This window comes from Callospermophilus lateralis, chromosome 11 (genome assembly GCF_048772815.1).
Source record: "Callospermophilus lateralis isolate mCalLat2 chromosome 11, mCalLat2.hap1, whole genome shotgun sequence".
Classification (NCBI taxonomy): Eukaryota; Metazoa; Chordata; class Mammalia; order Rodentia; family Sciuridae; genus Callospermophilus; species Callospermophilus lateralis.
This window is the reverse complement of record NC_135315.1, coordinates 63,411,361-63,554,953: the sequence shown is the minus strand read 5'-3', so window position 1 is coordinate 63,554,953 and position 143,593 is coordinate 63,411,361. Positions and strand designations below refer to the sequence as shown.

Sequence of the window (143,593 nt, the reverse complement as noted above, 5' to 3'; positions counted from 1 at the left end):
GACAGAGAAGGGCTAATCTGACTCTGTGACCCAAGACTAGCACCCTCCTACACACAGTGTCACTCTGAGATCAGAATTCACAACTGTAGGCCTTGGCCACAGTGTGGGGCCCAGGGCTGGGGTCCTCTGCCTCCTCTTCCTCCCCTCCAGGTCCATTCCCATGTGGGATCCTCAAAATGGAGGCCGTCATACATCTCCTGGAATCCTATACAGCCATGGAAAAGGACAGTGCTGCTCTGCAGGACACACAAACCACAAGGCTTGCTCGGTGCAGGGTGAAGGAAGCCAGCCCTGGGGGCCCAGGCCGCACACCCTTGCCCAAGACACTCCGGAGAAAAGCAAAACAATAAAGACAGAAAAACAGGTCGGGTGGGGTGGGGGAGGGGTTGGAAGGAGCACCAGGGCCCGGGGAGATGAGCTGTTGTGTAACTGGGTCGTGGGGGAGGCTCAGTGGCCAGATGTGTTTGTCAAAATTTGCAGAACAACAGGCTAAAAGGTTTTTTTTTTTTTTAATATTTATTTTTTAATTGCAGTAGGACACAATACCTTATTTATTTTATTTTTATGTGGTGCTGAGGATGGAACTCAGGGCCTTGCACTTGCTAGGCGAACGCTCTACTGCTGAGCCACAATCCCAGCCTCAAAGGTTTGGTTTTTACTGTATGTAAACACTTCTTTAACTTGTTGGGTTTTTTATTTGTTTGTTTTGAATCTGGGGATTGAACTCAGGAGTGTTTTACACACAATCCCAGCCCCTCACTCCTTCTTTTTCTTTTATATATATATATTTTAGATGTAATTGGACACAATACCTTTATTATTTTATTTATTTATTTTTATGTGGTGCTGATGATCGAACCCAGGGCCTCTCATGTACTAGGCAAGCCCTCTAAGGCTGAGCCACAACCTCAGCTCCCCCCCCCCACACACACACACCATTCCTTTTTGAAGACAGCATCTTGTTAAGTTGCTGAGGCTGGCCTTGAACTTTTGAACTTGCCATCCTCCTGCCCCAGCCTCCCAAGTTGCTGGAATCACAGACAAGTGCCACGGCACCCAGCTAGGGAGTAGTTCATATTAAGAACTCAGGGCTCCTTCTTCCTGGCTCCTCTTTTTTTTTTTCCCCAGAATTCCTCCCTAACATTCCAGCACCTATCGATTGCCTGAAATGTGAACTTATTGATTTCTCCGGTCAGAAAGACTAGGTTTTCCGCTGCAGTTCTAGCCACCGGATGTCATGTAGACCTTGGCTTACCCCCAGACTAAAATTGCACACCTAGTCCAAGCTGGCTCCTCTCTCAGGTGTTAACTGCCTATGGAAGCCACTGGTTTGGGCTCCCTCTTGGTCATCTTATAGTCATTGCTTTTTGTTTTGTTCAGAACACAGTTGCTTCTTCTCTACAAACGGGTTGGTTCCAAAAGGAGCTTCCTCTGTTACCCCAGCCCCACAGCTCCCCCAAATCCTTTTAATCGACTAGTTATCAATCTCTGTTTTTTTTTTTTTCCTTCATTTTAACTGCATGTGTGTGTGTGTGTGTGTGTGTGTGTGTGTGTGTGTGGTATTAGGGACTGAACCCAGGGGCCTCCTATCACTGAACAGCATCCCCAGCCCTGTTTATTGTGAGACATGGTGAAAAGACACTCCCAGAGTCCACGTGAAGTCCAAAGACCAAGCCACACACCAGAACGTCTCTCAGGAGATTTATTGTGGGTAACATGAGGCTTACGGACAAGGAGAACAGCAACTGGCCAGCACTCACAGAGCAGCTTTAGAGCCAGCAGCAAGAAGAATCTCATAAGCTGCTTAGGAGTGGGGTGGAGTTGGTTGTAAACTGTTTAAGCTGGGGTGGGGTGATAGCAGGCCCGGGTTCTCATGGGAAGCTAAGCAGCTTCACCTCAGAATCCAAACTTTGCAACCTCGAGATAAAATGGCTCCTGACCTAAAATTGGTAAATCTGATGCCGATATTGATTTGATGCCAATACCATGGTCTCACTCAATTGCCAGGGCTGGCCTCCAACTTGTGATCCTCCTGCCTCAGCCTCTGGAGAGTCTCTGGGATTAGAGGCACACACCACCTTGTCCAGATGAGCGCAGTTATAATGAATCAAATTACAATCAAATAAAAATGAAAATCAATAACAAGAATGTTGAAGAATAAAAATATTAATTTCTTTTTTTTTTTCTTTAAGAAACTAGCTGGGCACCGTGGCTACCCTCTTGTAATCCCAGTGACTCTGAAGGCTGAGGCAGGAGAATCACAAATTCAAGGCCATTTTCAGCGATTTGGTGAGACTCTGAGCAACTTAGAAAGATCCTGTCTCAAAGTAAAATATAAATGTAACTCAATGGTAAAGTGCCCTTGGGGTCTTTCCTTAGCATCTGGGTGGCCATGTTAAGGAAAAAAGTTTTGCTTTCTTGCCCAAGGGCGTTTCTGAGAAAGGCTCGCCACTCCCTCACACCAACCCAACCCTTCACCCACCTCTGGCTCTGATTCCTGATCCTTCCCCATAAATGTCCCAGAACACAAGTCTGGTTTTGCCTCTCTGTCCCACAGAGAGATGGCCTTCATTTGTCAGCTCTGACAATAAACGCTCCTGTGTATCTCTGCCTGGTCTCTGTCTCTCATTCCTCACTTTCCCTTCATTTTGGTGCCAAAACCCTGGATCGTGTTCGCCTGGTGTTCCCACTCCCCTCTTCAAGGGTCCCTGAGTGGCCCTGGCCCAGATCCGGATTCCATCATGGGACCAGGCCCTCCATTCTGTCGAACGCCCTCTCTGCACCCACCACCAGAAATTTCAGGTAGACCCCTGTCTCTGGTCAACCTAAACCACCTATGGGTCCCAGGAAGTGACCGTTGATCATCTGGCACTCCCAGGGTTACCATGGGGTGTTGGGGGGGAACCAGCCACAGCTTTCACAGCTATAACTGATCCTACTATCGATCAGGTCTATAGTTGGTCTTTTGTTTTGAGAAAAAAAAATACCAAGAATGATTGGGCATTGTTCCTGGTGAGACCTCTTGGCCTTGGATTAATCTCTATGGGCTTCTGCCCCTACTATGTAGTCCCTGGCCAGGCACCCAAGTGCCTCTATGGGCTTCTACCCCATAACCATCCTCTTGACTAGGTGATACTAGAGACTGGGGGGCACCCCATCTCTAAACTCGCCTCCTACGTCTCAGCATGGGCAGCTCCTCATCCATTCCCTCCCATAGTCCCCTAGGCTGCCTCCTAACTAACTGAGGGTCTCTCTCTCTCACCCCAGACCTAAATCCCCCCAAAACTTAACCACTTGTGCAATCAGATCTGGCCTCGCTATCCTTTGGATAATGACTCTAAATGGCCGCTTAACGGCACTGGAGATCCCAATATTATCAAGGATCTTTTCAATCATTGTGAGCATTTGGGAAAATGGAAAGAGATATCATACGTTCAGGCCTTCTCCTTTCTACATTCTAAGCCCTCTTTCTGCAACTCTCACTCTCCTGCACAAGTCCTCTTAGCTCTCACCTCCCCTATGCCTGCTTCCAAAGGGACAGATGATCCTACTCCTTTGATCCAGTGGATGAGCCCCTGCCATACCACAATTCTCTTTTTAATGAAGCTTCCTTCTGCAGTATATACACCATATTTTCTTTATCCATTTATCAGTTGATGGACGCTTAGGTTGATTTCACATCTTGGCTATTGTGAATACTGCTGCAATGAACATGGGAGGAGACATACTGATTTCATTTTTTTGTTTTGTTTTGTTTTTATATACCCAGCAGTAGGATTGCTGGATCACATGGCAGTTCTGTTTTTAGCTCTTTGAAGCCCCTCCATACTGTTTTTCATAATGTCTGTGCTAATTTACATTCTCATCAACAGTGTATGATTGTTCTTTTTTCCAGCTCATTCTCACCAATACTTGTTTTCTTTTGTCTTTTTGATAATAGTAACTCTAATATCTCATTGAGACTTTGATCTGCATTTCCCTGATGATTAATGATGTTGAGCATTTTTTCATTTACAGCATGGAATGATATAAATCGTGCTGGTCATTCACATGCCTTCTTTTGAGAAGTCCCTCTTCAGGTCCTTTGTCCAGTTGTAAATCCCCTGGTTTTCTGGCTCTTAAGTTCCTCATACAGTTTAGATATGAACCCCTTGTCAGATGTATGGCTTAAAAATGTTTTCTCCTATTTTGTAAGTAGTCTCTTCATGTGCTGGTTATTTCCTTTGTTGGATAGAAACTCTTTAGTTTGACATAATCCAATTGTGTTACAGTTTCATTGCTATGACCAAAAATACCTGACAATTAACTTTAAGGAAGACAGTTTTATTTTGGCTCAGATTTTCAGCTCAAGGTCTGCTGGCTTTATTGTTATGGGTCTGCAGTGAGGCAGTACATCAAGGTGGAAGGATTGGATGGAGCAAGGCTGCTCAACTCATGGCAACCAAGAGGAGAGAGATAGATAGATAGATAGATAGAGAGAGAGAGAGAGAGAGAGAGAGAGAGAACTAGATATAGTGCTGAAAGACATGCCTCCAAGGACCAACTCCCTCCAACTAGGTTGCACCTCCCACAGTTTCCACTACCTCCCAACAATCCAGTTAGCTATTAGTCCCTCTATGAATCATGAACTTACGAGGTCAAAGCCCTCATGATATAATAATTTCCCCAAATCCCACCTCTGAACATTGCTGCATTAGGGAATCAAGTCTGTAACACACGAGCCTTTGAGGGACATTCCAGATCCAAACCATAACACCAATTTATTTATTCTTGTTCTTGCTTCCTGTGCTTTTTGCATCATGTAAAAAAAAAACAACAACAACAACAACAATTGCCCAGATGGGCATCGTGGTGCACACCTGTAATTCCAGTGACTCAGGAGGCTGAGGCAGGAGGATCACAAGTTTGATGCCAGCCTGGGCAACTAAGTGAGGCCCTAAGCAACTTAGTGAGACCCAATATCAAAATAAAAAAAACAAAAGGGCTGGGGATGTAGCTCAGTGGTTAAGTACCTCTGCTTTTAATCCCAAGTACCAAAACAAAATAAACAAATAAATGAAAAGAAGAAGGAGGGAAACCCAAACACACACATACAAACTTCTCCCTGTCTCCTTGCTGCGCGGTGATGCCCGTGACACTTTGAGACTCTGCCAGCAAGAAGACCATCAACAGACACTGTCACTCAACCTGTACCTGCAGAACCATGAGCCAAAATAAACTTCCTTTCTTTAAAACTCACCCAACCTGTGGTATTGCATCATTGGCAACAGAAACAGATAACACAACCTTTAATCCACTTTTTTTGTTGTTGATTTGGGTACATGGTATGAACCAGGGGTCTAATTTCATTCTTCTGCATGTAGATTCCAGTTTTCCCAATACCCAGGTTTCAAAAGGCCATGTTCTCTGAATGTTCTAGAGAAGAATTCTTCCTTGTCCCTTCTTCATTCTGGCTACTGTCACAATTATTATTTTTTTTCTTTTTTATTGATTTATTTTTTAACTGGTGCATTTTAGTTATATATCAAAGGGAGGTTCGTTGTGATATGTTCACAGGTGCACATGACATATTTTGATTAATTTCATTCTGTTGATCCTACCCCTTCCTAACTCTCCACCCTCCCCCTCATTCCTCTTCCTCTATTCCACTATCCTCCCTTCTATTTCATGAGAAAATTCCTCATTTTTCTCTAGTTTCCACATATAAGAGAAAATATTCAACCTGGCTTATTTCCCTCAGCATAATATTCTCCATTTACCAGCAAATGATACAATTTCTTTTGTCTTTATGGCTCAATTTGTCAAAAACCACAGGTTCTACCACCGAGCTACATTCCCAGATCTTTTTTTTTTTTTTTTTTTTTTTTGAGATAGTGTGTTGTTGAGCTTGTTGGGAGTTGACCTGGCTCCAAAGATTAACTTCCCCATCCCCCAAGAAGAGCTGTCCAATGGTGATCCCTGCTGGCTCACATGATCCTTACCCACCAATCAGAGCCCTGCTGCCTCACATGATCCTTACCCACCAGTCAGAGCCCTGCTAGCTCACCTGATCCTACCCACCAATCAGACTAGCCCTGCTGGCTCACCTGATCCTTACCCTCCAATCAAAAAGCACCCCATGCCATCTGTCAATCCACCCCTGGCTCTATAAATATGCAGAGCTGTTCCTCAATAAACGGGCATTTGCTCCGACAATAAGCCTTGTTTGTTCTTTCAGAGCTCGTAGGGCCTTGCTAGGTTGCCCAGGCTAGCTGAGAATTTTCTCTTTTTTTTTTTTTAAAGAGAGAGAGGATTTTTTAATATTTATTTTTTAATTTTCGGTGGACACAACATCTTTGTTTGGATGTGGTGCTGAGGATCGAACCTGGGCCACACGCATGCCAGGGGAGCACGCTACTGCTTGAACCACATCCCCAGCCCTGGCAGAGAATTTTCAATCCTCCTGCCTCAGCCTCTTGAGTTGCTGGCATGAGATTTGCACCACTGCACCAGCAGTTCTTTGTATCACCAAGTTTCTCTCCTTATAAAGAACCCGTCATTAGATTGGGGCCCTTCCTAATCAAGTATGACTTCACCTTAAGCTCATTATATCAGCAAAGACCCTATTTCCAAATAAGTTCACACTGGCAGCTGCCAAGGATTGGGACTTCAGTACATCTTCCTAGGAGACACCATTCGATCCACAACAAAACCGCTGGATCTTTGACATTTTGCTTCATGCTGCAGCTGACTTGTTAATGCCTAAGGCTAACTGCTAGTCAGACACAAAGCTGAATTCTGCAACTCTTGATTTTCCCGCGGTGTGTGATGATTTGCTAAGAGATGCTATGATGTATGTGAATCCCTGCCTTCTCCAAAGAATGTATAAAACTGCTGCAAACCCTGGGCTCGGGGCCTCTCAGCGTCACCAGTTGTTCTGTGCGCGCGGAGGACCCAGCTAGCTCGCAATAAACACCTCTTTGCTGCTTACATCGATCTTGGTCTCTGATGGTCTTTGGGGGGTCCCGAATTCGAGCAAGGATACACAAAGTACTGTCAACCAAGAAAATGTAACTGAATCTTGAGGTACAGCATTTTTGTTAGAGGTCAGTCCCTTAGGCATGTTGTGTCCACGTGACTTTTCTTGGCTACATATTCCCTGCTTCTGCCCACCTACCCAGATGTAAAACTGACCTAGAGCTCCCAGAGAGTAAAAATAAGCATTCACCATAAGTTGCATCCTTAGCATCAACTGGAGGCATGACCAAGGTCCAAGGGCCACAGAGACACTCTGATAAGCAGGATAGTCCTAGGACCAGAGGCTAACTCCTAGGAGCTTGTCCAGGGTCAGACCTTTCTTTGGAATGTTCAGGATTTGAACAACTCCGTTCCAACAAATTAACTCTTTATGACACACACATTTCCTGCTGCTCAACATTTCCTAAAAGGACAGGGAATTTTTACTCTACTCGGCAGCCTGGAGATTTGTAGACAAAGAACTAAGGTCTTAAGTAAGGCAGAGTAATTCACCCAGAAGTCTGGTGGCAGAGATAGACTGAGCTTGTCCTGCTCAGCCCCTCCTAGCTCACCGCTGCAGCTCGGCCTGCCTGGTCTCTGCCAGGGAACATCTCAAACACGCGGGCAGGCGGGCAGGCGGGCAGCGCTTGTCCGGGCTGTTCTCTCTGTCCGGGATGTTGTTGATCTCCACGGTATCTCATGGCTCCCTCCCCCCATTCCATTCAGGCTTGGGGAGGTCAGTGCACATTTCCCAATCATTCAGTAGCAACAGTTGCTTGAGTTCAGATGAGCTTCAAGGTCAATCTGATGACCAATGATGACCTAGTTGCTCATGTCTAAGGAAAGACTGAGCTCAGCACCCTCCCTGAAGAAAGCTTGGCAGCCTTGATCACACCATGTTCTAGCCACAGACTGCCTCTCCCCAGCTATTTATCCAGCTGCTGCCTTCAGGCCAACTTGCTGCCTCTTCTGTTAATTTTCTTTCATTAGCTGACACTGCAAATGCCCACCTGGTTGGTGATTACAGGAGCCTGGGGATGATATTTTAATTGATTAATTATTATTACTTTTGCAGTGCTGAGGATGGAACCCAGGGACTCACGTATGCTAGGCAAGGACTGTACTATTGAGCTACACTCCCAGCCCATATCTGTATTGTATATGATATAAAAAGAGCCTCATAGGAGTTGGGCATGGTGAGTATGCCTGTAATTCCAGTGACTCAGGAGGCTGAGGCAGGAGGATCACAAGTTTGAGGACAGCCTCACCAATTTAGCAAGACCCTATCTCATAATAAAAAATAAAAAGGGGTTAGAGGGTCGCTCAGTGGAAGACTGCTTACTTAGCATGTACGAGGCTCTGGGTTTGATCTCCAGCACCACAAAAAAAGTGTTAATAATAAAAAGTAAAATTAAAAAAGGCCAGGAATGTAGGTCAGTGGTAAAGTAGCCCTGGGTTCAATCCTCAGTACCATATATATGTGTGTGTGTGTGTGTGTGTGTGTGTGTGTATATAAATGTTTTTTTTTTTTTTTTTTTCATTGTTAAATTCCTTTTTTGAAAACTACCTTGGGGCTAAGCTGTGGCTCAGCGGTAGAGTGCTTGCCTAGAACATTTGAGGACCTGGGTTCGATCCTTAGCACCACATAAAAATAAAATAAAGATATTGTTTCAGGGCTGGGGATATGGCTCAAGCGGTAACACGCTCGACTGGCATGCACAGGATGCTGGGTTCAATCCTCAGCACCACATAAAAATAAGATAAAGATGTTGTGTCCACTGAAAACTAAAAAAAAATAAATATTAAAAAAAAAGATATTGTGTCCAACTGCAACTAAAAAATATAAATATATATTCTAAAAAAAATTAAAATAAAACTACCCGAAGACATTATTTAGATGTCAGTAAGCCTTATTTACTGGGAACAAACCATTTTTAAAAATGCTAAAAACCATTTAACCATGAATGGACTCCATCCTACATACATCTTGAAGCAACATTTCAGAAGACAAATAGAACAAAAATATTAAAGACATTTTTTGGATAGTTTTTTTCCATCACTGTGACCAAAACACCCAACAAGCACCACTCAAGAGGAGGGAAAAGTTCATCTGGGGCTCATCACCTCAGAGGTCTCTTCTGTCCATAGATGGCTGGTTCCATTGTCTGGACCCAGCTGTGGAGCACACACCCATAATCCTTGAGAGGAAGAGGAGGAGTAAGATGAAGGGAAGGGGGAGGTAAAAGGGGTTAGAAAAGACTGGGCAGGGGCTGGGGATGTGGCTCAAGCGGTAGCGTGCTCGCCTGGCATGCGTGCGGCCCGGGTTCGATCCTCAGCACCACATACAAACAAAGATGTTGTGTCCGCCGAAAACTAAAAAATAAATATTAAAATTCTCTCTCTCTCTCTCTCTCTCTCTCTCTCTCTCTCTCTTCCCCCTCTCTCTTTAAAAAAAAAAAAAAAAAGACTGGGCAGGAGTCTCAACTTTTCTCAAAATTGAAAATAAAAAGGGTTGGGGATGTAGCTCAGTGGTAGAGTGTCTCTGAGTTCAATACCCCAATACCATAGGGAGGAAAACAAGACACTTCAAAACAAAACCCTCCATCCTGAAGACGGCAAATAGCTTAAAGCCGTCTGATTAATTTCCTATCAAATACTCATGGAGAAATCAGCCTCTCAGCATTTTAAGCATCTCCGCGTTCTGTAATTCATAAGGGGCCTTGTGTCTCCTTTGGGCGGTCTCCCTGTAGGAATGCCCTTCATAGAGGTCAAGGAGGGAGGAGAGAAGCAGATCTCACTTTTGTGGGGCATCCTGCACTCCACAAAAAAAGGCAATTCCTTTCCCCTTCTCTTGACCCCCCTCTTTCTACACTTGCCCCCTCCGTTATAGCAGGTTCTGGCTTCTGTTGGAGTCATTGCCCAGCATGGTTCTTTCTTAGTGGACTGCGAGTCCTTGGGAACAAGGAACATGCCATTCATCTTTGTGTCTCCTCGTACCCAGTCCAGTTCTAGAGGATGATGATGACGAAAGCCCTGGTTTGTTGTACCTTACAAAGTCCAGAGCTAAATGTGCTGTCAGTATCTAATTTAGTCATCATATCCCTCTTTAAGGGGAACTGTAAGGACTTTGTTATTTTTATCTTTTTTTTTCCTTTTGAATGCTCAACATCCAAACCTTCTTCTTATTTGGGAGAGCCCTTCATGGTGTGGGGCTCGATTAGGCAGCATTGCTATCCACCAGGGATGGTGAAGGTGGTCCTGTATTTCTAAGGTTTAGCATGTGACCAAGGTCAGCCAAAGAGACTCCATTGGACATTTAGATTCTGAAGGGAATATTTTATTTATTGATTGGGACTGGAGATTGAACCTAGGGTGCTTAAACACTGAGCCACATTGCCAGCGCTTCTTTCTTCCTTCCTTCCTTCCTTCCTTCCTTCCTTCCTTCCTTCCTTCCTTTCTTTCTTTCTTTCCAGGGCCTTAGGACCTTTCTAAATTGCTGAAGGTGACTTTGAACTTGGAACCTTCCAGCCTCAGCCTCCCAAATTACGGGCATAAGCCACCTTGCCCAGGCTGAAGGGAATATTTTAAAGGTGAAAAGATTGGGAGGGTGGGAGGGATCATTCCTGGCTTTGACAGCAGAGCTGATTATTCAGTGGTGTCTTGCAGAGACGGCCCAAGGGCTGTGGCATTGGCACCCACATCTCCACCAGTGGAGGGACCTTGGCTGACACCTCTCAAGGAACCTGGTACTGACTGTCCATCCTGTACATTCTTTCACAAGCTTTCATAGATTCTTAGCTTAATTTAGTCCCCGTCAGTACCAGGACGCTGATTGATACAGTTATACACTATCATAATCCCAACAGATACTCATGAAAGTGAGGGGTATCAAGGCTAAGTGACTTGCATGGTTACAGTGAATCTTGGATGTGAACTCAGGCCTTCTGATTCCAGAGCCTTAGTTCCAATATGTATGTTACCAAAAAGCTCAGAACTTGTCCCAATCCAATAACAAAGACAAGATCTTGAGAAAAAGGAAAAAGAAGCTTTTTTGCTTTGCTAGCAAAGGAGAAACACAGGAGACTCCTGTCCCAAAGGCTTTGATTCTGCCCATCTGCAGGAACAGGCGGCATTTATAGAGGTGATTCTGAGAAAATGAGATTAGAGAGGAGAGGTCAGGAAGGAGAAGATGGGGAAAAGATCAGGTGACAGCTCTCACAATCCAATATTATCTCTAAATTAACAGGAACTTTTATTAACTCTGAATTAACAGGGAAAAGAAGATCAGGGAGGAGATCAGGAAGAAGTTTCCGGCAAAGAAGATCAGGGAGGAGAATTTTAGAGAAAAAAAATGGGAAAAAGAAAAAACACGTGTAAGTTTCAAAGTCACAAAGGATACAGTCAAAGCATCAAGTGAATCCCTGTTACAAGTATAAATATCCTCTATACATGTTTGAACTAAATGCAGTAAAGACACCTTAGCTGGGCTGGGGATGTGGCTCAAGTGGTAGCGCGCTCGCCTGGCATGCGTGTGGCCTGGGTTCAATCCTCAGCTCCACATACAAACAAAGATGTTGTGTCCGCCGAAAACTAAAAAAATAAAAATAAAAATTCTCTCTCTCTCTCTCTCTCTCTTCAAAAAAAAAAAAAAAAAAAAAAGACATCTTAGCTGTACCCCATCAGACAAAGATGATAGGAATTCTTCCGTCATTTCTGCTCCATAAGCCCTCCAACACAAAGCCCTCTAAGGTGACTTTTGGAAATTGATTCCTTGATTCAGAGGAAAGATAAAATTGCATTTGTGGCAGAAGGATCACTTGAGCCCAAGAGTTCAAGGCCAACCTGAATAATATAATGAGACCTTTTTTTTTTTAATTTATTTTTTTGTTTTTGTTTTTCAAGATCTTTTATATATATATATATATATGTGTGTGTGTGTGTGTGTGTGTGTGTGTGTGTGTTCTACCAATAAGTTACAGTCTCAGCCCAAGACCCTGTTTTTAAAAATTGCATTTGTAGGAAATAACTTTGCTTTGTTTTCAATGCCACATGTCTCCTGTCACTGATGCCTTGATTATAAACCACTTCAATAAAACAAGCAATGAGATAAAATGAAGATTTCCTTTGTCAGGATTTTATATTCTGTTGTAAATAGAATTGGGTCACCAAAAGAATTTTTTTTGGGGGGGGGGGTACCAGGTATTAAACCCAAAGGTGCTTAACCACTGAGCCACATCCCAGCCATTTTTTTATACTTTATTTAAGAGACGGGGTCTTGCTAAGTTGCTTAGGGCATCACTAAGTTGCTGAGGCTGGCTTTGAACTTGCAATCCTCCTGCCTCGGCCTTTCGAACTGCTGGGATTACAGGTGTGCATTACAGTGCCAGCTCTAAAAAGATATGTGGATCCCCACAGTCCCCCCCCCCCCCCAGTAAATGTGACCTTGTTTGCAAATAGGATTCTTGCAGATGAGACTAAATTAAGATGAGGTTATAGTGGATTCGATGGGCCTTAACCAGTGTCTTCATAAGAAAAGAAAAGAGACACAGAAGCACTTAAGGGAGAATGCCCAGTAAATATGGAGGTGGAGATTGGAACAAGATTGTCTATAAGCCAAGGGACACCAAGAAGCCTGGCAAACCAAAAGGTAAGAGAGAAATAAGGAACAGACTCTCCCTCAGAGCCTCAGTAGGAACCGGTCCTGCTGACACCTTGATTTTGGCAACCGAGTTCCACAACTATTTAATTATATAAACAGAATATATTTCTGTTGTTGAATTTTGACATGCATGATAGAAAAAGCCTATATTGCATTGAAGAAATTATTGCTAGTAATATGTACATTGAAGGGGATTCTGGTGAGAGCTTAGAAGGAAGTGTTGGAGAGCTGAAGAGAAAGCTTCTGTTGTCCTAGATAATACTCAGAACACCGTGAACAGACTGTTGATACTGTAGCCTGGTTGTAAATGATAAAGGTATGCCGGGCATGGGTGGCACAGGCCTGTTCTCCCAGAATCTCAGGAGGCTGAGGCAGGGGATCACAAGTTCAAGGCCAGCCTGGGCAACTTAATGAGACCCTGCCTCCAGATAAAAACAATAAAATAAAAAGGATTGGAGAATGTACCTCAGTCATAGAATGTCCTGGGTTGTCTCCCCAGTACTGCAAAAGAAGACAAGAATAGGGAAAGATTTACCTAAGAAGGATCTGTTGGGGACCAACACGTGGAATGGTGTGGATGTCCTTAACCTACATAGAAGACTTAGATGGTTTGAGGAATGTTGCGCCACCAAGAATAATGTCTGCTTTGACTGGGGAGATAGAGACAGTTTGAAACAAAGAAGGCTGACAGGTGTCTGGAATAGGAAATTGGCTGATAGAGATACTCAGTTGCAAATGTACGTTATCCTTCAAGAGAGGAGAAGAATGACTCCAAGGACAGTTTAGAGATTAACAAGGGGCTGGGGATGTGGCTCAAGCGGTAGCGTGCTCACCTGGCATGCATGCGGCCCGGGTTCGATCCTCAGCACCACATACAAACAAAGATGTTGTGCATTCACATCAGTAAGAACACATGCCCTTGTGTTCCAATCTCAGCTCTCACTGACGGGTTGTCTAGTGTTGGACACTTCAGGGCCTCAGTTTCTTCATCTGTGTTATGGGAATACCTGCTTTGGGCATTTAGGACTGAATTAGATTGAAAGGACACAGTGTGGCTCATAGAAGGCCTGTCTTCTGCTTCCTCCTCCTCCTCGCTATTATTTTTTTTTTTTAAAGAGAGAGGGAGAGAGAGAATTTTTAATATTTATTTTTTAGTTCTCGGCGGACACAACATCTTTGTTTGTATGTGGTGCTGAGGATCGAACCCGGGCCGCACGCATGCCAGGCGAGCGCGCTACCGCTTGAGCCACATCCCCAGCCCCCCTCCTCACTATTATTATTAGCCATAGTAATTTAATTATTATGACCATCAGTTAGACCTAAAACCTATGAGGAGGGAACACTACTGCTATTATCAATCAGACCTTAAACTGATGGGGAACAACAGTTTGCTTCCCCACCTCCAGAGATGGAGAATGCAAATCCCATTTCACACAAACCATCCACCTGGGCTTGGGGTTAGAGGGCTCACGTTGTTTCTGACCCAAGTGACTTGAGGCCTGCAACTTTCTGAGTCAGTGAGTGTTTGGCCTGGAGCCTTAGAGAGCTCGCAGGTCGACCCCCATCTAATTTGAGACTCGGGCAGAACGGGCAGAAGAAATCTCCTGCCCAGGAGTGAAGGGCCTAGATACCACTGTCAGGTCGGTGGTGGTGACTTAGGAACAAAGCACCCTGTGAAAGAAACGTCAATCAGGCCCGGATGGAAACTCCTGTCAATCAGCAGGACCCCCTGGCCAATCCTGGAGTTCAGCCAGCTTCCCTGACCAACTGCACACACCTTTTCCTGTCCCAAGCCCTTCCCTTCCTGCTGTAAGCCCCATAAAATTCCAGTCCAGTCAAACTCCCACGTGGTTTCGCCTCAGACCCTTCTCCTGGCCACTCTGTCCTTCCGCCCAGTCTCAATAAAGCCTCATTCAGCCCCCTTTTTAAATCTGCCTCCTTTGGTCACTGCCCGTTGCCTGATCTCACAACCACCAGGAATAGATCTGTGTCCTTGAGACCGTCCTCCAAACTCCCTAGAGAGGCCCCCGAGCCTTGTACCCTGAGCAACGCCTTTTGTCCCCGACCAGCTGGTGCTCATATGTGGCCTTTGCTGTCCCTTATGCACATGCATGGCCACTGCCTGCTCCCCGCCCCACCCCCCTCAGGCCCTGGGACCAAGCTAGGGCCATTTCCACTCCTGGAAATGTTCTCTTTGTTTCACTTGTTCATTTGTATCTGGTGATTTATAAGGACACACACACACACAGAGGAAGCGCTCATTGACAACCGTATTTGGTAGCTGTTGCCCCCAGTGGCTTATCTCTGAGAAAAACCTGACCTGGTGACCTCACCTGTGGTTGGTCTGGAAGAACAATGTATTTGTTTCTCATTGTTTCTGAAACCAACTACCACACAGTGGCTGAGGAGCTTTATCATTTTTTTTTTAATGACAATATCTACATCTTGTCGCAGATCAATTAAAAGGCATTTGAAGGGTGTGGGTCATGGATCTTTATAAAAATGTCCCTTTAGTTGGGCACAGTGGCACACACCTATAATCCTAGCTACTTGGGAGCCTGAGTCAAGAGGATTGCAAGTTCAAGGCCAGCCTGGGGAACTTAACAAGACCCGGACTCCAAATAAATTATGGGAGAGAATGGACAGGGGAGTGTAGCACAGTGATAGAGTATTCCCAGATCCAATCCTTACTACTGGGGGGAGTCCTTTTTATAAAATGTTTGCAGGTGATGCTAAAGAGGGGCACAGCTGCAAATCAAGGCTTTGCCCCGGGATGCATATTCCAGGTTCCTCCCTCAGAGTGGGGAGCCACACTGAATGACCTCACCTTCCAGTCCTAATGCCTTGGGCTCTGACCAACCACTGCATTCACTGTGGCTTGGACAGAGACCCCCGCCATAGTGAGCAGGTCATAACCCTAGGGTTGAGTTACATTCAACTGTTTTTCTGGTAGTCTTACCCCTTCTGCCCTTTTATGGACAGAACTTTCTAAGAACAGAGTCCCCCCAAATAAAAGCTGGTTTCTGAACGTCCTCTTTCTCTGTCTGTTTCATATCAGCCTCTTGTGACTTTCTCTTGCACTCTCCCCTTTGGGGAGCCAAGATTGAGGCTGTGAAGGGGATGGTGTAGGTTCCTGTGCCTGAGGGGGACTGGCAGGGGCTGGTGGAGCTCACAGAGCAATTCGGAAGAGCCACTTGAGTTGGGATCACTGAGTGTAGAACTAAGTGACAGAAGGAATCAGGCAGAGACAGAAGGCCCATGACTGGCCAGGAGGTGGGGGTGTAGCAGGTCACATGGACTTACAAAGGTCAGAGTAAACAGTTTGAATTTCACTTAAGAGCAACAGGAAACCGGTGGAGAGTTTTAGGCATGGAAGAGACGTGATTAGATTCCTGCAGATAAAAGATGAGTTTGGAGTCAGGGGACAGGAAAGGGGCCAGGGTCACGGTCTAGCCATGGAGGGCTCAGGCTGCTGTGTGCTGGATGTGCAAGGAAGGGAAGGAAATAGGCGTTCCTTGGGGACAAATGAGCAGGACTCGGTGATGGATAAGAAGGGAGAAGTCTGTGGGAGCTCACAGGGAGCTGCCGGGACAGAGGCCCTGGGTGGGGGTAGTAACAGGGGTGGAGGTTGGAGGAGGATGCTGACTTATTTACAAGTATTTACTGATTCCCAAGCATACGCCTATGTCCTAAGTACCTAAAAAAAATATTTTACCCAGCCAGGCACGGTGGTGCATGCCTGCAATCCCAGCTCCTCGGGAGGCTGAGGCAGGAGAATTGCAAGTTTGAGGTCAGTGTGGCTCAGTACTGACCACACTGTACTAGAATGTGGAAGGCCCTGTACCAGGAGAGAGAGAGAGAGAGAGAGAGAGAGAGAGAGAGAAGTTTCCATTCCAATGCAGGGAAAGCATGATTAAAAAAAAAAAAAAAAAAAGTAGTACGAAGCCAGGCACAATCTAGTGCAACTTGGGCATCTGAGGATTGCAAGTTCAAGGCCAGCCTGAACAATTTATTTATTTTTATTTATTTATTTATTTATTTATTTTAAAAAGATTTTTTTAATATTTATTTTTTAGTAGCCTGAACAATTTAATGAGACATTGTCTCAAAATTAAATAATAATAATAATTTTAAAAATGGGCTGGGGCTAGAATTGTGGCTCAGTGGTAGAGCGCTTACCTAGCATGTGTGAGGCCCTGGGTTCATCCTCAGCACCACATAAAAATAAATAAATTAATTAAAGGTATTGTGTCCATCTACAACTAAAAAAAAAAAAATTTAATGGGGAGCTGTGATGGTAGGAGTGGCACACACCTGTAATCCCGATATCTTGGGAGGCTGAGGCAGGAGGATCTCAAGTTCAAAGCCAACCTCAGCAACAGTAAGGCACTAAGCAACTCAGTGAGACCCTGTCTCTGAATAAAATACAAAATAGGGCTGGGGGTGTGGCTCAGTGGTTGAGTGCCCCTGAGTTCAATCCTTGGTGCTATTCCCCCCCCCAAAAAAAAAGTGGGGCTGGGCTTGTAGCTCAGTGGTAGAGCACCCCTGGGTTCAACCCTCAGTAAAAAAAAAAAAAAAAAAAAAAAAAAAAAGGTAATGTAATATGGATAAGATAAAACAGGCTAAGGGGAATCTGAAATGCCAAATGAGGAGGTATTTGCCATTTTAAATAGAATGGTCAGCAACGGCTCATTGGAAAGTGACATTGAGCAAAGACTTCATGAAAGAGCAGGTTTATCTGGAAAAGAACATTCCAGGCCATGGCAGCAGATGTAGGAGTGCACCTGGTATGCTGGGGAACTGGAAGGAGCAATGAGTGTGGCTGGAATGGAGGATCAAGGGAGCAGTAGTCACATCCACAGTGCTATGGCCCATTGTAAGGACCTGGGTTGCTTTCTATGAGAGAGAGAGAGAGAGAGAGAGAGAGAGAGAGAGAGTGCGTGTGTTTGTGTGCGTGCATGAAAATGCAAATAACCATCTCAATTACTTTTAATTGTTTTGAGGCAATAATTATTTTTTTCTTTTTGCTAGGCGTGGTGGCACATATCTATAATCATGTGACTTGTAAGGCTGAGGTAGGAGGCTCACAAGTTTTGAGGTTCAGCAACTTAGTTAAACCCTATTTCAAAATACAAAAATAAGACAAATACTTTTTATTGAGGTAAAATTCACAGAATATAAAATAACCTTTTGAACGTATGCAATTCATCAACATTAAGTACATTTGCAATATTGTACCACCACCTCCTCTATTTCCTGAAGTTTTATCACCACAAAGGAAATCCTATTCCCATTAAGCAATTGTGCTCTATCTCCTTTCTCTCCAGTCTCTGAAAACAACGAATCTACTTTCTATTCTGGGCATTTTATATAAATGAAATCATACAATGTGTGATGTTTTGTGTGTCTGGTTTTTGCACGTGTGTCTGTCTGTGTGTGTGGTGCTGGGAATGAACCCAGGACCTTGTGCAAGCGCTCTACTGGTGAACTATACCCCCCACTCCAGTACTTCCTTCCTTTTAATGGCCAAATAATACTGTTTTATGGCTATGCCACGTTTTGCTGATCCATTCGTCCATTAATATATGTTTTTAAAACTTTGGGTTTTTTAACTTTTTTTTTTTTTTTGGATACCGGGGATTGAACCCAGGGGCACTTAACCACTGAGCCACATCCCCTACCCCTTTTTATATTTTATTTACAGACAGCATCTTACTGAGTTGCTTAAGGCCTCGCTAATTTGTTGAAACTGGCTTTGAAGTCGCAATCCTCCTGTCTCAGCTTCCTGAGCCTCTGGGATTACAGGCTTGTGCCACTGTGCCCAGCAACTTTAGGGTTTTTAAAAAATTTAATTTTGACTCTGACTATGGCAGAAGAATTGCAGGGCTCTGAGCAGTTGGGTAACAGGATGCAGCCCATGAGTTTACAGGATCCCTCCGGCTGCTGTGTGGAGAAGAAACAGGGAGGGAGGCCTACAGAGGTCCAAGCCATCGGGCAGGAACCAGAGGGCAGAGGTCTGGATCAGAATGGTGAAGTGGCACCCCCTTTCTCCACAGAAAAGCCCTTTTCACCATGGCTGATTTTAGGACTGTCAGCAAAAGAGTCTCTGCAAAAGAGTTCAATGTAGATAAACTTCCTATTTTCGTGTCACCCTGTTTTACTTGGCCACTGGCCGAGAAGATACCAGCACTCCAGGTGCTGGATACCCCCTTACTAGCTTTTCACAATGTATCCAGTATAGTACTTTGAAGAAATGTACAAACAAGGCCACTGGCCTTGAGCTGGGCTTCACAGAGATGTCTACATTTTTAAGATAAGTTACCAATTGGGCTCCATGGTAACAGCTGGCAGGGGAGGAAAGAAAGGGGAGAAGAAGCTCTCCCCTTCTCAGGTGTTGTCCTTGAAGGGTTAACTTGCCCAGAACAGTGAAAGAAAAAGCTGCTTTTATGTGAACTTCTGCAGACTGTGAACTTCTGAGCCCTTCCCTTTACATGCTGGGTATAAAACTCTGAAACTCCCTGAACTCGGGGTTCAGGGGATTGATTGATTACAGCAAAACCTGTGCCCTCTGAGCCTGGCTGCAGCCAAATAAAACTGTTTCCTGCTATCTTCGGTGCCTTGCCTCGTCTGTCCCTACAACAATGGCAGCATTGAAGTGCTGGGTCTCCTTGAAAGTACCCTTGGGAGTAGCTGGGGCACAGCACAGGCTTCTGCAGACAGGCCTCCTGCATACTCCCCAGGTCCCTCTTTCCTTCCGTCGGCTAGAATGCTGTCCGGGTGAGAGGAGTGAATGCAGCAGAGAACAAATGGAAAACAGAGCCCTCCATCCCGTGAACAGGAAAAACCCGAGAACTGAAAAGCGTACCCAGAGGACAGAAATGTGAGCCAAGCGTTCCAGCTTCCATCGGAGGGAGGGATCCTGAGTCGTCCGGCCTGAGTGATGCATGAGTCACAACCGGCCAGACAGTTCCCTCCTCCTTCCCTCACACTGCAAAGACTTAGCAGCTCCCCAGTTGCCTCCGGGGCTGAGTTGACCCTGTAAGCTCAAGGCCTGGGGTACCTCTGCTCGGCTCCCAGCACCCGCAGGCTCTGACATCCCAGGCCAAGAAGGTGTGGCACCCCCCCACCCAGATATGCTGTTACAGTTCCCCAGCAAAAGCAAGGAAGAGCTGCCCCTGACCCCGCTGCACATCCAAGGTTGCTGTTTCCTTGCACACACTTCAGAGCCCAGCGCACCAGGGAGTCCGCGATGACTTGTTCCCATTCCCCACTGGGCAAGATTGTTCAGTGTCAGACCGTCCAAATGTCAAGGACATGTTGAGAGTAATAATTGGGAGGGCGAGTCTGGAAGTTTCTGGGATCTGACTTCCTCCCCAGTTCAAAACACCCACAGTGGACACCTGAGAAACTGATGTGACTCCATTTTTTAAAATAAATAAATAACAGCAGCTTCTACCTCAAGGCCTGTCCTAAGGAAGGGGGCGTGACCCTTGTCCTTGGAAAAACCCACAGAGCACTCCTAGGCACATACCCACCCTGCTGAGTTGTTTGTCTGTAAATAACAGGAGAGATCTGCTGCACCAGGTGTCCCTGACTCAGTTAGGCTAGGTGAGGACCCATAGCAACCCCCTAGCAACCTCCAATCAGCATGAGACAGGGAAAATACCTGGGATGCCAGATGACCCCCCCCCCCAGTAGTTTATGGTGGTTGATAACATGTTGGGAAACCATGTAGTTCAGCACGTACACCCCTCGTGGCCTAAACCAATCAGTTCAAAGGAATCCCCCTCTTGTACTAACCAATCACCCCTACCCAACTTGTTCCCTCCAATGAATGTGCTAATCAATGTTAAGAGTTGTTGTTTGACTTTCCCGTGGTGTGGAATGATTTGCTGTGTGATGTTATGATGCATAGAGTATCCCCCCAAACCTATAAAATCTCACTGAACAAAGGACCGGGGCTCACTCCCTGGGACTGCTGCGTCAGGAACGGTTGTGAGTCCAGGCTCGAGCTTGCAATAAAGACTCTTGTGTGCTTGCATCGGATTCGGCTCCTGGAGGTCTATTGGGGTCCCACGAATCTGGCATAACACACCCTCCATGCTCGAGCCCAGGAGAGTATGCAACTGGCTGAATTTGGTCTTGACAGACACCTTCCTCCTTTATTCTTGGTCCTTTCTGCTTCTGGGTTGGGGATGCCACTACTTAGTTTCTTGTTGCTGTTTTGCCAGAGACTTGTTTTATAGTATCTAAATATTTGTTTTACTAGACAATGACTTACTAAGAAGTACGGAAGTCCCTGTTTGACCCACTCCATGCGACAACAGGAGGAACTAGGGTTTTTTGAACCTGATGTCGTGTGACCTGGGGTGGGTTGTCCACTTGTCTAGCCACACAATCTCCTCATGCAAAAAAGCAGGGTTCAAAACGTTCCCCTGTGAGCTGTTGTATGCCACGGCTCGGGTAAGTCTTGAAGGTGTCCCTCAAAGGCTCACGTATCAACAGCTTCATCCCTCATTGGGGTGATGTTTGGAGATGGGACCTTTAAAGGGGATCCTATGGAGTCCCAGGGGTGTGGCTCAGAAGGGACGGTGGGGGCCACAGTCTCTCTCTCTGGCTGTGACCTCTTGCTCCTGCATACACTCTTGCCATGGTGCCTGTTAGGGCTCCATCAGAGACTGAATCAAAGGCCCTGCCTGATTCTGGATATCAGACTTCCAGAACTGGGAGCTAAAATAAGCTTCTTTTCTTTATAAAAGTGAACTTCTTAAAAGTTCCAGAAAATTCTGAAATGACTGAGTTAAATACATGACTCCTCCTATATGCTAAGCTCTTTTTCTCCTATGTCCTAAACACCCTCTCTCTCTCTCTCTCTCTCTCTCTCTCTCTCTCTCTCTCTCGGCCAGAAGTCTAAGGTTATGGGTCAGCAGGCCTTTCCTGAGGCCTCTCTCTTTGGCTGGCAGATGGACATCTTCTCCCTACGTATTTTATTTTATTTTATTTTGGGGTATTATAGATGCCCACAACACTTTTATTTTATTTATTTACCTTTATGTGGTGCTGAGGATGGAACCCAGGGCCTCACCCATGCTAAGCAAGTGCTCTACCACTGAGTTACAGCCCCAGACCCCTCCCTAGGTCTTCACCTGATTTCTCCTTTGTACCTGCCTCTGTTCTAGTATCCTTTCCTTCGTCTTTCAACATTTTTATTAGTGCATCATAGTTGTACATAGTGGTGGGATTTTTTTTTTTTTTGTTACATATTCCTACATGCACACAATACAGCAGTATAATTTGGCTAATACCATTCCCCCAGTGTCTCCCCTTGCCAACTCTTCCTCCCACCCTCGGGTCCCCTTTCTATATTCTACTGATCTTCCTTCAATGTTCATGAGATCCTCCCAGTGTCCTTCTTTTCCGTTCTCCTCTCTAGCTTCCGCATACGAGAGAAAACATAACCCCCTGACCTGAGTTTGGGCTTATTTCACTTAACATAATGTTCTCAAGTTCCAATCATTTTCCTGCAAATTACATACTTTTATTCTTCTTTATGACTTGAATAAAACTCCAAGGTGTACATACACCACAGTTTCTTTATCCATTCATCTGTCCATGGAGGTCCAAACTGGTTCCACAGTTTGTTAAATGTGAATCGGGCTGCTTTAAACATGGGTATGCATGTACCTCTGTAGTCTGACTTTAATTCTTCTCCATAAATAACACGGAGGAGTGGTACAGCTGGGTTGGGGGGTGGTTCCTTTCCTTGTTTTTTTTTTTTTTTTTTGAGGAAACTCCATTCTGATTTCCAGAGTGGCTGTACTAATTGACAGCCCCCCCCCACCCACCCATGGTGTAAAAGTGTTCCTTTTTCTTCACATCCTCTCCAGCATTTATTCTTGTTGGTATTTCTGATGAGTGTCATTCGAACATTGTTCCTAAATTCTCAACTCCTTCTAACTCCATCTTCGAGACACACCTGTAATCCCAGCCGCTCAGAAGGCTGAAGCAGGAGGACTGCAAGTTTGAGGCCAGCCTCCGCCATTTTGAAAGACCCTCAGCAGCTTAATCAAGAACCTGTCTCCAAACAAACAATCAAAAGGACTAGAGAGGTAATTCCGTGTGAAAGCGCCTGAGTTCCATTACCTCCGTGCTATGCAAGAGGAAACCGAGGCCCAACCTGCTGAAAGTCACATGCCTATAAGTCCCGCAGACAGGATTGGTCTCACACCTCTTACCTGACATGCTCTGTGGCCTCGGCTCAGCTGAGAACATGTGTGAGGCAGAGGAGGGATGGGGGTAGAAGCCCAAGGTGGGCCGTGATGGGAAGGAGCTGGAAAAGGGGGGAGGAGAGACAGTGTTTGTCTGGCTCAGCATCCCTGACCATATATGCACTTGTGCATCCTGCGCACCTTCCTGAATATTCTTCTTTTTCTTTATTTTTTAAATTTTTTTTCCCAGTCCACTACTGGGGACTGAGCCCCAAGCCATCGGTCGTCACTGAGCTACATTCCCAGTCCAACCTTTCTTCCTCATGGTGGGTTCATTCCCTTCCGTAAGAGGAACATGGGTCCAGCCTGAACCCGGCCACCTCTTCTCTCTGAGGCTGCATTGCTTCATCAGCCTGGACCTCAGGGCAAAGGGATCCTCAGCCACCCAGCCTGCACGCTAGAAAGGGGTGGAGACGGGCTTCCTGGAGTCCTGAGTAGGCTGAGGAGTGGGCACCCCAGTTGTCAAGACAACAGCTCCCCCAAGGAGTTTCAACATGCCTTCAGTTCCAAATAGGTCATTGGAATTTCCGACTTTAATTCTGACGCAGGATGCTTTATTTTGCCCCTTCTGAGAGACATATATTCCTAGCTATTTTTTTTTTTTCTAAATCTGTCCTCTGTGCCTTCTTTCATACAGAGGAGAATTTTGTGTTTTGTTTTATTTTACTTTGAATCAGGGTCTCACTATGTTTGTTGCTCAGCCTGGTCTCCAACTTGTGGACTCAAGGGATCCTCCTCCCTCAGCCTCCATAGTATAGATGATTTTAATAGCCAAGCTATCTCAAGAGGCCCAGAGTGGGGGCTGGGGATGTGGCTCAAGCGGTAGCGCGCTCGCCTGGCATGCGTGCGGCCCGGGTTCGATCCTCAGCACCACATACAAACAAAGATGTTGTGTCCGCCGATAACTAAAAAATAAAAGATTAAAATTCTCAAAAAAAAAAAAAAAAAAAAGAGGCCCAGAGTGCCAGGGCAAGTCTCTTTCATTACATGAAAAATGAATCAGCAACAAAATGATGAAGTTGAACGCAGCTGGGATGCTCTCTGTGGCCAGAGCCACGTGGTGGCCAACTTCAGGACATCTCACATTGGATCCCAAGGGGCCAACACCCTCTGGAGCTCTGTGCATCCACTGAGATTCCGCTTACTCGTGCCTAAAAATGGGACAAAGCCATGTACTTCAAGGGCCATGACAAAGTCAAATGAGATGATAGGTGTAAAAAGCCGTTTCTGGGATTGTGTCTCCGTGGTAGAGCACTCGCCTAGCATGCGCAGGGCTCTGGGTTTCGATCCTCAGCACCACATAAAAATAAATGAATGGAATAAAGGTATTGTGTCCAAGCACAACTAAAAAATAATTTTTTTTTTAATAAAAAAGCTATCCAGGGTCACACATGGATGATTAAGATGCACTTTTCTCTCTGTTTTCACGATGACATAGGGCAATGTGGATGATCTGATGGAAAAATAATCTATTAAAACATTTTGTGCCTGTTTTGGTGGCACATGCCTCTAATTCCAGCTGCTAGAGAATGAGAAATAAGGGAAACAAGTTGGGGGCATGAAGATAACAAGACCCTATCTCTCCATTAAAAATGGACAGATCTGGAGTTGTAGCTCAGTGGTAGAGCGCTGTGGGAGACCAACCTCAGACATGACTGAATCACACTCCCCGGCTGGGTGCTGAGGCGCTCAGTCTCAGAAATGTGGCAGAGCTTTCCCTACCCTTCTTGGGTTTGAGGGTCGGTTCCTCTTGCATGGGTGTGTCTTGCTACAGCCCCATGGGTGAAGCTATGCTCACCTCTTCCTTTGTAATATAACCCCTTGACCTGTTTAGGATAGAATCTTCCATGGAAGTGCCTTGTGTGTGTCCCCTTCTCTAACTGTGTCCTTGGGTGTGGCCCACCCAGGTGTCAGTCAACCTGCTGACAGTGGACATCATGAAGATAGACTCAGCCCCCTGAAACCTGACCCCTTGCCTCAAATGAATAGCTTCTCCTCAATAAAGGGGTCAGTGCGCGTTCTCGCTCTCTCTCTTCCTGAGGATCCTTAAGGCCAGAGGATCCGTCACAGCGACCCCAAAGAAAAAGGTATTTGTGTCTCTTGTGTGGTTATTTTGTGCAGCCCAGTCAGCCCAGTTCAACTGGAGTGACCCCTGAGCCTTTTAGTAGCGAACAGAAACCCGGCAGAGTGTGTTCAATTCTGAGTTACCATGAAAACAAACAAACAAACAAAAAAACCTAAAACATTTTGTCATCAGAACTAAGAAAAATTACACAAACCTTGGAAATAAGGTAAAAAGTGACCGTGTGACTGAGTGTCATGCCAGACATTAGGCATCATCTAGGATGTCGCTTTGCATAACTGACCATTTAGTCTAGATGAGGATCCACTGTCTGACCCCCCACAGTTTGACATAATTTCATAATACCTGCTGCTCCCTTGTAGGTTCACTGGTCTGTGCCCTGTACTCAGAACTCACCCCTTCGTTTTTATTTGTCTCCCCAGGAAACCACCCCCAGGAGGAGAAAAGGAAATAAGAAGCCCCTCAATTTTTTAAATTTTTTTGGTACTGAGGATTGAACCCAGTAGTGCTTAACCATTTAGCTACATCCCCAGCCCTTTTAAATATTTTATTTAGAGACAGGGTCTCACCCAGTTGCTAAGTGCCTCCCTAAATTGCTGAGGCTGGCTTTGAACTTGGGAACCTCCTGCCTCAGCACCCCAACTGCTGGGATTATAGGCATTTGCTACCACACCTGGCTAGAAATACACAGTTTTAAACCAAAGCTTTGGTGCTAGGGGGAAAAAACACACACACACACACACACACACACACACACACATTGCAGGAAGGAAGGAGAAGCATGCTCACAGGCTGCCTGGGAATCTTTGAACCCTAGTTCTTTAATACTTCAAAATAACAAGCCTCTCTTTCCACCTTGGTATCACTGTTAAGATTTAGGTTTTCTTTTCTACCAAAGCTAAACCTGTGACGTAACATACACATGTTTACCGTCACTTAGGTTTCACGGGTATAATGGAGCCACCTTAAATTAGGAAACCATGTGGTCAGGACTGGGTTCATTTTAAAATTCCCTAACAGGCACCCCATCACAACGGTAGCCCTATTCCCTGTCCACCCCAATTTTAAATCAGCCAGTTGGGTAGGTGGCACCCCAAAACTCTTCCTATCAGGAGCGAGGGGGCAGCGCTTCTTTAGAGATCAATATTGGCGGATTCCCTACCCAAGGGTGCTGGCTGGCGGGATTCCTTTTGAGGGCGCACCCTTCTGCAGAAGTACAATCTTGTCTTGCTGACCCACTTCTGAGCACTTATTTGCTTTCTGATAGCACCTCGGTATTTCTGACGTACCCAAGATCTAGCCACCCTTCCCCAACAAGTCCAGGAATAATTTTGGGGATTCGCAGGGATGGCAAGGCCCCAAACACACAACCCAAAGACATTTCACAAGGTTGTCACATTTGACGTGGGAACAAATGCGATGTGAGATCCTTGGTTCAGTTTGGAGGGATGGAAGTACATCTAGAGAATTGTACTTTGGTGCACTTGGGGGAAATTTGAATATAGATTATGAAATGGAATGTATATAAGGCTAGGCATATAATGGAACGTATTGCATTAACAGTCAAATTTCCCATGTATAATCCGGTGCTGTGGTTACATACGACAGAGAACGAGGAGCTGGTTGCTTCCCAGCAGCTCAGGAGGCCGAGGCAGGAGGATCGAGAGTTCAAAGCCAGCCTCAGCAAAAGCGAGGCACTAAACAACTCCATGAGACTCTGTCTCTAAATAAAATACAAAAAGGGCTGGAGATGTGGCTTAGTGATCGAGTGCCCCTGAGTTCAATCCCCGTATACCAAAAAGAAGAAAAAGATACATGCTGAAGTATGTGTGCAAGTAACTCAGGCACAAAATTTAGATTCAAAATACACATAGCAGGCGGGGGGTGTAGTTCAGTGGTAAAGTACTACAAGGCCCTGGGTTCCATTCCCAGAACTGAAAACAAAATCTATCTAGGGAGGGTTAAAGGTTAAGAAGTGCGTAACTAGGTGTGGTGGCACATGTCTGTAATCCCAGCAACTTGGGAGGCCGAGGCAAGAGGATTTCAAGTGTGAGGCCAGCCTCAGCAACTTAGAACCTTGGTCTCAAAATGAAATTTTAAAAAAGCAGGTAGAGCCTCCCCACCACCCTCTGTCCCTGCCCGCCCCCCCCATTCAATTCCCAGCACAAAAAGAAAAGGGGCAAAAAAAAAAAAAAAAAAAAAAAAAACAGGCTGGGGAGGTCCCTCAGTGATGAAGTGCCCTGGGTTAAATTCTTAGTGCCACACACACCACACAAAGTGTGTAAACAACTGAAGTGTCTGGAGGGAGTGTTTTTGAATGTGCTATTCTTACAACTTTCATTTAGGTCAAAAGGCATTCAAAATATTCAAAATAAAAATAAGATGCATCTGGGGAGCATGGGTGGAAATGTAGATATTTAGGGTTCCCTGTACCCCAGTCACCGCCTTGCTTTCTGGGTCATGGTGGGTCACTGCCCTGTGACCCTGCTGGCTGCAGGTTTTCCCCTCAGGCTGGACCCCATGTTGGAACCTTGAACATTCCCAGGTGCTGATAAACTTGCTCCTTAGCTGAAACACTGAAGGAGCAAACATGTTGATAAACACTTGGAAACTAGCCAGAGCCTAGAGCCAAATCCCCCAAATCCCTAACTGAATGCCGTAGCCCAAACCCTCACCAACCCTCACGGCAGACGACTTGGTGGAAATCTCACTTCCCTCTCCAAGGTGGCTCTAGCGCTTTGTATGCAAGTTCCCCCAATGGAGGCAGGGGACTGATCAACTTGGCATTTAGTGCCTTTTTTGTTGTTGTTGTTTTTTTAATCCCTGCTGGCCCTTAGGATGGTTTTGGGGATTCCCTTGTAGTAATTTCCCCTGCTACTGGGTTTGGAGTGACTCAAGCTGTGGGTTTAATTGGATACAACAATATAAACAAGATCAGCCTGGGAGTGTGGCTCAGTGTCAGAGCGCCTGCCCAGCATGTGTGAGGCCTGGACATGATCCCCAGGACTTAAAAAAAAGGGGGGGGGGATCGTGTCTAAGATGGATGATGGAGGCTTACTGGAGTATTTTAATATTCTTGCTGCTTTCATGGTGCTGAAATTCAAACCAAGGGCCTTGCCCATGCTAGACAAGCACTCCACCACTGAGTTACACTCCCAGTATACTAGGAAAGTGTTTTATTTTTAAGTCTATTACGTTTGGAAAGAGATCCAGATGTTCATTTTTTATTTATTTATTTATTTATTTTTAAAGGAGGATCTCTTTTAGCATCAATTTGAAAGAACAAAGGAGCCACAATTGTTGCTCCAGGGAATCAAACATTGCAGAACCATTTTGGTTTCAGTTTTTAACTTTTAGAATGCAGACATTTCCGTGATTAGATTGTAGAGGGTGACTGTCCTCTTGGTTTTCCACTCTGTGGATACAAATTCCATTTTATCTGTTTGTTTAGGTAGATAAGAACAGTTATAAACATACTGTTTCCAGGCTTAATAAAACCCAACCGGGACAAACCTGTAGTCCACAATCAGTTTATCAACCTCTGTGGAGCAAGAGAGGCTGAACCTGGGCTCCCCAAACACAGAGAAGGGCTGGGGTGTGGCTCAGTGGTACAGCCTTTGACTCACATGCAGGAGACCCTGGGTTACACACACACACACATACACACACACACATTGGTGGCAGGGACTCAGGAGTCTGAGGCAGGAGGCAGACAGAATAAAACTCTGTCTCAAAAAAAGAAGAAAGGAATTGGGGTGGTGGCACAGTGGTAGAGTGCTTGTCTAGCATGTGGAAGGCACTGGGTTCGATTCTCAGCACTGCATATAAATAAATAAATAAATAAAGGTCCAACAATAACTAAAAGAAAAGAAAGAAAAAGAAAAAGAGATAGAGATGCAGACAATCACCTCTGGGTGATTAAAAGTAAGAAACAAAAAAAATTAAAAATCCAGAGGAATCAAACAATCAAGAACCACAGATAGGATTTGTAGGATTTGGAGAGTAGGGGCAGAGTGTAAGTAAAAAAGCAATGTTTTGATGGGTGTAAGCAAACAGGGTATATGTAAAGGACTGACAACAGGCCTGAGCTAGAAAGTGGACCAGCACCCTGTTTCCTTAGAAACAACAGAGTCAAAATACACACGAGATGCTGTTTGAAAACCTCTTATCTGAAGCGCTGCACCTGAACTACGGGCTCCTCTGTGTCTAAGAAAGTTCCATTCTCACTTAGTATGGTTTCTGTCAGTCTAGAATTTTAGAGATCTTTGTATCTCGCTACCAAAGCAGTTTTCTATAGGTTCACAATAGTTATGGAGTACTGTCGCTGTGATAGACACCCTGAGGTCATTGTCTGCAAGATAAAGATGGTTCTGAAGCCTGTGGGCACTAGACACAGGACTAGGGCTTTCCAAACTTCACTTCCAAGCTTGGTCTTGGAGTCATTCTGTAGTAGGGACAAATGAGGCAAGGCACCGAAGATAGCAAGAAACAGTTTTATTTGGCTGCAGCCAGGTTCAGAGGGCACAGCTTTTGCTATAATCAATTAATCCCCTGAACCTCAAGTTCAGGGAGTTTCAGAGTTTTATACCCAGCATGTAAGGGGAGGGGCTCAGAAGTTCACAGTCTGCAGAAGTTCACATAAAAGCAGCTTTTTCTTTCACTGTTCTGGGCATGTTAACCCTTCAAGGACAACACCTGAGAAGGGGAGAGCTTCTTCTCCCCTTTCTTTCCTCCCCTGCCAGCTGTTACCATGGAGCCCAATTGGTAATTTCTCTTAAAAACGTAGACATCTCTGTGAAGCCCAGCCCAAGGCCAGAGGCTTTGTTTGCACATTTCTACAAAGTACTATACTGGATATGTTTATGAAAAACTAGTAAGGGGGTGTCCAGCACCTGGAGTGCTGGTATCTTCCCCGCCAGTGACCAAGTAAAACAGGGTGAGGTGAAAATAGGAAGTTTATCTACATTGAACTCTTTCTCAGAGACTCTTTTGCGGACAGTCCTAAAATCAGCCATGGTGAAGAGGGCTTTTCTGTGGAGAAAGGGGGTGCCACTTCACTTCCCCTACATCTCACATTGTGGTCCTTCTTCCTTCAGTGCTGCCTGGTTAACCTGTTTTTCCTTGTGAAAGTCAATGACATCAAGATGAAACAAACCTAGCTTTTTTTTTTTTTTTTTTTTTTGGTACCAGGGGTGATTAACCATTAAGCCACATCCCCAGCCCTTTTTATTATTTATTTATTTAGGTGGTGCTGGGAATTGAACCCAGGGCCTTATGCATGCTAGGCAAGCGCTCTACCTACTGAGCTATATCCCCAGCCCTTTATTTTTAGACAGGGTCTCACTAGGTTGCTTACAACCTCACTAAGTTGTTGATGCTGGCCTTGAACTTGAAGTTCTCCTGCTTCAGCCTCCAGACTTGCTGGGATTACACGCCAGTGCCACCATGCCCAGCTCCTTCTTGTCTTTGTTGGCCATACTGGGGATGTACCTCACAAATGCTAGGCAAGTGCTCTACCACTGAGCTATATCTGCAGCCATTTTTTTTCTTCTTCTTCTCCTTCTCCTTCTCCTTCTCCTTCTCCTTCTTCTTCTTTTGTGTGTGTGTACCAGGGATTGAACTCAAGAGCACTTGACCACTGAGCCACATCCCCAGCCTTATTTTTATTTTTTATTTTTTGTATTTTATTTAGAGATGATGTCTCACTGAGTTGCTTAGCGCCTTGCCATTGCTGAGGCTGGCTTTGAACTCTCGATCCTCCGTCTCAGCTTCCTGCTGGGATTACAGGTGTGTGCCACAGCGCCTGGCTCATTTAATTTTGAGTCAGGGTCTCATTAAATTGCCCAGGCTGGCCTCAAATTTGTTATCCTCCTGTCTCAGCCCCCTGGGTGGCTGGATGTACATGTGTGGGTGCCGCCACAAGATGAAAGTTTGTTGTCAGACTCAGACAAAAATTAGGGTGGGGAAGTTGAAAGGGGAGAGTTCCTGTGTGCCTGTGTAGGATATGTACTTTTTCAAGGACTTTCAAAAAAAAAAAACTCAAAAGAAATCTTTTTTCTTGTTCTGCACACACCCCTTCCTTTTCACGCCTCTAACAAATTTCTGTAACAAAGTTGATCTTTACTGTTCTTTAAGATTGCAGACAATTCACGATGCTCTAGACAATTCCAGGCTCCCAGCAACCTGGGACAGGGCTCCCTGTTACCCAGGCTGGACTGGAACTTAAAATCATCCTGCCCCAGGTTCCCCGAGTCACTGGAGTCACAGGCACACACCACCTCACCCAATTCTTCAGTGGTCCACTTTAGGTTTGAATATAGTCCTTGTAGCTCTGCTACTGGGATTTTTTTTTTTTTTTTTTTTTTTGCACCAGGGGTTGAACCCAGGGTGATTAACCACTGAGCCACATATGAAGACTCTTTATTTTAAGGCGGCCCTCAATTTCCGAGAATGGCTTTGAATTTGCAATTCTCCTGCCTCAGTCTCTTCAACTACAGAAATCACAGGCTGTGACTCCGGGCCGGGCCACTGAGTCTTTTTTCACTGTAACTTTTTCCTTTGATACCAAGGATTGAACCCAAGGGCACTTACTAACTAAGCCACATCCCTAGCCCTTTTATTTTTTGGGGGAGGGGAGGGTACCAGGGATTGAACTCAGGGGCACTCAACCACTGAGCCACATCCCCAGCCCTGTTTTGTATTTTATTTAGAGACAGGGTCTCACTGAGTTGCTTAGTGACTCACACTTTTGCTGAGGTTGGCTTTGAACTCACGATCCTCCTCCTGTTGAGCCACTAGGATTACAGACATGTGCCACCGCACCTGGCCCCCCAGCCCTTTTTATATTTTATTTAGAGACAGGGTCTCACTGAGTGTCTTAGGTCCTTGTTAAGGTGCTGAGGCTGGCTTTGAATTTGTGATCCTTTCAAGGTTTCCGTATTACAGGCGTGTTCCACTGCGCCCAACTGCGACTTACTGTTAAAAGGATCTGTTTCTCTTCCTTTCTTCCTCTTCCTCCTCCTAATCTCTCTTCCTCTCTAATCTCAGAGGAAACGGGATTGCTCTTCTTCCCTATCCTAGGCAGAAGTAACTGTCCTTGGACATACATCCATCACCAGAACAAAGTAATTCAGACTTTGGGGGTGGCACCAGAAGATCTCAGAAATGACTGTCTCCCAAATTAACAAGTGAATTACAACTCCAAAAGAGAACACTTGGAACGTGGCCTTTGAATCACCTCTTTAAAAACCCATGAATCCCCCAAATGGGTAGAATCACAGCCTCTAGGACAGGAGTCCCTTGTGTTTTCCTTTGCTAGCAAAGCAATAAAACTTCTTTTTCCTTTTTCTCCAAACTCTGTCCTCATTATTGGACTAGCACTGGGGACAAGGACCAAGCCTTTGGTAACACTGGGGATTGAACTCAAGGCCTTGTGTAGCTAGGCAAGCACTCTACCACTGGGACACATCCCCAGCCCAGCCCTTTACATTTTTATTTTATTTATTTATTTATTTTAATTTTTGAGATGGGGGGTCTCACTATGTTGCCCAAGATGGCTTCAGATACACACAATTCTCTTGCTTCAGTCTCCCAAGTACCTGAGATTACCGCCAGGCACCACCGTACCTGGCTAAATTTCTGTTATTTATAAATTACCCGGTCTCAGGTATTCTGTTATAGCTGCACAAAATGTACTAAGACACTTGTTAACGTTGGTTACATTGCTTCTAATTCCGCTAGATTGTGGAATTCTTTTTGGGGAGGGTACAGAGGATTGAACTCAGGGGCACTCCACCACTGAGCCACATTCCCAGCCCTTTTTTGTATTTTATTTAGAGACAAGGTACACTGAGCTGCTTAGTACCTTGCCATTGATGAGGCTGGCTTTGAACTCGAGATCCTCCTGCCTCAGCCTCCCGAGTCACTGGGGTTACAGGTGTGTGCCATTGCACCTGGCTCATTGTGGGATTTTTAAAGTAGGAAACTGTCCTAATCATCTCAATTTCCAGAAACTACCAGATCAATAATTACTAATGTTTCTTGAATCCTTAATAAACAATAGGCATACATTAGGAGTTTAGTACGGATTATCTCATTTATTCCTTGCCAAACCCCTTTAATTATAAATCTCAAGTTGATATCACTCAGTATCAATAGATAAATAAATGGGCTGAGAAATGGGACAATCTGCCCAAGGCTACACAGATTGCACATGGTAGGGCAAGGGCTGGAATTTTGCATTCTGACTTGTTTTTTGGGTAGACAAATAAATGCATAAGGGGAAATTTTGCACCATGACTGAAGAATCACGTGAATGTATGAATTTAAACATTGTTTTTTCTTCTGAGTCTTGATTTTTTTACACTGTCTTGTATCATCATATTTTGTCATTGTTTTAAAGTTTTGGTGATTTTTTTTTTAAGAGAGAGACAGAGAGAGAGAGAGAGAGAGAGAGAGAGACAAAGAATTTTAATATTTATTTTTTAGTTTTCGGCGGACACAACATCTTTGTTTGTATGTGGTGCTGAGGATCGAACCCGGGCCGCACGCATGCCAGGCGAGCGCGCTACCACTTGAGCCACATCCCCAGCCCAAGTTTTGGTGATTTTTAAGTACAAAATAATATATGATTAATTCTCATTGTAAAAAAAACCATCTGAGGTAGTGTATGCCTATAATCCCAGATACTCGTGGGCCCAGGCAAGAGAATTGCAAGTTTGAGATGCACCTGGCAATTTAGCAAGACCTTGTCTCAAAATGAAAAATGAAAAAGATATGGAGATGTAGCTCATTGGTAGAGTGCCCCTGGGTTCAATCCCCAGTATTATTGCAAAAAAAAAAAAAAGAAAGAAAGAAAAAAAGAAATCCAACATTTTATATATATAAATATTGATATATATAATATATAATATATGTATTAAAATATTTATAGATACATACATATATTCATTTGTACTGGGGAATTGAACTCAGAGGCGCTTAACCACTGAGCTATATATCCCCAGCTCTTTTTCATATTTTATTTAGAAACAGGGTCTCATTGAGTTGCTGAGGCTGGTTTTGAATTTGCAATCCTCCTGCCTCAGCCTCCTGAGCCACTGGGATAACAGGATAACTGTGCCTGGCTTCATCCAGCATTATGGATGAATCCAAGTTGACATCTCCCTCACCGTAAATTAACTGTTATTAATGGGTTGGTTTGTTTCTTCCAGACTTTTAATACACACTCACACGCGAGTATTGTTTTCTCATTAGTGTCAGGATATCATCTGTGATTTTCTATAATTTGTTTTATTTACTTATGATTTGCAGACTTCACATCAGTACTTGACTTATCTCACTTTCAGTTGGTAATAACACAATACCGGTGATTGGGTAAGTCATAAAGAAAAGAGATTCATTTTGATTCACAGTCCTGAACCAAGGGCAAGGAGCCTCATCTGGGGAAGGCCTTCTTGTTGGCAGAGTTCCCGGGGATGGCACAGAGAGATACAGGGAGAGCATGTGCCAATCTGTTCTCTCTCCCTCTTCTTAATAAGCCACTGTATTCAGCAATGAGGGTCCCATCCTGATGACTTCATCTAATACTAATTGTTTTTCAAAGGTCTCACTTCTGAACACCCTTGTAATATATTTTTTTTTCAATTTTATTTTTTTAGTTGTTGATGGACCTTTATTTTATTTATTAATTTTAATGAGGCACTGAGAATTGAACCCAGTGCCTCACCCATGGTAGGCAAGCGCTCCACCACTGAGCCACCACCCCAGCTCCAGCTCTGTCCTCATTATTGGACTAGCACTGGGGACAAGGACCAAGCTTTTGGTAACACTGGGGATGGAACTCAGGGCCTTGTTCAGCTAGGCAAGCACTCTACAACTAGGACACATCCCCAGCCCAGCCCTTTATATTTTTATTTTATTATTATTATTATTATTATTTTTTTTTTGCTTTTTTGAGACTGGGTCTCAAAAATATCTTACATGAGTTTTGGAGAGAGTTTTGGAGAGAACAAGCCATATTCAAACCATAGTGATATTTATAGAACTACTTCTTTTTAAAATTAATGTTATTAGTATCTTATTTTCTTTTTTTGTGCCACTGGGGATTGATCCCAGTGTTCTCTGCTAGGGTAATGCTCTACCACTGATCTCTACTGGAGCCACATCCCCAGCCCTATTTTGTACTTTATTTAGAGACAGGGTCTCACTGAGTTGCTTAGCGCCTCACCATTGCTGAGACTGGCTTTGAACTTGAGATCCTCTTGCCTCAGCCTCCCAAGCTGCTGGGATTACAGGTGTGTGCCGCCGACCTTTTCATTTTTGAAAATATTCACACCATAGTGATATTTATAGAACTACTCTGGTTTGAGTTTTGTTTATTTGCCCAGGCTGGCCCTGAATTTGGGATCCTCCTTCCTCAAGGTCTAGAGTTGCTGGGGTCACAGCCATGTGCCACCATACCCTGCTACCTATTCCATTTTATAAATGGCTCCAGAGTATTCCCTAGAACAGCCATTCCATAGTTTATTCAACAATTCTCTTATTAATGGTCATTTAGGTTGGTTCCACTTTTTCCCCCATTTAAAAAAAATGTACTAAAGAGCACTGTCCATGTTTCTGCTAGTTTGCTTCTCGAGTATATTCCAGATTGTGAGTAAGCCTGTTCTGATTATAGAGCATTTTAAATCCTTATGTATTAATTCAAGTAGAGAGCAAAGAAATTCTTCTGAAGTTGGTGACCATATTGATTAATATAATTAATATATATATATAGTTATATATTAATATATATATTTAATTAATATAACTAACATAGATTAATATAGACCAATATTAGGGTTTAAATGCTAAATACACATGCTTGAAACAAAAATCATTTATAAGTCCAATAACGTCAGAACACTCCTCACATACAGCATTTATGGAGAGAATAACATAGAATTTTAAAAAAATATTTATTGATTTGTTTTTAGTTATAGGTGGACACAATACCTTTATTTTATTTTTATGTGGTGCTGAGGCTCAAATCCGGTGTCTTATGTATGCTAGGCGAGCATTCTACCTCTGAGCCACAACCCCAGCCTGCAATCACATATACTTTCGTATTTCTTTATTCTTTTCAGTCTTGGGGATCAAACCCAGGGCCTCAAATATGCTAGGCATGTGCCCACCACTGAGCCACACCCCAGTCCCACATAATCTTTAATTCCAGACTTATTAACTATTTGCAATTTCCCTTTTTAGTCAGCCCATATTTCTTCCTCAAATATACCTTACCTTAACCAGTGTTTTATTCCAAGGATAGTCTTATTAGATTTTCCTATGTGTTTGTGGTTAATTAGGTAGCTAATTAATTCAGCAGGCAATTTGGGAACACCTGCAAGTAGGCATTCATGTTTTGGGGCACTGGGAGATGCTGTCATCATCCTCATGGATTTTTTCATGCTTTGGAGAGAATAGACCACCACCACCACAAACAAAGTAAATGAATGCTATGTCAGATGGTTAATAAGTTCTTTGGAGGAAAAAAAAAAAAGCAGGGTAAGAGCTGGGGTTGTAGCTCAGTGATAGAGCACTTGCCTAGCATATGTGAGGCACAGGGTTTGATTCTCAGCAACGCATACAAATACATAAATAAATATCCACGATAACTAAAAAAAAAAAAAAAATTAAAAAAAAAAAAAGGGTATGGGGTAGGGGTAGGGTAGGGCCTGGCATGTCGTGAGGCCCCTGGTTGGATCCTCAGCACTGCATATAAATAAATAAATAAATAAAATAAAGGTCCATTGACAACTAAAAAAAAAAAGTCTTTAAAAAAAAAAAGCAGGGTAAGGGAATAGAGAATTTTGAATAGAGGGTTTAATTTTCAATAGAGTGGCAGTGGAACGCCTCATGGAAAAGGTAGTTTCTGATAAAGCCTGGAAAGAGTTCAGGGAGCATAAATCGTGGAATACTGGGGGTGTGTTGGAAAGCATTTTAGGCATAAAGAGAGACTACAGACTCAAAGGCTCTGAGGCAAAACTGTGTTTGGCAATCTGCCCCCCCCCCCAACACAAATGCAGTAATCAACAAATTAAGCGCTGTAGCTTTAAGAACCATGATACCCCTCTCTTTTTTTTTTTTAACTGGTGACAGCTCTGGAGAGCAACTGGTTTTCTCCTATCTGTGGAAGAATGCTGCAAACCATCAAGCACTGGGATGAGTACTGGGGAGCAGCATCCCACCTCGTTCAAGAGGTTTCCCAAGATCTCCTCCCTCCCCTCTCAACCGCCACCCATCCCTACCCCCAACCTTTAAAAAAAAAAAAAAAAAATTGGAGACATCGCCTCCCCTGGTCTCGAAATTGACATTCTCATGCCTCAGAGTTACTGGCCTTACAGGTGTGTGCCACCGCCCCTGGCTCTCTTGCATACCTAAAACCACAGATCTTCTAATCGTTAACACAATGTAAAGGCTTATATGAATCGTTGTCACGCTGCATCGCTTAGGGAACAAGGACACTTGGGAAATCACGTCAAGAAAAATGTCTGTACGCGTTCAGTGCAGGACACCTCCCCTGTCCCCCAGGTATCTTCTATCCTGGGTGGGTTGAATCCTTCCTTAGACGGTGGAACCCACAGAGAAGAAGGCTGATGGCACTCATCATTGGACCTAGCAGCCAGGAGCACTTGAAATGTGGCCGGTACAAACTGGGTGTGCTTGAAACACACACTAGATTTCAAAGACTTCTTGCAAAATTGGAAAATATCTCACTAACAATTTTCTTGCTGACATGGCTAAATGATATTCAGGCTAGGTTGGGTTGTCGAAGCTGTCTCACTGAAATTAATTTCGCCTTTTTTTTTTTTTTTTTCTCTTTTCGGTTTTTAAAAAAATGCAGGTTTTATATGATAAATTATTGTGTGATGGTGTATTAAGAATTGTAATGCAAAATAAATAAATTAAAAAAAAATAAAATGCAACCTAAAAAAAAAAATTGCAGGTTTTATGAAATTTCTACTTCGGTACGTGACTGGCATCCTGTTTCAACTGGACAGCTCTGTGGTTAGTTCTTCCCCTGGACTGCGGGCTCCTGGTTGGGACGGACCCCAAAGTGCATCCTTGAAGGAGTGCCAAACAGGAGGCTCGCCGTTCAATCTAACGCCCCCGACACTGCAGCGGGAACACGGGCTACGAAGGCGGTAGGGTCCTGCGAGAAAGTCCCACAGGACCGGGTCCGGTTGCCAGGGTAGTGCACCGCACATCAGAGAAGCGCCCAGGGAGAGGGGAGCGCAGGCTCAGAGTCCACGCCGCCCCCTCCCACTCCCCCCCGCCCGTAGCCCCGCCTCTTTGCGGCAGAGCTCAGGCCGGTGCAAACCGGTTCCGCGCCCTGACGGACATCCAGCGCCACCCAATCCTCAGCACGCACCCCCCCCCCCCCCGCCTCCGCAGTTCCGAGTGGAAGGCCCGGCAAGTCCAGTCGCCGGCGTCCCGAGAGGCGGTCCGGAGCCAGACGGACGGTTTTGTCAGCCTATGACAATGGCCGGAGGTGCCGCGGTGGGAGTCGGCAGCCAATGGCGTAGACGTGAGGCCGGGCCTTTGTTTCCCCTCCACCGCCCCGTAGCTGCGGGCGTGGGAGGAGCCGGGACGGCGGGGGGGGGGGGGCGGGGCTGCTGCCGGCTGGAGTCTGCGCAGTAGGGCGGCGCCGGCCGGCTGGCTCGGGGTGACGTAATCTCCGCCCGCGAACCCGGAGAGCTCTGCGCTGAGGGGCCCGCGGCCGCCGCAGCTCGGGGGCGGCGCCTGCACCGCCGCCGCCTCCCCTCGGCGTTCGCGCAGCTCTGTCTTTGTCCGCCGGCGCCGCGGCCGCCCGCTTTGTTCCCCGGCGCCCGTGCCTCGGCCGACGGGGCGCGCAACCCAGCAGCTCCCGCCGCGCTGGCGTCGTCTTCGCCCCCCTCGCCGCCGGCCCCCGTGCGAGGCCGGGCCTTGCCCCCGATGGTCTCCCGGCCTGAGCCCGAGGGCGAGGCCATGGACGCCGAGCTCTCGGTGGCGCCGCCGGGCTGCTCGCACCTGGGCAGCTTCAAGGTGGACAACTGGAAACAGAACCTGCGGGCCATCTACCAGTGCTTCGTGTGGAGCGGCACCGCGGAGGCCCGCAAGCGCAAGGTGAGACCCCCGCCAGCTCCGCGGCCTGGGCTGGCCCCAGGACCCCCCCCCTTTCTGCAGCGCGGTGCGGCACGCGGGGATTAGGGGTCTTGGGGGCCCCTGATGGGGGTGGGGAGGGGAGGGCCTGCGACCTTCCCGCCGCCTCCCGGGGCTGCGTGCATTGGGGGGGGAGGGGCAGGGGCGTTCTCATTCCCCATCCCCCCCACCTCCCCCTGTGGGCTCGGAGGGTGGGGCGGGGGAGGGCGAATGCAAACTGGGAGGGGGGGGTTTCTGCCACCGGGTTGCAAGGGAAGCTTGGGGCTGCAGGAGAGGGTTTCCAGGAATCTTCCAGGACTGGGAGGGGATGGGGGCCCCCGGGGAAAGATAAAGAGAGGAAGACCCCCCGGGCCTTGGGTGATCTGCATCGGTCACCCTGGCCAACCGTCTTGAAGGCTCCGTGACATCTGAGAGTCTAGTCGTGCAGGTCCGGGCTCGGATCCCAGTACTGGGACCAGGAGCCTGTGCCCGGGACCTGGGTGGTTAGGGTGTTCCTAGGGTACTGGACAGGGTACCCCCAAGGGCCAGGGTCTACAGGGACAGACTGGGCGAGGGCGTCCCTTTTTTCCCCTGGTGCAGTTGTGGAATGGACGGGGTTGGGGCGGGGAGAGAAGGGCGGGCGGGGATGAGCCGAGCGAATCCTCTCGCTGTGGAGAGGCGCGTCGCCACGACCACTGAGGATTTGTGTTGTAGCTACGGAGAAGTGAATTAAAAAAAAAATTTTTTTTTGGCTGATGGTAAAGGTGGGGCTTGGAGCCTCTGCAGTGAGGAACCATTGAGGTAGTCACAGTGATACCATTGTTTTTTTTTTTTTTTCTTTCAATTGTGTACATCCAAGCAATTAAGCTTATTAATATTTGGAAATCAGAAAATAATATTCTTCAACTTTTTTTTTAAAATAATTCCACGCAGTTTTGCAAATGACGACCCTAACTTGGGAGTCGTTATCAATTTCCACCTTGAATAGCACTTTGTAATGGGAAAACCAATAGATCTGCTGGGTTTGTAGACCTTGTTAAGTGTTCTCTTTCTTTTTGTTTTTGATAGTAAGATAGTAAAGGTGCTGGGCATAGTTATCATTTAGAATGAACTAAGATTAGATGAAACAATTTTTTTTTTAACTCAGTGAGATTATTGCTACTTATGGAATTATGACTCTTAAAACTAGCTGATAATCTTGTTGCAACTGTTTTATTCGTTTTTGGATTAAGATTTGATGTAAAATGCATTTCTACAGGAATAAATAGAGAATCCCCTCATCCCTCATTTCCCTTTTTTTTTTTTTTTTTGATACCAGGGATTGAACCCAGGGATTCTTTACCACTGAGCCACAACAGCTACAACCCTAGCCCTTTTTTAAACGTTTTTGAGACAAGTTCTCCCTCAATTGGTTAGTGCCTCACTGAGTTGCTCAGGCTGGCTCTGAACTTGTGATCCTCCTGCCTCAGCTTCCTGAGCCTAATTTTCTTTCTTTCTTTTTTTTTTTTTTTAATATGTTTTAGTTTTCTGCAGACACAACATCTTTATTTTTATTTTATTTTTTATGTGGTGCTGAGGATCGAACCCAGCGCCCCGCGCATGCCAGGTGAGCACATTACCGCTTGAGCCACATCCCTAGCTCCGAGCCTAATTTCCTAAGATATGAAATTCTTATTTTTTGCAGTGAGGCTTAGATTAATATTTTTAATGTCTAATTTTAATTGCTTAGTTTGAAAGCTATTGAACCACATCTGTGTTCTCTAGTAAAAATTTAAGCTATAGGCAGGCGGTGATAAATATTTCTTTTGAAATTCAGTACTGTCAATTATTGCACTGCCATTTAGTAGTCTACCAACAATTAATCCTGAATCTGTTTTTCTTTGATTGTATTATTTCAAATCCCATGTGATTATTTGTAACACTGAGTGGCCCAGTTAAGGAAAATTTAGTTTAAGAAGCAATTTAACTATGGTGATTAACAATTGTATAGGATTAAAATGTATTTGGTTTTAAGATATGAACTTTGACAATACTTCAGTGTATGTATGTATGTATGTATTTTTCTTGGTGGTACCGAGAGTGGCTCCTAGGTCCACTCTACCACTGAGGTACGCCCTCAGCCTTCCCCCTGCCTCCCTCCTTCTCTCCTTCTTCTCTGTCTTAGACTAGCTCAGTTGTTGAGACTGGTCTTCAACTTGCAATCTTCCTGCCTTAGTCTCCCCAGTGTCTGGGATTATGGGTATGGGCCACTAGGGCAGGCCCTAAATTATAGTTTTTTTTGGGGGGTGGGGTGGGGTTGGGGGTGGAGTGCCAGGGATTGAAGTCCGGGGCACTCAACACTGAACCACATCCCCAGCCTTGATTTGTATTTTTTTAGAGACAGGGTCTCACTGAGTTGCTTAGTGCCTTTTGCTGAGACTGGCTTTGAACTCATGATCCTTGTACCTCAGCCTCCTGAGTAAATGAAGGTGTCCTTTTGAGTTGCCATTCTCAGCTACAATTTAACCATTGGAATGAATCCCTGGATGAATAGGAGTGACAGATTTTCTCATTTGAGGTGAGGCAGGTTATGATTTTTGTATCTAAATTTTGATCCTTCTTTAGATAAGGGAATGAGGGGAAACATGATCAAATTTATTAGATTTCTTCCCAATTAGGCTTGAATTGCAGTACAAATCTTGTACTGCTGAATGTAAAAATGTTCCCAGGGTTTAGAATTCACTATTACCTGTCTCCTCTTTGCATTTCTGGTATATGTTAAATGTAACAAATGTCTTACCACTTCAGGTAAGTGTAAACACAGCAACTGGCCATAAAAAGTCAGGAAGTGTTATTACTGGTTATTGTGACTTAACATACTCTGCATTATAATTTGAGTATGTAGATACTTGGAAAGCAGGGGTTTTTGTTTGTTTGTTTGTTTGTTTTTAAATAATCATTTCTCTTTTCTTTGCTCTTAAGTTTTATGGCAGCCCCTCCTCCAGAGGAAAGCTTCCAATGCTGGGTCGTAAATCAACTCTTCTGGTAAAAATGCTTAGGGGAAGTTTTTAGTTTGGGAAAGGGCTAGAGAGGAGGGAGAACTATCTGGGCAGGACCAGGTGAGGGCGAAGGGTGAATTCATGTGGTAAAGGAACACTTTTCCTGCTTCTGTGTTTGGAATCTTAATAGCACTGTTGGAGGAATAAGAAATGGACACCCTTTGGAAGAAAGGGGCTGAGTCTTTTTTGGACTACCCATTTTCTCTTTAATTCTGAGTCAGATGAAGTACTGAAGGAATTTGTGGACTCACCCCTGAGTTTGTGCCTTCAGGACTTGAAGTTGGAATTAGCCCCCAAAACAGTAGGTGTGAAATAGCATGCTAATTTTTGCCTTAAACTTGTTAATCAGTTTAAAGAAGGAATAATCTGCTGGGCTAGGCACACTGTAATCCTAGGGACTCAGCAGACTGAGGCAGGAGGATAACAAGTTTAAAGCCAGCCTCAGCAACTTAATGAGACCCTGTCTCAAAAAATAAGCAGATCTGGGGTTGTGGCTAAGTGGTTAAACACTGCTGGATTCAATCCCTAGTACAAAAAAAGGAATAATCTAGGGCAAAGCCTAGACTGCATCTGAAAGTTCACTTCCATGTGTTGAACATCAGGGCGGAGGCCGGGATGGTTAAAAGGAGAGATAGAGAAACGCAGTATAAAGCACTGATGTGTAAGATAGTGAACAGGCATGGTGTCCTGGCTTCCCTTTTGTATCTTTACAGGTGACCATAGGAGTTTTCAGTTGGTGTACAATAAGAAGAGGAGCAGCTTGTGCAGTCGGTATTTGGGGGGTGGTGTAGGCCTTTGTGATGGGGAAAAGGAGGTCATTTTAGATGAAAAGTAATCTTGGGTTATTTGTCTTGAATTAGTGGTACCGTGCCACATGTTTTAGAGAAAGATTTGTAGTCCACCCTCCTAATTTTCAAAGCCTACATTTAACCAGCCATAGATTGAAAATACTAGGGGAAAAAAGGTTGAGTCTGTACTGAACATGTACAGCCTCTTCCCATGTCATTATGCCTAACAGTAAAACAACTCCTTACATAGCATTTATATTCTGTTAGGTATTTTAAATAATCTAGAGGTGATGGGGGAAGATGTGTTTGGGTTCTGTGCAGAACCTATCCCACTTTATGTAAGGGACTTTGATGTCGTGGGAGTTTGGTATGGGGTGGTTGTAGAATAAGTTTCTGGAAGATAACTAGGGAAATACTTCAGGACGTGCGGTCTGGCACAGGGAAGGCTAAGGGCCAGCTCTACGTGTTGGTGCTCACCTGTAATCCTGGAGACGCAGGAGGACTGCAAGTTTGAGGCCAGCTGCTATAATGTAGTGAAATCCTGCCTCTAAATAAAATCTTCAAAAGGGCTGGGTCCGTAGCTCATGGCAGCGTGCTTGCTTGTCTAGCACATGCAAGGTGCTGGGTTCCATCCCTAGTACTGCACAAAACACAACCCAACACCAGGGACTGGGAAGTCTGCCTGTGTCACTAGCTCTGTTGATGACTAAATTAGTCTTCAGTGGTGGTAAGAACACTGTTGAGAGCTCTCCCCTCTTTCATTAATTATTTTTATTTTAGCTCACGTTTCCATGTTTTTTTTGTTGTTTTTTTTGGACTTTTTCCCTTTTCAAACTTTTTTTTCCCCCTCTCTTTGAGGAATCAGCAGTTTGCTTTATTTGGGGGAGCTGATTTCTCAGATCATCACACCGTCCCTGATAGGTCGTTCCATTCAGAGGAAAAGGTTGAATGGGAATACTTTATTTTAAAGGGGATGGTTTGTCCCTGTTTCCCAGGCTGGTCTTAAAGCCCTGGGCTCAGGCAGTCCTCCTTTCTCATCCCTCTTGAGAGCTGAGACTAAAGGTGCACTCTACTGTTTCTGATTGACCTTTAAAAACTGTTTTTACATATAATTATTCAGTCATAATAATTATACATATTAGTGGATTTCATGTTGACATTTTCACACATGCATACATTGTACTTTTTTAATCAAAGTTTTTATTTTGAGGTCAATGTAGATTGACAGGCTGGTATGAGAAGTAACAGTGGTCCTCTCTGCCTTCTTCACAGCTCCCCCAGGGGTGAAACTATCAACAAGATTTTGACACTGATGCACTTGCTCTTTGATACAGTTCACCCATGTTTCTCAGTTTGCCTCGGTTTTATTTCTGCTTGATTGTATGAATAGTTAGTTCTGTGCAAATTAGTCAGCTTGTAGGGCATTTTTAGATTTATTGAAGAGTTACAAAGTCCCACAACCCCTCTCCCAGTTTCTGATTGTTAACATCTCTCATTGCAGTGCTGATACCCATACTGACACATGGTTAACTGCACTCTGTACTTCATTCGGATCTCCTTAGTTTTTACCTAATGTCCTTATTCAGCCCCAGGGTCCCATGGTGACATTTAGTCATCATATCCTCTTAGACTCCCCTAAGTTTCTCAAGCTCTGTGTTGTTTTTATATATATAATTTTTTTTGTAGTTGTAGATGGATAAAATGCCTTTATTTTATTTATTTTTATGAGGTGCTGAGGATCACACATGCTAGGCAAGTGCTCTGCCACTGAGCCCCAGCGCCAGCCCTCAGGCTCTGTTTTTGATATCCTTGACATTTTTTTTTGGGGGGGGGGCAGGTACTGGGGACACTTGACCACTGAGCCACATCCCTAGCCCTATTTTGAATTTTATTTAGACATAGGGTCTCACTGAGTTGTTTAGCACCTCTTTTTTTTTTTTTCTGAGGCTGGCTTTGAACTCGTGATCCTCCTGCCTCAGCCTCCCTAGTCACTGGGATTGCATATATAAACACTGCACCCGGTTCCTTGTTAGTTTCGAAGAAGAGTAGAAAGGTGGTTTGTAGAATATCCCTTCCTTTGTGTGTATCTAGTTTTTCTTGTGATTATGGGGCTCGGGGAGGAAGACCACAGAAGTAAAGTACCCTTCTCATAATACTGTATGAAGGATAATACTATCGGGATGTTTTACCACTCCTTTTTTTTTTTGTTTTTTTGGTACCAGGGATTGAACCTAGGGACACCATACCACTGAGCCACACCTCTATCCTTTTCTATTTTTTATTTTGAGACAGGATCTTGCTAAGTTGCTGAGGTTGGCCTTGAACTTGTGATCCTCCTGCCTCAGCCTCATGAGCTGCTGGCATGCACTACTGTGCCCGATGTTTTACCACTCTTGATAGTGAACTTGACCATATGGCTGATATCTTACATGTTGGTTTGTCCACTGCAGAGTAACTTTTCCTCTACACACTGTCCTCATTGGAAGGAAGTCACTGCACAGGTCCTACTTTTGTGGGTAGTTTTGTTCCTCCTCAAGGGCAGAGAAGATGTGTGTGTGTGTGTAATTTATTTATTTATTTTCCCTTTTTGGTACCACTGCTGTACATCTGCAGCCCTTTTTATTTTATATGGAGACAGGGTTTTGCTAAGTTGCCCAGGCTGGCCTCAAGCTTGCAGTCCTCCTGCTTCAGCCTCCTGAGAAGCTGGAGGCGTTATAGGTGTGAGCTGTTGTGCCTGGTCAGAGTGGCTATACATTGGAGTTTTTCTATATGGAAGATTTGCTCATTCTCCCCCATTTATGTGTTTACTCAATCATTTACTTATAAGGGGGAACTTGTGGATGTTAAATAAATATAAACATAATACAATATTTATTCATTTTTTGATATACTGGCGATTGAACCCAGGGCCTTGCGCATACTAGGCAAGTGCTCTACCACTGAGCTACATTCCCAGCCTCATGTTATTTTGTTGCTCATATTCTAGCTTCAGTTACTAGGAACTCTTTCAGTTGGCTTCTGTGTCCTTTTGACATATCATTATTGGTTCCTCTCTTTTCCCTAAGAGACACGGCCTCACTACATTGCCTAGACCAGCCTCGAATTCCTGGGCTCATGCAATCCTCCAACTTCAGCCTTCCAAGTAATTCCACATTAATTTGTTTGTCATTTTTGAGCATTTCATTACTTTGCAGTATTGCAAAATATTTCAGGGTCAAATTGTATGTTTTCTGCTCTGGTGTTAGATTCTGCCATTTCTCCAAGGATCCCTGGTTCCATTTATTAGAGAATGAAATTAGAAACCGGGATCTGGGCACTGGTGTGCTCATTTATTACTGGGATATGGTGGCTTCTTGGCTGTCTGAGGATAGCATTAAAAAATAGACCTGTGTGTGTTAATCCATCTGGACACACATCTATAATTTTTTCAGTATATCCCTTTGCATCCACATTAAGCCATACATGGTGTCTCCAACTCTAATCCAGTATTATATGGATCATTTTCTAGTTTTCCCTTCTTGGTTATCTGTAACTTCTGTGTCTAACAGAGAGAAACTTGGCTCCCATCACCCACAGTCCATTTTTGAAATAGTTCAGTCTCTGTGTACATGTGTAGAGGTTTCAGAACTAGTGCTGGGTACGCCTTTCCTTTAGTGAGCACCCTTCACTCATTGCCAAGTTACCTAGGAACTTTCTTCCTACCCCTTTCAGTGCATTGTGTCCTCTACCTGCAGGATAACCAGATTCTTCTCTCATAGCCTGTATTCCATCCTGGCATCCTCCAACTGTGTCATGTAAAATTTTGCATGGGTAAAAGATGATTGTTTTTTGTATGTGACACTGAGATTGAAGCCATTGGCACTCTACCACTGAGCAATACCCTGAGCCCTAGTTTTTAGTTTTTATTTTGAGAAGGTCTCTCCTAGGTTGCCATGGCTGACCATGAACTTGGAATCCCTCTGCTTATCCCTCGTGTAACTAGGAGTACTGGTGTGAGCCTGCAAGACCAGTGGAGGTTGGCTCTGTTCTGTAAAATTTAGTGGCCCCTCACAAAACTTGAGGTGAATTACAAAGCCACATGACAAATGACTAAAGGGTGATGGAGACTGAACCCAGGGGCACTTTGCCAGTGAGCTCCATCCCCAGCCCTTTTTATTTTTTAAGCATATAAAAGATAAATTCATCTTGATGCCATGCGATGTTAATGCTAAGTGGCCAAGGCTGGCCTCCAACTTACAGTCCTCCCACCTCAGTCTCTGGGGCACGGAGATCACAGGTGAGAGTCACCGTGCCCTGCGGATAATGGATTTTTATTTGGTGAATTTTTGTATTTGCTTTAATATGAACTAGTCCATGTCAAACAGAAATTAAGAAACGTTTCCTTTACAACAAAAGTGCTGCTGCACCCAGCATGATGCTTCATCCATGCTGACAAATGTTCTGCTACTGAGATACAGCCTCTGTCCCTGTTCAATGAATTTTGACAAATACACCCACCACTAGGGTCACATACAGAGCAGTTTCACTGCTTCCCCTGCTCAACTCTCCCTAGCAGCCACTGATCTGTTTACCATCTGTGTTTTTCTTCTTTTTCAGAATCTTAGAGTTGGGTTCCTATAGTATAGTCTTTTCAGACTGGCTGCTTTTGTTGGGTGACACACATTGCTCCAGAGTATGGTTATAGTGGTATCTTGTGTGGTTATAGTGATGTCTTATAGGTATCGACTTGCTGACTTTCTCATTGTCTGGATTTTGTTTTTCCGTCCTCTGGATCAGCTGCTACAGATTGGTCTCTGATCCAGGGACTGGCTCAGCCTGATTCCATTGGCCAGATCTTAAGTTGTGCTAGGTTGTCTTTAACGACACACAGATCTGATCCACTTGATGTTGAACAGACAGATTCTTAGATCGGAAGTAGATAAACTCACTTTTTGGAGACTTAAATGATCTGCCATATAGATACTTGAGTCATCTTCTAGTATTTTATGTTGGCAGGCCCTTGTAGAAAGTGTTGAAGAACAGAAATTAAAGTAGAATTGAGTGTTTGTAATAGGTATCATGACTTGGTAGCAGCTCTTATATAAGACTCTGGGAACCAAAGGGGAACAGCAGGTTAAAATAAGGCTTCAAGGTGATCTGCTTGCTCCATGTGCATGTGTAATTGACACTTGGGAAGCTGAGGCTGCTTGGCTGAGTCATTAGTACCAGAGCCTTTTACTTCATCCCTGCTTCTGCCAGATGTGTGACGTGAGCTTCCCATTTGTGATTGTGATATTTCACATGTATCCAGCAGTTTACATTTTGTAGAGCACTTGTCACATATAACGACATTTGGTTTTGTACTCTTGGTAGCCTTTTTTGGTAGGCCTGGCAGGTGGGTCTCTTGGCCCGTTTGAGAACACAGCTAGCTGTTCCTTCATTTGCCCAATGAAGGTCTTGACTAGGTGGATGCTGAGATCTATGTTAGTGCTCTGTCTGTGTTGAAGGTCCAAGTTTGGCTCTTCAGGGTCTCCACAGAGTTGTGGGTTTGTTTGAGAAGTTGGTCTGATTCCAGTCAGGTCTTCAGCTTCAGGTCTTCCCTTGGTTTTTCACGGATAGTAGAATGTTTTCACCTGGTGTTTTAATTATATCAAGTTCATGGTGGTAAAAAAGTCACTCCTGGGAATGTATGAGAATTAGACTTACCTTCTTAAACTTACCTGCTTTTAATGGAGCAGTTGAAAGTGTGTGACTTGTGTGCTGATTTTTTAGTTGTAGATATGGACACAATGCCTTTTTTAAAAAAAAATATTTTTTAGTTATAGGTGGACACAGTGTCTTTATTTCACTTTTATGTGGTGCTTGCCTCACACATGCTAGGTGAGAGCTCTACCTCTGAGCCACTACCCCGGCCCAATACCTTTAGTTTTATGTGATGCTGAGAATCGAACCCAGTGCCTCACAGGTGCTAGGCACGCGCTCTCCCACTGAGCCACAACCCCAGGCCTGTGGGCTTGTTTTTTTGGTGCTCGTTTACTTCTTTGAACTGGACTGTTCAGTGAGTTGTCTGCCCACTAGAGTGAGGCCTTGTGTTTGACTGCAAGGGCTGTGCCGTATAGTGTTGAGCTCTCATCTCTCACATACAAACTTCTCTGATTTTCCCCCAACCCTCCATGATCAGATATGCTTTTCTTCTTTTAATCATCATAGTATTTCATGTATGTCTTCAAGCATATGTGTGTAGATTCTCTGTGTGTTGTTTATTATTATGCTGTGGTTTCTCACCCCTTTTAAAACATATACCTCAGTGACTTTTCATAAAGTGAATGTGCATCACCACTGCAGGGGGCACGGGGGATGGCACTCATCACCCCAGGACCCCCCTCAAGCCACTGTGTCCCTCCCCTGGCCCTCTGGGAACCATTGGTGTAGATTTCCACAGCCCTTGACTGGCTTTGCTGCTTCTGTGATGGGAGCCTGCCATATGCATTTGCCTGTCTCACTGCTCCCCTCAGTGCAGTGTAAAGTCCTGCACCCCGCAGAGTGCCCCATAGGCCCCTTGCTTTGCCGTGTAGTCTTCTGTGAGTTGATCACACAACCATTCATCTTTCCTCATGGGGAATATTTTTGCCTACTTCTTATGTTGGGGTATTACAAATAACATTGCTGTGAAATTCTGATCTGCAGTGTCTTCTGTTGCACGTAAACCTAGAAGTGGAATTGTTGGGTTTCATGCAGTTTGATACTGGCTTTCCCTGTATTTGTGAAATTAAGAAACTTACAACAAATAGTAAGAGCACTGTGTGAATGTCACATAGTTTCCTAGAGTTCCCAGAGGTTCGGCTTTTGCCCTTCATTTATGCCTCTGTATGCCATTCTTCCTGAGTCCTCTGGAAGATACCTCATGGTACCTACCCTTAAGTGCACCTCCCCTAAGAACCAGCTCATTATTCTCCACAACCACAGTGCAGCGATCCCAATCCAAGTGTAGTTTTAATAGAATCATATATTCTAACATATCCCTGTTTAAATGCCCCACTTGTTAGCCTTTCAAAACTCTAACAAAAACCAGAGATAATCAGTTTATAAGGAGAAGAGGTTGATTTTGGCTGACAGTTTTGGAGGTTACAACATATGATCAGTTGGCCTCATTGCTTTGGGATTGTGGCAGGCAGCACATCATGGCAGGAGCCAGTGGCTGAGCAGAACTGGTTATTCACAGTGCCCTCCAAGGGCATGCCCCCAGTGGCCCAGAGACCTCCCGCTAGGCCCCTCTGTTAAATGAGTTTCCATCACCTCCCAATAGCTCCAAGCTTCCAAATCCAAGCTATAGCTCTACTTTCCCAATAATGCTGTTTATGACTTGAGATCATGTGGATATAGGATTCAGCCCAGGATCATGCAATGCATTTTTTTTTGTGTGTGTCTCTTCAGATTCTGTTTATCTAGAGTTCTCCAGCTTTTTGTCTTTTGTACATGGTATCTTTGGAGAACACAGAACAGATATTTTGCAGAGTCAGTTTGGACTTGTGAGTTTTTCTCCTGAGCAGAGTCAAGGTGTGGACCTTGCTGGAGGCAGTGCTCTGTCATGGATTGGGTTGTTTTGCTGGGGAAAGTTCAGTTTGATTAAGGTGGTGTTGACCCAAGTTCTCAGTCCTAAAGGAAGCTTTTACATTTTGAGTTTCTAGGTAAAATTAACCATTTAAAAACATATACTTCAGCGACTGTGAGTGTGTGCTCAGACCTGCGGCCACCACCCACCTCCTCGGGTTACAGCCCGTTTTTTATCCGGCTCTCCTCCCCAGCCCTGGCAGTCTGGGTCCTCTCTGTGGTTTCATTGTTCTGTGTGGGTGGAATCCTACTCCCCGTGGTCTTTGGTGTCGGGCTTCTTTTACTTGGGTCATGTGTTCAAGGGTTGCTGCCTTGCGGCTTGTCAAGTCCTCCTTTCTGTTCATGGGGAATTGCTCCACTGCAGTTTGTGTGCCCCATCATCATTTGGCGGGTATTTGGTCTGTTTCTGCCATTTTAGCTTTTTTGAATTACTGATTTTTTTTACCCAATGGTTTTAGAAACGTCTGTTGCCTATTCTTGCTTGAATCAGTTATTACTATGGTTATAGAGTAGAGATTTTATATTTTTGGCCTTCCACTGTAATTGTTAGTTGGAATTCACCTGTGAAGACGACTTAGAGTTAGTGTGTGTGTCTTTAGTATTAATTTCAATATGGGCTTGGAATTTTTACTCAATGTAAATGATTTGTTCTTGCTGGAATTTCTTAAGATGTCATCTCCTTTTAGTTGTCCCCTGTAGTGCTGGAAGTCAGCCTTCCTTTTGAGTGTTGCAGTTGCGTAAGAATTGTTTACCACCGTGCTCATACTTGCTGCTGTTAAAATGTTATGTTTATGTGGTCTATTTCTTAGTAATAAATTGTTGTTACTTTTTTCTTGTTTGTGTATATTGCTTTGATTCAACCTCTCCTATTCCGTGTGTGTGTGTGTGTGTGTGTGTGTGTGTGTGTGTGGTGTTTTCTTTTTGGAGGTTGGTGACTGGGGGATCAGGTATTGAACCCAGGTGCTTAACTACTAAGCAATATCCCCCACTCTCTCCCCCCCCACTCTCTCCCCCCCCCACCCTACCCCTGCTCTTTTATTTTTTGAGACAGGGTCTTGCCAAATTGTTGAGGCTGATTTTGAATTTGCCATTCTCCTGCTTCAGCCTCCCAAGTTGCTGGAATTACAGGTGTGCACCACCCCCTGCAGCTGTGTGTGGTTTCTGTTTTGCTTTTTTGCTTCTAGGTGTGTGTGCTCTCGAAACTAGGGTTATCAAGCCTCAAATGATACTCAGGGTGTGGGTAGCTGGCCTGCAGTGGGACAGTACCATGTCGGTTTAGGGTGCCTGTTGGGATTGGGGAGGAAAATGTGGTAAACATGCCACTAGCTTTTCGGGCTTTGTTTTTGTTTTTCCACAGTACGGTCATGCTATGTTGCTGGGCTGCCTTCATCTCATGATTCTCTTGCCTTTGCTACCCAGGTAACTGGGATTACACGTGTGTTACCACCACACCATACTGGGTTTTGACATTGAGGTCATGGGCTATCTTTTCATATGGCGCTAATTTTAAGATAAATGAAATAAGTCTCTTTAAGGGGAATTGAAAGAATGAACAGTCATTTGCAATAAAATTCCCTTTCCTTTCCTCCAGGATGGCTTGACTTGGCTTCGCTTTGCTTCGGCATTTCCCTTTTACCTCTCCTGTTGCTTCCTGCACTACTTACTGATTCTCTTCTTTGAATTTCAGGCAAAGTCCTGCGTCTGCCATGTCTGTGGCGTCCACCTGAACCGTCTCCACTCTTGCCTCTACTGCGTCTTCTTTGGCTGTTTCAATAAGAAACACATCCATGAACACGCCAAGTCCAAGCGGCACAACCTGGGTAAGGCGCCCTCCTGAGGCGGGAACGGGCATTGCCCAGCTCTCTGTCCTGTAAATTTTGTGATTGTCTCCATGTAAAACACTACAGGGGAAGGAAGTGAAGGGTATAAACTGAGCTCAGATGGATGATGTGCCCAGTTTGCCTGAAGACTTATTAAGTTGTTTTAACATTTTATGTGACTTTAAATGATAAGTGGCACCTACTGTTTGTTGTGTTTGGCTTTCTTTGAAACTTTGATGTATATTCTTCAGTGCTGTCCCTATGAATGAATATCAGATCTTCATTTTTCCCTTTGAAATATATAGTAGGAACCAAAGTAGGCAAGTTCATGAAAAGACAAGTTCAACATTGTGTGGCATCAAGATAAATTTCTTTCATATGCTTAAAAACTCAAACTCCTTGGGCTGGGCCTGTAGCTCAGGGGTAGAGTGCTTGCCTAGCATGCATGAGGCCCTGGGTTCAATCCTCAGCACCACATAAAAATAAACAAAATAAAGGTATCTGTCCATCTATAACTCCAAAAAACATTTAAAAAATTCAAATTCCTACATTCTGAAGTTACTTAAACTGTTTGGCTTTATTTAGTTATTTGGCTCTGGAGAATGGAACCCAGAGGTGCTTTACCAATGAGCCACATCCCCAGTGCTTTTTATTTTTTGAGTCAGGGTTTCACTAAGTTGTTTAGAGCCTTGATTAGTTGCTGAGACTGGCCTTGAACTTGGCAGTCCTCCTGCTCCAGTCTCCCAAATCATTGGAATTACTGTTGTCATTAAATATTTCTTTCTTTCCTGCAAAGTAGCACCTTCAGTTAAATGCTTGTGAGGTCTTGAGACGCTCTTTTACAAGATAATTTTCAGAGGGTCCAAGCTAGAGAAACTCTTTTGGAAAACGCTTCATGTGGACCTAGCAAAAGATGTTTTTCTGCTTCTTTTCCTAAAAATCTGTAATCTCATGCTCTCTGGAAAACATTAGCCTAAACATCCTAATCACAAACAACATGATGCAGGTTTGTCACGTTGCTGCACAGACTCCCTGTAGGCAGTGTACATGGGAAGCCTGAGCCCCGTGTTTTGGTTAAGATTAAAGTAGTCACGTCTTCTGTGGTCTCCTTGAAAGAGCGAGGAGACTGACAGCAGAACAGGCGTCTGGGTTGTGTGATGTGTTTATGAACCAGCTGCTGTGTTGTGGGGGCACGGAGGCTGTCATCTCAGCATCATGCTGGGTGCAGCAGCACTTTTGTTGTAAAGGAAACATTTCTTAATTTCTGTTTGACATGGACTAGTTCATATTAAAGCAAATACAAAAATTCACCAAATAAAAATCCATTATCCGCAGGGCACAGTGACTCTCACCTGTGATCTCCGTGCCCGGAGAGACTGAGGTGGGAGGACTGTAAGTTGGAGGCCAGCCTTGGCCACTTAGCATTAACATCGCATGGCATCAAGATGAATTTATCTTTTATATGCTTAAAAAAATAAAAAGGGCTGGGGATGGAGCTCAGTGGCAAAGTGCCCCTGGGTTCAGTCTCCATTACCCTTTAGCCATTTGTCATGTGGCTTTGTAATTCACCTCAAGTTTTGTGAGGGGCCATTTATTTATTTATTTTTGAGATAGGAGAAATTATAGTAACTCAGTCATCCTCAGTGGACCTGATTTCCATCTAATAGCAATTGTCTGTAAAAAGACTGCTTGGAATTGGGGGCTTCGGTTGTAACAGTGAGCTAACTGGCCTATCAGGGAGGAGAGCCAATGGTGCATAGGGCTCTGGTCAGCTACAAACCCAAAGGGGGCCCCACAGTCAGTAATGACTTTTTGTATTGGATGGGTGAGGGAAGGGATGCTGATGAGGTCAGTGTGGCTGTAATAGACATCTGTGATCTCTACTTTTAATAGTACAAATGACGTGTTCCTGCTGTAATTGAATCTCAGATCAGTTTAGAACCAGATAATGGTATGGTTAAAAGAATATGGAATATTGGAAATATATTTTTACTTAAAAATTTTCTGGAGAATCTTATTAACCCAACATGATCTGTAAAAATCACTTTGTAAATGTGATGTTAATTCATTTTAGCAACCCGAGTGATAAATTTTGCCCTTACTTCAACTAGAATGAGTAATCTTTTATAAATGTTGCTTTAGGAAACAAAACCATGGAATGGGAGAAAGATGTGGCCCTCTGGTGTGTGTTTTATGTTTCGTTTACAATGTGATGCATGAATAAGCTACTTCCAATGCCCATATCTTTTTTGGTTTTGTTTTTAGTTTTAGATGGACACAAATCCTTTATTTTATTCATTTATTTTTATGTGGTGCTGAGGATCAAACCCAGTGCTTCACACATGCCAGGCAAGCACTCTACCACTGAGCTGTAACTGCAGCCCAAGTATCCACATCTTTGATTCTGCTCCTGCATCCACCTGTAGTCTTGTAATTGTGTTATAATAAATTTCTCTCCATCTGAGAACCTCGTCAGTCTCCTTTTTTTTTTTTTTTTTTTTTTTTGGTAGAAGAAAATAATTATTGGTTCTGAAACCTATTTTTTCAGTCACTTTCAGTATCAATTTTTATGTGAAGAAGAAAAAACTCACTACTTTGGATTTAAATTTTGATAAGACAGAGCTCAAAAATCTGACAAGTACATTTTTTTCTTTTGTTGTTTGTGCTTTTAGTGTTATGTTCAAGAAATCATTGTCAAATCCAAAGTCATGAACGTTCCCCCCGCCTTTTTTTTTCCCTTAGGTTATGATTTAAATTTTATACTTGATGGTCTTTGATTTATTTTCACTTAATTTTTATATATGGTGTTAGCTAAAGTTTTGCTCTTCTTGCATGTTAGGGACACAGATTTTCTAGCATCATTTATTGAAAAGACTTTCTCCAGAAGGATCTTGATACCCTATTGAAAAATCACTTAACTGTACACAAGTGATTTTATTTCTGGGTGCTCTGTTCCATTGGTCTGTATGTCTGTCTTTAATCAATGTCACACAATTAATTATTATAGCTTTGTATAGTAAATTTTGAAATCAATAAATGTATCCTCCAACTTTGTTCTTCTATTTTAATATTGTTTAGCTGTTTGGGGTCGTTTGAGGTTCCACATGAGTTTTAGATGGATTGTTTCTTTCTACAAAAGTATCTTTGGGATTGTAGTAGAGGTTGCATTGAATCTGTAGATTACTGGGTGGAATTGTCTTTTTTTCCTCTTTTTATTGTTGAGATGATGTCACTGCGTCATCCAGGCTGGCCTTGAACTCCTGATGTCAAGCAATCCTGGTGCCTCAGCTTTGTAGTTGACACTATAGGCAGGTGACTAGTATTGTCATCTTAACATTAGGTCTTCTAGCCCATGAACATGCCATGTTTCATTTATTTGTCTTAACCTTTAGCAATATTTTGTGGGTTTTAGTGTGTGATAAAACTTGATTGAGTGTATTCTTGAGCTATTTTATTAGCTTTGATACTGTTGTAAGTGAAATTATTTTCTTAATTTCCTCTTTGTTTTGCTCATTGTTATTACATAGAAATAAAACTGGTTTTTGTGTGTTGGTTTTTATAATCTGCAGTTTTGCTGAATTACTAGCTTTCTGGTTTTTTTAAAATATTTATGTAGTTGTAGATGAACACAGTATCTTTATTTATTTTTATGCGGTGCTGAGGTTCGAACTCAGTGCCTCACGTATGCAAGGCAAGCACGTTACCACTAAGCCCCAGCCCCTGAGTTATTAGTTTTTAAGGATTATTTCTTTGGGAAGGGGTAGACTCTTTAAGGTTTTCTGCATAAAATATTGTGTCATCTGGAAACAGATACTACTTTCTTTCCAATCTGAGTGCTTTTTCTTTTTATTCCTTGCCTAATTGCTTTGGCTAGACCTTGCAGGGTTGTGTTGAATAGCAATAGTATAAAAGGTATTCTTATCTTTTTCCTGGTCTTGGAGAAAAGCTTCAGGTTGTCACCACTGTCATTTCAGCTGTGGTTCATGTGTCCTTTGTCATATCAAGGAACTGGCCTTCTCCTCCTAGTTAACTCATTGGTTTTATCTTGGAAGGGTATTGAATTTTTTCAGGTGCCTTTTTTGCATCAGTCTCTGATTATGGGGCAAGGGCTTAATGCTTAATGGTTGCAGTTTTTGTTTGAGGTAATGAAAAAAGTTTGAAATATGTAGAGTAATAATAGGTTTACAACATTATGATCATAATTAGTGTCACTGAATAGCACACTTCAAGAGGGTTAAAATGACAAATTTTGTATATATTTACCACAATTTAAAAAATGCTAACATACAAGAAAGTTATTGATACGGCCCTCCATATCCCTAGATCTCACATGAGCAGATTCAGCTAGCTGTTGATTGAAAATATTTTTGAAATATTATGTCATTGCTGACATCACTCCATAGTTGAACCTATGATGGTTTTGTCTGTCCTGAGCACATACAGACTTTTTTCTTGTCATTATTCCTGAAACAATACAGTGTAACAACCATTTACATAGTATTTACATTGAATTGGGTGTGATTAAGTAATCTAGAGATAACTTTAAGTAAATGGGAGGGTATGTGTAGGTATATGCAAATGCCACACCCTTTTACATAAGGAACTTGAGCACCCAGGGTTTTGGTATCCACAGGGGATTCTGGAATCAATTCCCTGTGGATATAGGTGCACTTTGAATGGATTCTATGGTATATAAATGATATTTCACTAAAAAAGGAATAGGCCATGTGACCAAATTCCTACAGGCCTGAGGCTCTGAAAATTGTGCAAATGGTAGAAAATTGAAGGCTTTTTGATTTCTGTTTTGGTACCCGGGATTGAACTCAGAGATTCTTTACTACTGAGCTACATCCCCAGTCCTTTTATTTTGCCAAGTTGCCAAGGCTGGCCTTGAACCCATGATCCTTCAGCCTCAGCCTCCTGAGTCTCTGGGATTACAGGCATGCCCAGTGGAAGATGGAAGGCTTTAATTCAGAACTTTTTAGTATTTGAAAATGAGTGCTATTTTCTCCCAAAGATTATTCTTATAGTGTAACATGATCAAAAAGCTATGGAGCATATTAAAAGGTTAAAAGACAGTTGCTGGATGAAATGTGCTTTTACTTGTGTGCCTCATTGAGTTTAGACAGTTCAGTGACCAGGTACAAATTTGAGCCAGTGTTCTGTCACCTTACAGGGTCAGCAGCATTATTGCCTGTCCACAGATGGAGCCTTAGGTTGAGGCAGACCCTGTGCTGTGCCGATGCCTCGCAGGGAAAAAATAGATGCCCTGATGCCCTGGTAACATGGGCTGAGTAAGGAGGATGAAGGAACTTGTTCAGGTTTCAGGACTGAGATATGGCAATGCCAGCATTGGAGTCCTGACTTGTCAGACTGCAAAGCCTGTATGCTTTCTTTAGCATAAACTTCCTTGTCCCCTCCTGCCCTACTCTTTCCTTTCCTTTCTCCCTGGCTAAAGGGGGAAACCTGTTTGGTGTGCTTGTGATGCCTAGATTATTGTCCTCCTCAGATGGCCGCACATGAGAGAACTAGTGGGGTTGGTTGCTGTTCCTTGAGAGATGGCCTGGAGCATGGGAGAGCATCCTGCAGGAGTTCGGGAGAGAGGAGGGGACACTCAGAACACTACCTCCTGTCCATTATACTCTCTCACCTCCAATTCCCGCAGCGTCTCATCTGCTGTCTTGAGGATTTGACTGTCCAGAATATTTCTTGTAAATGGAATCATAAGTATGTGACCTTTAGTATCTGACTTCTGTTTCCAGTGTATTTTCAGAACTCATCCAAGTTGTAGTATGTGTTGGTATTTCACTCCTTTGTATAGCTGAATAATACTCCATTGTGTATATACCACATTTCTCCATTTATCTGTTGATGGACATTTGGATCGTTCTCACCTTTAGGCTCCTATTGAATAAATACTGCCACGAACGTATGTGTAATTGTAGGTGAACATATGTTTTCATTTTTCTTTGATATAAACCTAGAAATGCAACAGCTGAGTCATTTGTTAATTTTATGTTTTGACTTTTGCTAAACCACCAAACTTTTCTGTGGTGTCTGCATCATTTTATCCTCCCACAAGCAATGTACTAGTTTCCCTGCCTCCTCACCAGCCGACACAATGTATGAGCATCTAGTTTCTCTGCATCCTCACCAGCCAACACTTTCCCCCTTTTCTTTTTAAAAATAGCTTTCAGAGTGGATATGAAGTCAAATCTCCGTGACTTTGATTAACATTTTCTTTCCTTTTTTTCTTTTTCTTTTGCAGTACTGGGGACTGAATCCAGGGGCCTGGGCTTGCAAGGCAAGCATTCTTCCCCAGCCTCATTTGCATTTTCTTATTTTTTTTTTAATATGATATTGATTTTTTTAGCACCTTAATTTCATTTATTTATTTATTTTTGGTGCTGAGGATCAAACCCAGTGCGTCACACATGCAAGGCAATTGCTCTACCACTCAGCCCCAGCCCCAGCCCCCAGTTTGCATTTTCTTAGTCAACAATGTTGATGAACATTGTTTTATGCACCTTTTGGGTCATTTTTGTATATTTGAAGAAATACCAATTTGAGTCCATTTGCCCATATTCTAATGGGATTCTTTTTGTTCCTAATATTATGATGTGTGTAACTTTCTATTCTGGATGGATGTATGATTCACAAGTATTTTCTCTCATTTTTTAGGTTGTCTTTTTCACTTTCTTGATGATGGTTTTTGATTTAAAGTTAACTTTTTTTTTTTTCTTGGTTCTAGAGAGTGAACCCACTAAGCCACATTCCCCTCCCCTCCTTTTACATTTTATTTAGAAACAAGGTCTCAATGAGTTGCTTAGGTCCTCACTAAGTTGCTGAGGCTGGCTTTGAACTCGAGATCTTATTGCCTTAGCCTCTTGAGCCACTGGAATTACAGGTGTATGACACCGTGCCTGGCAAAGTTTTATTCTTGATGAAGTCAATCTTGCCTATTTTTTCTTTTTTTTGGTTGGGGAGGGTGTTAATGGAACTGAACCTGTACTGGAGATTGAATTCCGGGGGTGCTTGACCACTGAGCTACATTCCCATCCCTTTTTGTTTTTTAATTTGAGACAGGGTCTTGCTAAATAGCTTAAGACCTCACTAAGTTAATAAGACTGGTCTCTAACTTGTGGTCCTCCTGCTTCAGCCTCCAAAATTGCTGGGATTATAGGTATGCACCCCTGTGCCTGGCACCTAGCTGACTTTATTTGACTTTAAGACATGGTCTCACTAAGCTGTTGAGGCTGGCCTCAATGGAACCTGCTTCAGCACTCCCTAGTGGTTGGGATTCCAGGTGTACGCCATCATGCCTGGCTATCCGTTTTTCTTCCGTTTTTTCCTCATATTTTGCTCTCAAATCTAAGAATCCATTGCCCAATCCCAGGCCATAAAGATTTATCCCTGTGCTGTCTCCTGAGAGTTTTATCTCATGTTTAGGTCTGTGGTTCCATTTTGAGTTGATATTTGCATGTGGTGTGCGGTAGGAATCCAGCCTCATTGTGTGTGGACATCACACTGTCCTGGCACCATTTTCTCAAGAGACTCTATTCTTACCTCAGATGGTAAGAATAGTCTCTTGAGATTCACCAGAGTATTAATCTGAGTCATAATAACTTAAGACATTAAAGCAAGTTGGCCTTTCCTCTGGGTTCTGCATCCATGGATTTCACCAATTGCAATAGAAAATATTTGGGGTCAGGGAGGAGATTGTGCTTATACTAAACACATACAGACCACCCCCCCCATTCTTAACAGTACAACCTAACATTCGTTTTTCTAGCATTACGTGGTGTTAGGTGTTATATGTAATGTAATGATGGTTTGGAGTACACAGGAGGATATGTGTAGGTTATATGTAAACACTGTACTCTGTACATAAGGGACCTGAGCACCTGCAGATTTTAATATCCAGGGATGTCTTGTAACTAATCTCCCACAGATGCTGACAGATCAGTGTATCACAAAATCTTTGTTTTATTAAGAGACATTAGTATTTATCATGTGATGTACTTAAGTTATATGTCCTGATTTAATGTGCTACTGTACTGTCACCATTTTACCAAAGAGGAAACTGAGACTCAAAGAAGTGGAATAATTTACGAAAGGAGCATAACTGGTAGTTGGCAGAGCGAGGATTAATCCAAGTTGTTCTAAATCTGTGCTTTTTATCCTCCTAACTTGTCCCATACATCTGATGGTGCTTGATGCACACCCATTTTTTTTTTTAAGAGAGAGAGAGAATTTTTTTAATATTTATTTTTTAGTTCTCGGCGGACACAACATCTTTGTTTGTATGTGGTGCTGAGGATCGAACCCGGGCCGCACGCATGCCAGGCGAGCGCGCTACTGCTTGAGCCACATCCCCAGCCCCTACACCCATTTTTTTTAAATTTTATTTTTTAGTTATAACTGGACACAATACCTTTATTTCACTTTTTTATTTTTATGTGGTGTTGAGGATTGAACCCAGGGTCTTGCACGTGCGAGGCGAGCGCTCTACTGCTGAGCCACAACCCCAGCTCCCCCGCCCCCTTTTAATTGTTGAATTCAGAAAGTGTATTTCAGGTGCCCAGAGGACTTTGTCTGTAGAATAAAGTAATTAAGAGCCCAAGTATTGGTCCTGTTTTCCAGATGGCGCAGTTGAGAAAGCATAAAAGATCCATGTCCAGGTAGGCGGGAGGCAACTCTGGCTGAGAAGTCAGAGTTGTCTGATTAGAAACTCTCCCCTCTGTTCTTAGAAAAAGAGCAGTTAATAGCCTTTATCCGTGAAGTAACAGCACACATCACTTGCTTTCCTTTTCATCATAGGACCAAGAATTCTCAGTGTAGTAAAGCATTTTTACCCTGTCAGGTGGCCAGGAATCCTTATGAACCTAAAATACTAGTTTTAAATGTCACACTTTGTCTAAGAAACTTGACTTGTATGCCTGAGTCCTGAAGCATTGCCTTCCATGTTAAATTGAATTTCCTTGGGCTGGGGTTGTGACTCAGTGGCAGAGCACTTGCCTCGCACATGTGAGGCACTGGGTTCAATCCTAAGCACCACATAAAAATAAACAAACAAAATAAAGAAATTGTTTTCCATCTATCGCTAAAAAAATTTGAAAAAAAAATTGAATTTCCTTGTCTCCCTTCTTTCTCTGCAGCCATCGATCTCACTTATGGAGGTATCTATTGCTTTTTGTGTCAGGACTACATCTATGACAGAGACATGGAAATAATTGCCAAAGAGGAACAGCGGAAGGCTTGGAAGATGCAAGGTTGGGTTCTGCCTGAATTTACCTACTTATTTTGTCTCTTAACCCTGTGGTCTCCTCAGGTCTGTCAAGAGCAAAACTTGGTCATAGAGAGTACCCAGGACTGAGTGAAACGGATGCTGCAGTCTCTGTACTCAGGGACTGGAGGCATTTGAAAAAGGAATCATCTTGCATTCTTGTTGGGGTGGCTTTAATGGGCAGTTTTGCAGGAAATGTGGTGTATTCATAGACCCCCACCAAAGGCGAGCCGGTCACCCATCTGTGTAGTAGGGTGTTAGAAAGCCTTGATATCAGGGCTGCCGCTCTTTCAAAAACAGCCTGATAACTAGTATAGAACCCCACAACTTTTGTTTATAAACACACTTGAAAATTGAGCCAACAGCACTTGGAACCGTCTTTCATCTTCTTAGGTGCTGGAGAGAAGTTTTCAACTTGGGAACCAACCAAACGGGAACTGGAACTGCTGAAACACAATCCTAAAAGGAGGAAGATCACCTCTAACTGCACCATAGGTGGGTAGAGGGCATCTTGCAGAGCAGAGTCTGTTTCCACTCCTAGGCTCATAATGCAGCAGGAGTCTGTTTAATTCCTGCTTAACTGCATGTCATTGGTTGGCCTGCTCAGCATCCAGGTCACAAGCACCCTGCTCTCTACAGGGAGTGCCATTGGCTTGGGGTGCAGAGGAATGAGTGGAGGTGGTTCCTGCCCTGTGACCTTTAGAGTTTGCATGTCTTAAGGAACCCAAGTGTGTTTTGGCCAGGTTAATCTTCAGTGATAGAAGTGATGTGGCTGTGCAAGGGTGTTTGATAAGTATTGTAAGAAGTGAGAAATGCATTTTAGAACATTTTAAAATCAATTTGTTTTGTTGGAGGCTCTTTTCCAACATGTATTTTTATTGAAAACACAATTAGGCAGTGGTTTTAAAAACATAACGGCCAAAGAAAGGATGTTGGTAGTGGACATTCCTCAACACAGTTCATACAAAAATGGTCTCAAAATTAGGAAAGTATTACATTTCTTCTTGCTCTTTTCTTCTTGAGTGAACTAATAAAGGAAGGTGATCGTGCAAACCTAAAGGAAGCCCCCAGCACGTGGCAGTACACTACCTGTAGTTCAGTGCACAAGTAACTCCCGATGTCTCTGGTTTCATTCTCAGGTCTGCGAGGGCTGATCAACTTGGGGAACACGTGCTTCATGAACTGCATCGTCCAGGCTCTGACCCACACACCGCTCCTGCGTGACTTCTTCCTGTCTGACAGACACCGGTGTGAGATGCAGAGCCCCAGCTCCTGTCTGGTCTGTGAGATGTCCTCACTCTTCCAGGAGGTGAGTGCTGCCAACTGTGCTGTGGAATATTTTACAACTGCTTTCTTTTGCCTTAAAAAAAGGATTGGCCATGATAAATTTCCAGAACTTTATGTAGTGAATAAGTTTTTGATATGTGCTTTAACTATGGAAGACAGTTTTTCCAAAAGAGATTGTTAGATGAGAAGCTGTGGGCATGGCCTTTGGAGACACACTGCTGACCCGGGATGAGAAAAGGAGCCCTTGCAAGGGTTGTGGCAGAGTCAGCTGGTGGAACACATTCATCTCCGTAAACACTGGCAGTTCACTCTTAAATCCTGTTGTCGGCCACACTGGATCTCAGGAAGGCCAGTAGATGTGCTGGCCTCTTTCCTGTTTCGTTCTCGAGGGAAGTGGGTCTCCTCTGTTGCTCTGTTGTGAGCCTCTGCCCTCCGTGGGTGGCTCTGTTCCCTTGATCTGACTGTGGCTGCACTCAGTGTGTTCATCCATGTCTGTGTCTGACTAGAGAGAGAATGCAGGACGGAACTCTGGACACAGGGTCCAGACACGTCTGGGCTGAGGCCTCAGGACCTACCAGCTTAGTGCCTCCGACTGGGTTCTTAGAGCTCAGGTCACTCAGTTACTCCAGTGTAAAAATGGGGATGCTGCCTGCCCTATAGGCCTCTAGGAAGACCAGTCCCCTGCTTTTATCAGTCATCTTGCTATTTTGTCAGAAAGTGGCCACACCCAAAGACTCACTACTGTTGGTGGCTGCTTGGGCCACAGTCTCAGAGTTGAGTAGTTGGATAGAGACCATGTGGCCTGTAGCTGAAGTTACTCTCTTTTGGGCTTTTTTCAGAAACAGTTTGCCAGTCTCTATCCTAGCAGAAGCCATTTTTCCTATCCAGGTGCTAACTAGGCTTGACCCTGCTTAGTTTTTGAGATTGGGCAAGATCAGTGCATTCAGAGTAGTATAGCCATAGACCTAGCCTAACCCATTTCTGACTCCTACAGCATACTGGTAACTGTGGGGATTGTATTACTGAACAGACTGAAATTGTTGGAGACCAGAATACCTGAAATGATTGGGACACGAAGTTTGTCAGGTCTCAGGGTGTTTTGTATTGTATTTGATAGACCTTACTAATTGATTATCACTAACAGAAATCCAAAATGCTCCAAAATACACCATGCACTCTAAAGTTTCGGGTTACAAAGCCTTCTGGATTTCAGATTTTCAGTTTTAGGGATGCTAACCCAGTACGAGCATCTCTTTCTTATAGTGGCTGTCCACCTCTCAACGTCTTACAAGTGTAAGACTTGAAGCCTGTGGAGGAGTTGAGCATCTTGTTTCCTTGTCCACTTTATGCTGCTGCTAGGTGAACAACTGCCATTTACTGTCAAGCAAAGGAATCTCATGAGTGTGTGAATTCTTCTAAATCCAAAAGAACAAAGCTAACTTTGAGATTCTTGATTTACTTATTTTTTTGTGGAGCTGGGGATGGAACCCAGTGCCCTGTGCATACTAGGCAAGCACTACCACTGAACTCCACCCCAGCCTATCGTTATTAATGGTATATTGGTTACCATGTCATTTTGTTCAGAATTATGAGTCTATTCTATTCTAAATAAAGTCCATGTTAGGTCAGATGGTAAGATTTGAAATGTTCATGTCAGTGGGGACCTTGACCTGAGGTTTGCCTGGTGCTTTGTATTAGGTGACATTGGTCATATTAAGTCCTCTTTTTTTTTGGACTGGCGATTGAACCCAAGAGTGCTTTACCACTGAGTTATATCCCAGCCCTTTTTATTTTTTTTTATTTTGAGAAAAGGTCTTGCTAAGCTGCTTAGGGTCTCTCTAAGTTGCTGAGGTTGGCCTCAGAGTTGCAATCCTCCTGCCTCAGCTTCCCACGTCACGGGGATTATCGGTGTGTGTCCTGTCCTCAAGAGGTCAAGGTATTTTTATTTTCATTTGCTTTCATTAGCAAGTTACAATTCATCGTGTGGGTTTATCTTTAAAAATTAGGTGGTGGGAAGGAGAAAATCCTATGCATACTCCAAAAGCCCGGAAAGTCCAAATAAAAATAAAATTCAGCTTTAAAGAAAGAGAGATGGTTTTGTCAAACCAGATGGCTCCCTTCCTGGGCAGCTGTTCAGCACTTCCATTGTGTCACATGCTCAGGTCCAGTGTGCTCCCACAGTCCCCCTTTTCTTCTCCCCGAGCAGTTCTACTCTGGACACCGGTCCCCTCACATCCCCTACAAGCTGCTCCACCTGGTGTGGACCCACGCACGCCACCTGGCCGGCTACGAGCAGCAGGACGCGCACGAGTTCCTCATCGCGGCCCTGGACGTCCTTCACCGGCACTGCAAAGGTGGGCCGCTCTGCCCCCTCTGTCCTGGCGCCTTCCTCAGGTTATGACAGGAGTTTCCCTCTGAAAAGGAGCAAAGAGGGGAAGTGTGCATGCACGTCCAAAACTGGGGGACACTGCCGAGAACCCCCACTATTGTTGCATAGACCATATATGATCATATTTTCCTAAGGAGGTTTCTTGTAGTTTATTTTTTAAAGAGGAGAAAGTAGTTTCACGTGTCCTTTGGCAGCCACGTGGTAGGGATCCCCTGTGACCCATCATTGAGAACAGTGAAAGCTCGGAGGCCTCGGCATGTTGTGGCTGCTCTGTGGCTCCTCTGAGTTGTCATGTCTGAGGCTTCTGAATGTGACTGATGGTCAGAACTATCCTTCTCCCTTGGGGAGACCACAAACGATTGCTGCTCTGAAATAGAGCACTGGGATCAGGGGACCAAGCCTGTTCACCTGTGGTGCGTCCCTGATTTTGATTGCAGTCCTCTTTTGATTCTGATCAAAGGCTTTTTATTTTAAGCTCTTTCTTGGGATTTTAATGGAACATGGCTTCTGCCTTAATGTAGTCCCACAGCCTGCCTGGGAGCACGGTCCCCCTTCGCGGGTTCTTGGATATGGGTGGGATTTGATGGTTGAGGTGGGGAGGAGGCACGGTGTCTCCTAGGGTAGGAAGTTGAGATTCAGGTGGAGTGGTGGGTAGCTCGAAGCATGATTGGGTCCCTTCCTTTTTTTCCTCGTGGAGTTCCTGGTTCTGGTAGAGTTCCCAGTTCCAAGAGCTTGCAGGTTGCCATGAAGCTTGGATGTGGGTTATCGGCTTCTTACATTGCTGGTGTCTAGTTCAGTAGGTCTGAGAGAGGGTGATGCTGTGGCTGCAGGTTCAGATCTCACCTCTGAAGGCACTGCTGCAGTAAGAAAAGACCTGGTACCCATCGGGTTCCCTGGGATCTGGGCTAGTTCAGCTAAATGTAGGTGGTACCTGCCCAGCTCATTTTCTCTTGAATTGGTATCTTTTAAAGAACAAAGCAGCTGACTTTCCTAGTGCCGTTCAGTCTTTTGAGGCTATGCTCAGGATGGTGGCCTTTGCACCAGTGCCCTGTAGAGCCAATGGCACCAGCTCAGAGCCCCAACGCTTGACATGAGATGGCTTGTTTGAATCAGCTCTCACGCTTTGGGTTCTGTTTTGTTGGTACTTAAATTTTTTTTCCTGTTAAAACATATGTGCTTTTAATACTTACCCTGAGAACCAAATGAAAGTTGCTGAATAGCTTAGCTTATATTGGATTTTCTTGAATGATGTGTGTCATACATACAGAAAGAGCCACCATGAAAGATTATTTAATTAAATATTATTACTATAAGCAACTTATGAAGGTAATGAAGAACCTCAATAAGCAGGAGAAGTCTGTACTGAAAATTGTTTGAAAATGCATTGTTGTTAAAATGTTTGTAGAACAAAAAACCGTGAAACCACTGTTGCCCGCTCCTGGAAAGAAATGTCAGCTCTTTTCATTAAAAACAAAGTCATGGACTCAGGGTGTGGCTCATGTGTAGTGCTTGCCTGACAAGTGCAAAGCTCTGGGTTCCATCCCCAACACTGCAAAACAAACAAACCAAAAAAATGCAGTTATCAGAGACTTGGCACAGGTTATGGGCTCTGGATGCGCTTGGTTGTGTTGTTCATGAGTTGTCAGCTCTAGGGCATCTTCAGCTCATCTTTCATTACATCTTCCTGTATGCACTTTCCATACCTTGTAACATTCTGCCTTGTGAATTCAAGGTTCTTTTGGGCAGTGTTTTCCTCTAATCTTAAATCTGGATGATTGCTCTCAAAAGACTGGACATTCTTCATTCTGTAATAAGTCTGTTTTTTGATACATAATGTATATGTAAATGGCTACATCATCATCCCCCTTTTAGCTGAATGAAGTTACAATGTACATTTTAAATATATATTATACTCTGCTCTTGAAGTTGTATATCTGCTTATCTAAGTAGAGTGTGGATGGAACCCAGGGAGGACCTGGGAGTCAGGAAGTGTGGAGCTGATGAGGAGCAGTGGGTTGGGGCTGCTGCGAGACATCCTGAGGGAGGCACGGTCTGGTTGAGGGAGGAGAAAGTTGCTTCTCTGGTATGTCTGGTCCAGATCATTATTATTGGGCTTTCTCTCTGGGAAAATATTTATTCAATTATTCTGCACATGAAAAACAGAATCGATAATCCTACCAAGCTGTTAGGTATTAGGACACTTCATTGCCGAGACAGATGCTAAGGAGAGAACAAAGAGTATTAGCTCTAGGTGCTTGGATCTCTCATGAGATTAAAACCATGATGCACCCCTTTATCAAGTCTCCGTTGGAATCACAGGTGTCTTCACCCACCTTTTAAAGTGTCAGTATCCTGGTTTCCTCCTTCCTTTTCTGGGTGGGTGAGGGAACGTGCTGTCTGCTGTCCTGGAGGTGCACAGATGTGATGACAAAGCTGTACTCTGTCCCCAGGTGATGACAATGGGAAGAAGGCCAACAACCCCAATCACTGCAACTGCATCATTGACCAGATCTTCACAGGTGGACTGCAGTCCGACGTCACGTGCCAGGTCTGCCAGTAAGTGCAGCCCTCAGCCAGACACAATCTGCTGCAGCATCAGGACCTGGGTGGGCCACGCCGACATCTTAGCACAAGCCCCAGTCAGCAGAACTGTTGTGCTGGGGAGTTTTTTAAGTGAACCCTTAATGCTAAAGTGGAATCGGCATCGCTTGTTACACTGAGCCCTGAAGGGTAAGGGAGAAACCTCATGAACAAGTGGCCCTCAGTGTTGGGGTTTCCTTCGTGTTCAGTCCAGCCAGGTGTTCTTGGGAGTTATCCTTCACATTTCTTTGGCATCTGGAACCAAATAAAACAGCTGCCTTTAGGAAGGCCTCGCTCACCCCCAGCAGACTCTTGACATCTGTAATCTGGGTGGGTTATCTAATCATTCCATCACGGTTCCTGTGTCCATCTGCTCCCCGTTGGTGACTTTCATTCTTGCCAGGTGCGGCCACCACTTAGCACTTCAGGCCTCAGAACATGGACAAGCATCACTTGGCAGTGAAACAGAGGACCCTGCATTCCCCCTCAGTGCACATGCGTGTTTTTATTCCAGTTTAGTTTTTTAAAGCCCTGGTCACAATCTACTAAGGTTGTTGAGAGTCCACAGTGTATTGTCACCCACAGTCCATATGGGGTCCTGGAAAAGGGTCCCTGCTGCTTGGTGTTGCAGATACAGTTTTCTTTTACATAGCAGAGGTTGTTTGGGCCTTGGCTGTGAGCATTGTAGAGTTTCTCACTGACCAAGTTCTGGTAGCAAGGGGTTGTTTCAGATTTATATTCTGTTTAAATATCTTGGGCAAATATCCCACTCTGAAGAGTTTCCCTTTTTTAATACTGTAAATTAAATCTCCAAGGAGGAGCTGGCCTTGCTAAATCCAGTGGTCTACATTCTGCAGAGTCTGCTCAGCTTGGTCAGTGTACATTCAGTGTGATATGTGTGCGCGGGGGATCTCTGTGATCCCCCTGGGCAGCAATAACCAGTTTCTGGGTATTGGTGCTACTCCAGTTCCCACATGCAGCTGAGGTATACCTAGGGATTCAGAGCCTCTGAACCTAGGGCTTGGGAAATTTACTCTTCTTAAAATCCCCAAATGAAGGTGGTGCTCTCCCAGATTTTGACATTAAAGGGCAGCCCTTGCATTACTGGATTTATATACATCCTTACCTTGGGCCACCCAGGACACACAGGTTTAAGAACTCCTGCTTGAGCACCCACCCTCAGGCGTTCTTGGAACAAAAGGGCTGTGTTGGTGTGTCCCTAAAGAAAGCACAGAAGCTGCCTCAGGCTGGCCCAGAAGGCGGTGGCCCTCATGACGTGTTTCCACTTTCTGCAGTGGCGTCTCCACCACCATAGACCCCTTCTGGGACATCAGCTTGGATCTGCCTGGCTCCTCCACCCCGTTCTGGCCCCTGAGCCCAGGCAGCGAGGGCAGTGTGGTGAACGGGGAGAGCCACGCGTCAGGCACCACAACACTCACCGACTGCCTGCGGAGGTAAGGCAGCCATGACGTTTGGGCAGGGAAAACCACGTCTCCCGTGCGGAAGCTGTTTAGAAGTGGTAGCTGGTCAGGAGAAAACTATAATTCAGGGCCAGACCAGGGTAGCATTTTCTCTCTGCGGCCCAGAGTAGAGATGGCTGCAGGTGCCCAGGAGCTCACACTGGTTGGCTCTTTTCAAATTTTTTAGTATTTCTGTCTTCTGCTTTGCACGACTGCATGTCTGTATCACAGACCACCGACCTTCTCCCACTCACCCCAACCCAGTGAGTGAGCTGAGAGCCAAGAACAGAACGTGATGCTCCCCACCTTTTCTGGCAGGCAACCTGCACCACAGCGTGGACTAAACACTGGTCCTATTTCCCACGTGTGTGGCCTGTCCTGCAAGTGGCTAGAACATCTGTGGTATTTTGTACTTAACAGCCATTTTAAAGTTGTCCCTTCACTACTTCATTGGTTTAGACAGGTGATAAGACTTCGGATGCTCTTCAAAGGCTCTGCAGAGTTCCCTGTAAGGGAAGTATTCCTTAGAAGAGGGACAAGGTTTTATGATTTATCTTGCTGCATGTTTAAATTTTTTTTAACTACATTGACTTTGTTGGATTGATAGGTCCAGATAGTAAATAGGGTATCAGATTGTGGAAAACAAACAACCAACCAAAAACATTTTCTAAGAGTCCTTTTAATTTAACATAGTCATAAATTTCAGTAATATAAAAGTTTGGAGAAAAGATTATGGGAAAAAAAAGTTCCATATTTTTTTCATTGTGAAAATTATAAACCGTAACTGTGAATCACTTCTCAGATGGACATTTTATGCTTTAAATTTTTCTGTGGCAAGTCTTAACAGAAGTGATAAAATATTCTTTTGGTCTTCCTTTTCTGTCACTCTTCTTTCCCTCCTTTTTTCCTTAAAAACTCCCCTTCTGCCCCTATACTGGGGATTGAACTCAGGGCCTTGCATGTGCTAGGCAGGTGCTCTACCACTGAGCTACATACCCAGCTCTTTTTATTTTGAGGCAGGAAGTTGCCCAGGCTGGCCTTGAACTTGATCCTCCTGCCTCAGCCTCTCAAGTTGCTGGGATTCCCGGTGTACACCACCATGTCCAGCTAAAAACCTTTTTAAAATGTCTTGTAGATTTACCAGACCGGAGCACTTGGGAAGCAGTGCCAAGATCAAATGCAGTGGGTGCCACAGCTACCAGGAGTCCACCAAGCAGCTCACTATGAAGAAGCTGCCCATTGTGGCCTGCTTTCATCTCAAAGTGAGTTTTCCAGAAAACAGCCCAGTGGCACTTGAGGGCATTTTATAACTGGGCAGTCAGTAGGCGTGCCAAAGGAGCAGGAGGGTGCGAGGCCTAATTCTGTGCTGCCCTCTGTTGCACAGATTTGTGATGGTAACAGAAAGCAAGTGACTCTAGATAAGAGTGAGCAACTTGCAGTGTGTGTGTGTGTGTGTGTGTGTGTGTGTAAAAGTTTTATTACTTCCCAAATTCTCCCATCTCTCCCCCCTAGTCTGTTTTACTTAAAGCAATTATGATCTAGTCCAGGGTTGGCAGGCTTTTTCTGGAAAGGGCCAGAAATCAAAGTTTGAGGCACTATATCAAATATTGATGTTGCATATTCTTATTTCAACACACCTTCAAAATGCTAAAAGAAAGGTGCTAGCTCTACAGCTGGATTTGGGTGCCCACATATAGTCCTAGAAATGCCTTTCATTTGATGGAGGGGACTGTTCATTTTTGTTGCTACAGGTTAGGGTATTTGTCTTGTTTTCTGCACTTTGCTGTGTTTGTCATGAGGCCACTTTCTTGTACCCCTGGTGTTTATCATGGAGCATGATCATCAAGGCTTGACTTGAACTTCATACATCAGATCTGTGTGGGTCAGCGTTGGGTTGTTGAATGTAACTGTAAGCACTAGATGTAACCCAAAGGCAATTCAGAAAGTAAAAGGGGACGCCCTGGCAGCCCATGGGCCACTGTCACTTAGTCTCCTTGGTGTTCCCTCTCCCTCCTCCATTTCTGTAGCGATTTGAGCACTCGGCCAAGCTGAGGCGGAAGATCACCACGTACGTGTCCTTCCCCCTGGAGCTGGACATGACACCCTTCATGGCCTCCAGGTAGGATTTGCTGCGTCCTGTTGGGGGTGGTCGTGCAGCACCCACTTTCCAGGGTGAGGCATTTGTCACAAGTAATAAAAAGCTTACTTTTCATAAATGTAATTACTTATCCTGATCCTACCCAAGATCCACTTAAATGAGTTGTTTTTCCTTGGATAGTTTGTTTTGAATTTTTCTCTAGCAAGTCTTTATCAGCTTTCAAACTTGGAAATTCATCGAGGTGAGATATGAGGAGAAGGAACAGATTTTGAAGTGCTGATAAACAGCTGAAATTTTTGATTGTGGATTCTGTTTTCTTTATTTTCAGATGTTTATATTATAGAACACTTAAAATTTAACCTTTAGATAAACCAAGCTGCTTACTGATGTATTTGTTTTCATCCACAAACTTGGTGGCTTGCAGTGACAGTGGTTTATTTTCTCATGGTTCTAGAGGCCAGAGATCAGGGGGTTGGAGAGGGCCCACTTTTGAAAATCTGGCAGCATCTGTTCCTTACCTCTTCTAGCTTCTGGTGGCTCTAGATCCTCTTGTGGCCACACCACTACCGGTTCCCTGGCCTCGGGGTCTACCCCTGAGTCTGATTTCCCTCAGATTCTCTCTCATAAAGACACTGGTCATTAGGGTTAGGGCCCACCCAGATAATCTAGGCTCAGCGTCCTTATTCACAAAGACCTTTATTTATAAACAAGGTCACACAGGTTGTGAGGATTGGGAGGTGAACATTACTTTTTTAGGGTCTATAGTTCAGCTCAATGCACCATCTCAAGCAAATTTTTGTGGTTAGGTATCAACATCTTCCCATGTCCTTTCTTTTGGTGGCCCTGTCCCGGTGGTACACAGGTTTCCATCCCAAATAAAATGAGATTCTCAGAACGACAGCTCTGTGTTGTCAGCCCACCCTGGGAAAACGAGTCAGCGTGACCTTGACTTCCCGTGTCGGGGAGGTGACGCAGTGGTTGCTGCTGATACCTGGGTCTCAGAGATCTCATTGCCTTCTGTTAGCCTTTGGTGGGTGAATGCCTTAAACAGAACTCGGGACTTTTCGTTTCCAGGAGCCTCTCCCATTTTACCAAGGTTCTGGTGGAGGGGTAAGCAGTCTTGATCTTTGTGAGGAAGCAGGTGATGGTCTAACTTACACTCCATCTGTGGGAGGATGGCTCATCACAGACTCCTAGGGGCAGCAAAGGCCTGGGGGAATCTACTCAAGAGAGTGGGCCCTGCTCCCCACTGCAGCATGGACAGTCTCTGCTTAAAGCCTGTGACGTGCCCGCTCTGGCGGTGTTTGTGGAACCCTTCTCAGTGCTGGTGATTGTCAGAGCCTCCTGTCTCTTTGATGCTGAGTCTTGTTGCTTTTGTTACAGTAAAGAAAGCAGGATGAACGGGCAGTACCAGCAGCCCACCGACAGCCTCAGCAACGACAACAAGTACGCGGTGGCTTGTGGGGATGTCCCAGGCGGGGTTGGCAGGGTGGGCACATGGGGAGCAGCACCAGCAGAAGTCCCTTTTCCTGTGGCCTCTGAATTGTTTCCTCACCTGCTTCCCGTTACCTCTGTTAGCAAAGGCTGTTTCCGGTGGGGGGCTGCCCCTGCCCAGGCTTCTGACTTCCTTCAGGCCTAAGGGGCTCTGTTCTTCCTGCCATTGGTACTGTAGAAAGGTGGCACAGGTAGAGTGGGTACCACTGCCTCCACCACTGATCCCCACTTCTGCTGAGTGTGGCTCTGGGGATTCGCTGCACCCCAGTGAGAGCTGGGAGGGCTAGAAGGCAGGCCCAGCTCCCTCCCGCTGCCGCTGTGTTGGGTTAGGTCAGGTCAGTGGCCACCTGGCCTGCCTGGGCTGGGAGTGCCCTCAGTCAGCTCTTCTCTTCCCCACTTCTCCTACCAGGTACTCCCTGTTTGCTGTCGTTAACCACCAAGGGACCTTGGAGAGTGGCCACTACACCAGCTTCATCCGTCAGCACAAAGATCAGTGGTTCAAGTGTGATGATGCTATCATCACCAAGGCCAGCATCAAGGACGTGCTGGACAGCGAAGGGTACGTAGCTCCTGTGAGGGCTGGAGTTGGCCTCATGGTTGCAGCCGTATCCCATTCTGCCCCCTTGTCATTTGGGTCCAAAACCGCATCTTTTTCTAGTGCCTAATGAGTGACTCTTGATGTTCACATTATTTCCTGAAATAATGAGAGCTTGTTCCAGGTAGGACGCCACCTAGATGGGCCGTGGGAGAGGAGAGCGTGTCATGTAACTCCCAGAGCACCCAAGCTGTGATCCGGGCCCATCAGTTCTTCATCAGTTCCTCTCTTCTCTCCTGGATTTGTTCTTTTGGGCACAGAAAACTTTTGCCCCTTTAGGGACTGAGGGGACCCCTCTCATTTACCTTGAGCTACCCTAGGTCCTTATTCCTGATTGGACAGCAGGATTCCTGGCCCAGGGGTGAGGCCCGCCCAGCTGCCAGGAACTCCTTTGGGGATGAACATGGACTCAGGGCATCCAGGTAGCCCCCGCAGAGGTTTTCAGAGTAGGTCTGTGTGTTGTTGAAGTGCAACCTTGAGAGCATTGCAGGAGTCGGCTACCCCTGTCGTGGTGGTCATAGTGAGCGGTAGGCCCACCGTGAGGGCAGTGTCCTTCAGGGACAGAAGAGGCAGTGCCAGAGGGCTGCAGGAGTTAGATGAGGCTGTGGTAACTTCCTGGCAGGCAGCGGGTGGTTAGGCCACTTTGATGGGGACAGGGCAGTCCAGCAGGGGGGCTCTTGTCCTTGAGGACTCTAAAACCAGAACCAACCAAGAAGTCAGATACAGGCCACATGCACACGTGCTTGCTTGGCGTGGGCTGTTGGATTTGAATGTCTTAGGAACTGGAATAAAGCCAGTATTCCTCTGCCTCCTCAGATACCTACTGTTCTACCACAAACAGTTCCTGGAATACGAGTAGCCTCACCCACAGTTGGTCAGAGAAAAGGAGGGCGAGGAGTTGGCAAGCCTCACCAGAAGACCCCCAGCTTCCCCGACATGGCACCACCACAGCACCCCTCCTGTGTAGATGAGCCTGCACACGTGATCCTTCTGCACCCGGCAGTCAGGTGTCAGAGTGGACGTGAATTGCCCTCCTGAGCATACGTCAGGACGCGTGCCCTGGGTGGGAAGGGAGCCGAGGGAATCTGTCACTGGCATCTCTCCTGTGCTCCTCAAAACTGGGGCATCCTCATGGCATGAAACTGCCTCTGCCTGGTGCTTCCTTTTGTCCTACCATGCACACAGTTTAAAAAGGTGCCCACCTGGTGAAAATAATGGGTCCACCGCGTGTAGACCAAGAGGGTGGCAAGGGCAGAGGCCTGGGGCGGCTGTATGCTGAGTGTGGGCCGGGAGCCCCATCCTCCCACTGTCTCCTGCAGCTGGAAGGCTACCCCAGGGCCCAGGGCCTGGGGGCCCTGGTGCAGGTTTCAAGCACGTCTGCTCTGCAGGTAATTTAGTGTCAACTGCATGTGGAAGCATCAGCCCAGATGTTCTCTCAGTTTTCTAGAAATAGACATTTTCTTATCCCCTTTCCCTTTTCTCTTTTTCCACGATGGTGAATTTCATAAATGTAATAATAGTAAAGTGAATGACTATCGAGTTTATAATGAAATCTAGATCATTTCTTTATTCTCAAGAGTGAGTCTTGCTTTTTAATTGGTGCTGTTCTGTTGTGCCCTTTCCTGCCCCGCCCGGCCGCTCTCCCCCTTCTGTGGTTCGCAGCAGGCAGAGGTGGTGGAGGAGGACGGGGGACGGGGCTGCAGCTCAGATCCAGGGTCTTGATCTTGGAGTAAACGGAGCGTTGTCCCGTGGTTCCACGGTCCCTTTCCCCCATTTTCCTCCTGATCTTTGGTCCTGCTGCCTGTGCAGGGCCGCGTGGTGGCTGGTGTGTTGGATCTGAAGCTGAGTGGCCCTGCTGGAGGCCATGTGCCTCTCTGTACTTGCTGTGACTTCAGTTGGAGCAGGAATGAAATGCTTTTGTGATGAGGTTGTTTCGGAGCTGGTTGAGGAAGTTCCTTGTAAGATATCTTGCATGTATCTAGCTATTCAAACCCAAACTTAGATTGTTAGTCCATTTTTGAGAAATTACAACCTGGGGACCTGGGGACGGAAGCGCTGTTTGGATCTAGTTTGTGCATGGCCATCTCTCTGGCTCTGCCTGCCCGGGAGCGCTGTCTGCGTGGTCTGCAGGATCCTGGTGTTGGGGAGAAGGGAATGGGCAGTCTCAGGGCGAGCTAGAGTTTTCTCATAAAGAGCCTGCGGGTGAGAATCTGAGGCTTTGTGGGCTATAGGGTCTCTGCTATAGGTAATATGTGAACAGTGAGTTTGGCTGTGTTCCAGTAGTCCTTTATTTATGGGCCCTGAAATTTGAATTTTGTATAATTTACATGTGTCAAGAAAATAAATTTTTTTTAACTATTTGAAAATAAGAAAATTTCTCATAGTTGACAGGCCACACAAAGGCAGGCAGGGGACCTGAGCTGAGAAGCTGCTGCTTACTCAGAACCCAAGAAACCCAAACACCTGCCACGGGGTCGGCAGGTACGGCGAAGCCTCGCTGGTGCGGTTTGTGAACACTTCCCAGTTCATCTCTGTTGTGTTTCTGTGTTCAAAGAATATAAACTGAAGCATGTTTTTAAATAAGCATTATTGGAAAGCATGGACGGCCCCGATTCTCAGGCACAGCCCCAGGCGGCCCGTCTGTGTACTGTGCTGTGAAGATCTTCTTGGGAACAGATTTTTCTTTTAATCAGGAACAAATCTTTCGGAAAGGAGGCTGAACTGAAGGCAGCCTGCAGGCGTCTGAACGGGGAGCCTCAGCACCCTGACTTGCGGGGTGTCCAGACGCAAGTGTGAAGCCAGCAGGTGAGCCAGCTGGGCTTTCTGGTCCGTCACCTGTGGCTGGGCTAGGCCGGGCCTGCATCCTCCGTTGCCACACCCCTCCTGTCTCAGCTTGTGCCACTGCACTGGGACTGTAGAATGGGGAGAAAGATGGAGCTGCGCTCCTTTTTATAGGCACCATTTGAGACGTCCATATCCAGGTGGATTCCCTCCTTTACTGAGGCTTTGGCACTCTAAGCACTTAGCTCTGTCCAGGTGGGAGGCCCCTGGACACTCAGCTCGTGTTGGGCCTTGCCCTGGGCCAGGACCCTCAGCACTGGGTCCGTGTTTCTGCTCATGTGACTTGACTTTGTGAGGAGCAGCATATTTATTTGATGGGTTTAGGGATCCCTTCTTTTAGCTCCCCGTCTGACTCGTCAGTCAGGAGAACGGTTTTACCATTCCCCAGTTAACCACCCTGTGCAGGAAGGTGTTCAGATTGTCCCAAAGTGTGTCTTACCGTGAAGGGACTCGTTGGGTGACACCCCCATACACGTTCATGACCCGTGTGCTAGGAAGAGTCTGCACCTCTGCGATGCTGGCTGTCATTTAGTGCTTCATGGTGAGACAGGTGGACTCGCCCTCTTCAGAAATCTGGAGGCAATGTTTTTGAGCTGTGTGGAGTGCTGGGGGCCTGGGTGGCCTGAGGGTGGTGTGGACAGCGTCCCTGTGTCTGGGACTCCTCAGCCAGGCAGCAGCCGGGGGCCGGGCCCGGGCTCTGCTCCCCTGGACCCCAGGATGGCCCCTGCGCGTCCCTGTTAGCAGCATCCCTGAGACATACCCGAGTGCTCTTGTGTTTTGGCTTGGTGTGTATGCTTTTACTTGTGTAAAATCGCAGTTCTTTTGACAATTCAAAGTGACTCGTTTCATTTACTATAACTTTAAAAACAAGAATTGTAAGAAAAAATTCAAATGATTGTGTTGTGGTTGGAGATTTTATTACCAAGATGTTTACACCTGCCCTTTCCCTGTCGTTTTGAGGGGCTGTTTGGCGCTCTGCTCCCTGATGGCTTGTAGTCTTTCCTATGTCATAATAAAGCTACGTTTTATTCTGCAGTCTGGCTCATTCTTTCCTTACCGACACAGGGTGGCCAGAAGTGTGAGCCTCGGAGTGCGAGCAGCAGCTGGAGAAGTGGCCTGGCCCCATGGTTGTTCTAGGCCTGGGAAGCCCTGTGCGCCCTTCCTTGGCCCACTGCTGTCTGACCTCATTTCTCCTTGTGTGGGCAGGAAGAGGACGTGAAGGGTTCAGGACAGCCACATGCCTTCAGACTGGTGTGCATGAGAGTCACCCGGGGACCCTCAGGGGCAGGGATTGTGCCAGGGTGGGATCGGCTGGCCTGGCTGTGGCACAGGAGGTGCATTGGTAGCAAGCTTCCCAATGATGAGAAAGCTGCGGATGTAAGCAGGGGAGAAATACAGCCATGGCTTTGTGTCTGGTCAGATTTTTTTTTTTTTTTTTTTTTTTTTTTTTTGCAGTGCTGGGGATGAAACCCAGGGCCCTGTGCATGATAAGCCAGCATGCTACCACTGAGCCACACCGCCAGCCCAGCTGGGTGTATTAAGAGGCAGTTCCACATTCATACCTTGATTCTCAGACTGTGTGCTGGCTGGCTGTGTCAGGGGGTTGGGGTGGGTCATATAATAGTTAAAGCACCGTATTTTCCTTGTCACAGCCCCATCCCTTCACCATTACCAAGTTCTCCATAAGCCCAGTGACTTCCAGGTGGTGTATTAGAGCAGGTAAGTCCCACAGATGAGTGCCTGTTCTTGCAGGTCCTCGCTGTGGGTCAGGCTTTGACCAGAGCAGTCACTGGTGGGGGCCTGAGACAGGGTGGAGGTACCGATGGACAGGGCAGGCGAATTCTTATCTAGACATGGCTGTCCTCTAGTGAAGGCAAACAGCTGTCTCATGTTGAAGGAGACCCGGTTGAGCCTTCCTGGGAAATGACACTGGGCCCAGAATTGGCCAGAGTCTGTTTGGGGCAGATGAGGAGCTTTGGGAGTGCCACCTGGTGGGCCTTGGTGAGGGAGGGCGTATGATGTCGATCCTGTTGGGCCTTATCGCTGTGCAGTGGCCATGTTCACAGGCCCCCTGAGCAAGTGAAGGGCTAAGAGAAGTGGGCCACATGTATACGCATGCCATTTAAGTGTCCCTTGTGGGGATTCTCTGTGCTCCCACTGAAGAGGACAAAGGGAACATGAATATAGACATCTTCATAGTGTCTGCCTATTTTGAGAGGTCTGTCCATCGCAAGGATGATGTGCTGCAGCCCACTTTGTGTTTCCCATGACATTTAGTGCTTTGGGATCCCAGCCAAGGAAGTGACAGTTGAGCCGGTGGGGGGTTGGTGGTTCCACACAGGACAGCACAAGCAAAAGTCCTGGGGCCGCAGAGGTCCTGGTGAGTGCTGAGGCCCAAGAGGCTGGGGAGAGGAAAGACCACACTGAACCTTCACAGACTCCACCCTCAGCCACCTCAGGACAATGGCGCGGGCCGGGTGGGGGGGGGGCCAGGTCAGATCACTTCCTACAGTTCAAGGACTGCCAGACTAGTTGAACTGTGTTCTAGGCACCCCTGAGATGTTAAACCGGTGAGAGAAGGTTACGAAGGTATCATACGAATGTCAGCCTGCAAAGGAACATTCTCAGGAGAGCTGTGGGCCCCATCCTTTGCACTGATGACTGGGGGTGAAAGGACCAGGCACAAGAGTTGCATCCTGCATCGAGTAGACCCTGGGGTCCAATTTCAACCAGAGTGAACCTGAAGCCCCAATCTGGACCAGCTCGATGGCTGCCTTCAAGTGTGCACACACACCCCTGAAATCACACCCGTTTTACTCCAGGACCTGGGAACTCATCTGAGACAATATCCATGCAACAAATTCCCCAAGGCGAATCCAGACTGTTTAAGCCCCTCCCACCCTTACTAAGCCCCGCCCACCCCCTCCTGTCGCCCACAGGAAGCAGTCCATGCCATGGAGAGCAGATGGGGCTCCACTCAGTCCTGAACTAGCGATTCCCCGCTGAGGCCTCCAGACCCTCACCTGGAAAATGAGAGGAGGGGGAGGCTATCAGGAATGGTTGGAAGGTTCCCCCAACCTTTTCCTCCCTATTCCCCTGGTTGTGGCACAAATAAGTCACAAGCGGTTTAAAGTGGGAGCCAGCAGAGCGTCCATTTCTGACACTCGTAAAGAAAGGACGTTTACAAACAAGTGCTGGCGAGGTTGTGGGGAAAAGGGTACACTTGTACATTGCTGGTGGGACTGCAAATTGGTGCGGCCAATATGGAAAGCAGTATGGAGATGCCTGGGAAAGCTGGGAATGGAACCACCATTTGACCCAGCTATTGCCCTCCTCAGACTATTCCCTGAAGACCTTAAAAGAGCGTACTACAGAGATACTGCCACATCGATGTTCATAGCAGCACAATTCACAATAGCTAGACTGTGGAACCAACCTAGATGCCCTTCAATAGATGAATGGATAAAAAAAATGTGGCATTTATACACAATGGAGTACTACACAGCACTAAGAAATGACAAAATCATGGAATTTGCAGGGAAATGGATGGCACTAGAGCAGATTATGCTAAGTGAAGCTAGCCAATCCCTAAAAAACAAATGCCAAATGTCATCTTTGATATAAGCAGAGCAACTAAGAACACAGCAGGGAGGAAGAGCATGAGAAAAAGATTAACATTAAACAGGGACGAGAGGTGGGAGGGAAAGGGAGAGAGAAGGGAAATTGCATGGAAATGGAAGGAGACCTTCATCGTTATACAAAATTACATACAAGAGGAAGTGAGGGGAAAGGGGAAAAAATTAAAAAACAAGGGAGAGAAATGAATTACAGTAGATGGGGTAGAGAGAGAAGATGGGAGGGGAGGGAAGGGGAGGGGGGATAGTAGAGGATAGGAAAGGCAGCAGAATACAACAGTCACTAGTATGGCAATATGTAAAAACGTGGATGTGTAACTGATGTGAATCTGCAATCTGTATTTGGGGTAAAAATGGGAGTTCATAACCCACTTGAATCTAATGTATGAAAGATGATATGTCAAGAGCTTTGTAATGTTCTGAACAACCAATTAAAGAAAAAAAAAAAAAAGGACGTTTATAGCCTCATGGTCTGAAGTCCAAAAACATGGTGCCAGCATCTGCCGAGCAGCTCCGTACCACATCTTCACGTGGTGGGCACCCCAGGGTGACACGCTGTGCGTGTGCTAGAGAGCACACACTCCTAGCCCAGCCTCTCCTGCCACAGGCTCCCCACACTGCTGCCCTGGGCACCAGATATCCAGCATGTGATCTTTTGGGGACACACACCACAGCAGCGAGGAAGTCATTTTTGTGGATTGTTAACAACTGAAAGATCTAAAAAGACAGACGATCCTGTCTGACCCACAAGTCCATTCATTTCAACAACTATTTAATATTCGATACCCTGGAGGGAGCCAAGCCAAAGTCCTCTCCACCACGGCGTAGAGGGTTAGGGGTCTGGCGGGCGGGTAGAAGTGGGCTCGTGCTATGCTATGGAGACGGGGAGGCATGAGGCACAGGCAGGGAGACAGGGCCAGCGTGGGTGGGAAAGGGTCTTCCATGTGACCACCTTGGAGCCGAGGCCTGCAGTACCCCAGGAGCACCGGGCCATCAAGGTTGGACATTCCAGGTAAAACACCTGGCCCCGTTGGGGCACCCTGGGGAGTCCAGTGTAGTCTATCCCTTGAGCCAGGTCTAAGAGTGGAGTGTGGGCACAGTCAGCTGTGCCTCTGTCACCATCTGGTGCTCACTGTGAGCCAGTGGGTGACTGCCTGATGCCTAGCTGGAATTCGCCATGCTTCCCGTGCTAATGTGTTCATGTGGTTTCTTCTGCCTGGTCAGAGCCTTCATCGCTGCATGTGAGGTTTCAGCCTCCCTCATCGGTCAAGGGTTAAGTTTAACCTCTGCAGTGGAGGCCAACGACTGCGCAATACAGACCCCGCTGCCTGAGCTCCAGTCCCAGTTGTGGGTGTCTTTGGCAAGTCACTTGAGCTCTCCAGACTCAGCTTCTTCATCTATAAAATGGGGAAAATGTAAAAACTGCCAGGGGCTGGGTGTAGGGCAGGCTGGGTGTGGAACTCAGGGGACTGCCGCAGAGTATCTCTGTCCGTTTTCTGTTGCTAGTACACCATGCCACAGACTGGGTTTGTTGTAAAGAAAAGAGGTTTTTATTTATCTCACAGTTCCACTGATGGTCTCCCTGGCAGAGTCCTGAGGCAGCACACAGCAGGAACATGTGTCTATTCTGGTCTCTCTCCCTCTCATAAAGCCACCAGGATTCGGTCACAGGGTCTCCTAATGACCTTATCCCGTAACAACTCCCGAAGGCCGCATCTGTGAACGCAAGAGTTGGACCGAGTTTCCTTCATCGTAGCACCGCCCAGTGGGGACCAAGGTTCAACACATGGAGCCTTGGTGTTGGGGGCAGGGGGGGGGGTGGTATCCAAACAGCACAGGGCCGTTCACACCCATGCAAGTTCTCCTCCACGACTTCAGCTTCCACTGGGTGGGAGACCAGGGCCTGCCTCAGACTGAGACTGGGGACAGGACCATAGACAATCCCCGCTGTCCCCACAGTCATGATCACCAACAGTGGTCTACCACAGACGGAGGGCCCGAAGCATGGAGAGCACCCACTTGGCAGCAGAGGTCCATAGAAAAGGTGTAAAACCCAGGGTGGAACAGGAATGTCGTGACCTGCATCGTCACCCAAGAGCATAGCACCAGGGGAACGTGAAGCCCTTAAAAGTAAACAGTGACATCAAAATCCAAACCCGGATGGATTCCTGCCTAGATGACTCAACCCCTCACCCTAAAGGAATGCAGGAGGAAGACAGGCACATTCAGTCTTGGCTCTTCTGCAGGTCTAGCGTTCAACCAAAACCCGCAAGATAAAACAGCAAGCAGAACCCGTTGGGCTGGGCTGTGGCTCAGTGGCAGAGCACTCGCCTCTCACGTGTGAGGCCCTGGGTTCAATCCTCAGCACTGCGTAAAAATAAAGTTTTAAAAAAAGCTCTTTGTCAAGAGACAAATCTATCAACAGTGGGCTCTGGTGGACCACATGCTTAAATAGATGAAGAATTTCAGCAGAGAGAGAGACACTTCAATGGAGGGAAATGGAAATGTAAAAGAGAAAGTGGCAAGAGAGAAAAAAGAATATGCTTTTGATGGGCCCATGCTGGGAGCCATCAGCCAAGTAGGTATGACAATTTCCTTGCCAGCCTACCCCCATGTTTCTTTAGTGGAAGGACTCGTGGAAATAGGACATTTTGCAGGACATTGCATGTAAGGTGACCTTGCTCAAGGACCAGGGCGGATCCGTGTTTAGGGTGTTCCCCCTTTAGAATAGGGCGTATCCTGCTGCTGAGTTCCTCTTGAGTTCTTAGGGTCAGACAGTATATTTTGGGAGACAGAAGCCCAGGAGGAGTGGATTTGGGCAGTGGTGGATTTGGGCAGAGAACGTGGATTCCCCCAGAACGTGTTTGTAGACGGCCGGTGTGAGTTCGGGAATAAAGAATTGCTGTTTGAATCTACAAGCTGTGTGGAGACTCGTGATTTGTGCCCAGCCAGAGACTGCGGCAGGCCCGTGAGTAGATTCAACACAGCTGAAGAGAGAATCAGTGAACTTGAAGGTTGATGGAAAGCTTCCAAACGGAATCACAAGAAAATATATATATGAGTGATAACAAAATAGTAAGGCACCAGAACTTTGGAACAATATAAAAAAGGCACACATTACAGAGACCAAAGGTAGAAATTAGTAGCATGTGTTTTGTCTGAAATGATGCAAGTCAAAGATAATATGATAATAAGATGCTAAAAGGAAAACCACTGGCAATCTCCAATCTTACACCTAAGAAAGAATGTCTTTCAAAAGTAGAAAAGAAAGAAAGCCTTTTCAAACAAAAACTGAGACCAGCATTATAACATTATAAGATAGGTTAAAAGAAGTCCCCCAGATGGAAAGACTGTGCTACCAGAAAGACGCTTGGATGTTCACTAAAAAAAATGAAGATCCCTTGAAATGAAAGCAAACATAAAAGACATTTATTTTTCTTCTGGCACTGGGAATTGAACCCATTAAGGCACATACATCCCCCGGCCCTTTTTAAAATTTTGAGTCAGGATCTCACTAAGGTTGCCCAGTCTGCCCTTAAACTTGGAATCGTCTTGTCTCAGCCTCCTGTAGTTGGGGTTACAGGCAGGTCCCTGTCCAGCAAGACAATGTTTCTTAAATGTTTAATGCCTCTGAGATACTATCTTTCTAAAGCAAAAGTAGTAACAATGTCTCCTGAGTTTACAGAACTTGTAGAAGTAAAATTTAAGACAACAACAGCACAAAAGATAGGTGGGGGGAATTTATGGTTGTAAGAATCCTACCCTAAATGCAAAGAGATGCGTTACTATTTGAGGATGGCTGTGATTGATCACATTAGCTATTATTATTATTTATTAAAGTCACCCCCGGGTGGGCTTGCTGACTAGCTGGGGCTGCTTTTGGATTCTCATGGCAGAGTCGAGTAATCGTGGAGTAGTTGCAATGGAGACTGCATGGTCCACAAGGTCTAAGATACTCTTTTACTGATCCTTTCCAGAAAAAAAAAAAAAAAAAAAAAAAAAAACTTGCTGAGCCCTGTGGGGTTGCAGGAGCAAGGTGTCAGTGTGGAGGCCCAGGGAGGTGAGACAATAACCCAGGTGACAGTGAAGAGAATTCAAATTACAGGGGTCATGCAAGTGACTGGAATCAGGATCTATTTTCAAGGTAGATGCAACACACGGTGGGCAAAATTGACAGTATTTAGGTTTATTTCTAGCTAAGGATACTTTTCTTTTAAAAACAAAACAACTGGGGCTGGGATTGTGGCTCAGTGGTAGAGCGCTCGCCTGGCACGGGTGGGACCTGGGTTCTATCCTCAGCACCACATAAAAATAAAGGCATTGTGTTGTGTCCATCTACACCAAAAAATAAATATTTTAAAAAAAACAACAACAAAAACCTAGGCCAAGGGTCAACTGAACAAACTATATAAAAATCTCTACAAGATTAATTGGGTCTGCCTGAAGCTAGATTCAGATGCTCAGCATCCTGTTCTCAGCGATCCCTCCCCTACTCCAAGTGATTCCAGATGCAACCTACACCCAGACCCCCCCCTCAGGTTCAGATGAGCAGAATTTGAAAAACCACAGATCAATAAGGAGAGCCGTCTGCACAGCTCCCAGACGTGCCTTAACTCGCAATGCTGCGTCTCTGAGCACACACCAGTGCGGTGGTACTTGGCCAAGTGTGGATCTACAACATGACCATGTGTGTGTGTGTGTGGGGGGGGGCGCAGCATGAGAGAGCTCACATACACAATCATGTCCTTACCTTACTGTGTAAAGGCTCCTAAGACTAGCTAGGCCACTCGAGGTTTAAGTGCTACTGAAACTGTAGGTTTAAATGCTAAATTTAAAAATGGATACGAGGGCTGGGGATGTGGCTCAAGCGGTAGCGCGCTCGCCTGGCATGCGTGCGGCCCGGGTTCGATCCTCAGCACCACATACAAACAAAGATGTTGTGTCCGCTGAAAACTAAAAAATAAATATTAAAATTCTCTCTCTCTCTCTCTCTCTCTCCCCCTCTCTCTTTAAAAAAAAAATAAAAAAAAATAAAAATGGATACAAAAGAAAAAAATCTCCTGCTGCATGGGTGTGCGCACGCGCACACACACACACACACACATTCACATACACTCACATATACACATACACGCTCTCCTTTCATGGCCTCACCAAAGGGGCATGGGAGAGAATTTGTTGTTTGTGAAAGAAGACAAGACACTCAAGTCCCTGCTTCTCAGGTGCAGAGGGCACCCATCTTCTCTGCAGACCAGTCTCCCATCTTTCTGAGCTCTGTCTCTCTTAAATGAGGCAGCCCCACCAGCTCTCTGGGAAGACCCTCAGAGCCCCCAGGTCCCCCGGCAAGCTGCATTGGGCCCAGTCGGAGCCAAGGAGGGCGAGGGGTGGATGCCTGAGCTCTTCAGATAGAAAGACACCCCGAGACCCCGGAGGAGTGGGAAAATGTTTATTCTATAGGGAAAAGGGCTCTTGGAGCTGCGACCAGCATGCACGGATGACTTTATTGCGTGTGTATTTATTTAGGTGAGGGCGACCTACGGTTTGCACGGAACGGGGTTAGATAAAGGATGTCCACGTCCCCGAGTTCCGACTCTGGCACCTGTCCCCTCTCCTCTCTCCTCTGTCTGTCCTCCTCCTCTCGGTTTCTCTCTCTCTGCCCCATTCCCTACCCGTCTCTCACTCCCTCCTCGTCTCTTCCTCTCCCTCCTCGTCTCCCTGCGTCCTGGTCACCCAGCTGTCATTCACCGGGGACCCCGTCCAGGGCGGGCGCGCACACGACACCAAATCCGCCGTTGGTGGCGGCGTGCGCGCAGGGCTGCGGGGCGGCCGTTCCCGCGTGGTGCACCCCGCTGTCCCGGTCCGCAGCATCCGGAGCCCGCCGCGCGCCCGCGCTCTCCTGGGTGGGCGCCCTGCGCTCCGGGAAGCAGAAGCTGCACGTCTCCACCGGCTCGGGCGGCGCGTCCGCACAGCTGCCAGCCTCCATCGCGGGGTCTGCGGGGACAGGAGAGGACGTCGGCTGCCCTGCCCTGCCCTGCCCTGCCCTGCTCTGCCCACCCCAGCCCCGCCCGGACTCCAGAAGCGTCCCCTAATCTAGGAACCAAGAGCTACCCCCTTTGGCACTCGGCTTTCAAATCTTGGCTCTCACTTAACGCGCCCCCCCCCACACCCCCTTACACACCTATGTCCCCCACGCACACCCACACCCACCCACAACGTGCGCCCCCCACCAACCCATTAGCTCAGAGAGCCTGCGTCCTGCGATGCCCATGCTTCATACCTGCGCTTTCTCTTTCTGCCTGGCCACCTTAACCAAGATGTTACCAAGATACTAACAGGGACGTGTCCCAGACTTCTACCTCTTAAGACCTGGCAAACCCATCTGCATCCATTAGCTGGGGGCATAGATAGGGCTGGGGATGGAGCTCGGCGGAAGGGCACGTGCTTAGCACCTATGTGCCAGGCTCTGGGTGCAAACCCCAGCGCACGGTCAGGGGAGGGGCGGGGACCCTAATTCAGAAGCAGGCAGTGACCCAAGTGCGAGTCTGGTGGCACAAGCAGTAAAGAGGACGAGGACCCCGGTCTCATGCACTTACCACCGTGGGAGGACTTGTTCCGGGTTCTGCACCGCCCTGCTGTGGACGGGCTGGAGAGCCGACCTCCCCTCCTCTTGAGGAAGCAGGCCACGGCCACCAGGAAGCAGCAGAGGATGGTGCAGAGGCAGAGCCCCAGCGTGCTGTAGATCAGGACCAGCTGGTCGGCGCTCAGCTTGGGTCCCACGAGGACTGCAAGACAAGGGCACGACCTTGAGTGCAGGAGGGGACCCCACTCCCCCAGGCCCCTCTCGGATGGCCAGCAGCCCATCCCGACCCCTCCCCCACCCCAGCCACCCTCAGCACCCCTTCCTGACATTGTGCTGCTTTCTCCCTCATTATGCAATTGGAATGGTCCCAGAGGTGGACGGGATGTGCGGATGACAGCCCACGAAGAGAGTCTCCATCTCTTCTGCATCTGGCCCCTCCTCCACCAGGGAGCCTTCCTGGATGAGCTTATACTTTGAGAGCAGGACCTGCAAGATTACTAACCAGCGCCCCCTCCACCCCCAGCCTTGGGATGCCAGAGGAAGACCCCGTTGCTGGGTCAAAACCCTCCTTTGACATTTTTCCTTATCCCAAGTTTCTTTCCTGGTCTTTTGGAATTGGGACATGAGCTAGGTCCTGGCGTGGAAGGACAAATAGCTAGATGTAATGTAATACGCACATATTGGACTCATGCATGCAAACTTGTGCGTAATGGGACAAGTTACGGAGCCCATTCTAGGTGCTGGGCACTTTTTTTGCACAAGTATTTTCCTTCATCTTCTGACTCCACTGGATAATTGGTTGCCCCCAGTTTAAAAGAAAATTGAGAAATAATTCATTTGCCATCCAATTCATCATTTGAAAGTATACATCTCTGTGTATTTTTTTTAGCTGTTGCCACCTTTGGAGCACCGTGAATAGCACTGTTAGGGAACGTGCATGGGTGAGGCTTCCGTGGATGTGTTTTTGAATTCTCTTGGGTGTAGACCTAGGAGCTGTGTTGCTGGTTCATGCCATGATTGCTTAACTTCATCAAGAACTGCCAGACGGCTTTCCACAGCACCCCTGTGGAGGGCTGCATATCTGGCATACATTAAGGGCACCCGAGTGGCAAACCACTCCCCTGGTGCTAGGCATGTAAGCGGCACACCACTTACCCCGGAGGCACAGCCCTGGGCGTGAGCCCTCCTGTTGCAATCCCAGCACTTGCTCCACGATCCACTCCTCATTTGGTCACCGCAAGCACAGTTAGCAGACATTGCATCGGTGGCTGCCTACAGCCTGCTTAGCTGCTGCCTGAGTATATATACATGGTAGCTGCTCAATAAAACCAGACCTGCTTCCTGCCTGCTCTCCGGAGGCCTTGATTAGCGACTCCGAAGCCACACTCTCCTCTGCCCTGTTCCGTGGACCTCCTCGCTGGACCAGAGAGAGCCCACACACACCCCCACCATTTTGCACACCATTTTGCAGATGACAAAACTGAATGGCTAAGTGATATTGTTTGTTCCCAGTCTTAGATCTGTGACTGGGAGCAGGTCTGATGGAGTCCCAGGCCACAGGGCAGGCAGTGCCGCTCATCCTTACGCACACTCTTAGAGGCGAGAGTTGAGGAAGTGACGGGGCTAGCAGGATGCTGGTGTCACCATGGCATTTACAAAGTGGAGACAGGCGTTCTGGGTGAACTGGTACCACGCGTGGGCCTGGGGTGCTGTCTTGTATGTGCCCAGAGCTCAGCCCAGAAGAGGGGCACCAAACCCCCCAAGGGGGGCACACCCGAGCGCCGGCACACGTGGTCCTCAGGAGGTGGCGCTCCACCTCTGGAGACTGAGGCACACTGTTCCCACTGGGCCCCGGGATAAAACACAAATGTCCTACTGGCTGGACCCAGGGGACAGAAGCCAAGCAGCCTTGACAGCCGAGACAGAATGGCAGCGACAGACAGCCACAGAGCAGAGGTGACTGCGTGGTGGTTCCAGGAGGAAGACCAGACATTTGCACCTTTGGAATATTTTCAGCATGAGGTTTGCGTGGGCCAGAGCGCTTTCCACAACAGAATGACCACGGCCACCACATCGGGGCGGAGTTCCCTCCCTTCCAATCTGGGCTGAGTCGGGACTCAGCTCACCCAGGAGGATGCCCTGGGGCAACCCTGTGCCAGTCTTGGCCCTACACCTGAGGCAGGCCTGGCCGCCCCTTGCTTTTGCTCTCTTGGGAGACCTAAGCATCAGACCCTCCAAGGTCCCTAGCACCATCCCCCTGGTGGCCCCATGAGAGACCCGACATGAGGCCAGCAGGAGACTTGCCCATCTAAGCCCCGCCCCCCACAGAACTGCAAAAAATAGTCCCCGGCTGTTACTTTTAGGGCACTCAAGTTTTGGGTGGCTTTTCCATGCCGCAGTGGGCGACTCTCAAGAGCCCCTTTGTTTTTAGGGGGAGTAAAGGACTTTTCCAGTTTCTCTGCTTTTCCTCTCTGCCCAGACCAATGGTTTCAGGTTTTCCTGGGGAAAGTGAAAAATAACCCCTACCTAGAGCCCTGCTCAGCAGTCAGGCTTTTGAAAGCCCCTGGACTAAGAAGAGAAATGCAAATTAAAACTACCAAAAAAAAAAAAAAAAGTCATTTTCTACCTGTCCCTCAAGGGGGTGTGGGAAAACAGGCACCTCCCCTGTTGCTAGTGTGGGCTGGCTCTTTTCAGGGCCACTTGAAACCATCTGTCACCATTTACTTTTAGTTTTTACTTGTTTTAGTACTAAGGATTGGACCCAGGGGGCACTGTACCACTGAGCTGCATGCCAAAATCTTTTTATTTTTATTTTGAGACAGGGGTGTCTTCACTAAGTTGCTGAGGCTGGCCTCAAACTTGAGATCCTCCTGCCTCAGCCTCCTGAGTCAGGGGGATTACAGTTGTGCATCACTGTGCCCAGTCATCTACCACCACCATTTAAAATGTAATTTTTTTGATTCCTTTGACTGCCACTCTCATGTCCCCCTACCTACACACAGGCTCACTCTACCCTGATCCCACAGGGCAAAGGAGCTCAGTCACAAGCACTGTTTTGGGAATGGAACCCAGGGCACTCTCCCGTGAGCTCCAGCTGGTGAGCAAGCTTTGTCAGTGTTTTTTTTTTTTTTTGGCGGTGTTAGAGATTGAACCCAGGGCCTTGTGCATGCGAGGCAAGTTCTCTACCAACTGAGCTATATCCCCAGCATCAAGCAAGCTTGGTCAGAATCGGTGCCCATGAAAATCAAGCTCCAAGGAGATGGCTCCTGATGCAGTTCCCAGACACTACCACCAGAGGGCACTGTGCACAGCTTCTGCCCTCCAGAGGGCCAGGCAGGTCCCAAGGCACAGTTCATTTCTAAGCCAATTTTTGTTAATCGTGCTTTGCTTTTTCGCCTTGGGTCTGTCTTTTAAAAAAACTGTCTTCAAAGCCATCTCTCACTCAAAAATAGAATTTCCACAGCCTGCTTGCTGTCCCAGCTCCGGCTTGGGCTGTGCCTCTCAACCATATTATAAATCATCCCTTAGGGGACACACAGAAGTTTGGTGACCCCAGCAGGGCTGAACCAAGAACCCAGTGTGGCCTGGCTGTTGCACTAGAGGGGCAGGAAGTCGCGATGATTTTAAGCCGGGGCTCTGGGGCCATGACTGAATGCAGCTCAGTGTCTTTGAGCCTGTTTCCCTGTCTGCAAAATGGGGTGTGACGTTCTGTCTCTCAGCACCGAGATAATGCAGGTAAATGCACCAGGCCTGGGTGGAAATCTCAGCAAGTCACCGAGGTCCCCACACCTCTAAGCTCACTGGCCACGGGGAAGGCTCTGGGGAGAGGTGGGCGGGGCTGGCCCCGTGGGACCTCTGACAGACACGTGTGCCTGGCTTTGGCCTCCCCCCAGACCCGGAAACCTTCAGGGACGTCACATCCATGTGACCGTCCACTCGGCAGGTCTCTGCTTCTTACAAGTTCTGTGTTCTCTTCATAGCCAAAGTCTCCTCTTCCTCCCCTCTCCACGCGCGACTGCCCTGCGCCCTCGGCTTCTGCCCAATCTTAGCAGGTCCCTGGACCTTGGCTTTAGCCGGGGACAGAAAAATGGGAGAGTGGGTCCTGCTCCCACTGGGGTAGCCCAGGACATGGTCAGGACAAAGAGGACCCTGAGAAACTGAAAAAACCATTAAAACAGTGACTAGGGCCACCTATCCTGTTCTAGTCCCCAAAGTAAGGAGAAACCTTGAGCAGTTCTGGGACCCAAAGCGTGGGACCCCGCCCTGATCCTGGCTGGCAGCACTAAGGTCTGAGCCCAGTCTAGACCTCACACAGAAGACCGCTCTGTCCCCACCGGGGGGCGCTGCTGAGCAAGTTAGAGGAGGCTACTGTTTTGGACTTAGCCTCCTCCAGCACCGGGTCCTCCCAGAACCAGGCTAAAGATGGAAATGGAACCTGGGTAATGGTGGTGCGCGCCTGTAATCCCCGTGACTTGGGAGGCTGAGGCAGGAGGATTGCAAGTTTTGAGGCCCAAACCCAGGCAACTCAGCAAAGACCCTGGGCATGTAGCTCAGTGACAGAGTACCCCTGGGTTCAATCCTGAGTCCCAAGGAGGGGGGGAATTTAAAAGGGAGTCATTCATGCGAAAGAAGAAACCAAGCTAAAAGAAACTAAGCTGTTTATCTGACCTTCCAAGAAATCAGGAAAGATGAGAGAAGGGTCAGATGTTTCCAACCGCCCAGTTTCGACCAGCAGGATCAGGAGGTTTCCTCTGTCTTCCACAAGGAAAGGTGACCTGCAGGAACCCCATGTGAGCCAAGCAGTTCTGTGTCTATGTCTTTCTCGGGGTAAAAAATCCAAGTTCTCCAAATAAGATGCTATCCAGAGCTCCAGCACACACAGGGTGGTGGCCGTCCCCCCAAGCCTGGCCTCATGGGAACAAGCCTGTCACTTGGGAACACGCATAGCTCATAGTGCCCCGGGGGATGTCTCTTTCCTCTTACGGTGCCCGCCCCCCCACAACCAAGATATGTCCCCTCGCAACCTGCACACGTGACGACAGAGTCTTGGCAGACGTAATTAAATTGAGGACCTGGGAGACTGGATCGCCCTGGACGAGGGGTGGGTCCCAGATCCAAGGACAAGGGTCCCCAGAAGACAGGGGAGGAGAGAGGCAGACAGAGAGGAGGCCAGGAATAGAGACTGGGATCGAAGATGGGACTGGAGCCCGGAATGATGGGGCCGTAAGCCCAGGAATGCCTGCAGGCTACCTGAAGCTGGGAGGCGGAGAGAACCCAGCCCTGGTCTATGGGTAGCCAGACGTAGCACTCACTCGGGACCCTGGCTGCCATCCATGTCCCCAGAGGCAACGGGAAGATGGCCTCCCACCCCCTTTCTCTTATCCAGTTGCTGCGTCCCTGCCTGGAGCCGGACACCGGCCTCCCCAGCCCGGCAAGAGAATCCCTCTGTCGTCTGGCACCTCACCCCTCCCCGTGCCATCTCCGGCCACCCCTGGCTGCTGGCTGTTCTGTCTCATTCCCCCTCCTCCTTTCTCTGCTAGAGAAGTGGATGATGGATCACTGCGTTCCTGTCCCCCCCCCCTAGAAAAAAAGTAATATATAGATATTGGGGGGTTGTACCCAGGGGCGCTTAACCACTGAGCAACGTCCCCAGCCCTTTTGTCGATTTTTTATTCTGAGACAGGATCTCCACGAAGTTGCTTCAGGGCCTTGCTAAAGGGGCTGAGGCTGGCCTTGAACTTGTGATCCTCCTGCCTCAGCCTCCTGAGCCACTGGGATTACAGGCGTGCGAGAGATCAGTCTATCATTGGCGTGAGTCTTGTCTGCTGTCTCTCCCTCCCTCCGTGAGACTCTGGCCTCCCCCAGGCGTGGCAGTCCCGAGTGGGCCGCCTGGGAATCTTGGAATCCATTGAGGTGGGCCTCGCAGCACTGGGTACCGGGTGGTGGGGACAGACCAACCCTTGCACTGGGTTCAGTAGCTCGGTCACCTGGTGTCCTCTGCTCCCTCCCCTCCGGTAGGTCCACATCGGGGTCTGTCCCCCTGTGCACGTGGCCCCGACTTCCTGTTTACAATCCACGCCAGCCCGGCCCCTGCCCCGGCAGCCCACAGAGATATGAGAGGAGAGAGCAGAACAGATCTCAGCCCGCAGGCCACCAGAGAGATGCCCGGGCAGGGAGGGACAGGGGACAGCAAGAGAATCACCAAGTCTCTGAGGCTCTGAGAGGGCCTGTGGTGTCCCCCCCGGTGACATCACGGTTCAGCCAAAGCTGCAGGGCGAGGCCCAGTAAGGCTGAGCCCCCCCCCAACTCCTGACCTCCCAACATGTCCTTATGGACCCCACCTACACATCCTGGGAGCTCTGGTTCTTGGAGCCAAGATGAAGCCCCTTCAGGTGAGGGGGCTTGGCTGGTGGTCCCAAGCAGGATGTAAATCAGTGATCCCACCCATGGGTCCTGCTCTGGGTCCTCCGGCTGTTGCAGGGTGGACAGAGCCCCAACTCTGTCGCATACTTGCTATGTGACTCTCTCAAGGGAACTCGGGCCTGCTGTTTGATAGGCCAAGGGCAGCTCCAAGGTCGTCTCGGGTGCTCACGACTCCACACAGAGTCCCCCTCCCTCCTTCCTAACACCACGCAACAGGGTAGGGAGTCTCGAGGTGTCTGCTGGGTGGATCAGTTAGATTATTTTTGACGCCTGGCCGGCCCTCAGCAGCTGCCCAGCTAGGCAGACTCTTTTCACTGTGTTCACCATGGCCATAAAGTTTTGTTTGGGTTAGTAATAATCTCTTCCTTCTCATGCAAAGGAATTCTCCGTTGTCCCTAACTGGAGGCTGAGATTGGGTGTGGAGGCCTCCTGGCACAGTGCTCACGTAGGATGGGCTGCTCACGTTTCAATAAAGCTTGCTCATCTAAGGATGGCCTGAAATCCCAGCCGCTCAGGAGGCTGAGGCAGGAGGATCGCGAGTTCAAAGCCAGCCTCAGCAAAAGGGAGGCCCTAAGCAACTCAGCGAGACTCTGTCTCTAAATAAAATACAAAATAGAGCTGGGGATGTGGCTCAGCGGTCAAGTGTCCCCTGAGTTCAATCCCCAGTACTCACCCCTCCAAAAAGACCACATGGTACTCTATAAATTGTAGAATTCTGTGTGAGTTAAAATATATTAAAAAGTGTCATGTATAACTAATTCGAACAACTAAAAAAATAGATGAAAAGTTTTAAAAGAAAGAACCTCGGTAGCCTCCGTTACAAGTTAGATCATTTCTTCTGCTTCTTTCTTGCCCACACACTTGTGGAATTTTTATCTAAATTGTTTTGCTATCCTGGGTTGACTACCCTGGCTTCTGACCATTTGCCTGGACTCTGGGCTTCTTATATCACAGACTCTTCATTTTTTTAAAAAAAATCTATGTTTTTTAGTTGTCGATGGACCTTTATTTTATTTACTTATGTGAGGTGCTGAGAATCAAATCCAGTGCCTCACACGTGTGCCAGGCAAAGGCTCTACCACGGAGCTACAGCAACCCCAGCCCTGCAGACCCTTCTGACCAGGCTTGGTGCCCGGCCTCCCATGCATTCTGGCCCTCCCCACCCCAGGCTTACCTGGACCTGCCTCTGAGCCTCTGTGTTCCAATCCCTGGTACCTTCCTGAGTTGTCTGACCTGGTTTCCGTCTCCCCCGTCAGCGGCCTCCTGAGCTGGGGTGGAAGGTTCACTCGACTCCGGAGTTTGTTCTCACAGAAGTATTCACATTGCTTGGGGTGCTGTCCACAGATGGGGGTGCAGCTGACGCAGTCTTTCAGGAGACGGTCGTAATATTTGCCTTGCTCCTTGAGGCAACTGAGGGACTCTGGGAAACAGAAGGGAGTGATGGGTGACATGGGCCTGCAGGAGCTCTGGTTCTAATCTCAAGGGACATCAAAGTTAAAAAAAAAAAAGTCACATTCCAACTCAAATAGCAATCCCGGAATAATCCACGTCTTTTTACAAATCAAATTTATACAAGACGAAAGGCTATGAATCATCCTCCAAGTGCTGCTGTGGCTGCATCACACACATTTTGATACATAGTATTTTTCCTGAATCTAGTTCAAAATGTTTTTTCTTTTCATTATTACTTCTTCTTTGGCCTATAGATTCTTTAAAAGACTCTTCTTTTTTAAAAATAAATAAATATTTTTTTTTTTTTAAAAAAGATTCCATGTCTTAGTTTTCAAGCCTAGGAAGATGTTCTACTTATCTTTTAAAAGTGATAAACTAGATTCTTCAATTGCCTTAATTGTCATTCTTTACTTGCCTTTTCCAAACCCCACCAAGAAGAAATATATCTCCAATTAGCAGTAGAATGTTCACCTAGGGCATGCAAGGCCCTGGGTTTGATCCTCAGCACCACATGAAAATAAAATAAAGATATTGTGTCCAACTACACTAAAAAAAAATTATAGTTAATGTTTTAGGGGACCTGGTGTGGGAGGGATTCATGATCTAGTATTTACAGGTAAAAATGATATTTTTAAAATTCACTTTAAAATATTCAAGCAAAAAAAATGATTTGGAAGACAAAAAGGCAGAATTTTAATGATTTTTTTTAAAGCTGATAATGGGGACACAGGGCTAACTCTTGTGTTTTTGCACGTTGGACCATTTCTATAATAAAAACTTTCAAAAGAAGATGACCAGAAGGGCCTCATTCCCAGTGGGGAGTCTCAGGAGACCGCTGATACTGGCTCTGAGACCTGAACGTTGGGTTAGGAGGGAGTTGAGGGAGGATGAATGAGGAAAATGCATTTCAAGTGGAGGGCAGGGCATATGCAAAGGCCCCGGGGCAGGAAAGAACACAGCCCCTTCAGGAAACTGAAAGGAGGAAAGTGGCGAGAGTCGAATGAGGGGGTAAAGAATCACTAATGAATGAGGGGGTGCATTTCCTTCCCCTGACCCCACTTCTCAGCCTCCGGACGACGGCCGTGGGGCCAGAGGGAGCTTTGGGGGGGAAGTAAGGTGTGGGGAGGTCCAGCTGTTCCCTGGGCTCAGGCCCCAGAACTCACTGCAGAAGGTGGTGCAGGTGCTCGGTCTCCGGTGGCTGCAGATTGGCTTGCAGGACATGCAGCCGTTCAGCAAGGAATCCCAGTACTTCTCTTCAGGGCAGGATCTCATAGCCACCCCGAGCCACAGGCCCTGTGGAGCCGAGAGGTAGGGAGCATAAGGGTGGCTGGCAACAGATTCCCTGGGTCTCAGTGGGCAGAGGGCACCCAGGCAGAGCTGGTTCCCCATTCCAGCTGCACTGACTAGTGACACCTCACCTCTCCATTCTTGAGGGTTTTTTTTTTCCTATGAAATGCTTATTCTGAGAGTCCCTCCCTCCTTCACATCAGCCACACCCTGCTTGGCCGTGCTCTCTGCCCTCCTTCCATGTTGTGCCTCTTTCTGCCACAGGACCTTTGCACACGCTGTTCCCATTACATAAAAGGCTCTTCTTCCCCCCCTCTCCCACAACCCCTCCTCATCCTCAAGATTTCTGAAGCTTTTTTTTTTTTTTTTCTTCAGGGAAGACCTTTCTGACTCTCCCGACCCTGTGACAAGCCACCTTTGCTTGTCACTGCGATAACTTTCCTTCTGTGCTGTGTCTTGCACCAACTATGGGCATCATGCGGAAAGGAGGGTCTGGACGGAATTGCTAGGTCCTCAGGTCCTCGAGAGTGCCCAGGGCAGAGTAAGTGCTCATGAAATGAATGGATTTATTTATTTATTTATTTTTAAAGCCGACCTTGCCTACAGCAAACCCTCCGTCATTGTTCCCTCCCTTCCCTTTTTTTTCTTATTTACTGTGGTGTGAAACACAGACAGGGGCGTGTGCAAAGTGCACAAGCCTTCCCCATACAGTTTGGTGACCGTGGATCCATGCTATCATTTCAACGCACTGTGGAGGGAGAGACGGGCCGGTTCCCTTGCACCCTGGACCACTCCCTGGGGCCACCTCCCATCTCAGACTCTTCCCAGGGGTTGCTAATGTTTTGCTCCCCTCCCCCGCCCCCCCCCCCCCCCCCCGGCTTCATTTGTTGCAATGCTGGGGTCAAACGATTGCCTCTCCAGTCCTGCCCCTCCAACTTCTTATCCCCGCCCTTCTAGAACTTTCCTGTCTGGCTTTATCTGCCCACACGATCTCCTCCGAGTCTCACCTGCGCCGGTGCTTGGCAGCCTGTAGGTACTCGGGCTGAGATGCAGCCCTTCTTTGATAAAAAATGTTCTGTCTGCTCTTAGGACACCTGCCTCTCCCTTCTCTGAACCCAGGAGCACTTTACTACGGAGCTGCATCCCCAGCCCCCCTTTACTTTATTTATTTTTCTTTCCAGACAGGGTCTTACTAAGTGGCCCCGGCTGGCCTTGAACCTGCCATCCTCCCGCTCAGTCCCCTGAGTCGCTGGGACGTGCCCCCTTAGCAACTCTTTCCACCTCCGTCTTCAACAGCTGGAAATCAGCAGACGGAATGAACTCAAACCCAGCCAACAGGAGACGGGGCACCTGGGGCCAGCCGAGGCGATGCAGGACGCAGAAGAAGACCTGCATTCCCTGGTCCCCAAATCCTGGAAGGCAGCAGTGGGGAGGCCCGTCGCCCAAGTTCCTGGTTAGCGTTTGCTGGAGCCAGGTTGGGCCAGAAGGCCCTGGTCCTTACGATATCGGGGTTGCGGGTTCTGGTTGCTGACTCTGCTGGTTTGGATCACTCAGGGGCCAGCACCACAGTGAACCCCCACAGGGCTGATGTGGCCTTCTGGGAGATTTAAGGAGATAGTAACCCCCTCTCCTTTTGGGGAGCAGGACACTTAAGGAAATCTTTGTGAGGATCCCAGGTGACCACTGAGCTAGAGGAACAGAGACATCAGTGACGGTGCACAGCAAGGAAACACATACCGTGTGCAAAAAGAGCTTCAAAAAGTCACAAGTGGACGGCTCCAGTCTCTTCATGAGAAAGAGCCAATCCCCGGGGAGTGGGCAGGGGGGGGAATCAGATTTTCAGAGTTACCACAGCATAATACTGAAAATGTCCAGTTCTCCAAAACATCACAAGCCTAGAAATGCTCACAGGAGATGAAGAACTTGACATTACGTTATCCCCACAGAAGGCTGGATGTACATTGGAACCATCAGCCAAAGGTGTTGAATCAATGATCTTAACTATGTTCAAGGTAGATCAAGGAAATCATGGGCAAAGAACTAAAGGAAATAGGAAACCACGTCTGAATAAAAAAAATAATATGTACACTTGTACACTGCTGGTGGGACTGCAAATTGGTGCAGCCAATCTGGAAAGCAGTATGGAGATTCCTTGGAAAATTGGAATGCAACCACCATTTGACCCAGCTATCCCTCTCCTCAGACTATACCCAAAAGACCTAAAAAGAGCATACTTCAGGGACACAGCCACATCAATGTTTATAGCAGCACAATTCACAATAGCTAGACTGCGGAGCCAACCTAGATGCCCTTCAGTGGATGAATGGATAAAAAAAATATGGCATTTATATACAATGGAATATTACTCAGCACTAAAAAAATAACAAGATGATGGCATTTGCAGGGAAATGGATGGCATTAGAGCAGGTTATGCTAATTGAAGTTAGCCAATCCCTAAAAAAACAAATGCCAAATGTCTTCTCTGATATAAGTGGGGTGACTCAAAATAGGGTAGGGAGGAAGAGCATGAGAAGAAAATTACCTCTAGATAGGGAAGAGAAGTGGGAGGGAAAGGGAGGGAGAAGGGGAATTGCACGGAAGATGGAAGGAGACTCTCATCGTTATACAGAATACATGTATGATGATGTGAGGAAAAAGAAAAAAAAGAATAGCATCACATTAGATTGGGTAGAGAGAAGAGATGGGAGGGGAGGGGAGGGGAAGGGAGGATAGGAAGGGCAGCAGAATAAAATAGACTTTATTATTGCTGTGTGTATATAGGTGACTGTATGACCAATGTGATTCTGCAACCTGCACACTCAGAAAAATGAGAAATCATATCCCATCTGATTCAAATGTATGCTATGTCAAGATCATTGTACTGTCATGTGTAACTAAGTAAAACAAATACACAGCCAGGAGCAGATCTGAACGCAGACCGTGGACCCCAGGTGGCGTGTCCCCCGTGTGGGTTGACCATCACCAAGGTACCCGTTCTGTACAGGGGAGGAAGCGGCCTGTGTTTTGAGGCAGGACGAGAGTCGATGGGAACTCTTTGTACTCAATTTTGCTGTGAAACTGAAACTGCTCTAAAAATAGCCTCTCTCTCTCTCTCTCTTTTTTTTTTTTTTAATTTCATTTTTAAAAAGGAACCAAACCGAAATTCTGGAACTGAAAAGTACAATGACCGAATGAAAAAACTCACTAGAGGGAGTTATCAGAAAATTTAAGCAGCAGGCAGAAGAAAGGATGGGTGAACCTGAAGGTAGGTCTGTTGAAATTATTGATATGTAGAACAGGAATTAAAAAAAAAAAACACAGACTTGGGATAAAAATGAACTAACTCTCAAGGGCCTGTAGGACCCCTCGCTGACATAAGAGTTCCACAAGGAAGAGAGATAAAAGGGCAGAACATTTGAAGAAATGGTGCCCCCCCCAAAAAAAAAATCCTAGCAAGACAGAATCCAAATGCACATCCAAAAGATTCTTCACCATAATCAAGTTGGGTTCATACTAAATTTATTATGTAAATCAATAAATGTGATATGTCACATAACAGAAGGAAGAACAACCATTTGGTCATCTCTAAAGACTCAGAAAAAAAGCACTTATTAAAAATTTAAATTCATTGATCATAAAACCTCTCCATGTACAAGGAGTGTACCTCACCGGTGTGGCTCAGTGTCAGAGCACTTGCCTAGCATGCACAAGGTCCTGGGGTCAGCCCCAGCACCTAGAACAAAAATACAATCCCAAACAAGAAGGAATGGATACCTCCACACCATAAAACCCGCGCATGACAAATTTTGCTAAGATAGCGAAGAGGAAAAAGTTGAAGGATTTTCCCCTAAAAATCTAAAATGAGAGAAGGATGTCTACGCTTTCCTCTTGTATTCGATGTAGCACCGGAAGTACTAGCCAGATCAATCAGGTAAGAGGAAGAAAGGAAGGCCTACCAATTGGAGATGTCACTAAAATCGTCCTTGTTTGCAGATGGCATGATCTCATACATAGGAAAACCTGAAGAATCCACAGAAACACGATCAGAACTCATAAATGAGCTGGGAGTGACGGCACAAAACCTGTGATCTTAGTTACTTTAGGGAAGTCAGGCAGTAAGATCGTAAATTCAAAAAAAAAAAAAAAAGTCAAAACTGTTACAGAGATCAGGAGTGGGACCCCCACTCAAACATAGTGGGACCCCCATCTCAAACGTCACCAATTGCAAAACTGACAAATGTTCAGTAGAGCTGTAGAATATAAGTCCGATATACAAAAATCACGGTGCGTCTACATTCCAACCGCAAGCCAGATGAAAAAGGAATCAAGAAATCCCATTCACCATCGTTACAAATGAACAAACGGAAATACCTAGAAATAAATCAGACCAAGGAGGTAAAAAAAAAAAAAAGAAAAATCTCTGCCATGAAAATCAAGATACCGATGAAAGAAATTCAAGGAGACACAAGCCGATAGGAAGATATTCTGCGTTTAATGTATCCTAAAACGCCCCATTATAATATCGGGAGGTGTTCCAACTACCCAAATTAAAATGTAATCTTCATCAAAGTACTAATGACGTTCTTTACAGAAACGGGGGGGGGGGGGGCGGGGGGGAACACAGTCCTAAAAATCTATATGGAACCACCAAAGAAAATGAGCATGAAGAGATGATCTACAGAATAGGAAAAAAATAACTCTAACAAGGGTTACTATCCAGAACTTCTAAAAAATTCAAACATATCAACATAAAAGAAAACAAGTGATCCTATTGAAATATGCAAAAGATCTGAAGAGACAGTTCTCGAAAGGCACACCAATGGTCACACAAAGGGTTGATGAAAAGAAGCGCAACATCACTGATCACCAGGGACATGCAAAGAAAAACCACAAGACATCATCTCATCCACCCGTTAGAATAGGCTGTGATCAATACGGCAAGAAATAACAAATGCTCAAGATGTGGGGTAAAAGGGGCTCTTGTGCACACTGTGGGTGGGAATGTCAGTTAGTGCAGCCATCGTGAAAATCGTAAGGAGAGTCCCCAAAAAGTTAAAACTAGAATGAACATACGATCCAGCAATCCCACTACTCGGATATATATATATATATATATATATATATATATATATATATATATATATATAAAATGAATTTAGTGGGGTTCAAAAGACATCTACACTCTCACGTTTATTGTAGCACTCTTCACAATAACCAGATTTGGAATTAAATGGCCAACCACAGATGAATGTATAAAGAAAATAAAAAAAAAAAAAAAAAAAAAAAAGAAAAGGTGGTCTACACACATGGAATACTACTCAGCTATAAAAACAACGAGATCCAGTCATTTGCCAAACCGTAGGTGGATCTAGATGATATTATTTCAAGCAAAATAAACCAGACACAGAAAGACATATATATACCCTATGTTCTCACTCTGATGACCTCATAAAAGTAGAAATCTAGTAGAATAGTGGTTACCAGAGATTGGAGAGGGAAGAGAAAGTGGAGTATGGAAAGAGACTGGTACAAACCTATGGAACAGGGAGTGTGTTCTATTACCTAGTAGGGTGACGATTGTTAATAATAATGAACTGTGTATTTCAAATATCTAGGAGAGAGGTTTTTAAATATTCTCACCATAAAGAAGCGACAAACGGATGAGGTAATGGATATGCTAATTACTTTCATTTTTATTATTATACAATTGTACATATATCAGATATAATATTGTAACCCATAAATAATATGTACAGTTATTTCATGTAAATCTGAATTAGTTGTAAAAGAAACAATGGCCCCCAAACACCCCCAAACTAAGGAAAAGGCAGGAATATACACATTTGTGAAGCTCAACAACCTCCAAGCAGGAAAAAAAAAAATCAGAAAAACTTGCACCAAGACACCGTATCATAAAATTATGGAAAGGACAAAGAATTGTGAAAGTAGCAAGAGAGAAGCAGTTTGTCATTGGCAGATTCGATTTTTAGAAACCCACAAGACTGATCTGTACGCTGTCTGTAAAAGACTTCCTATCAAAGAACCCCAAAAAAGGTTGAAAGTAGAAGTATGGAACAAGATATATCATGCAAATAGTAACGGAAGGAGAGCTGAGGCGGCTATCTTGTTGTCAAACAAAAAAAGACTTCGTACCAAATCTAAATAAAGACATCATAAAAAAAGAAATTACAGACCAACCTGTCTATGAATACATATGCAAAAAATCCTCAATGAAATATTAGCACATTGAACCCAAACAGCACATGAAAAGGATTATTCACCATGGTCGGGTGGGACTTATTCCTAGAAGGCAATAAAATGCACCACACTAAAGAATGAAGAATCCAGGCATGAAGGTGCACACCTGTAATCCCAGAGACTTGGGAGATTGGGGCAGGAGGGTTGCAAGTTCAAGGCCAGACTCAGCAACTTAGCAAGGCCCTGAGCAACTTAGAGAGTCTCAAGATTAAAAAAAAAAAAAAAAAAAATTAAAAGGACTGGCAATGTAGATTAGTGGTAAAGTGTCCTGGGTTCAATTCCCTGTACCTAAATAAATAAATAGAAGGGGAAAAAATTACATGATCATCTCAATTGATGCAGAAAGATCATCAGACAAAATCCAACACTTTTCATGATTTAAAAAACTCAGTAAAGAAGGGGAAAATAACTTCCTGAACATGAGAAAGGCCATAAGTCAAAAACACACAGCTAATGATGTACTAAATAGTGAAGGACTGAAAGTTTTTCTCACCAAGATTAGGAACAACACAAGAATGCACATTTTTTGCCACTCCTATTCAACCTAGCACTGGAAATACTAGCCAATGCATTTGGGCAAGAAAAAAAAAATAGGAAAGGAGGAAGTTAAATTATCTCTGCTCCCAGATGACATGATCTTAAGTGTAAAAAAATCCCTAAAATCTTCACACATGTATATATGCATGTGCGCGCATGCACAAACACACTCAACCTATTAGAGCTAACAAAAGGTTCAGCAAAGTTATAGGATACAAAATCAACAGACTAAAATCAGTTGAATTTTTACAGACCTATTATGAACAATCCCAAAAGAAAATCAGGAAAATAATTTTCCACTTAACAATGGCATAAAAAGGAACAAATACTTAGGAATAAATTCAACAAATGAGGTGAAGTGTGTACCGAAAATACACAATATACAAGAGATCTGAAAAACTACAAAATATTTCTGGAAGAAACTAAAAATACCTCCATAAATGAGAGCCATGTTCTTGGGCTGGAGGATTCAATGATGTTAAAAGTTAATACTAAACAAATCTGTCTACAAACTCAATACAATTTCCAACCAAATCTCAATAACTTTTTTGTTTTTAAAGAAATAGAAAAATGGATCCTAAAAACTCAAATAGAATTACAAGAGACTTTGAAAAGTCAAAAGGATCTTAAGAACAAAGATGGAAGACATACCTCCTGATTTCTTCCTGAAACTTACTACAAAACTAAATCCACCAAATCCACATGCAAAAGAATGAAATTGTACTCTTACCTAATTCCATAGTACAAGAATCAACTCAGAATTTATCAAATGCTAAGAGCCCAAATTATAAAGTCTTAGAGGACGACGTAGAGGGGAATCGTCATACATTGAATTTTGGCAAGGGCACACTAGTAAGAAAATAAAAAAAAAATAAGTAAATTGGACTTGACCAAAATTAAAGACTTTTGTGCCTCAAAGGTTTACTATCGAGAGGATTAAAAAGACAAGTCCCAGAATAGGAGCAAATATTTCTAAATTGTGTATCTGACAAGGGTTGACATTCAGACTATGTAAGAAACTCCTAAAATCCAAACAACTCAAGCCAAAAGTGGGCCAAAGACTTGAATTCATGGTTCTCCAAATAAGATACCCAAATGGCTGCTGATCACCGTGAAACGAAGCCCAGCATCATTAGTCACTGGAGAAATGCAAATCACAACCACAATACGATAATGCTCGCTATCGAGATGACTATTGGGAAAAGAAACTGAAAATAACAAATGTCGGAGGCGTGACGAGATCTGAACCCTCTGTGCCTCGCCCCTGAGAATGTGTGGCCACGCAGTCACTGCCCAGGATGGCCACGCTCAGCTCCCTCTCACGTCTATTCATCAAAAAGCCAAACACAGATCTACCATAGGATCCAGCACGTCTGCCACCAGGTGAATATACAAGAGGTCTGAAATCAGGGATAGAAACAGAAACATGTTATTGGTTTGGATTTGGAAAGCCTGTGGGGGCACAGGCTCAGTGCCCAATGCAGCCATTTTCAGAGGTAGGGCTTTTGGGGAAGTGATTGGATTATAAGGGCTCTGACCTCCTCAGTGGATTAATCCACTGACAGCTGAATGGACCACTGGAGGGTGGTGGAAATGTAGGAGGGTAGGGTGTGGCTGGAGGAATTAGGTCACTGGGGCCATGTCTTGTCACACCAAAAAAAAAAAAAAAAAAGCAAAATAGGAAGAAAGAAAAATGTAGAGTTCATAACAGAAGATTATCTTCAATAGAACGTAATGTTCACCTCCTGGTAGCCAGGGAGGTGAGAGAGAGAGGAGAAGGAGGAGGAAGAAAGGAGAGGGAGAGGCACCAACCAAGCGTGGGGTAGAAGAGACACCAATAAACACTATGAGACATGCAAGACCCGGTAATACTGGGACACGTGCTCTGTTAAATAGAGGGAGTCAGGAAACAATGGGGCAGGGGAGAAAAATAGGGTCCCTGTCAGCAGAGAGATGAAGATGGAAATTCTCAACAAGATGAGAAAGGAATTTCCCAGATCGACAGCAACTTGTGAGTGTGAAGTGTCCCCTGTCCCAGCTAAGGGGAGAGGAAAGAGGAACATTATCAACAAAACACAGAAATGATAGATGAGTGAGTATGTTTGACCAGTTGACAAGCCAGCTCTGTTCTAGACCTGAGATAAATTACATGTATACATACAGAAAACCTAGGCATCACCAACTCCAGGGAAACCAAAGAGGCCAACAATAAAATACAGATAATCAATCACAGAGGTGGGAGTGAGAGGAGAAGGAAGGAAAATGGTTTTTGATTTCTGTTAGTTGTATCAGATTCCTCACCAGCCCCTTTCTGAAATACTGAGGATGACTGTAGGACCCCCCACCCCCACCCCACCCCCCAGCAGCCCACTCCCCAGACACTACCTGTCGGTGATTCTCAGGGTCAAGAGCCACTGCCCCTTGCTGGCTCTAAAGACATAACTTAAAGAGGTTCTGGGAGAACTAAGCAAGTCACTTCTCAGTTTTCTGTTAATAAAACGGGGATGAGCCTTTCCATCTGCTGGGATGCTCGGTTTGAAAACCGATTTGCTGTGGACATGGTGGTGTACGCCTGCGATCCCACTGACGCAGGAGGATGAGGCAGGGGGATTGAAATTTGAGGGCAGCCTGGGCGACATATCAAGACCCTGTCTCAATATAAAAAATAAGTAAAGAGTACTAGGGAGGTAGTTTAGTTCAGCCCCTGAGTTCAGCCCCCAGGACCCCAAAAATAAATTAAAAAATTCATTCATTCATTAAGTTTAAAAAGAAAGAAAATTGATTCACCACAGTTCTGTGACGGAATGCATGTCCCAGTGGAAAACTTCAGTTTTTCTGACCTATAAAACGGGTTTAGAGGCTTTCCTTAAGGGTATGTGCACGATCACACGTCACTGGCTTAAGACGTGGCTGTTAATATTGGTAGCTACTCTTCTGGCACCAATGGTAAAGAATGCAATAGGTTGACCACGGTCATCTGTGGTGACAGAATAATTGCAATATCAATGACAGTAATGTTCTAACTCCTACTGTCTCCTTGAGCTCTGAATCCAATGCCATTCATAATACCAGGCGCTCATAGATGACGGAACCCCTTGTACACAGTTGTCCTCAGTAAAAAAAAAAAAAAAAAAATGTGGAGTCACAACAAACACTGGGCAGGGGTAATATCTGAGCTGTTTTCAACAATCCCCTTCCCTGCCTGCCTTTCCTCCATCCCAGTAGGACTCAGGAGCCAGGTGTTCTAGCGGGAAAGGAGAAGCAGAGACCCTAGCTTTTGTCTTCCACACTTTGGAGAGAAGATTCTTGGCACAAAAGGGTCAGAAACAAGCACAGGAAGTTTCCCTCAGATTAAAAAAAAATAAAATAAAATAAAAGCAAAGCAAACCACAACAAGACCCAGTTGAAGATTAAAAGAACAAAAATATAAGAATTTACATTTAATATATGTCATATTGATTTCTTTACAACCTTGGAGGGTAAATCCAAAATCCATAAGAGATGGATAAAAATAGAACACACACAAAAGAAGCCAATGGTAAACAATGACAAAAGAACTTCTCTACGGCAACGAGCACCTTACCAGAAAGTACAGACATAGGAAAAATGGGAGACATTTGCAACTCATATTTGAAAGGCAAACAGAAAGAGAAAGACCAGTCAACAGAAAAATGGGCAAAGGTCATGAATGGACAGTTCACTGACAGGTCAACACAACCCAAAGATGCATGATTTCATTCAGCCACACTGATACCTCTTCCCTCTAATCGAGTTTTTAAGATGATAAAAAAAAAAAGTAATTGCACTTCTGTTGGCAAACCCTTGAATGAACACACTCTCATTCACTATAGAAGGAAAGTAAATAAGTATGATCATCATGGAGCACAACTGGGTTAGATTTATCAAAATTATCGATAACTCGGTGATTAAACTCCAGATTTATCTTACAGAGAAAAAAACGATGAACTCACTGCAGCCATGTTTGTAATTACTGAGGATTGAAAGTAACCTAAATGTCCATGCTTTGGGGACTGACAGAGTAAGTTACATTACACATACACTGGGCTATTAGGCAGTTATATTTTAAAAAGTAACGAAGAAGGGGCTGGGGTTGTGGCTCAGCGGTAGGGCACTCGCCTAGCAAGTATGAGGCCCTCGGTTCGGTCCTCAGCACCACATAAAAATAAATAAAATAAAGGTATTTAAAAAAAGTAATGAAGAAGATCTTTATTTATATTGCGATGGAAAGAACTCCAAGGTATATTAAGTAGGGGGAAAAAAAAGAAAGCCAAAACAACAAAGCAGGTTCCTTTTATTTTCCCTCAAAAGGAAGAACGTTCTAAATTTATATTTGTGTTGGTATTTGCGTAAAATCATAATAAGAAAATAAAGACAATATCACATTTTAAATAAAACATCTTAAAGCATTTTTAAAAGATGTGCAAGATTTGTACACTGAAAACTAGAACACATTTTTTTTTTGGAAGAAATTAAAGAAAGTTTAAATAAGTGGAAAGACATCCCATGTTCATGGATTGGAAGACTTCATATTGTGCAGACAGTCAACCAAACTGTTCTACAGATTCAATGCCATTCCCTTCAAAATCCCAGCTGGAATTTTTCTGCAGCGTTTGACAAGCTGATCCTAAAATTCATGTGGAAATGCAAGAGACCAAAAGATCCAAAGCAATCCTGAAAGAGTCCAAAGTTGGAGGACTTACACTTTTCTACTTAAACTTACTACAAAGCAACAGTAATTAAGACCCATAGAGTACTGGCCTAAAAATAGCCGTCACTCAATAGAATACAATTACGAGTTCAAAATTAAAGCCTAACATTTGTGACCAATTAATTTTCAACAAGGGCACCAAGGCAATCCAATGGCATAGGGAAGAGTCTTTTCAACAAGGAGTGCTGAGACCCCTGGAATTTACATATAGAAGGATGAAACAAAACCCCTGCCTCACACCGTTATTTCAAACTGGATCCTAGACCTAAACAGAAGAGTTAAGTCTACAAAGAAAAACTCTTAGAAGGCACAGGGAATCAATAGTCACGATAAAAGAAACCATCGAGAAGGTAAAAGGATTATGGTACACACCTGTAATCCCAGTGACTTGGAAGGCTGGAACAGGACGGTGCACGCGGGTGGCCAGCCTCAGCAACTCAGCAAGATCTTGTTTCTAAATAAATAAATAAGACTGGAGACGTAGCACCGTGGTAAAGTACCCCCAAGTACAGTCCCCCATCCCTGCAGTGCCCCACAGAAAAAGAAGAAGAATAGAATAAAATACCGGAAAGAAACCATTGCAAATCATGGATCTGATAAGAAACTTCAACTCAGAATGTATAAAGAACACTTGTCAAGGAATAATTGATAACACAACTGAACTTTAAATTGGGCAAAATAGGGCTGGGGATGTGGCTCAAGCGGTAGCGCGCTCGCCTGGCATGCGTGCAGCCCGGGTTCGATTCTCAGCACCACATACAAACAAAGATGTTGTGTCCACCAATAACTCAAAAATAAATATTAAAAAAAAATTCTCTCTCTCTCTCTCTTTAAGAAACAATTTTTTAAAAATTGGGCCAAATAGTTGAAAAGACATTTTTTTTGCCAACAAACATGAAAAGATGCTCCGCATCATGATCATGAGGGAGAGAAATGCCAATCTGAACTTCACACTCACTCTCATGGCTATAATGAGAAAGATGGGCAATTTGGTGAGGATGTGGAGAGATCAGAATCTTTGTGCATCGAATGGGATTCTAAAACGGCCCAACCACCTTTTAAGTGGTTTGGCAATTCCTCAAAATGTTGACCACAGAATTACCCTAGGAGTCCCAGTAATTCCACCTGTAGGTATCTAAGAGAAATAAAAACATGTTAACCCCAAACATGTACCTCCAGGTTCACAGAAGCATTACTCCTCCTAGTCAGAGAGTAGAACAACCTGTCAATCAACCAAAGTACAGATAAACAAAAACCTGCTATATCCACAAAATGGAATATTATTGGGCCAAGAATGAAGTACTGATACGTGTTGTATATGATCCTAAAACACGTTTAGTAAATAGCAGGTCATGATACACCACATACTATGATTCCATTGATATAAATGTCCCAAATACACAAATCTGTGGACACAGAAAGATTAGTGGTAGCCTAGCTTTTGGGTGGGGGTTGAACTCTCAAGGCTTCTTTTGGGGATGTTGGAAATATTCTAAAATTAGATTACGGTGATGGTTGCACAACTCTGTAAATATGCCATGAAACATGGAATCATGAGCTTTAAATAGGTGAGCTTCATGGCCTGTAAATTGCATGTCGATGAAGCTGTTTATCCCAGAGAAGGCAGGCCCTGGGCAGATGAAGGGGGGGAAGAATGACTTTCTATTTTTTTCCCCTTCTCCTTTCCAGGTTTCGAATCCCATGACTAATACCATCTATTCAAAAGCAAATTTAAAACCAAAGAATCAAGCAAAAAAAAAAAAAAAAAAAAATTTTTTTAAAGGCCTCTGATCCTCCCCCCATTTGGGGTGGGGAAGATGAGAGGGAGGGACCTGCCACCCCCCCAGGTCACGCTGTGAAGCAATGGCTGAGTGCACAACAGGTTCGAGAGACAAAGGCAGCCTTAGAGAGGTTCCAAGACCCATCCGTGGCCTGGGAAAGCCACTAATGCCACTGGACTGGACTATCTAGTGCCCGCTTGACCTTGGCAGACACCCAAGGGAGCAGAGGAGGCTATCCCTACCTCCCCCTCCTCCACGGCCACCTGGACCTATGTAAAATCCCAGAGCCACCATTCATCCCCAGAGATGGGCAAAAACGTCCCAGAGAGTGACAGCCACCAGGCAGAACCGGAGCTTGAGAAAGACGCTCTGCTGATGGACACTCTGGGCCCATGGGCCGGGCCCACGCCTTGGCTGCATCAGGGCCAGATGGAGCCCACCCTGAAACCAGAGGGAGGATTCTCAGAGCCCTCAGCCTGCGCTTCTTGGCACCCTCGGCTAGTTAACAGGTGCTGTACCCAGAAAGACCTCTGTGGTCAAATACGTTTGGAAAATGCTGCGTTAAAGAAAGTCAAAGCCAGACCATGATTTACATTACTCAGAAGAGACCCAAACCGTGTCCGTTTCATTAAGTACAGGGGGCTCCCTATACAGCCACTCCGAACAAGCCCCATGGCAAATAAGCAGGAAAAAAAATATATTTCTGTCCCAAATCTAAAACGAATGGGATTTTTTTTTTTTAGTAGTCATTGCGGCAGATTTAGGAAAGGCCATCTTGAATTTCCTCAATCTATCTGTATTTGCCTTTTTAAAATCGGCATCTGGGCTGGGGTTGGGGCTCAGAGGTAGAGCGCTCCCCTAGCAGGCCTGAGGCCCTGGGTTCGATCCTCAGCACCACATAAAAATAAAATATTGTGTCCAGCTACAACTAAAAGGTAAATATTTTTTTTTTTAAAAAATTGGCATCTGAAGATTGTCATGCATAAAGTTTGACTGATATTCTGTTCTGATTGCCTTGAAAGAGGAAGAAAAGACTTGAATTTCTCAATATCAGTTTGAGTAAGATTGTTGATGAGAACAAGCCTTCTCAACATGACTATTAAAGTAAGAACGCTAACAGTTTAAGAACAGAACAGGATCCAAAACAACAGCTTTCTGTTAGTAAACCAACACTTGTGATGCGTTTCTTGTATGCAAAACGTTTTTTTTCTGTTTGAGAAAAACAGCAGCACTTGTTAGAGTAAATAAACTAAAGGTGGTTCATTCACGTCTTACTGGTTTTATATTTTTGTCCTAATCTGTAGACATTCTAGCTTTTATTGTTGCATGAGAACTATAGGCCACAAGAATATATACCTACTTTTATTTTGGAACAAATATAAGAACTATTAAAAATTTAAAAATATTGAGTTTTAAAAAGCTAAAGCCCGGGGTGGGGGTGGGGGGTGCTAGGGCTGTAGCTCAGTGGTAGAGCACTCGACTAGCACATGAGAGACCCTGGGTTCGATCCTCAGCACCACATAAAGACAAGTAAATAAAATAAAATTATTGGGTCCAACTACAACTAAAAAATAAATATTTTAAATAAGTAAGTAAATAAATAAATAAATAAGCTAAAGCCCCATTTTAACCACAGACCTTCTCAGAGCCTTTGCTTATGACTCTTCGAGAGAGGGTCCGGCCGTTTCAAAGCTTTAGTGCTTTAGTCTCTGAACAACGGGAGCTAGAAGGTTTCCCTCTCCAGTGTGTCCCTAGAAGCCTCTGTGGGTGCCAAGTCACAAGTCTAGCTAGTTCTTGACATCTGGTCCCAGAGTCCTGGGGGGGGATTTCATCCTGGGTCAAGGTGGCCTGGTCACTGCCTTGTCAAACCCTCTAAGAAATTATGTGTATTTGAGCCCTTGGCTGCGTATACAGGTCAGTACGGGTCTGTAGTCCCCGGTCGCAAATGAAAATCAGAGATACGACAGGCTTCAAAGCTGGGGTGCCGGGGAAAGGAACAGGAGAGGCATGTGGATTTGAGGTGCGGCCCTGGATGCTGGACAGTCCCTACTCACATCCAGCCTTGGGTTCATCTGCTCTAAGCAACAGATGTTTCCAGGTAAATTTTATCTTTGACCAAGTCTCCCAAAACCCGTCCTGATGAGATGTTACAAGAAACACAGTCCCCTTTCTTCAACAAATAATTTGAAGCAAAAAAAAAAAAAAAAGAGAAAGTGGGAATTGGTGTGGATTAAAACTATAAGTAGGGGCTGGGGTTGTGGCTCACTGGTAGAGCGCTCGCCTAGCATAGCACATGCGAGGCCCTGGGTTCGATCCTCAGCACCCCATAAAAATCAGCAAATAAAAGAAAGGTATTGGGTCCAACTCCAACTAAAAAAAATAAATAAATATATGTATTTTTAAAAAGCATAACTAAATGTCTAACGTGGGCCATGTTGAATTCTGATTTGAACAATAACAACAAAAAGGAAAGACGTGGATACATCCATCAGGTACACTGGGACACGGACTGATAATATCAAAGGTGACCGCAGTTCGGGCATCTAAAATCCCACCATGTTTGGGATTCATTTTAAAATGACCCACTGAGGGTGGAAGAGAAAACATGGGGTGGGGGGGCACCTGGTCACAAAGGGGACAACTCCTTCCATGGGGGACAACCCCCCCCCAGCTCCAGCCTTAGCTCTCCTCTCCTGGAAGGCAAGACCCCCCCCACACACACACCCCTAAGTGCCCCAGACTCGGGGTTCTCCACATGCAAGGCCTGGGGAAGCCTTGGGGATGCAGACATCTTGGGGCCTCCCCAAGGTCCTGGCTCCGTGTGGGCCCAGGAGCCCGTGCAGAACATGGGGCGAGGGTGTCCCCCACCACTGCCCACCTGCTGGCCTGCCCACCGGCTTGGCTACTCACAGCGCTCCTCTGCCTGCCCGCCGGCTCCGGCCACCTCGCCTCCTCTGGCCCAGGCCACTCATTACTCAGGATGTTTATTATTAGCCCTAGATTTGATTAGTGCCTGGGCTGCGCTTCCTGGGTCTTCCCCTCAACCTGGGAGGATGTAAATCAGCCGCCCCGGGTCACCTGCGCCTGCGCGCTCACCAGGCAAGGTGAAGGGCTCTGAGTCCCAAGGCTCTGTCCACCAAGGTGCAGCAGAGCGGCCCGGGCGACATCATCCACCCTGGCATGGCTTGGGCACGTCCAGGTTTTTCCCTGGCCCATCTCAAGGGCGAAGCTCCTGCCCCAGGCTTCTACTTGTACACCCCAGGCCGGGTCTCAGCTGCACAGAAGGGACACACTCTCCCTGGTCAGTCTTGGCCTATTCTGTTGCAAGCCCGGCTCCTCCGAGACTCAGTTGGGGTGTCGTCTCCTCTGGGAAGCCACCCTAACTACCCCAACCCAAGTTAGGGGCTCATTTTCTGCACCTCCTGAGCATTGTCACTGTGGGGACCGGGGCATGGAGTACTGCATGCATGGAATATGCGAAGGGCGTCTGAGTGGCAGGCCACTCCCCTCTTGCTAGGCGTGTGAGTGGCAAACCGCTTACCCCATCGGCACAGCTCTGGGCGTGAGGCCATGTGTTGTAGTCTTAGCACTTGCCCCACAGCCCACTCCTCAATTGGTCACTGCAAGGGCAGTTAGCAGAAATTGCATTAGTGGCTGCCTGTAACCTGCTTAGCTGCTGCCTGAGTATATATACATGGTAGCTGCTCAATAAAATCAGACCTGCTTCCTGCTTGGTCTCTGGAGGTCTTGATTAGCGACTCTGCAGCCACACTCTTTCTCTGCCCTGATCCGTGGACCTCCTCGCTGGACGAGAGAGAGAGAGAGAGAGAGAGAGAGAGAGACAGAGAGAGAGCCCACGCATGTCACTATGCCTATCAAAGCAGGAGAGCCAGCCAGACTGCGTTTGAATCTCCACTCTGCCAAATACCAACTGGAGTCCTTGGTGGCAAGTTATGTACATAATGTCTCTGTGCCTCTGTGCTCTGTTCTGTAAAGTGGGTATAATAATAGCACTATGTGTGGCACAAGCCATGTGAGGGCTGAGTTCACGTAGTTACATTCTCAGAGCAAGTGAGTTCTCCATGGATGGGATTGAGGATTGATACTGTGGCCCTTATTACCGTGTATTGTAACTGTTTCTATGTCATTGCAAGTCTTTTTTTTTTTTTTTTAATATTTATTTTTTAGTTCTCAGCGGACACAACATCTTTGTTTGTATGTGGTGCTGAGGATCGAACCCGGGCCGCACGCATGCCAGGCGAGCGCGCTACCGCTTGAGCCACATCCCCAGCCCCCTCATTGCAAGTCTTCTGAAACCTCCTGAGAGATAGGAAGTACAGCAACCCCTCTCTCATGTTCACTGCGGCACTTTACACAGTATCCCAGATATGAAATCCACCTAAACGTCCATCCACGGGTGATAAAGAAAATGTGGTGCATATATACACCGTGGAATATTATTCAGCCTTTAAAAAGAAGCAAATCCCATCACTTGCATCAAAATGGATGGAACCGGAAGATATTATCTTAACTAAAATAAGCCAGGCACAGAGAAACAAACACCACCCATTCTTGTTCATAGGCAATCTAAAAATGTTGATCTCAAAGAAGAATGAGAATAGAATAGGGGTTATTAGGGACTGGGGAGGGCAAGAGAGAGAGGACGGAGAGAGGTCTGTTAACAGGTACCATGTTAGGTAAGAGGAGGAGTTCTGGTGTCCCATTGCATGCAGGGCAACTGTAGGGTAGAGCTCTTGCCTGGTGAGGCTCTGGATTCCATCTGCAGTACTGCCAAAAAAAAAAAGAAAAAAAAAATTGGGAGCCGTGGGGCACACCTGGAATCCCAGCAACTTGGGAGGCTGAGGCAGGAGGATCACTAGTTCAGAGTCAGCCTCAGCAACTTAGCAAGGACCTAACAACTTAGCAAGACTCTGTCTCGAAATAAAAAACAAAAAGTGCTGGGGATGTGACTCCGTGGTAAAAGTACCCTGGGTTCCATCCCCACTACCAGAGAGAGAGAGAGAGAGAGCGAGCCAAATGGGGCAAGCCCGGGTCACTGCCGAATGCCTGCATCACCCCACCTCCTTGCCTTTTGTTCGCACACCCCCGGGGTCTGGGGCTCACAAGGCAGCTGACTCCCTGGGGGTTTTGCTTTGACGGTTACCAAGCTCCTCTCTGACTGTTGAGGGAACTGTGCCTTCCAGAAACGGAACTCTTACTGGGCTAGACTGGGGTGCAGCTGTCTAAAGACACACACACACACACGCACACACACACACACACACACGCACACACAGGGTCTTGGCTTTGCAGAGCTTGTGCAGCATCCAGCCCGCAGGTGCTTTGCATGAAGCGAAGACCAAACAAGATGCAGCCTGATTCGGTTAGGTGGCTGAGGATGGAAGGATGGCATCGTCTCCTTGCTGATCCGCCTTTGTGCTCACGTGCAACTTCCCCAGAACCGGGCAGGAGGTTTCTGAACCTGGTTCTTCACTTTCCACACCTCATTCTGAAACCAGCCCTTTCTGAGCTGTCCCTCCCAGGGGAAGAGAGGTCTTCTAATTTTAAGCTCAACGATCAAGGGTAATGGGCGAGTTTTGGAACCCAGAGGGAAGACAGCTTATCCACCCCAAGGTTTGGGAGCCGGTTCATGGATATGCTGTATCATCACTTGCATCAAGACCTAGTTGCTTTTCTTATTTTAAAATATCTCCTTCAGGCTGGGTGCGGTGGTGTGAGCCTGTAATCCCAGCGGCTTGGGAGGCTGAGGCAGGAGGATCGTGAGTTCAAAGCCAGCCTCAGCAAATCAGCAAGGCACTAAGCAACTCAGTGAGACCCTGTCTCTAAATAAAATACAAAATGGGGCTGGGGATGTGGCTTAGTAGTTGAGTGCCCCTGAGTTCAATCCCCAGTACAAAAAAAAAAAAAAATTCCTTTATTACTTTTGATTATATGAAAAATTCAAAACTTAGAGTAAGGTGGAAAAGGAAATAAAGTGAATACCCACAGATCCTCCACCTGGCCTTAATGAGTCTACTCATTGGGTCTATGATCCACATCTGCCTCTGTCTTTACAGAGACCTTCTACTGGGCACAGCAGTGCGTACATCTGTAATCCGCAGCCACTCGGGAGGCTGAGGCAGGAGGATGGAAAGTTTGGAGGCCAGCCTCAGCAACCTAGAGAGATCCTGTCTCAAAATAAACATTAAAAAGGATGGAGGAGCTACTGTGTTTCATGTTCAGTTTTCATGTTGCTCAGTGGTAGAGTGCCCTCCATTCAATCCACACACACAAAAAAAAAAAAAAAAAGAAAAAGAAAATGAACATTTCCTTACATAGACTATCATTATCATATCCAAGACCGTCCACCATAATTCAGTAACATCACCTGATATCTAGCCCAATATATAAATGTCTCCAATTGTCCTGAGGTTTTCCCAGCTGCTTAGTTTTGCATCAGGATCCAATTGAGGGTTATGCATTATGTTATCTATTGTCTTTTTTTTTTAATCATTATTTTTAGTTGTAAAGGGACGCAGTATCCTTTTAGCTATTTATTTTTAGGTGGTGATGAGGATTGAACCCAGGGCCTCACAGGTGTGAGGCAAGTGCTTTGACCACTGAGCCCCAGCCCTCTCTTGTCTTCGAGGCATCTGGAGTGGTTTTCTGTTCTCTTCTTTTTTCCTTTCGACCCAAAAGCAAGCCTGCCAACTGACCATGGACTGAGACCTCTGAAACTGTGGGCCAAAACGAACCTTTCATTCTTTTAAAGTTGCTTCTCTTGGGTGCAGCGGTGTAATCCCGTCATCCCCAGAGGCTCAGAAGCCTGAAGGGTTGGAAAGGTGGTGACCATGATTTGACCCTCGGTCATGGTCTTACAAAAAAAGGTCCACGTCTGGTCTTTCCCTCTTCTCCTGGTGGTGCTGAGTGTGTTCCTCTATCTTCTGAGCAATACCGGGGTGCACAGGGTCACCTTTCTCCCATCTCGGGGATGCTTCATTAGATCATTGGTCAAGGTGGCGGTACCAGGAGCACTTTGTAATCAGGGACACCAATTCTTGGGCACCTGGTCCACAACCTGGTACCCCATTGAAAGCACAGCCTTTCTGTCAACAACTGTAGCATCCTTCATGGTCCTAGACTGAAACAAACGTCACACTGGCGAGCTGGTGACTTTTTAAACCTGTCATCCCTTCTACGTTCTTGTTGTAGGGACAGACGAGGCCAGGCACCGAAGATAGCAGGAAACAGTCTTATTTGGCTGCAGCCAGGTTCAGAGGGCACAGCTTTTGCTGTAATCAATCAATCCCCTGAACCCCGAGTTCAGGGAGTTTCAAGAGTTTTATACCCAGCATGTAAGGGGAGGGGCTCAGAAGTTCACAGTCTGCAGAAGTTCACATAAAAGCAGCTTTTTCTTTTACTGTTCTGGGCAAGTTAACCCTTCAAGGACAACACCTGAGAAGGGGGGAGCTTCTTCTCCCCTTTCTTTCCTCCCCTGCCAGCTGTTACCATGGAGCCCAATTGGTAACTGCTCTTAAAAATGTAGACATCTCTGCGAAGCCCAGCTCAAGGCCAGAGGCCTTGTTTGCACATTTCTACAAAGTACTACACTGGATACATTTGTGAAAAAAGTAGTAAGGGGGGTGTCCAGCACCTGGAGTGCTGGTATCTTCCCGGCCAGTGGCCAAGTAAACAGGGTGACATGAAAATAGGAAGTTTATCTACATTGAATTCTTTTGCAGAGACTCTTTTGCGGACAGTCCTAAAATCAGCCATGGTGAAGAGGGCTTTTCAGTGGAGAAAGGGGGTGCCACTACATTCTTAGTGGGTGCTCTCTATAAAGGAGGGTATATTTTTATGCTATGCTTTAAAAAAATTTTTTTTAGCTGTAGATGAACACAATGCCTTTATTTTATTTAGTATTATATGGTGCTAAAGATCAAACCCAGGGCCTCCCATGTGCTAGGCAAGCGCTCTACCCCTGAGCTACCATGCCAGCCCTTATGCTGTGCTTTTTTTGAGATAAGTGTCCCCAAAGGTCCCTGTGTCAAAGGCTTGGTCCTCAGCCCATGGTGCCGTGGGGAGATGGTGGAACCTTTATGAAGGGGATGGTTGGATTCTAGCCCCTTCCTCTCTCTTTCTGCTTCTGGGTTCCAGGATGTGAGCACTCTGTCTGCCACCGAGCCCCAGAGCAAAGGGACCAGTAGCCATGTCCTGGAACCTCTGTCACCCTGAGTCATGTTTACTAAACCTTTCCTCTTTTTAAGTTGATGAGCTCAAGCAGGTTCTTATAGCAATCCACAGCTAGTACATTTTTGTCTCTCCCTTTTGAAAACAAATATGCAGAAAACGACTATGAGTAATATCCCAGACACCCAGACTTTCGCCACCCGAATTTTAAGAATGCTTTGAAATCACCCCCTCCCCTGCCCTTTCCCACCTCATCCCCTCTGCTGAAGTAACCGGTGTCATAAATGTGGCACCTACTTCTAAGCCCATTTTCATATTTTTGATAAGAATGTATTTTTCTAGTAATAATACTAGAGATAGCGTTATTTTGCTCGAGGTTTTTTTTGCCACTTTATATATTTTTTGCATTACAATTCATTTTTTTTTAATTTTTTATTTATTTTTTTAGTTTTGGGTGGACACAATATCTTTTATTTTTATGTGGTGCCGAGAATCGAACCCAGTGCCTCACGCATGCCAGGCGAGCGCTCTACCACTTGAGCCACAGCCCCAGCCCCTGCATTACAATTTTTTTTTTAAGGTGTAGATGGACACAACACAATGCCTTTATTTTTTTTATGTGGTGCTGAGGATCAAACCCAGGTCCCACCCGTGCTAGGCGAGAGCCCTGCCACTGAGCCACAATCCAAGCCCTGCATTACAATTCTTAATACACCATTATACCATAATTTGTCGTATCTCTGATTATATATAAGGTATGTTGACCCCAAATTCACATCTTCATACCTGTATTTTGTATAGTGGTGAGGGTCTCCTTCCACCATCCGTGCTATTCCCCTTCTCCCTCCCTTTCCCTCCCACCTCTCTTCCCTATCTAGAGGTCACCTTCTTCCTATGCTCTTCCTCCCTACCTCATTTTGAGTCACCCCCCTTATATCAGAGAAGACATTTGGCATTTGTTTTTCTGGGATTGGCTAACTTTGCTTAGCATCATCTTCTCTAATGCCATCCATTTCCCTGCAAATGCCATGATCTTATTCTTTTTTAGTGCTGAGTAATATTCCATTGTGTATAAATGACACATTTTTTTTTTCCTTTGCAATGTTGGAAGTCTAGCCCAGGGCCTTGCACGTGCTAGGCAAGTGCTCTTGCACTGAGCTACGTTCCCACCCCATTAGTATTTTGTATAGAAACAGATTCTGTATATATCACTAGGCCTCTTCCTCTTCCTACCCAACACTGTGGAGATCAACTCATACTAATTCATATGCAGTCAGCTTGTTCCTTTAACTGTGGGATGAGATTCCACCCTTACCTCTCTATGGAGGAACATTTGAGTTGTGGGGTCTGCACCTTTCCATTCTCACTAGATAAGACCCAAACGACCTCGCTAATGTGCACTTCCACTAGCCAGGTATGACTGTCCTTGGTCCCCCATATCTTTATCTACGTAGGAGAGTATAAGCTTATTAACCGTTTGCCCAACTAATAGGTGAGAAGTGGTGTCTTTTGTTGCTTTAATTTGTATGTCCTGACCACACTGGGCGCACTTGACAGACCTTATTTAATCTTCTCAGAATTTCATTCACGATCATTTCCCTTGTGCTGAAGAGGAGACTGAGGGTCAGAGAGGCACAATGATTTTCTAAGGTCTTAGAGCCCCCCCAAAGCCTTCGGTCTATACAGCATTGCTTCTCCATACTCTTCCCACATGGCCAGATGGCTCCTAGATGGACAGGTTCTGAAGCCCCTGCAAGGCTTTTAGCAGAGAAGTCATTTGTTAATCAAAAAGGGCAGTTTTGCAAAAAATCTTAGGCCACCAGGACTTCTGGGTCAGGAGACAGAGAGGGCAGTCGAAAGTGTTCGTTCTCACCGCCGCTCAGGACGGAGGGGTGGTGGGTTGGTAGTCGCCTAGCTTCTCCTGGCTTGGAGGTCGATTGTAGCCAGGGTGGGTGGTTTGGATGGGGACTGGAGCTACCAGATCGAACGTTCTGGAAACTTTTAGATCTTAAGGTAAGAGAAAAAGAACCTTTTTTTTCCTGCTTCTCTCTCTCTCTCTCTCTCTCTCTCTCTCTCTCTCTCTCTCTGTCTTTTCTTCTCTCATTGAAGTCCTCTGAAAAAGAAGCGACTTACAGGTGGACCAACCTTCAGGACTCCCCTTTTATACCGGGGAATCTTTGGGCTCTGGGCTGTTCGAGGTCACCCAAGTATCTGATTTGTCCTTAGGACCCAGCTAAGTATTCATTACCCAGCATCCACTTCACCGATGCTCGCGAAGGAAATGAATCAATAGAAAGAAGTTTGGAAATGAAAGGCAAAGCCCACAAACCCCCACGTTCTGGTTCCTTTGGGGGCTGCTGGTGGAGCTAACGGATTCGAGAAAGGTCCTCGGTGAGAAGAAGGGGCCTGGCTTTCGGGAGGCTGTCAGCCTTCAGCCTCGTCAGCCTCGCAGACCAGACTCCCTGATGGCCTCCCAGATGCCCCCCCCCCCGGGGAGATATACAAAAGCTTAGAACAGCATGAGGCTGGCCCCACACAGCCTCCAGTCTCTCCAAGTCCCCTGGGTTGTAAGCCATCCTGAAAACAAACCAGGGGACATCCTGGGGACATTCCCAGCCCCAGAGCCTTCGCCCTGATGTTCCTTTTCAGCCTCAGGCTCTTTGCATGACCCAGTCTCAGCTCCAACATCACCTCCAGCTCCAGGTGTGGACCACCTCCTCTGTGCCACCACAAACGCGATTTTATTGTTCATTTATTTATCGTGGTGTTGGGGCTTGAACCCGGGGCCTTGTGCATGATGGGCAAGTGTTTCTACCACTGAGCTCCCAGCCGCACAAATTGGATTTTAAATCACTCCCTCTTTGGAGTAAGGGAGATGGTCCCAGGAGGTTAGAAAGACTGAGCATTTTCTTTTTAAGTTGTTGGTGGACCTTTATTTATTTTTACGTGGTGCTGAGAACCGAACCCAGTGCCTCACACATGCCAGGCAAGCGCTCTACCTCGGAGCCCCAGCCCCAGCCCCAGCCCGAGACTGAGCGTTCAAGCCCAGGATGTGGTGGGGCTGAGATTTGCTCCCTCAGATCTCTGACCTTGGATCTACTACCACTTCTCATCGGGCCCTGAATAGGGACCCCAAGTTCCTGCCGACCATGTTGTTCTCCTGCCCGGGGACCCCTGTGCCCTGAGAGACTCGGTCAGACAAGGCTGTGAAGCAGAGATCTTCACCCACCAAGTGCACAAACATTGAGCGCCTACTGTGTGCGGGCAGCTTCTAAAGTCCAGGTGAAGGACTATCCAGGAAGTCAGAGGCACTTGTGGAGTGCAATTAGCATCTTGAGGAAATAGAAAAAAAAAGATCCAAGAGCTAGGGGGCAGGGAGCAAGGGGGGGGTGCTTACTGAACAAAGGGATCATTAAAATGTCCTTGTGTCTTGGCACAGAGAAGCCCCCCCGCCAAGCAATATCTGAATTGAATCCAATTGGATCCAGTCAATGCCCTGCTTGGGAAAAACCAAAAACAGTTTCTGGCCTCACCTATCTCACAGAAACATTCCCTGTGAGGCGGAGGAGAAGGGCGAATCTCCTGTGGTTAGCAAACCAAAGCAACAGATGCATTTGAAATAAGGCAGACCGGCAGCTCTCAGGTTGCAGAAGTCTTGGCTAAAAGAGAAACACCCACTTGTATGTTGCAGGATTTGAGCTTCATCACCTGCTACTATTGAAGGCTAATCTCTACTTTCCAGATAAATGGGGGGATTGGCTCTATTACAGAAGGCTAAACCAGCTCTGGGGTGCCCTGAACTCCACAAATGGGCTGATCTGGTTGTCTGAGCTCTGGATCCAAAGTGGTAAAGGATGCTTTGTTTCACGGTAGAAACAGTGAAATCCTGTTCCAGGTGCCCACCAGCAACTTGACTTTTTTTTTTTTTACTTGAATGTTGTATCATTCAGCTTACTGTTACTGTAACAAAATACCTGAGGTTGATCCGATTTTTTAAAAAATGGTTTATTTGGGTTCACATTTCTGGAGCATTCAGTCTTTTGATAGGTTGAGCCTGTTGCTTTGGGCACAGTACATCATGGCCCGCATGCATGTTGGAAGAAATCTGTTTACATCATGGTGGCTGGGAAACAAGAGACAGAAGAAGGGGTTGGGGTCCCAATATCCCCTAAAAGGACACACCCCCACCAGTGACCTAACTTTCTTCCACTAGACGCACCCCCAGCCTTCTAGAGGTTTTGCCACCTCCCCACAGTGCTAGAGGCTTCAAGCTGGCGACTTCATGAGCTTACCACACATGGGTCCATTGGGAGAACTTGGAGGGCGAACTCTAGGTCCCTAACATGCAGTCACCCTGACAGAGCCGTGGGGTGGGTGCGGGTGTCGGGCCCCACTCTACAGAGAGGAAAATGAGACTCAGACCAAATCAGCTCAAAACCACAATCACCTCACAGAGGTCTCAGGCTGACTCCTGGGGTTTCTGTTTCTCACAGTCAACTGCAGCTCGCAGATATCAGATGGAAAATTCCAGAGGCCAACAATTCCTAAGTTTTATTTCTTAAAAAAAAAAAAAAAATTTGTTACTATTTATAACAAAGCATCCAACTATTTATAACTATGGTAACCATTTATCACACAGCTGGCCCGCTCCTCTACCTACCCCTCGGGAATTAGTTGTTTGTAGCAATGAAGGCACTTTTTTTGCACTTTGGGCTTTTATCTTAAAAACACAATTCCAGCTGGGTGTTGTGGGGCACACCTGTAATCCCAGCCGCTGGGGAGGCTGAGGCAGGAGGATGGTGAATTCAGAGCCAGCCTCCACAAAAGCGAGCTTAACCCCTGAGCCACATCCCCAGCCTTTTTTTTTTTTTTTTATGTTTTATTTTGAGACAGGGCCTCACTAAGTTGCTGAGGCTGGCCTTGAACCTGAAATCCTTGTGCCTCAGCCTCCTGAGCCGCTGGGATTATTACACAGACCTGGGCCACCGCGCCCATCAGGCCTCTTGTTCAAATAAATCATTGGGTCCAAAGAACTAAGTGTGAGCTCTTTCATTTGAGGACGGTTCAATGTAAGAGTTGTTTTTCAGTCTTCAATTCATCTTTTCCCCTCTGAATCTCCAAGTTGAGGTTTTTCCGTGCAGTTCTCCAGGGAGTTCCAAAAGGGCATCCTGCAGACGTATTTGCATGGACCTCTATTTCCATTTTTTTTTTTTTGGTTCGCCTTCTGGGAAATTTTCAATTTCTGTTTCTCCACCGGGCCCACCCTCTTTACCTTCCTGTAAGTTCAGTTCGACTCCTCTAGGGTGACTCAATATCGCTTTCGGATAGGTCAGGAGGCACCAGCCCGCTCCACCCAGTCTTCTTTGATCAGAAAGCCATCACCTGCCGTTCATCCGATGGCCTCCAACCCATACGTTTTTCCATCGGGGGCCACATTCTGAGTAGTGCCCCAGGATCTCAGGCCAGGCCGCTTCATCCTGCCGGAGGCATGGGCCATCACCGCTCTGCCCCTTACGCTGCAGCGTCCCCCGTTGACAGCTGGACTTGCCAAGGGGTCACGGGGCCTGGGTTCAAGTCATTGTCACGCAGCAGCCTAAGGCGACCTCACAACGCCTGGTCCCTGACCCCACTTCATCTCCTCAGGTGGACCCTGGATCCTCTCACCAGCAGGGCGGACCCAGTCCAGGAAATGATTTTGAGAGAGAGGGGGAACTGTATTCATATAACTTTTATGACCGCATATGGTTATAATCATTCTATTTCTTTTTTTTTTTTTTTTTTTTTTAGTTATTGTTGATTTCCTCCTGGGCTAATATATAAATGAAACTTTATCACAGGTAGGGGTATGGTAGCTTTTCATTACGGTGGCCAAAGTATCTGGTAAGAACAAATTAGGGGCTGGGGATGTGGCTCAAGCGGTAGGGCGCTCGCCTGGCATGCGTGTGGCCCGGGTTCGATCCTCAGCACCACATACAAACAAAGATGTTGTGTCTGCCGAGAACTAAAAAAAAATCAATAAATATTAAAAAAAAAAAAAAAAAGAAAAAAGAACAAATTAGAAGACAAAAGATGGGTGCACAGGGTCAGAGGACACTCCCTGAAGTACAGTGGGCTATCAGTGGATAGCTCAATGGGGTCAGAATCCCCAGGAACCAATCAGGGCCTCAAAGTCTCACCATTGGACCCGGCTGCTTTGGGGGACCAGGCACTCCCCACACCCTGGCCTTTGGGGAAACATTGCAGATCCAAACCGTAACACTATGTACCTGTTGGGAAAAAAAACATAGTAAATGTACGGGGCAGTAGTGTCTGTGATTTGTGGCATTCCCTGGGGGGTCTTGGAATGTGCACCCTGGATGGGGGAGGGGCTCTCCTATAAATGACACCATCCTTTACTGAATGGCTGAAGCCAGAAATCTAGGGATGACCCTCCTTTCTTTCCAATCCTTGCTCCCACATCTTGAACTTCAACAATTTGCCTGTTCTACCTTCCAAAACTCAGAACATACTCCACGTGGCTACATCTCTCCCATCCCCATTGTCCCGTAGCTCCCTTTATTTCTGCTGAGTCACCAACTGGTCTGCAATCCCCACTCACGCTCCCCCAGCAGCCCCAGGAGATCTCGAACGTAAACCTTGGTGTCGGCCCTCACAGGAAGCTCTCCGATGGCTTCTTAGGGTTCCTGCCTACTATATTAAAAAAAATTATGTAATATATTACATAATTTTTTTTCTCTTTATCTTCCATTCCTTTACATCTCCCTTCAGCTGTATCTAATCACTTATGCAACATATGTTGGCAGTTCTTAATTTCAATTACTGAATCGTTCAGGTGGACAATTTCCAATCAATGTCCCCACCTTTTGTGGGTCGTTTATTTTCTTCCAGTATTTTACCTTCTTTTTTTTTTTTTTTTTCTTTTTCAATAACAGACTTTGTTTTTTTTTTTTTAGAGCACATTTGGCTTTGCAGTCCTCCTCCTTCACCCCTCCCTCCCTTCTAACCCCTGGTCATCTTAACTAATCTCTTTTGTGGGGCACCAGGGATTCAACCCAAGGGTGCTTCACCACTGAGCCACATCCCCAGCCCCCCCTTTTATTGTTTTATTTTGAGACAGGGGATCACTAAGTTGGCCTAGGGCCTCACTAAGTTGCTGAGGCCGGCTTTGAACTTGCAATCTTCCTGCCTCCGCCTCCCAAGCCACTGGGTTACAGGTGTGCACCACTGTGCCCTGCAATCACCGATCTTTTTATTGTCTCTATAGTTTTGCCTTTTCTAGAATATGAGGCGGTTGAAATTGTACAACGTATAGCCTTTTCATATTGGCTTCTTTCACTTAGTAAAAGGCATTTAAGGGGCTGGGATTGAGACTCAGTGGTAAAGTGTTTGCCTAGCACATGGGAGGGAGACACTGGCTTCCCTTCTGAGCACCACATATAAATAAATGAATAAAATAAAGATCCATCAACATCTAGATTTTTTTTTACAAAGGCATTAAGTTTCCTCCATGTCTTTTTAATTTTGTCCAGCGATTCTATTGTTCTCAGCAGGAGGAATGGTCTGAAATAATCCAGCCTCCTTGGGCGGCTAGACAGTGTTCTGTTACTATAAAAGAATGCCTGGAATAGTCGGCTTTACAGAGAAAAGGTGTATTTTGGCCCACAGTTTGGGTCCATGGTCAATTGACCCCATACTGTTGGGCCTGTGGTGGCAGCAATCCTGGCAGAAATAGGTGGTGGGGCAGGCCGTGCACTTCAGGACTGGGCTGCAAAGAAGAGAAAGAAAAAGAGACCAAGGGTCCCATAATCTCTTTCAAGGGCACAGCCTCCCCCCCCCAAAAAAAAAGTCTAAACCTCCCATTAGGCTCTACCTCTTAAAATTTCTCCCATGTCCTATTAGCACCATTCTGGGGGAAAAACTTTAAACACATGGGCTTTTTTGGGGGGGACATTCCAAATCCAATCTACAGCACTGCTGTGGCTGGAAACCTCCCATTGTCTTCAGAGGAGAGGAAAACTTCCTGTCCTGATTTGGGTGATTTGGATAGTGCCTAGCCCTCCAGGTTCACACCACACTCCCCTTGGATCTCGGCGCTTACTGTTTTTTTTTTTCCCCTATACACACCTATGATAAAATTTTTCATTTATAAATCATGCATAGTAAGACGTTAACAGTAACGAATAATAAAACAGAGTGATTATGACAATGTACTGTGGTAAACGTTACATGAATATGGTCCCTCTCACAATGTCTTCCTGTCCTGTACTCACCCTTCTTGTGATGATGTGAAGTGACACAGAGTCCACATGAGGAGATGAAGTGACCAGGCATTGTGATGTAGTGTTAGGCCGTCACATAACAACGACTCGAACCCAAGCACCTCGGCAGTCAAGCTGGTAACCAGATGCTACAAAGTGACGAACGGGAGGGTAGCATATGCAGTGTGGAAACTCTGGACAGAGGGATGATTCATGCCCCGGGGCAGACTGAAGTAGGATGGCATGAAATTTTGTTGCACCCCTCGGAATGACACACAAACTAAGACTTATAAACTGTTGACTTCTGGAATTTTCCATTCAATACTTTTTTTTAAGCTGTAATTGACAGTGGGTAACCAAAACCATAGAAGGAGAAGCCTCAGGTAAGGAGGAACTAGTGTGCTGAAATGAGAATGGGCTGGAAGAGGAATCAGCCTGGGATCTCTGTTACACTTTGTAGGTGATTCTTCTGAGTCACATTTTCCTCCTCTCTAGAGTGGGGTCCATACTTGCATCCAACCCATAGATTTTGGAGGATAATTATATGTTAGTGATTATAATTATGGCCATCAGCTATGGTTTGGATCTTGAATGTTCCTCAAAGATCTACATGCTAAAGATTTGGTTGCCAGACTCTGGCACTCTTGGGAGGGGGTGAAACCCTTAGGAGGTGAGGCCTACTGTGAGGAAGTTAGTCATTGGGGGTGTGTGTCTCAGTCCCTTCCTCTGTCCTTGATTCCCAGTCACCATGGGGTAAACAGGCATCCTCACCCACATGCATCCTCACCCACGCCTACCATGATGCGCTGAGTTGCCACAGGGCCAAATAACCTTGAACTACAGTCTCCGAAACTGTAAGCAAAAGTAAATCTTTCCTCTTTTAATTTGATTATCTCAGGCGTTTTGTTACAGTAACGGGAAGCTGACTCACACACTGACCTTGCGTTCTAAAGGAGGCACAGCCCTCACCTGATGCCTTTGAGACCTGTGCTCTTCTCTACATCATATGCAATATGATGCACAAGAAGGTTTGGATTTGGGGAGCATCTCCGATTTCAGATTTGCCTATTAGGATGTTCCACTGGTGTTAGGGTCTGTAAACAAGTCAAGATGGCGCCTGACATTTTGCAGAGGGAGTGGTTTGTGAAGTAATGCCAGCGAGCCATTAAGTGTGGAGATTCCTTATTGGTTGACTGCTGTATCTAGTTTATGTTAATTAAGATAAGCTGTGTGGAATGTATATATACCCCTCCTGTCCTACAATAAACGGCTCCCACTCCTGCTGTATCAATGTACACAAGTTATTCGTCACCCCCCGGTTAGTTTGCTGCAGCCGGACTGCGGCACACTGGTAAAGTGTATGCAAATACTAGGGGAAAACAAAAATAACAAAACAACAACTCTTGACCATAATATTACCCTCACAGCTCATTTGGAAGAAATATTTAGAAAAAAAAAACATAATCTCTGCCCCCAAATGGTCCACAATCTTTTAAAAAGACAAGACATCACTCTGCACGGAGCTGGATTAAAAAAGACTTCATCTGTCTGGTATGGTGCTTGCCCACTTGTAACGGGCAGTCTCCAGAGTCACAGGAGACTGAGGCAGGAGGATCGCAAGTTCAAGGCCAGCCTCAGCAACTTAGCGGAGACTGTCTCAAAAGTTTAAAAATTTAAAAAAGAGGACTCTGGGGGTAAAGCATCCCCTGGGTTCAATCCCCCAGCACCCAAACAAAAGCAAAAATCCAATAAGAAAACCTCATCTAGGGCTGGGGTTGTGGCTCAGTGGTAGAGCGCTCTCCTAGCGTGCATGAGGCCCTGGGTTCGATCCTCAGCACCACATAAATGTAAAATAAAGACATTGTGTCCACCTAAAAATTAAAAAAAAAAAAACCACACACACACACACACACACACACGTCTAAGGATACCAATTCAAGACAAAAACACACAAACTGAGCTGTGGGTTGAGCTCAGCCTTGAGCCATCAGGTGATGGGGTTGCCGTGTCACTCTGCAGCGGGGTCCTATGGTGGTGGTCCCATGTGCACCCTCCCCCCCTCTCCGCCCCCCCCGCCCCCTGCAGTTCTGGGGATGGAACCCAGGCCCCTGTGCATGCCAATCAATCGCTCTGCCACAGAACCCTACCTACCTTGGCCGCGCCCCATCCAGCTTGGTTTTCCATTTTTTAAAGACACTTTAAATTCCGTAGCCATCTGGGAATCCTCCCAACGCTTGGAAAGACATCATCGAGGTAAGCATTGACTTAGAAGTTGCCAGGGCCTGTTGGGATTTTTGCCAGTTTATTCCTAACAGCTCTTACCTGGTCTGTGATCCCACCTAGGACCCCCCACCCCCAACACTGCCTCCAACTGGACAATTCCTATGTTTCCCACCAAAACTCGGCAGTTCGGAGGGGCTCTGGGGGGCAACAGCAGGAAGACGCCCCCAAACCTGGCTATTCACTCATTTATGAAGGGAGGTGACTGTAGTAGGGCCTGCTCAGTGAGCTGGATCTAGATGGGACTCAGATGAACCATCACGGGGCGGGGGGGGGGGGGGGGGGCGGGGGGGACAGTTCTTATAGAAAGCTCAGGTGCCTGGCCTCTCACCTGGGCCTCCCCACTGAGACAACTCCCTCTGGGTAGCCTCAACCCCGGTCAGCAAGGGGCCTCTCATGGACTCAAAGAATCTGTGCATCCCTTGCACCTGGGGGTGTCTGCTGTCTGCCCAGCTGGGACCCCCTGCCTGGGACCCCCCCTGCCCGGTTCCAAACTCTGTGAGAAAGCCGGGGGGGGGGGGGGGGGGTGACACCCACCAACCACGTTAAAATAAGACTCAGGATTGAAAAGACCCTTTCTTTCTCTCTCTCTTTCAGTCTGAGTCACCATATAAAGCTCCCTCCTGGTGGACACATATAATATACCCGAGGCCAGTCCAGGGTGACCTGTCCTTTTGGCACCAGTGTGGAGGACCGTCCACCCCACTCTCAGATCTGCGGTTGGCAAAGGGAGGCCCCCCCCCACCCCCAGCAGCAGATCCCTACAAAAGGCCTGACGTTCCAATAGAACAAGGAGACAGCTTCCAGGACTTTCCCATGTGACTATACCCACGCAATCTCAGCGCCCACGTGGAACACGGATCTCGGGCCCCGTAGCAGGGTTCCGTTCCTTGCCCTTCCCACCAAGTGACCTCTGTCCCCGAAGATGAGTCTTGCCTGACCGTGAACTCCTTGAACCGTGCCACATCTGTCCGTTCGGGTCTGGATTCTTTCTCTCGACATCAAGCCTGTGAGATTCACCTGTGCTGGGTGCAGCAGTGCGGCTCATTTTCTCGGCTGTGTAGTATTCCATTCTGTGAGTACCCGCCGTTCTTTCATCCATCCTCCTGTTAATGGATATTTGGGATGGTTACATTTGGGCGGGGCGGGGTGGGGGTATGTGTTTGGCTTTAGGGAACGTGTCGCCACGTCGCTTAACGGCTTTCCGCAGTGTTTGTACCACTCCACCCTCCCACCAGCTGAGCCCAGGAGTCCTAACAAGGCCTTGGATCATTTCAGAAAGACCCTGGATTCCAAGTCCTGCTCTGCCCCTTAGCAGCTGTGACACTTGGGGCAAAACATATGACTTCTTGGCTCTTACCTTGCAGGGCTGTCTCGAGGACTGAGTGAGGGGAAAGCTCGGACCATGAGCTCTTCTTCCTTCCGCAGAATCAACAGGGAGACGCCTCCACGGCCCAATTGGATGTGAGACTCCGGGTCTCCCCTGTCCCGGGGGCGGGGGGGGGGGATAAGCCCTGTGCTGTGCTGAAGTGTCCCCCCAAGTTCATGTGTTAGAAACTGAACCCTCAGATTTTCGTGTTGGTGGCCTTTGGGAGCTAATGAGGACACCAGGGGGCCGTGGGGGTGGGGTCCCCACCATCGTGTTAGTGCCTTTGTAGGAAGAGTTAGCCCCCATGCTCTGGCTCACCCTGTGCCCCGTAACCATGCACCAGTGGACGCTCAGCAGATGCCAGGTAGCCAGCCCCGTGGACTTCCCAGCCACCAGGCCTGGGAGGCTAATAAATTTCTATTCCTTATAAATTACCCCGTGTGACATTTGCAGCCTATGTATGGCAGGGCCGTGGACTAGGTGGCCAAGAGATCAAGGAAGAGACCCCAAGAAGGAATATGGTGCCCATATAGTTTGTTGAGAAATGTTTATGGGGGAGATCCAGTGGTGCCAGGCTGGATCTGAGCCCCTCTGCCCCACATAAGGGCTGCCTGGATCCGCACCTTCCTCCAGTTACTACAGGGAGGGGGTTTATGGGTTGCTTACAGAAGCCACGAATCATTGACTTGTTTAGTCTGTTTTCTTTCTCGTGTGACCGGCATCCAGCTCTCTGGGCATGTGGGCAACAGAGCAGCTCACTACAGAGAGCACTGCATTGCTCTAATTCCCAGCATACTTTGGAGAAATCCAGGATCCTTCTGGATAGTATGTGTCCAGGCAGGCCACCCTGGCCTGCCTCTCACAGTCCCCTGGGGCTTGTTAAATCCTTGTGAAAGCAACATTTCAGGGACCTGGTACTACTGTCTTTTTTTTTTTTTTTTTTTTTTTAGAACAGTATGCCTGATCTCAGGCATTTTGTTATAGCCACAGAAAACATGACTCTGAGATCAAGGTGGCTCTCCACTCTCGGAAGCTTGGGCTCCCATCCCCAACAGTGGCTGATCCAGTGGTGGTGATAGGCTGTGCTAATGCCAGCCTTACTCTGGGTAGCCACCTGCTCAACTCCCTCAGAGCCCAGCTAGGTTCCCCAAGCACAGCAGTGAACACCATTGGCCACTTCTTCATACTCAGCGGTTCGCCTGTGCTGGTGTTCCCTCGGGTGCAGTGCAGCACCGTGGCTTCCTCCGCCCACCCATCTCTCCCCCACGTCTGAAAGGGAGTAGAGGTTCAGAGAGGAAATCTTGGGTCTGGAGTAAGCGGTAGAGGTGGGGTGGGGGTAAAATGCCATGCACTTGGCCGAGGAGATTTGGAGATGGCGAGAGAACTAACTGCCTGAGACTATGGTGAGTGGCGGCTACTGTCATTGTCTTGACCCACGGCTTGTGTTTCCTGGGTAACTGCTGAGTGCCAGGCACTGAGCTTGACTCTTCCCCCCCGCCCCACCTCTACCCGCTCTGAACCTCAAGCGTGTGGCTCGTGCTCCTACCTCAGGACCTTTGCACATGCCGTTAACCTCTTTCTGGCATGCTCCTTGTCCGGACATTTGCTTGGGTGACTCACCATCTCCTACAAATCTCATCTTGCCCGTGAAGACCACTCTGACCGTCTGTCCATCAGTGTGCGTGGCCCAACAAGTACTATTGGGAAGGAAGAAGGGACAGAGGAGAGAAGCGGGGGAGGGGAAAAAGGAACGGCCCCATGGCCATCTTTATTCCGGTGAAATCAGGTGACAATGAGCACCCCAGAGGAATCCCGATGGCACAGAAAGAAAGATCAGAAAAGTCCCCGGGGGGGGGGGGGGGGGGGGGGGGGAGGCAGGGCAGCAGCTCTGCTCATTTGCCCCGATGCAGATTTTGAGGCTCCAGATGTGAGCGAGTCTCACAGTCTGGGCAGCCCCCCTCCCGGTCCCTCCTTCCACCCGCAAACCACCCCGGGGGGAGGGGGGGGGGCTCTGACGACACGAGGAGCCCCCCCCATCCCCCAGCCACGGCCCCGGGAACCGTCAGGGTGAGGAAAGATGCTCAGCGACCCTCAAAAAAATGATGCCTGTCACTCCTGCCCCAAATGGGGGACCCTGTCACCCGAAGGGGACGAGGGGGCGTTGGAATGGACGCTGTCACCTGCTGCAGCATCCGCCCCCCCCCATCACCACTTCCACCACTCTTTCCTCCGGGGAGGGACCGGAGTTTCACACAGCAGCAGCCGAGGCCCATAAATAGCAGCTGGCCACTGGCAGGCCGACCCTCCCAGGCCCCAAAAAGGAAGTGAGAGAAAGGCGGGCACTTCTGTCCCTTCCTGCAGAAAGTACTGTTTCTGCAAGTGACACCCCCCGCCCCCCGCAGGCCCTCCCCAGGGCTCCCCCACCCTCCGTGCGGGCCCAAACCAGCTCGGGGCCTCTGTGGGGCAGGGTGAGCCTCAGGTGGGGCTCAGCTGCTGTGACAGGTAGGACCCAGAGACACGGCCCACCAGGGAGGGAGCGGAGGCCTCACCAGGAACCGGTGCCCTGTATTGTTCTGTGAATGGCACTTTGTTCCATAAGGAGGCCCTGCTGACCTATGGAGGGGACATGCTGGGTTAAGAAAGCCCCACGGCTGGCTGGGCTCTGGGTGACCTCCCTGGGGAGGTGCACTTCACTCACGTGAAGATCAATAGTCACCCCCCCAACCCCCCGGCTTTTTAGGCACAACTAGATTTGGAGTAGCAGTGTCTGCGGATGTCCCCAGCTGCTGCCCCACGGGTGGTCACCAAATGTGAGCCAAGACCTGAATCTCAGGCGAGCAAAGCTGGGGAGACACAGAATGCCGCTGTGCTTTGTCCGGTGGGCACCTTTCCAGAGGCCTTTCCTTCAGGCCTTCCCTGGTCACAGGCTCCATCTGTTCCTGCCCAGACTCGGCCTGGCACAGCTGCGAGGAAACCCACCAGGGGAGAAGGAAGGCCGGGGACAGTGTGTGGCTCCATGCATGTCAACTAGAACTCAGACCCCAAACAGCCCCAGGACCACCGTCAGCCCCCATGGAGGTAGGTGAAATTAAAAAAAAAAAAAAAAATGAGCTGGAATCACAAACTCACCAGATTGCCAATACTGGCGACTTCAGGGTGGCGGGGTGGGTGATGCAGCCGGTAAACTTGAACCGCATCTGCAATGCTTCAGGCTTTAAAAAGAAAAGAAAAAGAATAAACTCCACCAGCCTTTTTTAAGATATTTAATTTTTAGTTTTAGGTGGACACAATATCTTTATTTTATTTATTTCTTTAAGAGAGACTGTGAGACAGAGAGAGGGAAAGAGAGAATTTTTTAATATTTATTTTTTAGTTTTCGGCGGACACAACATCTTTGTTTGTATGTGGTGCTGAGGATCGAACCTGGGCCGCATGCATGCCAGGCGAGCGCGCTACCGCTTGAGCCACATCCCCAGCCCTTTATTTTATTTCTATGTGGTGCTGAGGATCAAATCCAGTGCCTCATGCATGCTAGGCAAGTGCTCTACCTCTGAGCCACAACCTCAGCCCTGGAACTCCACCAGTTTTAAACAAGGCCTCTTGGGGTGACTGTTAAATTATTATTATTATTATTATTAGTGCTGGGGATCGAACCCAGGGCCTTGTGCATGCAAGGCAAGCACTCTACCCACTGAACTACATCCCCAGCCCTAAATCGTTTCTTGCACCATTCCAAGTGTGATTTTCTGCATTCACAACACATGGTTTTCCCAGCTTCGTTATCTTTACCAGAAGGTGGGCTCTCTGCAGCACAGGAGAAAACAGACCAGATATCCCTGCCCCTGAAGGCGATGCAGAGACAGATCATAAACACGTGGATAAGGGTCCATGTGTCTGGGGTTGACCAGGTCAGCGCGGGAGAAAAAGGCAGGAAGGTGAGCTGAGTGTGAAAAATGCTTTATTTATTTATCTATTTTTTTAAAAAAAAAATTGTTCTTTTTAGGTCAAAAAAAGGTGCCTTTGCACCTTGTTGAAAATGACTTGTCCAGATGTTAGGTTCCATTTCTAGAATCTTTATTCTGCCCCATACTAAAACCACACCCTTTTATGTATAATTTTTTTTTTAGTTGTAGACGGACACAATCACCTTTATTTTATTTATTTTAATGAGGTGCTGAGGGTCAAACGCAGTGCCTCACACATGCTAGGTGAGCGCTCTACCACTGAGCCCCAGCCCCAGCCCAAACACACCAACCTCTTTTCTAGTCTAGCTTTTTTTTTTTTTTTTTTTTTTAATTTATAATGACAAGACCATTTTTATTTAATCAGATACCATCAGTTAAGATGCACTGTATTATTACAAAGAAAAACACTACCCTTGAAACTACAACCTGATGCCTTATAGCACAGAAAATATTTTATATTTATTAAAACAGTGCTCTTAAAAGATTTTTGTCACACCAATCTTGTGTGTTTGTAAAGAATGTAGGAAATAAACTGGTCAAGTTATAACTATAACTTCATATTCTGAACCCAGCTCTTCTAAATCACTTCTCACGTCACCGTCCTCGCTGTCTGCATTTGCCCACATGACTTGGCCCTTGGCATCTTCAAGAGGACTGGCGATGCAGCATTTCTTGAAAGAATGCTCCACCACTGTCTTCTGTTTAATGTCAGTGGGAAGTTTTGGACAAAACAATGTCTGATGTCTTAATGACAGTCCAACTCGACGCATGAATCGGTCACACCAGCCTCTTGTTGCTTTAAATTTTGTTTCATCAATTCCGAGGGTTTTGGCAATTTCCCCTGCCTTTGACTGCATTACTTGGCGTGTGATAGGCAATCCTTTAGCATATGCCTCACTGACAAAATGTAGTACAGCTTCATCTACTTGTGGGTATCTTCCTTTCTTAGGTCCTGTAAAACATTTTGTGGTTGCTTTGCAAGAAAATATGGAATTTCGGTCATTCCTCCAACGGCGAATATTTGCTTCGCTAATATCAAATGTTCGCCCCGCTGCTCTGTTTCCATGCTTTTCCGCGTATACAATAACCCTGCGTTTCAATGCTGAGTCATAGTGTAATCTTTTTGAAGACATTTTAAAATGCCAATTAAACCTGAAACATTTGATACCAATAATACATGTCAGTTAAGGGGATGCCACTATAAGCTGTAAATTCACACATGCACAAGCTAGGATAATTATATGACTATCCTGGCTGACAGTAATGAGATGCATCCCAATTTCAGACAAGTTAAAACATGAAGAATACATTTTGAATATTAAAATATGCTTTTCAAGCTTGAAATGTTTATGAGATTCACACCAGTGCAAACAAACAAACAAACAAAAATCCCAAGAGCCAAGGAATAAGTGTGCTGAGCAGAAAGCTAGCGAAACAAAATATTATATTTAAGATGAAATTTGCAAAGGTCCAATTTGGTTTTAATTCCCTTTATTACTATATGGCTTACATGTAAATTTTTTGAACTGGATATGAAATCCAAGTATAAATGTTCTTCAGTCATTTAGTATATTTCAAAGCCAAGTCACTAAGACAGAGGCTCACAATTGCCTTTCATTGTTTACTAATAAAAGACCCTGTCTGGGATCAATGGCCTTCATCAGTAGGTGCCCTCCTTTGGCGTGCAGATCTGATTCTGTGTGGAGAGGATGAAGGGTCTTCTTCAGTTTCAGACCCTGAAGGCTCATGATCTCCCTCCTGGGATCCTGTGTCTCCCACTAGTTCCCGTAGAAACTTGAATTTAGATAAAAACAGATGCCACACAAAATACCAACCGCACACCATCAGCAGCAGGACGATCAGCAGCGTGGCCACGAACACCAGCAGCGTCAGCCCGACGTTGTGCCACATCTTGGGCGGAGGGTGGTCGCCTCAAGGCGGCGGGCTTCAGCGGTGTGCGCCCCTCGGCAGGGCCCCCAGGGGGCCTAGTCTAGCTTTAAGGCTAGTTCTAAAGCAGGCAATCTGAGCCTCCAACAGCTCTTTGACAACTTGATATTGAGGTTTCTGATCTATAAGCATAGTCTATCTCTCCTTTTACTTAAGATATTTATTTATTTTATCTATTTTTTAGGTGTAGATGGACACAACACAATGCCTTTATTTTTATGTGGTGCTGAGGATGGAACCCGGGTCCCGCCCATGCTAGGCGAGCGCACTACCCCTGAGCCACAATCCCCGCCCAACTTAAGATTTCTTTAACTTAGCAATGCCTTTTTTTTTCTTTAGTTTTCATTATATAAGTCTTTCGCATCTTTAGTCAGATTTATTCCCTTTTCATATTTTTGAGAGCCCTGCAAATTATGAGAATTTCAATTTGTGGTTTGTTACTGATATCTAGAAATACGATCAACATATGATATGCAAAATCCACCCATGGGGTATATTGATCCCCGTGGGATCTTATTAAAGTCTCTCTGTTAGTTCCAATAGCTTTTATGTAAATTCCATGGAATTTTCTATATATAGAATTTTCCATATAGCAATCATGTTTGTCTAAGAATAAAGACATATATTTTTTTTCTTTCAAACCTGAATGATTTCTGTATCTCCTTCATGCCTTATTGCACTCTAGCAAAATGTGTTTGTATATAATTGTGTATGGGGCTGGGGATGTGGCTCAAGCGGTAGTGCGCTCCCCTGGCATGCGTGCGGCCTGGGTTCGATCCTCAGCACCACATTCAAACAAAGATGTTGTGTCTGCTGAAAACTAAAAAATAAAATAAAATAAATATTAATAATAATAATAATTGTGTATGTAGTTATATACGTTTGTTTATATTAATATGTACACACATGTGTATGTGAATATATGTACATGTGCTCATTAGTAAAAAGTGTGCATGTGTGTGTATTATGTATGGGCGGGGGGCGTGCCTTCTCTCAGTATTTATGGGGGATTGGTTCCAGGAGTGAGCTGAGAGAGACTTCCCATACTACCAGGTTTCAGTTCTTGTGACTAAAAGGCTCAGGGGTCACTCCAGTTGAACTGGGCTGACTGGGCTGCACGAAATAACCACCCAAGAGACACAAATATCTTTTTACTTTGGGGTCGCTGTGACGGCTCCTCTGGCCTTAAGGGTCCTCAGGAAGAGAGAGAGAGAGCACGCGCTGACCCATTTTATGGAGGAGAAGCCATTCAAATAAGGCAAAGGGCAGGTTTCAGGGGGCTGAGTCTATCTTCATGATGTCCACTGTCAGCAGGTTGACTGACACCTGGGCAGGCCACACCCAAGGGCACAGTTAGAGAAGGGGACACACACAAGGCACTTCCATGGAAGATTCTATCCTAAACAGGGCAAGGGATTATATTACAAAGGAGCAGGTGAGCGTAGCTTCACCCATGGGGCTGTAGCAAGACACACCCATGCACGAGACACCATCCCTCGCACCCAAGAAGGGTGGGGAAAGCTCTGCCACATTTCTGCGACTGAGCACCTCAGCACCCAGCCGGGGAGTGTGACTCAGTCACGTGCAAAGTTGGTCTCCCACATCATTCTAGTTTTCTGGGGATAAAAAACCAAAATACCACAAGCTTAAATGACAGAGGCTAGAAGTCTGACATCGGGATATGTTAGAAGTGTTGGTTTCATCTTGTTCCTTGGGGGGGGGGGGTCTTCACATGGTTGTCACTCTGTGTGTGTCTGAATGCTATTTCCCTCTCCTCGTAAGGACACCAGACATCCTGGATGAAGGCCCATTCTCAATACCTCACTTAAATTTAATGTCCTCTTTCAAAGACTCCGTGCCCAAAACCCATCACATTCTGAAGGATGGGGATTCGGACATCAACCTAACCATTGGGGGCAGCACCATTGAGTCCACATTATCCAGCCCACCGGTCCTTTCTTAAACCCATGTCCTTCTCACCTGTAAGATGCATCGAATTCTGGGTGGAGATCTCGGGAAATACAGTGAAGCACCAGAAATCTGTCTCCCCACCTAGACAAATATGGGCACAGAGAAATCTGGCTGTGCTACTATTTTGGGATTCCGGAGTCCCTTGAAAACTTTCAACTTCCAGGAGAGGGGTTGAATGCTAGATTGCAGTCAGTGTTGATCAATTTGAGCTTTTAGGTCCGTAGCAGTTGTCCATCTCCTACCTCCAGCCATGGGCATGTGTTCCTGGGACAGTTTGTGCAAGAATATGCAGAAATCAGGACGAGCAGGCTGCCGTTATAGTTCAGTGGGAGAGCGCTTGCCTGGAATGGGTGAGGCACAGGATTGGATCCCTGGCACCACATAAAAATAAAAACAAATAAAATAAAGGTCTTGTGTCCATCTACAACTAAAAAAAAAAAAAACTTTTTTAAAGAAGAAACCAGGAGGAGCAAAAAGCACACTATCCGTCAATTATCAGGGATCTGTGTTTGGCTTCTTCTCTTTCTGTATCCAGCTGACATGAGCACAGGAGCTCTCCTCTGTTTGCTTTTCCACCATAAGGTTCTGCCTGACTTCAGGCCCAGAGCAATGGTCTCAGCCAACCATGAAACCGTGAACCTCTGAAGCCGTGGTTCCCAAATTAACTTTTCCTCCTCTAAAGTGGTTCTGCTCAGATATTTTTGGTCACAATGATGAAGAGTTGGCTAATAGACCTAATATCAGAAAAAAAAAATAGATTTAAATCAAAATGCTTACAAGAGGCAAAAAAAAAGGACATTATCTATTAATGAAAGGTTAAATCCAAGACAAAAATATGACAACTATAAACATGTGTATGCCCAAGGACAGTCCATAGGAATATCTTAGGCAAAAATGGACAGAATCGAAGGGAGGAATAGAGAGTTCTGCAATAATGGTTGGAAGCTTCCGTGCCCTACTCTCGGTGATGGATGGAACAACCAGTCAGAAGATAAATAATTGGACGACCTTAAGAATATGATAATAGGGGCTGGGGATGTGGCTCAAGCGGTAGCGCGCTCGCCTAGCATGCGTGCGGCCCAGGTTCAATCCTCAGCACCACATACAAACAAAGATGTTGTGTCTGCCGAAAACTGAAAAATAAATATTGAAATTCCACCCCCCCTCTTTAAAAAAAAAAGAATACGATAATAAACCAACTAGATATTACAGATACCTACAGAAACACTCTGCCCAACAAATACAGCACACATTTTTATCAAGCCCAAACGCAACACTTATAGTATAAACTACATGTTAGGCTACAAGTTAAGTCTCAATAGATTAAAGAAATAGATATCGTACCAAGTTTCTTTTCCATCCCAAAACGGCATCAAGTTAGACATCAATCACAAAAGTAAAACCGGAAAATTCACAAATATGTGGGGGAATCAGACATCATACTCTTACACAATCGATAGATCAAAGAAGAAATCAAAGAGTAAACTAGAAAATACTGTGAATGAAAGTGAAAATACAACAGACCAAAATTTATGGGATGCAGGACTGAGAGGGAAAATTCACAGGCATCAATGCTTACATTAAAAGTACAAGAATATGGGCTGGGGCTGCAGCTCAGCGGTAGCGCACTTGCCTGGCACGTGTGACGCCCTCTGGGTTCAATCCTCAGCACTGCATATAAATGAATGAATAAATGAATGAATGATTAAAAAAAAAGTTCCATTGCCAACTAAATAAATAAATAAATAAATAAATAAACGCTAACCACCTTAAGGAACTAGAAAAAGAAGAATAAACTAAACTCAAAGGTAGAAGAAGAAAGCCCAATGTGGTGGCGCACACCTGCGTCTGGGGAGGTTGAGACGGGAGGTTCGCAAGTTCAAAGCCAGCCTCAGCAAAGGCAAGGCACTGAGCAACTCAGTGAGATCCTGTCCAAATAAATAAAACACAAAATAGGGCTGGGGATGTGGCTCAGTAGTCGAGTGTCCCTGAGTTTAATCCCTGGTATCTCTCCCCCTGGCCAAAAATAAAACATTTAAAAAATATATGGAAGACGGAAATCAGAAAGATTAGAGCAGAGATCAAAAAAGAATAGAAAAAAGATAAAAACAAAAATTGGTTCTTTAAAAAGAGCAACAAAATGGACGAATCTTTAGCTAGTTAAACTAAGAAAAAGAGAGAAGACTCAAATTACTAAAAACAGACGTGGAATTGAGAACATTATTATGATAAAGGTATGAAAAGAATTAATTTAAAAAAAAAGCACAATGAACAATTGTCAGCCAGCAACTTGGATCACCTATATAAGAAGCAAAATTCCTAGAAAAAGGAAATCTACAAAGACTAAATTATGAAGAAATAGAAAAATCTGAATAAACCTAACCCCAGTAAGGAGATTGAATCATTCATCAGAAACCTAACAACAAAGAAAAGTCCCGGACATAATGTCATCAATGGTAGATCCCACCTAACATTTAAAGAACTAACACCGTCCTTCTCAAATGTTTCCCAAAAATTACAGAGGAGAGAAAGTGTCCTAACTCATTCGATGAAGCCATCCTGACCCTAATACCAAATCCAGATAAAGACACTAAAGAAAACTACAGACCCATATCCCTATGAATACTGATGCAAAAATCATCAAAATACTGAAATTCAGCAATGGGTTCATGTAACTATACATCATGACCAAGTGGGATTTACCCCTGGAATGCAAGGACGATTCAACATGCAAGACTCAATCAATGTCATACACAATTTTAACAGAGATTGATGCAGAAAAAGCCTTTGACATAATTCAGTATCCTCTCATGATAAACATACTCAACAAGCCAGAAGTAGAAGAAAAGTACCTCAAAGTAATAAAAGCCATATATTAAAAAAAAAAAACCTACAACATAATGCATGGTGAAAGCCCTTCTTTAAGATCAGAAATAAAGTTAGTATGTCCACTTTCACCTCTTCCCATTGAACTTAATATTGGAAGTTCTAGCCAGAGCAATTAGACAAGAAAAAGAAATAAAAAGAATCCAAATTGGAAAAGAAGTAAAATTATCTCCGTTTGCTGATGATGATCTTATGTGTAAAAATCATGATTCCATAAGATGATTGTTATGGAATCATAATGATTCATGTTAGAACTAATAAATGAATCCCTCAAGGTAGCAGGACACAAAAGTCAACATGCGAAAATCAGTTACATGTTCACACACCAACAATAAGCGATTTGAAAAGAAAATTACAAACGGCATCCAACAGAATAAAACACTCAATCAACCAAGGAGATGAAGTGAAAGATTTGTACAATAAAACTAGAAAATATGGGGGCTGGGGATGTGGCTCAAGCGGTAGCGCGCTCGCCTGGCATGCGTGCAGCCTGGGTTCGATCCTCAGCACCACATACAAAGATGTTGTGTCCATCGAAAAGTAAAAAATAAATAAATAAATATTTAAATTTAAAAAAAAAACTATAAAATATGGCAGAAAGAAATTAAATGAAAGACGTTAAGGAAAACACATCTCATATTCATGGATTGGAAGAGTTAATATCCATATGGAATTGTGGATTACCAAAAACCCTCTTAAGATTCCTACTTAGACTAACATTCTGTTCATGATGATACACGTCTATTTCTAAGATGATTGCTATCATCTAAATATTTCTATCCACCCAAAAAAAAATACGTGTTGAAACCTAATCCCTGGTACGACAGTATTAAGATGTGAGACTCTGGGGTTAATTAGGTCATGAGCCATGCCCTCTCATGAATAAGACTAGAAGTGGCCTTAGGGGGCATGTTCTTTCTCTCTGCCATGTGAGATCTAATCAAGAAGGTACCATTTAGAAAACACAGAGTGAGACCTGGCCAGGTGCTCCATCGGCCAACACCTTGATCACCAGAACTCCACAATAGGAGGGTTGTATCTGATGAGGGCCCTTATATTTATTTTTTAGTTTTCGGTGGACACAACATCTTTATTTTATTTTTTTTTAATGTGGTGCTGAGGATGGAACCCAGCGCCCCGCGCATGCCAGGCGAGCGCGCTACCGCTTGAGCCACCTCTCCAGCCCCCCATCTTTTTATAAGGAACATACTCTTGGGAGAAGGAAACTACTCCCATGATAACGCCATTAATCCAGGCGTGAGGACAGAACCTGGGTGACCTAGTCACGTCTTGAAGTTCCCACCTCTTAACCCAGTTAAAAGTGGCAACTAATTTTGATGTAAATTTGGGGGGGGGCAGATGTTCAAATGATGATATCAGGCTGCCATAACAAAAAGAGTGGATGGCTGAAACAAGAGAAATTTATTTTCTCACAGTCCTGGAACTTAGAAGTTGAGGGATAAAGGTGTGCGTAGAGTGGATTTCTTCCAAGGCCTTGTTCTGTGGCCTTGTAAGTGGCTACAAGGCCAAGTGGCTGTCCCTCGGTGCGCATCTGTGCCCTAATTCCCTCTTCTTAAAAGGGCAGGAGCCAGACAAGATTAGGGCCCACCTCCCACGACCTGACTGAACTCAAGTCACCTCCTTAAAGACCTTATCTCCAAAGATAACTGCATACTGACGTCCTGCAGGTGAGAACTCCAACGTCTGGATTTGGTAGGGCTCCGGCTCAGCTCCTGACACCCCATTCCTAAGCTCGGGATGGCTGAGGCTCGAGAACTGACACGTGGTAGCTCACTATTGGCCCTGAAAAGCTTCTGCTCCCAAATAATATGCTTGATTTCTGCTCTACTTCACCGGCCAAAGCCAGCCCCATGGCCAGGCCTTCTCTTCAGAGGAAGGGGGAAATGCTGTTCTCCTATGATCCTTCGAGGAAGAGAACTAGGACTTTATACAAAGCCCTGATGATTACCAGTGTCTAGCATGGAGCCCCGGTAACTCCCTTTGTAGACGGTCTGCCAAGATGGCCACCGGTCATTCTCGTCCCCTCTGGCCCTCTCTCCCCATCAAGAAATAGAGTCTATATCGCCCTTCTCGGACTATTCCCTGAGGACCTTAAAAGAGCGTACTATAGGGATACTGCCACATCAATGATCATAGCAGCACAATTCACAATAGCTAGACTGTGGAACCAACCTAGGTGCCCTTCAATAGATGAATGGATAAAAAAAATGTGGCATTTATACACAATGGAGTATTACGCAGCACTAAAAAATGACAAAATCATAGAATTTGCAGGGAAATGGGTGGCATTAGAGCAGATTATGCTAAGTGAAGTTAGCCAATCCCTAAAAAACAAATGCCAAGTGTCTTCTTTGACATAAAGAGAGCAACTAAGAACAGAACAGGGAGGAAGAGCATGAGGAAAAGACTAACAGTAAACAAAGACGAGTGGGGGGAGAGAAAGGGAGAGAGAAGGGAAACTGTATGGAAATGGAAGGAGACCTTCAATGTTACACAAAATTATAAGAGGTTGTGAGGGGCAAGGGGGAGGGGAAAAAAGGGAGAGAACTGAACAACAGCAGATGAGGTAGAGAGGGAAGATGGGAGGGAGGGGAGGGGGGATAGTAGGGGATAGGAAAGGCAGCAGAATACAACAGTCACTAATATGCCATTATGTAAAAATGTGAGTGTGTAACCGATGTGATTCTGCAATTTGTATCTGGGGTAAAAATGGGAGTTCATAACCCAATAGAGTCAAATGTATGAAAGATGATATATCATGAGCTCTGTAATGTTTTGAACAACCAATAAAAAAAAAAAAAAAAAGAAATAGAGTCTATTCTCTCCCCTTGGAATTTGGATTATCTTATAGCTTGCTTTGTTCAACAGACTCTGCGGGAGTTCATGTTCTAGATCTTTCCACCCTCGGACTCCAGAGGTCTGATAACTTCTGCTCTTGCAGAAGGAAACCCACGGATGATGAAGACCTTCTAGACACACGAGGTAAAGACTGAACCCCGGCCATCCCTGACGGCTCTTTGAGCCACCCCACGGAGGCACCCGACATGTGACCCAGGCCACCTTTATCCCTCCAGCCCTGCGGAGTCAACCTGGCTCACACCAGGCAGAGCAGAGACTCCCGTTGACATTTACCTCATCCCCACGGTGAGGGATTAAGAGGTGAGACCCGGGGGAACGCATGAAGAGGAAATTAGGTCATTTAATGGATTAATGCATTCATGGATTCATGGATTATTGCAGATGCATGAAACCCAATCCCAAACTTTTGCTTGAACCCATTTTTGTGGGGGGGGTGCACCCTTGGACAGGGACGACTTCAGGCATGGCTGAATCCCGATCCACCTCTTAGGTTTGCTTTCCCCTGGAGATTTCAAGCTGCATTGCCTCCCCACCCTCAGCTTGAGCAGGTCCCTCCTCCACTTGGAATGCCTTCCACACCAGTGCAAGACAGCTGGGTCGCCGCCGAGGCTGGCCTCACGCTTTTGTGATCCTCCTGCCTCAGCCTCCTGAGCAGCTAGGATTACCGGCATGCGCCACAGGGCTCAGCTCCATTAAGCATCTTGAGATGATGATCTTGCATTGTCCCCGGGAGCCC

At 45.9% G+C, this 143,593-nt stretch overlaps 3 protein-coding genes across 3 annotated transcripts; 1 reads left to right on the top strand and 2 right to left on the bottom strand.

Moving 5' to 3' along the window:
• Positions 1-38,738: 38,738 nt before the first annotated feature.
• Usp22 (ubiquitin specific peptidase 22) lies at positions 38,739-77,464 on the top strand. Its single transcript, XM_076869934.1, has 13 exons — positions 38,739-39,148; positions 52,267-52,399; positions 61,558-61,671; positions 62,079-62,180; positions 62,825-62,994; positions 65,179-65,326; positions 67,812-67,917; positions 69,237-69,395; positions 70,537-70,663; positions 71,429-71,520; positions 72,883-72,945; positions 73,403-73,552; positions 74,405-77,464. The coding sequence occupies exons 1-13, from the start codon at positions 38,978-38,980 to the stop codon at positions 74,445-74,447; spliced, it is 1,578 nt and encodes a 525-aa protein (XP_076726049.1). The 5' UTR covers positions 38,739-38,977; the 3' UTR covers positions 74,448-77,464.
• Positions 77,465-85,801: 8,337 nt separating this feature from the next.
• On the bottom strand, positions 85,802-112,055 carry Tnfrsf13b (TNF receptor superfamily member 13B). The gene is made up of 5 exons (XM_076871422.1): positions 112,022-112,055; positions 95,683-95,812; positions 94,242-94,487; positions 86,661-86,846; positions 85,802-86,055 (listed from the first exon to the last, which is right to left on the bottom strand). Exons 2-5 carry the CDS (start codon positions 95,789-95,791, stop codon positions 85,802-85,804), a joined length of 795 nt encoding a protein of 264 aa, XP_076727537.1. The 5' UTR covers positions 95,792-95,812; positions 112,022-112,055.
• Positions 112,056-134,628: 22,573 nt separating this feature from the next.
• Positions 134,629-135,109, bottom strand: LOC143410012 (small integral membrane protein 13). Its single transcript, XM_076870683.1, has one exon. It carries the CDS (start codon positions 135,082-135,084, stop codon positions 134,821-134,823), a length of 264 nt encoding a protein of 87 aa, XP_076726798.1. The 5' UTR covers positions 135,085-135,109; the 3' UTR covers positions 134,629-134,820.
• Between the last annotated feature and the right edge of the window lie 8,484 nt (positions 135,110-143,593).

Excerpts from the sequence above, each read along its gene's own strand:
- Usp22 (XM_076869934.1), top strand. The coding sequence starts at position 38,978 with ATGGTCTCCCGGCCTGAGCCCGAGGGCGAGGCCATGGACGCCGAGCTC. Across the intron at positions 69,396-70,536 it reads CTCACCGACTGCCTGCGGAG|ATTTACCAGACCGGAGCACT; the intron begins GTAAGGCAGCCA and ends AATGTCTTGTAG. Across the intron at positions 72,946-73,402 it reads AGCCTCAGCAACGACAACAA|GTACTCCCTGTTTGCTGTCG; the intron begins GTACGCGGTGGC and ends TTCTCCTACCAG.
- LOC143410012 (XM_076870683.1), bottom strand. The coding sequence starts at position 135,084 with ATGTGGCACAACGTCGGGCTGACGCTGCTGGTGTTCGTGGCCACGCTG.
- Tnfrsf13b (XM_076871422.1), bottom strand. The coding sequence starts at position 95,791 with ATGAGATCCTGCCCTGAAGAGAAGTACTGGGATTCCTTGCTGAACGGC. Across the intron at positions 94,488-95,682 it reads CACCTGCACCACCTTCTGCA|AGTCCCTCAGTTGCCTCAAG; the intron begins GTGAGTTCTGGG and ends TCTGTTTCCCAG. Across the intron at positions 86,847-94,241 it reads AGGCTCAGAGGCAGGTCCAG|TCCTCGTGGGACCCAAGCTG; the intron begins GTAAGCCTGGGG and ends CTTGTCTTGCAG.